Genomic DNA, 112586 nt, shown 5'->3' on the forward strand with positions numbered 1-112586 from the left:
CAGTTTCACCACCAGATGGTGCCAATACTTCTCTGGTAGGTTATGCTAATGGTATCCTCTCAACTGGCATTTGGGAAACATTGAAAAGAATTGGATACGTATGCCTTAACCTAATTAAAGTTTTATTATTATTAACTCATCTCTTTATGCAGTTAAAAATGAACATGTAACAACTTTCAGAACAACTTATGCCAAAGCATTAAGCAGCCTGCAATGAACGGAGAACTACTTATTTTCCTATAACTGGACTCACTTTAATTTGTACAACTTTCAAACACCAGCTTCTACAGTCAGATCTTTGTGGTTTTAAAGAGAGAGGAAGGGAAAGGACTAGAGAGATAGAAACATCGTGAAAGAGAATCATTGATCTGCTACCTCCTGCACGCCTACTGGGGATGGAGCCTGCAACCCGGGCATGTGGATTCCTGACCAGGAATCAAACCTGGGACCTCTTGATTCATGGGTGGATACTCAACCACTGAGCCATACTGGCCAGGCCACATAAACTCTTTTAACATAAATGAAATCCATACATAGGTGGTCTTTTTTTAAAAAATATATTTTATTGATTTTTTACAGAGAGGAAGGGAGAGAGATAGAGAGTTAGAAACATCAACGAGAGAGAAACATCGATCAGCTGCATCCTGTACATTTCCCACTGGAGATGTGCCCACAACCCAGGTACATGCCCTTGACTGGAATCGAACCTGGGACCTTTCAGTCCTCAGGCCGACGCTCTAGCCACTGAGCCAAACCAGTTCTGGCACATAGGTGGTCTTGATATGCAATGAAGCGGGCCTAGGGAATTCATAAATTAACACTAGAGTGAGGATGTCATATGGGTTCATAATCTCTTCGGACAAGGTGTGTTTTGAAAATTCATGTTTTGGATTTACAAAGTGAAGAGGATACATATACCAGACATTATGTAATACTCCAGGAGGGTCTAGGGCAACTCCATATAATCAAGCATTAATATTTCTGCAGAGAAACATAAATGATCACATAAGTGGATTAAAAGCAGACCAAATGGCCTCAGGTCAGGTTTTGCCTACAGATGATTTAGGAAAAGGCTTTGGTTGTTGGAATTTTTTGATTTGGGGGATGTGGAGCTGTATTAGATGCTTTACCTGTGCTATTGCATTTAATTCTCACCGACACCCAGGGAGACATGTAAGGCTATAAGAATATAGGGAACCTGAGGGTCAGCGTGGTTAAGTAACTTTCCCGAGGTCACGTGGCAGAGCCAACAGTCCAACCTTGGCCTGACTCTAAAAGGCAAGATGCTATGTTGCTTCCCACATATACTCAGATTATTAAATATCCAATATAACAAAAGCACTTTAACTTCCTTGCCAACCTTTAGCTTTTCACCCATCTTCTGCACTGTTCTTGAGTATTTTGGGGCATCCATGAGAAAGAATAAGATGACAGTGAACTCTCCCACCATGCAGATGGAGGTAACGCTCCTCCCTGGCACCTTCACAGGTGGACTTGCACACGCCCCCGCCCCGGCCCCCGGCTGCAGCGGGGGCGGGGCTGAAAAGCAAGCAGCCAGCACTCAGAATGTCTGACTTTCCAGTGGTGAGAGATTCCTGTTGGGCACTTGGTCCGTACAGCTAATCAGCCTTGATGTTGTCTGCAATAAGACCCGACATCTACTTGATGTCTCTCCCTTCCTTTGCAAATTTTTCTCCAGCCTGGCCTCCCACGAAGGGATTGTGCCTCTTCGAATGGGGACACCGGAAGCCACTTGGCTTAAGGTTGTCAGTGGGCCGGGGAGAAACCACTGGCTTTACATGCACATTTCCTCAGGATGGGGATGAATCAGATAATTATATTTTAAAATTGTGCTTTCAAGGTAATTCATGAGCCAGGTGCCTATTTCGCATCCTAATGATCTTTTTTATCCGTTTTCTCTTTTATGTTTTTCCCCGTTCCAGATGATAATATTATTTGTACCCCAAAGTTTAGGAGCTCACAGGTTTGTTGTTGTTTTTTTTTCCCCTGATGTTTCTTTCTTGTAATGAAACCAGTGGCTTAGCAAGTGCATGGACATAAAACTCTTTTTATATGCCTGTAAAAAGATTATAAGCCACAAGACACGGGGAAACATTTTACTGGATTCTTCCAGTGACCTTTTATAGACTTTCAAGATTTGCTAGAAAAATGATTCATCATAGGCGTGCCTGTGTGTATATGTCATGCTTAAGGTACTCTACCCCCCTCCTCAGCCTCCCTCCAACTTATTTTTTAAAAAATAAATAGCATATACAGGCATTCATGCATTTACACACCTAGCTGCCCACCTGTCCATAAAATTTACAATGAAGTGCACAAATCTTAAGTGTTCCATTCCATCAGCTTTTAAAAAAAAAATCTTAAATGTTTTTATTTTTTATTGGTTTTAGAGAGAGGAAGGGTGAGGGAGAAAGAGAAAAAAGAAATATTGACAAGCTGCTTCCTACATGCTCCCCACTGGGGATCAAGCCCGCAACCCATTGAGCCACACCGGCCAGGGTCCTTCCATGAATTTTCATAAGTGTGCACACCTGTGTAAGTCAAGCCTTTATCAGGATAGCTCCATCACTCCAGAAAGTTCTTTCACAGTCCTCCCCAGGTTCCTGCCCTCCAGGCAAACACTTAAAAACTTTTTTTCATCATAGATCAGTTTTACTTGTAAAATTACAGTCTATGCCAGGGGTCCTCAAACTACGGCCTGCGGGCCACATGCAAATACAAATATTGTATTTGTTCCCGTTTTGGTTTTTCACTTCAAAATAAGATTATGTGCAGTGTGCATAGGAATTTGTTCATAGTTTGTTTTTTAAACTATAGTCCGGCCCTCCAACGGTCTGAGGGACAGTGAACTGGCCCCCTGTTTAAAAAGTTTGAGGACCCCTGGTCTAGGCTCTTTTGTGGGAACTGCGTTTATTGAACATGATTCTGAGGCCCACTCCTGTGTGTGGCGGTTGTGTCTTGTATATAATTGCCAAGTCGCATTTCATGCGTGTGCCTGTCCTGTGGATGGACATCCCGACAGCATCTTGGTTGCTTCCATGTTTGGGCGATTACAAAGATGCTGTAAACATCGCTGTGCAGGCTTCTTTTTTTAAAAAATATATTTTACTGATTTTTTGCAGAGAGGAAGGGAAAGGGATAGAGCAGTGGTTCTCAACCTTCCTAATGCCGCGACCCTTTAATACAGCTCCTCATGTTGTGGTGACCCCCAACAATAAAGTTATTTTCGTTGCTACTTCATAACTGTCATGTTGCTACTGTTATGACTCGTAATGTAAATATCTGATATGCAGGATGTATTTTCATTGTTACAAATTGAACATAATTAAAGCATAGTGATTCATCACAAAAACAATATGTAATTATATATGTGTTTTCCGATGGTCTTAGGCGACCCCTGTGAAAGGGTCGTTCGACCCCCAGAGGGGTCGCGACCCACAGGTTGAGAACCACTGGGATAGAATTAGAAACATCGATCAGCTACCTCCTGCACACCCCCCCACTGAGGATGTGTCTGCACCAAGGTACATGCCCCTGACCGGAATCGAACCTGGGACCTTTCAGTCTGCAGGCCGATGCTCTATCCACTGAGCCAAACCGGTCAGGGCCCTGTGCAGGCTCTTGTGTGGACACAGGTTTTCAGCGATTCTGGGTAAATACCCAGGAGAGGGGTCGCTCGATCCCATGGTAAGAGTGTGTTCAGTTTTATGAGGGGCCTGGTCTTATTCTGCAGACAAAGCGGACTCCAGCCGCGTGGGGAGCGGGCGTGAGAGCAGGCGTGGCTTGGCGCTCGCCATGTGCAAACATGATCTTACTTCATAAAGGCGGTGGCCTCGTGTCTAGCAGTGTGGCGCCTGGCGCCAGACAGCCCGGCTTCGAACTCCTGATTCCTTGCGTGTCAGCTGTGCCTCCAGCAGGTCACCCGGTCGCTCTCTGCCCTCGTTCCCTTCCCGGGACAGCAGATACTCAGGGCCGACCGGCCTCAGGGAGTCGTAAGGGTTAAGTGCCATAACCTATGTCCAGCCTCTCTGAGCACCATAACCTCCAGTGGTGCTGGGACACAGGCCTGATGGCTCCCACCTTAGAGAGAGAGTCACCTGGAACAGAAGCTTCACAAGATCCCAGAGCGTGGAGTCCCCGCCGCCTGTGCCCCGACGGGCCCCAGCGCCAGGAGGCAGCGGGCAGAGCTGTTCTCCCAGGAATGATGTGTGTGGAGTCGCCACTTACTCCCTCCAATCCCGCTGCCCCCGAGCAGTCTCCCTCCGTGTCTGGGCTCAGCGGACATTTGCAGAACTTCAGCGTGGAGGTCACTGTAGATTCAGAACATCAGCGCCTGCGGCTCTGCGGAGCCTGCGCTAAGGGTGCCTCTCCGAGGGGGGGCGCAGTCCTCGGTGAGACCAAGACCTGCAGGTCTGAAGCCACCTTGACTTCGGGCTGCAGGCAAGCCCTAGGGGCACCCTCCCACCCTGGGGGCGTCCTCCCGCCATGGGTGCCTCCTCCCTCCCTGGGTGCCTCCTCCCACCCTCGGGGCACCCTCCCGCCCTGGGTGCCTCCTCCCTCCCTGGGTGCCTCCTCCCACCCTGGGGGCACCCTCCCGCCCTGGGTGCCTCCTCCCTCCCTGGGTGCCTCCTCCCACCCTGGGTGCCTCCTCCCTCCCTGGGTGCCTCCTCCCACCCTGGGTGCCTCCACTGGCCCTGGGGGCGCCCTCCTGCCGCTCTGTGCAGTTTAATGATTGAAGCTTTGTGAACCCGTGAGCTCCATTTGCAGAGCTCTGAGGCGGCAAGGGTTCCTGGAAATGCTCCCCGCAATTCACTATAAACAAAGCGGCCAGCCAGGAGCACAACGGCCCCCACCCAGATCCTTGCATGCCCCGTGTGTGCTCTTCACATCCCTGCGCATCTGCCCACCCACAGGCTGCGGGCGTGTAGAGACCATTAGGTCCTGAATGTGGTTTTAGGAAGTGACCCAGGAGCAGACTCCCAAAGCCGCCCCCCCCCCCCCTCGTCACCCAGCAAAGGAGCAGGTGAAAAGAGCCCTTGTCTGTGGGCCTGTTTGTGCTGGAGCCTCGGCCACGCCAGCTGAGAGGGTGTTATCCTGCCGGAGCCTGGCTCAGACTTGAGGAGAAACCCACGCTAGGAGCTTAATTGATACAAGTTCGCCAGGAAACCACACAGATCGGTGAGCGCGTACGCGGCCGGCCCAGGCCAGGCGCCGCCTTTGCCGGGCGGTCCCACCAGGAAAGCCGTGTTGGAACCAGGATTCCGGAGACCCCGGCTCACACGCAGGACGAGGAGGGGGAGTCTAGTCTCCATGTGCCTGGCAGCTCCTCTCCTGACCCTGCCACTGGGTGTGCCCAAGGCCACGTCTCTAACCTGCGTTGTCCCAGGCGGGTCCGCAGAGCACACGGTCCAGGGCTGCTAACAGCCATCGAGGGAAGAGGAGGCCCCGGTCAGCGACGTCGGGCGGATGGTGAGCGGGACAGACGTCTCTCAGCAGAACTTCCCCCGGGGACTGTCCGGGAAGCAGGGACTCGGCTGTCTTCCCCACGATTAGCCCGAGTTCCTCTCCAAGCCCCCACCCAGCCCACGTGGGCGTCCTGCGTCAGGTACCCCCGGCAGGCTGGGCAGTTTAACTACAAAAATAAGACGGGATTACGAAGAAACCCGTTGTGGTGAAAGCAAATACCCCCTGGTGTGAGGATTTTGAAATACTAGCGTGTAAGCCCGGCACATGCTCATACGTGTGCCTCTTTTGTCCGCTGAGCCAAACCAGCCACGGCCAGGTACGTGTGCCTCTTTTGTCCACTGAGCCAAACCAGCCACGGCCAGGTACGTGTGCCTCTTTTGTCCGCTGAGCCAAACCAGCCACGGCCAGGTACGTGTGCCTCTTTTGTACGGGCTCTAATACCGGCAGCTGTTTCACAGTCCTGTGGCCACAAATGATCTCTCAAGACACAGGCAACCCCCCTGCTGGCGAGTTCTGTATCCGTGAATTTATCCGTCACCCCATGTCAGCACCCCGGCGGCACTCTTGTCATCTGAGTGGCAAACGTGCTCAGTCCCCTGACCCGCATGTCCCCGTTGGGGTGGAAGGAGGCAGGGCTCTGCCTTTTACGGACAAGTGTCCTTTTCACGGCAGATATACTGCCGCGTTGTGGGCACTTTTATGCTTTTTGTTGGTGATTTCGCAGTGACGGTGTCACCCAGGGGCAACGCCAAAGGGCCGCCCGAGTTTCTAAGTGCAGGTCGGCGGTGGGCGCCTCAGGGAGAAGACAGGTGAGCAGACAGGGTTCTCTCATGTGCGTCACCCTGCTGTTGGCCCTGAGTTCAGGGTTACTCAATCAGCTGTGCAGGCATAATGTAGGTGTCTTTCAATAGCAGCACCCACAAAACAAGGCTGTGCATTGATCGCCTGGTGACCTTGCTGTGACCCACGGCTGGCAAAGATGTCACCTGTGATTCTAGATCAACCTGGAAGCAGAGGTTCAGTGCTTGCTAATTGAGTGTCCAGGCGACTGAATAGAGTTGTTCTACACCAGTGGTCGGCAAACTGCGGCTCGCGAGCCACGTGTGGCTCTTTGGCCCCTTGAGTGTGGCTCTTCCACAAAATACTGACTTCTGCGCATGGTCCACGAAGTTTCAATCGCACTGTACACGCGCGCCCGCACATGGTATTTTGTGGAAGATCCACACTCAAGGGGCCAAAGAGCCGCATGTGGCTCACGAGCCGCAGTTTGCTGACCACGGTTCTACACCGTAGAACAATGACTGCCCTGAGTAGTAAGAATGCATGGTACCTGTGACCAACGCAATGTGACAGGAAACATCTCTGACAAAGGCAGTGAAAAGGGCCTTGTGTTTTGTGTCCTACGTTCATAGCCAGCGAGGGGGTCAGTCCCCGGCGCCCTACGGCCCGGGGAAGCTGCCAATGTGCTGGCATTCTTACTTGTTTTTCACCACAATTAGCCATTCAAGGGCGCAGATGCTCTCTTGCTGGGAATGGCACCCAAAGCTCTCTTTTTCTTTTTAATTAAAAAAATTTAAAAAATATGTTTTTCTTGATTTTAGAGAGAGAGGAAGGGAGAGGGATAGAGAGATGGAAACATCTGTGAGAGAGAAACACCCATCGCTGGCTGCCTCCTGCACGTCCCCTACTGGGGATGGAGCCCGCAATCCGGCCTGTGCCCTGACCGGGAATGGAACTGACCTCCTGGTTCACGGGCCACACTGGCCGGGCCCAAAGCTCTTTATTGAATGTGGTAGGAGGGCCAGTGGGCGGGGACCTGAACCCAGAAGCTCAGAGCCACGCTGTCGTTCCGATGCGCTCCTTGCGGAGAGAAAAGCACTGCGAAGGGGCTGTAGGGAGAGGCCTGCGAGCCTGGCACAGCAGCCCTGGAACTGCGCGCCGGATGAGTTTACCCAAGTTTCCGTTTCCCTAAGCCCCCCAGGAGCCCATGTCCCCGGGGGACTCAGTGTCCGCCTTGGTCTCCAAACACCTGTTCAATCTGGGTGTTGAACGGATTCTCCATCCCCAGGACCTGGGGCCACTGCAGCCGCACCTTGTCCCACAAGTCATCTGCCAGCAGCAGCGTCGCCACCTGTGAGGAGAAGCAAAACAGAAATGACAACCCAGTAAGGACTTCACCTGCAAGACCCCCTCTCTTCTTCGTGTGGGGACACACTCTGGGTGGTCCGTGATTGCCACCATCATTCTTTGTATGATCCCTTCCCTGGAGAGGGTGGGACCTATCGCTTGGTTCTCACTCCAGTGAGGACGGAACATTATGTAAAACCACTCTAAAAAAAAAAAAAAAAAAATAAAACCACTCTGCCACCGGCGGCCCCCCTTGTGGCCCTGGTGAAGCAGGAAGCCACCTGGCAGGGGGTGGAGGGTGCCTCCTGCTGACATCCAGCTGGAGCTGGTCCTCAGTCCTACCTCGAAGGGAAATGAATTCTGCCCACACCCACGTGAATTTGAAAGCAGCCCTGCCCCGGTTGGGTCTCTGGATGAGCACGTGGCCCGGGGGACACACCTGGACTTTAGCTTGTGACACCTTCCTCACTCACAGCGACTGTGAGATAAGAGATGGATATTGTTTCGCTGCTGAACTTGTGCTGGCTTGTGATTTAGTAATAGAAAACAAACAGACCCTGGCTGGTGTGGCTCAGTGGATAGAGAGTCAGCCTGCGGACTGAAGGGTCCCAGGTTTGATTCCGTTCAAGGGCACATGCCTGGGTTGTGGGCTTGACCCCCAGTGGGGGACGCGCAGGAAGCAGCCAATCAATGATTCTCATCATTGATGTTTCTCTCTCTCTCTCCCTCTCCCTTCCTCTCTGAAATCAATAAAGACAAAAAAGAAAACAAACACACTTCCTCAGAAGCCACTTGTCTGTCTCTCCGTGGACAGGTAACACTGACTGCGGGCCTAGAGCTTGGGTTTTGGAGCTGAGCCCATCGGATCCTTTCCTTAAGGAGCTCCCAGTCTAGTGAGAAAACCCGATGTGCAAATGGGCACCGGCAAAGCCACAGGGAGGGGGATGCCCTCGCCCGGAAGGGGAAGAGGTGCAGACTCTGCTGGCAGGGGGCCGGGGTGGGGGGCAGAGCTGAATTCTCAAGGAGGGGTTCCCCAGGGGGATCCCGTGGGAGCGGTGCGATGGTGGAGGACAACATGTGCACAGGCGCAGAGGTGGGCGGGCCTGGCGTGGGGACGATGGTGCCAGGCCGTGAGGCCAGACAGGTGCAGAGGCAGTGGGGTCCTGCGAGTGTGGGGCTGGAGGCCGGGGGGGCCTGTCTCCGTGCCTCGCTGCCCATCAGGGTGCTCTGTAGTGGGCGGTCCCTCTCGTGGAGATGAAAATATTCATGCGTGTGCACTGCTATTACATGCGTCTCCAACGAGAGTGGCACTGTCATTACTAGACTAGAGGTCTGTGCTAAGAAGACCCACGATACTCGGTCCTTCACTTCAGAACCACTGCTGAGCACCTCCAGGGGGTCTTAGCACCAGCCTCCGCCTTTAGCTCCCATGATGCGGGCACAGGGTGTGGGGAGGGCTGCCCTTCTCCTTATTCCAATGAGCCGTTCCTCCAGCGCAAGTAGCGTTTGGGCTTCCTCATTCAGACTTGACAATAGTGAAGCAATACCTAGTCACCTGAGGAAAATTTAAAACACTGAAGCAAGAAGAGAAAAACAAAAGTCATCTGCAATCACAATAGATTCAGACACTATTGCCATCGGGCGTGGAGTCTTTCTGATGTGTACGCACACACACACACACACACACACACACACACACACACGCATGGGAGCCCTCTGTAAAGACGATTGTATGATCTCTGTTTTAGGTGTAATTTACATGCAGTAAACGGGCTCTCTGGCAAGCAGTGCCAGGGGTGTTGACAAATGCGCAGAGTTGAACAGTCATCCCCAGGCCTCTCACCTGCTGCTGTGTGCTTTGCTCGAATCACAAGCACGTTTCTGTTACGAAAGGCAGATCGGTGTCACTGTTTATTCAATGCGCTGCATTCCATCAGGTGGGTGCGAGCTGGCTTACTCTTCGTTGGCCACCCGCTCCCTCCACCTGTCCCCCGGGCGGATGGAGACAGCTCGGGGCGGGGAGACAGCTGTGCAGGAGGGACTCATGGCCGCCGGCTCCTAACCCGGCCGTGATGAACTTTGGCCCCAGGACGTGCGGAACGGAGGGGTTCTGGCTCAGTGGGACCTTCTGGTCAGCTGAGCGAGGCCCTTTGGGTCTCTTCCTTGGTAGCTGACCCTTGCGGGGCCCGGCTGCAGGGCACTGGGCGGTGCTGCCTGTGTCAGACGTGACTGCCGTTTCCAGCCCGCGTGGCCCTTGGCCGGGCGCGTCCGCATGTGACGGTCACTGGCGTGTCTGCAGGCACCCGTGCTGTCTGGGTGCGTCTGGGGGCATCGCCACCCCCGTCTGCCTGCTGCTGCTGCTCGGAAACCCTCCTGGTGCCAGGCCACGGGGTGGTCCTTGGCCCACTGCGGAGGCTCCTCCTCGACCTTCTCATAGGAGCGGTGACAGAGCAGGCGACCCGACACCCCTTGTCTGAGAGGAGGTTTTGGTCGGGCCGATGCCTCCAGGACGCAGGCGTGAGTCATGGGAGGGAGGGGCCTGGTGCAGTGTCTGCTTGGGCCCTTGGTGACGCCTCCAGGCGGCCTCCAGGACTTCCCTCCCTCTGATAAGAACTTAAATGGAGCCACGTTTCCTTGTTCGACCACATTTGTCCTTATTTTGGATGTAAGAAGCGTCCAAACCTGTGGAGAATTCTGTAGGAGATTTTATTTGTGTCGAGCTGACGACACTTGCCGGGAGCAAGCTCTCAGATGCTCCAGGGAATGACAGCTCTGCAGTTGCTTTTATGCGTTTGGGATTAAGGAGGGTTACACGAGGGTGGGAGAGAGCAGGTGGGGACGGATTACAGGGCAGTTAAATCATGTGCTCTCTGCGGGTGGCTGCACTGCTATCAAAGGTGCGTTAACATGTGCACAGAAACGGCGGACAGGGCTTGCTGACGGGAAAGGCAGACCTTTCCCTAGGAAGTTATATGCCTGGTGGCCTCCCAAGGGACCTCCCGCAGGAATTTTTGATCCGATTACGCTGTGAGGTGACTTCCCGGAGGACCCCTTTTTCAGCCACACGATGGCGGGTCTTTCCTAGGAGAGAGCCTGGTTCTCCAAACAAACATACGATGTCACAATAAAGCCCGCTCCCCTGCTAGCGGGGAGGGGGGGGGCGGGAAAGGGGGGCGGCGGAGGGTGCATCCCAGCCCCTGCTTGCTCCGAGGCACAGGAGCGGGTGAGGGGCACTTGGAAAGGTCGGAGTGAGCGCCTTGGTTTGCATGACGTCCATGCCGTAGGAGCGGGTCCTGAGGCCAAATGTGTTCGCTTGGCTCTTTCACGACGGAGACCTAGCCGGTTTGGCCCAGTGGGTAGAGCGTCGGCCTGCAGACTGAAGGGTCCTGGGTTCGATTCCAGTCAAGGGCACATGCCTGTTGTGCCCAGATTTCAAAGTTCCCAAGACCCCCGGGGAGCCCGTCAGTCCGATGCAAAAGCAAAGAGTCATTCATTTCAAACCCGGGTTTGGCTCCCCTGCCACACTCACCGATGCAACGGTAAGCTCCAGTGGCCGAGAGAGAGAACTCTGTGTGGAGAGAGGCTTTATAGGGGGCTGGGGCAAGGGGAGGAGAAAGGACTGTGGGCCCTGCCGATTGGCCAGGCGCCAGTCGGTGTCTCATTACACAGGATGTGGTCATAGTGATGGCGTGCACTTCCCTTAACTATCATTGGCCAGTCCAGAGAAATCCTGGGCGTGGCCAGCAGTGGCTTGGCTTTGGGGAAGAAGCCTTGCTGAGCACATGGCCAAGGTAAGATGGAGGGCATAGCCCTTACCCTGGGGCAAGGTGGAGGGCGTAGTCCTTGCCCTTTCAATGCCCAGTTGTGGGCTTGATCCCCAGTAGGGGGCGTGCAGGAGGCAGTTGATCAGTGATTCTCCCTCATTATTGATGTTTCTCCTTCTCTCTCCCTTCCTCTCTGAAATCAATAACAATGTTTAAAAAAGATGGAAAAATGTGGCCTCCCATAGCTGCCTGTCGTCTAGCGGATTCATGAGCACCGCCTCTGCCGGAGGGAGGGAGCATGCAGGGGTTCCGGAGGCTCCTCTTCAGGGCTCCCCTCGCTTCTGTCTTTCCCTGAGCTCAGCGCTTGTGTGTTTCCTGCTGAAAGGGCATCCCGTGTGGACTTCCCGGGGGCTTCGTAAGCCCAACACGTGCCAAACGCCTCCCCAGTGTACTGCATCCCTGTGCTCTTCACCTCAGTGGGCAGTGGACCATCTCTCCACCTTCCCAGGAAGTGCCTGCTTAGCATCTCTTCCCTCTACCCGCACATCCAAGGAGTGACGGTGCCCTGTTGATTGAGCTGTCTGAGTCTCTCCAATGCAAACCATTCCTTCCCCTCCACTACCTTTGTTCAGGCTCTCGCTCTCTCTCTCTCTCTCTCTCTCTCTCTCTCTCTCTCTCTCTCTCTTCCTCTCTCTCACATAGTTTCCTTCCCTGTGGACTGGCCCCCACTAAACCATTTTCCACGCCGCTACCACAGGTATCTTTTTGTTGTTGTTAATCATCAACTGAGAATATTTTTCCATTGGTTTTTAGGGAGAGTGGAAGGGAGGGGGAAAAAGAGAGAAACACCGATGTGAGAGAAACACATCGATTGGTTGCCTCCTGTCCATGCCCCGACCAGGCTGGGGAGGAGCCTGCAACCAAGGGATGTGCCCTTGACCAGAATCGAACCCAGGAACCCTTGGTCCGCACGCCGACACTCTACCCACTGAGCCAGACCTGGTAGGGCCAGGTGTCTTCCTTGCTTAAAACCTTCAGTGGCTCTCAGTTCCCCGCAGGAGGAGCCAAAGCCCCTCCAGAACTTAGGTGGCCTGGGCCCTGGATGCTCCCCCTGTTCCTCCCCCCAACTCTGGTGCCGTGTTCCAGCGGCACCAACGCTCCCACCGCCTCCCGCGTGCCACGCTGTCGTTCACATCCAGGTCTCTGCCGAGCACAGCCCGGCGCTCACCCCTCCCCTCTGCCCTTCCCTGCCTAGTTCGCGGTCCCTCTGACGCCCCTCCCGGCCTCCCATCCCCCACGATGCCCCACGGCGTCTGCGCGTGCACAGCGGAGGCATTCTCCACTTCATGTGTCATTATCTGCTTCCTTGTCACCCTGTCACTCTACGCTAGGACCTCCCCAAGCGGCAGGGAAGGCTTCCGGTTCGCTCTCGGATTCTCACAGCGTTGGATGCCGGGTCGGCGCTCGCACATTTTTAGATGACAAGTTGCAATCTGGGCTGTGCAGCTTAATATACACGATAGATAGGCAGGCTTCGGGCACTGCTGTCCACGGCGCCTGGCGTAGTGGGGCTGCCCACTGGTGTCCGCTCCCCACCCACCACCAGCATGTGCGCAGATCTTCCCGATTAACAAGATGATGGCACAGGCCGGGTGTCAGCTTTGGCTCCGTTTTCAATAATCGGTTGCAGGCAAAGCCGTCCGAGTGTCAGATAAGGTCCCGTGCGACAGGCCTTGAGCCCTAATGTTCGAGGGACAGCATGGCTTTTGTAATGGACCAGACAGATTCGTCCCAAGGGATAAAACATAGCTGTCTTCAACCCTCTATTTACTTTGCTCTTTTTAATTTAATGATTCTTTTTTAAAAATTAAATTTGTATTGATTTCAGAGAAGAAGGGAGAGGGAGAGTGAGATAGAAACATCAATGATGAGAAAGAATCATTTATAAGCTGCCTCGTGCATGCCCCCTACTGGGGATTGAGCCCAGAACCTGGGCATGTGCCCTGACTGGGCAGGAATTGAACCATGACCTCCTGGTTCATAGGTCGATGCTCAACCACTGAGCTACACTGTCCGGGCTAGTTTGTTCTTAACTAACTCCCTCTGACCATTTCTTCATATCCCTTCTCTCTATCAAATCAGAAGAGTAGAGGTACAATGCTATGATGCACAAAGAATGACAAGCACTACTACCTAAATATTGCCCGACAGAAGGTCTCCACATTATTCCAAAACCAAAGACATCTTTTTTTTTTTGGAAAGGGGCAGACTCTATATCTAACCAGCTTCTAGCCCAAAGTTCTCTTGGATCACAAGATCCACAGGAACATTAGATGTTCTGAGACGCTTTGGATTTATTTATTTTTAGTTATTAGTGAGACGGGCATTGATTACTCACTGTAAATCTACCCAGCACTTGTGGGACTCCACTGTGCACGCAACTGTGGATGGAGGGGCCCTCTCCTTTTTCTGTTAGCCCTGCCGTGGGTTCCTCCCAGAGCCTGGGCAAGGTGAGCTATGCTCCACTCACACGCCTGAGGGGATGGCCAGCCCTCACCGTGGCCTGGTTGACCATCAAGGCCAAGGCCACAGGAGAGGACACCGAAAGCACTTCTCAGGTTGGACCCTGGTCACTGCCACCCCATCCTCACCTAGGCTGAGTCAGAAAGACTAGTGTGGTGGAGGACTCTCAGCTTTCAAAATTTTGAAAGTGGCAGAGCGACTTCCCTACTACTTCATTTATCGTTATCCTATATAATAAAAGGCTAATATGCAAATTGTCCCCTCGACCTACCAGGAGTTTAACTGGGAGTTTGACCAGGGAGCGGGGCCTGCCAACCAACCACCCGCAGCTCCTACCCCCCACACCAGCTAGCTGTGGCCCCTCCCCTCAGCCAGCCCTTCCCCCAATCGGCCCCCCCACCCTGATTGGGGCAGGCTGGATGGACTCCACCTGTGCACAAATTCATGCACCGAGCCTCTAGTTTTTAAATAAAGAAGCATCATGAGTCAGTCCAGATGAGTGACAGATAAACATGGAGCTTCCTGGGTTGAAGCCAGGATGATAGACGGGGTGGGGCAGGAAGGGACAGAGTCCTGCCTTCCTGCTCCCCCTGCTTTCCTCTCACAGTGTTCTTGCTAGAAGGATCCACAGAAGAGCTTTCTCACAGGTCTCGCTTTCAGGAATCCTTGGGATTTGTGTGTGTACTTGACCTATGTTATGTTATGGAGGCCATGACTATGCCCCTCTCTGCACTGACCCCTGGAAAGCACAGAGCGAGGTTATAGGCATCTCTTAGAACTTCCCCCACACGTTACATGAGTGCAAACTGTAGACATTAAGTCAAGAGGCCAGGTATCATTTCCACCTTGTTTTCCCCTTCCTCTGGTTTTCCCTTTACTTTTTTTTTTTTTAAATATATTTTATTGATTTTTTACAGAGAAGAAGGGAGAGAGATAGAGAGTTAGAAACATCAATGAGAGAAATCGATCAGCTGCCTCCTGCACGCCCCCTACGGGGGATGTGCCCGCAACCAAGGTACATGCCCTTGACCGGAATCGAACCTGGGACCCTTCAGTCCGCAGGCCGACGCTCTATCCATTGAGCCAAACCGGTTCGGCTCCCTTTACTTTTATTGACTCTTCTATCTAACCCATGTATGGAATGCATAATTATATTAAAAAATAATCTAAGAGGTAGTTGTCAACAACCAAGATACGACGGCTCACCTCATTGGGGTGGAATCCATCGACGGGTTCGAGGAGCTGCCAGGGCTGCCCGCCTCTCTTCTGCCACTTCTTTATGACTGCAGGGCACACACACAGCCAGAGGGTTAGAGCAGGGACTGTCGCCAGAGCTGCCCGCTGCCTCCCGAGCCGGGCTCACCACCCGGGCTGCCCATGAGACGTTATCTCGTGTTGGGGGAACTTTCTGAACAGAGATGCTCTCCCCACTGTGTGGTTGTTGTTTTCCTAACTCGGGAGGAACACGTGTGCGAGTGGATGTGGTTGTGTGGCAGGGCCAGGTGAGCTCTGGACTATTCGGAACCCGTTCCAGTCCATCTCCTTTCCCAGTGGCCAGTGGGGCAGCATCGCAGAGGCAGGAGGGGGAGCAGACGTGTTAACATCGCCTTTCACGGCTGCCATTTCCACACCTGCCATTTCCACACCTGCCTGCCTGTGGCAACCCGTCATCATCAAAAATCCTACGGGGCGTCGGAAATATGATTACGTACAACATGCTGATGATCTCAACATCACAACCCGAGCGATGAAAAGCAATACAGCCGTCCTTCACCAGGGGTGACAGGCCAGGAGTGTCTGCTGCTCGAGGCAACAGTATGTGAACCCGACACGGTAGTAGCCTCGTCTGTGAGAACGCCTGAGGGAAACGCACCTCCTTAGAGAGCCTCCCAGGAGAAAAGCCTAGAACCTGCTGCCCCAGAGTGGCCCGGGTGCTCACTCCCCGATGTCCAGAGAGGGGCGCAGGCATAGCTACGGTTCTCCAGGTCTTTCCTCTTCAGCCCGCAGAAAACTCAAGGGCAGGGACCCGTGCCCTCTTTGTTTCTCCCCCTCTCTTTCTTTAAAAATGTTTTTTTAAAATTGATATTTAGAGAGAGAAGAAGGGTGAGGGAGAGAGAGAAACATCAATGATGAGAGAGAATCATTGATCGGCTGCTTCCTGCACGCCCCCCACTGGTGATCGAGCCCGCAACCCAGGCCTGTGCCCTGGCTGGGAATCAAACTGTGACCTCCTGGTTCACAGGTCAAGGCTCAAGCACTGAGCCACGCCTGCCAGGCCCTCTTTGTTCTTCATGACCGATCATGAATGACCTCTTGGGATGTGTCACATGATGTATTTTCTTGACCTGGGAAGTCAGAGAGACTCGGCTAATGACCTGCTGTTCAGAGCAGCAATAGACGTCCTGGGCGGAGATTCATAGACCACGTGTGGCTCTTTAATGGCCAGTAACACTCTCAGGTATTTAAGAAGGGAAATCCACATGCTGGTCTGCGCCATGAGGTCACTGGTTGTTTTTGCAGGTACATGGCAGGATCTGAGACACGGGTGTGCTCCAGAGGCATTGCCACGGAAGCGGAGGGTAGCCGGCAGTGTGTTCCAGCGGTCAGTGTGGAAATGGCCTTGTCAGCCCAGTGGCACTTTCCTTCCTCTGTGGGAGGTGTGGCGCAGACGAGGATAAGGCCCTTGACCTCTCAGCTGCCCTTTCCCAAAGGGGGGAAATCGCTGCTCTGTGTGGCTCATGGCCAGTTGCGGGGGGGAGGGGGGTGAGTCAGCGAGAGGCAGAGAGCCTCTGGAGACAACAACCATCTTTCAGGGCCGGCGGGTGTCCCAGTGGAGAGCAGATCGCTCTTGTGCCCACCCTCAGGGGGCAGGCCCTCAACTGAGATTTGCTCTGTCGCGGGGTGTGAAATGGTGAATTTCACATTAAAAAAGAGGCTATCGATGATGACACGGTTCAAATGCAGCACAGAAAGGAGAGATTTTCGTGGGACTGTGAAGACTGCAGGTTTGATAAGTGGGTCTTCATTTCTCATGAAAGGAGACCACGGTGATAGATGCATTTCTACCACAGCTTCCTCTAAGGAACTCAGCATGGTCCACAGGTGTGATTAGTGATGGAGCTGAGTTGGACATGGAAAGAGAATAGCCTGGCTGGTGTGGCTCAATGGAACATGTGGCTCAATGGTTGAGTGCAGGAGGCAGCCCATCAATCAGTGATTCTCTCTCATCATTGATGTGTCTATCTTTCTCCCTCTCTTCCTCTCTGAAATCAATAATGAAAGAAATACATTAAAAAAATAAAGAAAGAGAATAACATTTGTTCTCCAGGTCTCATGAGCCCTGGGAGATGGTAGCAGGTGCTCCACATGCACAGGTGACCGTGGCGGGTGGTGGGGAGGGGATGTCCCTGTGCCATTGCTGAGTCCCTACTCTGTTGCAAGGCGCCTCCATCCTTACATGAGCTCCGCCTGCCGTTATTGCCACGTTGCTCAAAAGGAGACAAAAGCTGTGTGGCTGTTTCATGTGCTCGAGGTTGGTTACTCGAGGTCTGAGTCGGGACAGGCACACAGTTCTATCCGGTGGTAAATTCCGGCCTTTTCCTGGAAGGGCACATGCACCCCCACGGGGCAGACCAGATTGCCAGGCTGTGGGTGTTCCCCACAGAGACGGGTCTAGGAGCGATGGTCCCTCTGCCTGCTCTGGGAAATGCTAAGCTTTCAAGGTCAAAATTCCCTTTGCAGTAGCGGAACTTGGGGCATACGTCAAGTTCTCGATACAGTTCCTGGAAACTAGATAAACTTCCGGCTCTTTCAGGCAGACACTGGGCGCCTGGATGTTAAATGTGAGGTGCTGCATCGGCTGATCCCAGGGTGGATCCCGGCACCGGTCCCTCTGCCTCCACTCTCCCTCCCACCGCGTCCGTCTGTCCTCCCCAGGGCAGTGTGCATGGACTTCTCGTGGAGAAGGCGAGGGAGGCCCTGTACCCAGCGGGATCGTCCTATTTGTTTTTTACCAGAAAATTACAAAACCTCAGGAAGGTCCTGAACTGTCGATGAGGATCGCTAAGCACGAGAGACAGAGGGAGGCTTCCCAGCGAAGTGCCGACCGCCATGTGGTTAGACGTTCAGTTTGGTCTAACTGGACTTTTTAAATTTATTCTTTTGCTTTGTTACTGCATTTATTGCTGTTCGGAGGACAGGAATGGGCTGATGACCTCTCCTCACAAGCACCAAGGTCATCAACGGAATGCTGGCCAGGACTGGGCCAAGGGTCAAGGTCTTCTGGAGTCTAGACCAGCGGTTCTCAACCTGTGGGTCGTGATCCCTTTGGGGGTCGAACGACCCTTTCACAGGGGTCGTCTAAGACCATTGGAAAACACATCTATAATTACATATTGTTTTTGTGATTAATCACTATGCTTTAATTATGTTTAATTTGTAACAATGAAATTGGGGGTCACCACATGAGGAACTGTATTAAAGGGTCGCAGCATTAGGAAGGTTGAGAACCACTGTTCTAGACCCTTGGTGAACATAAGGACTGTTCTGTTTTGTTGAGCGCTAGATCCCCAGCACCTATACAGCACATGGTAGGACAGACATAGCAAAAACCTGATGCCTAACCGACTAATAATCTTAACCTGGCAGCATTGTAGAGCCTCACTTATTAAATTTTAACGTGCATGGGATTGTCTATGGACTGTACTAAAATGCAGATTCCTAGGCCCCAGTGAGGAGCGGGGCCAGGGTTCTGCATTCATAAGTAGCCCCCAGGTGGAGTGGATGCTGCTCGCCCCAAACCACACGCTGGGTAGCAAGGGTGTGATGGCAATGGTACTCTTTCCTGGGGACCGGCAGTGCCCCAGGCATGGCATTGAGGGGGGCCACATGTTCCTGTAACCATGGCTGAGATGTGTTCTGTAGATATGGCCGCCCCCTTTTCAGGCCTGGGCCGAAGCATTCAGAAATGTGCAGGGACCTGCCTGCAATCCCAAAGGTAACAAAGCACAGAGCTGGGGCTCCCTCAGGAAGTGAGGACGCTCCCTGCGCATGTTAGACGTTATTATATTTTTAATAACTTCACCTATGTTCAAGGTTGACGACGATCAGAGATCCCTTGGTGGTATATTTGTTTACAGCAGGAATTCATTAGTGAGTCGTTAGCTCTGCATTTTAATGCGAGGCTATCCATCAAAATGTCTCTCGCCATGAGAGAAATCGGTCTCACCTAGGCAGGGAATCAAGTTAAGGGCCATCAGTCTTGTTGAGAAGATGTTCAGAGTTGAAGTACTAGACTCTGCAATGCAGCCGTGTCAGCTAATGTAATCTGCGATGATTCACGCAGGCCATCTGCCTCCCCCTGGCTGCTCGGGCTGGGAGGGCGGGTGGGGAGACAGAGATGATAACCTCTGGAGGAGAAATGGTCCGTCCTGTGCATGCACGGCAAAGATTTTCATTAGCGCCACCCCAGAGGCCAGTCCATCAACAGGAGGCGTCTCTCTTGTACAGCCATTGCTTGGCAATCAACACGAGACTGGAAGGATTAAAGCCAATCAAAAATCATTTTTTTTCCCAGCCAGGCCGGCATGGCTCAATGGTTGAGTGTTGACTTATGAATCAGGAGGTCATGGGTTCAATTCCCGGTCAGGGCACATGCCTGGGTTAAAGGCTCGGTCCCCAATGGGGCATGTGCAGGAGGCAACTGATCAATGGTTCCCTCTCATCATTGATGTTTCTCTCTCTCTCTCTCTCTCTCTCTCTCTCTCTCTCTCTCTCTCTCTCTCTCTCCCCCTCTCCCTTCCTCTCTGAAATCAATAAAAGTGTGTTTAAAAATAATACTAATTTTCAGAGTCAAGGTGAGAAGGAGAAATGGTAGCTCTGGGACCATGCCTACTGCCATGGCCACGCCTCAGTGGCCCCTGTGTCTGGACAGAATGGCAGCAGAGAAATACTAATGTTCTTCCCAGGAAGCTGAGACCCGGGCTGTCCATCCTGCCACAGGCAAATCTGAGGTCATTCCCATAGAGACTTGGATTCATTTCTTTTTGTGCAGGGCCTGGGAATCTGCATTGTGACGAAGTAGGCAATCCAGTGCTCACTGTGAGAGGCACTGCCTTGGCCCTCATCCCCGTCACACTCATCTGTAGCTCACTGGTAAGCAGATGCTGCGATACTGGCCAGACAGAGGGGATTCCATCGACCTGCTGGCCCCTGCCGAAGCGTTTCCACCTGGTCGCTGGCTCTGCTGTTTGAGGGTTTCTAAGATGACGGTGAACTCAGGCGTGATGCTGAGCTGCCGCTTCCCAGGCAGAGGGCCGCACTCTGCCTTCCTTCAGCGCTGGAGCTATTCGTGTGTGAGGATGTCAGGGGAGACCCCGTCCAACCTGCTGCCTGTGGGTTTATACCTGCCCGGGGCAGGCTCTCCCTAGCTCTTGTCTGTTGCCGGGGTCCAACCCCAGCAGGTCCAGGGGTTCCCAAAGGCGTAGACGGAGTCAGTGAAGAAGGAATGACACGGAGACAGTGTTCAGTTGATCAGCAGCCTAGCCAGGATCTCTAGCCCGGATCTCCAGCCAAGTTCTGGTCTGGATCTCCAGAGAGGTTCTGTGTCCATGTTCTCTTGCTAGGTTCTCCAGCCAGGTTCAGTCACCAGGTTCTAGTCAGGCTCTCTTGCCAACCTCTGCAGTCAGGTTCAGTCCAGGATCCCTTGCCATGTTCTCTCCAGCGAAGCTCCTCCATCTCCTGGTTCCCTGTAGGTTCTGTCTCTCTTGGTCCTGTCTCCTGAGTTCTGACTTCTAAGTTCTGTGTTCTAAGTTCTGTCTCTTTCCGTCTTGTTACATCTGTATTTATACCAGTTGATTCAATCCTATCAATCTCTATTACAAAGGTTAGGGCGTTTCTTATCTCCATTCCAGGGAGTAAAGATTATGTAGCTTAAGCATGATTGTTCGTAGTTAAAGTGATTAATTACCCGCCTGGCACTTAGTTGAGGGGTTTTATTCCCTCCCTACCTTCAGGGGAAAATCCCTACCTGGGGATTCAACCTTTCTCGGAGAGGTGACCTTGGTTAAAACACAGCGCCAAGAAGGTGAGCAAACATATTAAGAACCGTATGCCATATATGCCAGGTCCCTTGAAACAGCAAGGATGGACCGGCTCCCGGCAGTCTGTGTCAGTGAAGATAAGGTGTCATCACCTTAGCCAAGCAACACTTACTTTCTTGGAAGTCAAAATCCATGTAGTAAAGATGGAAGCTGGTAAATTTCTGGCTGGTGGCAATCTTCTTCAGTGTTTTGGAGAGTTGTGCTGCTCTCTGAATGCAAGAGAAACGGGAGAGCTCCATGAAACCTAGGCCTTGATGGGAGTGAGCGGGTGATTCAGGCGGAACAAAGAAATGGACGGTCCCCTTCCCCACCCCCCGCCCCGCAGCTGTCCTCACAGAGCCACTCAGCAGCTCTGTGCCCTGACTTCCCTCCTGCCCATGCCAACGCGCATGCAAACGGTTAAACTTCATTAGGAACCAAATCGGCGCAAATGAAAGCAGTAAGATACCACTCTCCCCGATGGGATCGGCGAGGGGAAGATGAACAGTCGTGGTAATGGAGACGAGCGCCCGGGGATCGGAGACCCAGAATGCCAATCTGCTTAACCTTTCTAAGAGCAGTTCAGCAGTTTGAGGGTCACCTCATCAAACACAGCTCGCTCTTAGACCCAGGCATTTTTCTAGAAATTTGTCTTAAGGAAATAGAAACGACAGACAAAGACACATGTACACACACACACACACACACACACACACACACACACGTCCATCCCAATGCTGTAGATCACATTGAACAATTGGAAACCTCTATGACCTGTAGGCCCAGCTCCAAGGGATGAAATAAATCACGGTACATTCCTATGTTGTACACTCTAAAATGATCGCAAGGCCAGGATGTGGAGGGATAACGGATGAATGTCAGACGGCATACAACACGTGTGTATTCTGAGACTGTGTAGGCCAGTGATGGCGAACCTTCTGAGCTCGGCGTGTCAGCATTTTGAAAAACCCAAACTTAACTCTGGTGCCGTGTCACATATAGAAATTTTTTGATATTTGCAACCATAGTAAAACAAAGACTTATATTTTTGATATTTATTTTATATATTTAAATGCCATTTAACAAAGAAATATCAACCAAAAACATGAGTTCGCATGTCAGAGGTTCACCATCACTGGTGAAGGCACAACCCCAACACCTATGAAAGTGATACTGGAAAGACATGCACACATACTAGTATATTTGTACAAGGAATTCCATGAGTCTCTTAGAAGGAGGAGGCTCATTTTCTGCAGAAGAACTGGGGGGGCCCCGGGCTCCTGCAGAGAGGAGAGGAAGGCTGTGGGCGCCGGTCCTCCCTGAACTTGGGGGGACTCAGACCAGGGCCTCACCTCACTCACTCCTCTCCACCTCTACAAACACGCCTACAACGGGCTCTCAAAGGTGTGCGTGTGTGTGTGTGTGTGTGTACATGCATATGTACATAGGAGAGAGACAGTCACACATATACAGTGACTGACAGACACGGTAAGAGTGACAGACCCAGAGGAGGCGGAAGGGGAGAGGCAGGGCACCCCACATTCCCTGGCCCCGTCAAGCCCCCCAGAAGTTCGATGTTTCTGTTCTCCAGCTTGGGGGCCAGCACGCTGCCCAAACCCCATCCCCGGTGCAAACACTGCAGCAAACGCAGAGCAAGAATGACCCAACATGCCGCCAAGGGCCCGCACCAGGCCTACCTGCGAGGTGAGCGTCCGGAGGGTCTCGTTGGCCGTCATCCAGCCGTGGCAGGGGCTGACCTGGGGGCGGGAGGACGGTGATTACCGGGAGCACAGACAGTGAGGGCTGGGCCTCCGGACAGGCAGGGCAGCTCACCTGAAGGCAGCTCAGGAAGGCGTACAACTGCCCATAGGTCACGTCCCCGTTCAGCTGGCCTGGAAAAGAGCGAGCCCAGATGTGGCAGCCAATGGGACACTTAGGGTGGCCCTGCCCCCCCTGCAGAAGGCTGGCACGCCCAGGGACCAGCCCTGACGTCCAGTTGGCATGGCTCTGAGGAACGCCTGTGCTCCCTTTCTTTCTGGATGCCCTAGACATTCAGAGCCGGAGTGGGGAGGGGCTGAGGAGTTTGCTTCCTCTGTGAGCTGCTGGCACAGCAGGGCGGGCCGAGGGGCCTGGCCGCATCTGGACGCAGGTGGAGGGACACCAGGGCCCTGGAGGGACCAGAGCATCACCAACAATGGACTTGGTCCCGCATGGCTTTCTCCTGGCAATGAAGTGCCAAGTCCCCAGGGGGCACGGGAGCTCTCGGGGGCAGTTGACAAATCCTCCTGAGCAAGTTCATGAAACCCCAGGTCTGACCAGTGACCCCTGGTGAGGGTGGGCAGGGCAGTGCGCGTGTCTGAAGGCTGCCATGCGCCGCCCTGCGTGGGGGGCTGAAGGCCTCCCCAAGTGCATGGGCGGCCACGGAAGGGGGAGGCAGCCACCACATCCCTGCACGGCCCAGGGAGCTTATCTGAGCCCCGAAGCGTAGCTATGCTCCACACTGATTATTTGGTGCAAGTGAGAGAGGCACCAAGAGTGAAGATGACAGACGGTGTGGGAGGTCACCTGGAAAGGTCAGCTGCAGGGGCAGAATCCGTGGGGGCTGTTTCTTCTCCCACATCTCCCCTCCCCCCTTATAGCATCCCCGCCCCCGAGGCACCCCCACTTCCGAGCTGTGGCTCAGACACAGAACCCAGGTTCCCCCTGCCTCCCCCCACCCCCGCCAAACACACACTCTCAAGGGCAATGGCTGGTGTCTGACTCATTAGCACTCTCTCACGCTCCAAAAAGTAAAGAGAAATAAGAGGCCCTATCTGGGAGCGAAGAGAGAGATTGAAGGTGACGGAACAGCCTTATTTCTCACTTGCGCCTCACATCAGTTAGGCTGAACGATAGATTCAATTTTCTTGTCAGAGAGGAGGAACATTATCTCTTCTCCGCAGACGGTGAGAGTGTGGAAGCCAGAACCAGCCCTCCCAGGGCTGCGGGCGACGGAATGCCATCTGGCCACCAGGGGGCACTCCCCACCCAGATTCGGAGAAATCCTCCCTCCGACTCAGGCTTTCTGTCTCTTGTTTGGGCTTCATCAGCTCGTTTTTTAGATCTCACCTTCAGTGAAAGGAGTTTCCTGACTGAAACTCTTACCTTTCAATTTGTCCTAATTCTTCATCCACTACTTCTGCCCCTTCCGGCTTTGGACCTGGTTCTGCCCACCGTTGTATCCTGACCTCTAGACCCTGCAGCTGGGGGCGCTTGCCTGCATCCGTGCCGATGCATGTTAGGTGTGTTCCTACGTGCTGTGAACTCTCTGCACTGGAACTGTATGTACACTGACATCGTTAAAGCGTAAAAGGATCTTCAGAACAATACCGAGAGGATGGTGTCTGCTGTGCAAATGATCCCAGAGGAAGGTCCCATCCGGCAAGCCGTACAGAATCACGTGGCTGCCGTTGGGCAGGCGGGCGTTGAGGTACTTCAGGGTCTCCATGACCTTGGAATAGAATTGCTCAGGAGTGGTCATTTCTGGGACTGGGTCACTCTCCCTGTGGGTTAAAGGGAACAGAAAAGATCTTACCAGCTTACCAGCACAGATGCATACACACTCCAAATACCCGCCCCTTGAAGACCACCCCATGAGGAGGCGGTTATGGGTGCTATTTGCAAATCGTTTCTGGCTTCCCGATTCCCGCGTGGCTGGGTTGGCCATGTCGCTGGTTTGGTATCTGAGTTGTGAGGAGAGACGTATGTCATGGTTGGTGGTCTGAGAGCCTCCAAAAGCTCCATCCCTTTGCCATGGGTCTTGGCAATGTTCTAGAAGCAGTGACTTCACCCATCTGAGTCCTGGAACAGAGTCGCGTGATGATCCCTGACGGACATGTAGTGTGAATGGCGTGTGAGTTTGTTGCTTTATACTCCTAAGGTTTTAGGAGCTGTTTGTTCCTGCAGCATAGCCTCACCTATCCTAACTGATGCACACGGTTCGCGGAATCAAAGGAGTCCGGGACTGATTATGATTTGCTTGACACTTCAAGGTCTGCAACGTGGTCTCTAAAACTTCCCACCTGCATTGCAGGTAGGGAAACAGAATGTGGCTGAGCAATGAAGTCACACTGTGTGTCCACAATATCTCTTTCCAGTTGAACTCTCATGACTTTCCTGATAGGGTGCTCTTTCAGGCGACCCCCCTGCCACGCTGCCCGCCGAAGGGCATTCCATGTCGCATCTCTGCCTTCCTCTTCACAGCAGTGCTTGTGCTCTATAGAGATTATTGGAAATTTTAATTTGTATTTTTTCTTCTTGCTTCATAAGCGTTAGTGAAAATAGAAAAAGGAAGTTTTGGAACGTACTTATCAGAGCATTGACCTAAAATGAAAGACTTTAAGACAAAGAAGGACAAAGTAAACTGAAAGTAACAAAATTGTAGCTTCAGACATTTTTCGAATTCAAGCTCGTTGAGTTACTTTCATTTGGTTTAGGAAAAAAAACAGAAATAAGGAGTGTGTGAATGTATTCTAGAAATATATCATGGAAAGTTATATTTAAATTCATTTCTTTTTTCCAAGTTAGGTTTGGAAGGCAAAGTGTAAATAAGGACGCTAGAATACTTTTTTGGCTTGAAGATGTAAACTGTTCGTCTTTTTGCACAGTTGACTTTCCAGCATATTCTGTAGCTTTCATGGGTTGAGCAGTGATTGGACAAGCCCGGGAAGCTGGGCTAGCCGAGGCCACCTTGAGCAGCGTCACCATGAGAAACGTAGGTTGTTCTGCGGGACGTTGTTTCTTGAGTTCCGGACAGGAAAAGCTACCTTCCAATCGTGACCTTCATGCACGTAGCAAGTGTTTACGAAGTGGCTGCGTGAGTTTAGAGCAGTGGTTCTCAACCTTCCTAATGCCGCGACCCTTTAATACAGTTCCTCATGTGGTGGTGACCCCCAACCATAAAATTATTTCCGTTGCTACTTCATAACTGTAATTTTGCTACTGTTATGAATCGTAATGTAAATATCTGATATGCAGGATGTAATTTCATTGTTACAAATTGAACATAATTAGAGACTAGTGATTAATCACAAAAACAATATGTAATTATATATGTGTTTTCCGATGGTCTTAGGCGACCCCTGTGAAAGGGTCATTTGAACCCCAAAGGGGTCGCGACCCACAGGTTGAGAACCGCTGGTTCAGAGGTTGAGAAAGAAGCACTGGACTTAGGAGCTTTAATGAGCTCACTTGGCTCTCTGGTTATCTGCTCCACCTTGACGGCCAGGCAGATGGGGAGGTGTCGCTGCCATCTGTTTTCATGTTTCTAACCCTCCACAGGACGCTGCAAAGTGGGCACCGTGGGGACCTCCCAGCGGCCAGCCCCGCTCTTTCTCCCAGTGCTGGCTGCTTCTCTGCCCAGATCCGGGGGGGGGGGGGGGCTGGCTGGCACGGGTCCCAGCTCATGGCCGCCTGCCCCCTGGCTCTTTGGAAAAGGAAAATCATTTGTAGTGATCAGGTTCGGCTGAACAAGGGACGTTTCGGGGGTCTGGGCGCTTGGAGTCCCTGCCTCCTCCTGCAGGTGTCCTTCACACCTTGTAACTCGTCCGCTCTGTGCCCTCCAGGGAGCATGGTCCGGAGGCTGGGAGGTGCGGGCTGGTCTGGCCATCCATTTGCTCTGTTTTGTGATGGGGCTGGAGGCTGAAGCTCCACGCTTCTCCTTCTACAAGCCGCCTGAGTCCTGGCCTGTGGCCTGTTTGCCGCTGGACCCAGCGCCCGGCACATCGCAGGTGCTCGCTACAGACTTCTGGAAGTATGCAGCATATCCTCAGGGGAACACACAGATTTTGAGAAATCTTCCGAAATGTTGTGGGGGAACGAAGGCAGTCAACATTCTGAAATCGCTGCTGAGATCAGCAGGTGAGCAAAGCTGCTTTCTCCCGTGAGTCATGCGGGATAGGACTGGCCGGAACTGTGCGTAGTCTACGCAAGCGCGTTGCCTATGGTGTCTCTGTCACCTGAGTTGGCGTCTGAGGATGTGAGTGAAGAAGCTGTTCTTATGGGGTGGCCGTGATCCTGCCTTATTTTCTGGAGGAAGTCATGGTTCTCAATCTCGGATTGTTGGCCAGTAGGAGCCTATTTCTTGCGACACAACTCAGGCCTGATCGTGACACACACCTTTGCTGTGAATCAGAGCAAAGGATGAATGGGAGATGTTTGTAGAAAGGGTCTCTCGCTTTCCAGGCTGGTTCTGTTGATTCCACGTGTGCCTAGGACTTGTGAAGACAGAGAAATTTGATCCGACAGCAGGCTGCTATCATGGAGTGGAGAAAAGGGGGAACCCAGAGGCAAAGAATTCATTCTCAAAACCTTCTTTGCACCTGGCTGGTGCAGCTCAGTGGTTGAGCATCAACCTACAAACCAGGGCTTGAACTCAAGTCTAACTAATCCCAACATCTTGATTTTAAGGATATTCAAATAACCTGAATATTTGTTCAAGAATCACTATCACTGCCCTAGCTGGTTTGGCTCAGTGGTTGAGTGTCAACCTATGAACTGGGAGGTCAGGGTTTGATTCCCAGTCAGGGCACATGCTTGGGTTGTGGGCTCGATCCCCAGTGCGAGGTGTGCAGGAGGCAGCCGATCAATGATTCTCTCTCATCACTGGTGTTTCTATCTCTCTCTCCCTCTCTGAAATCAATAAAAATAGATTAAAAAAAAACAAAAACTTTCTTTGGTAGTAACTCACCCGTTGCAGACGTCGTTTCCAATCATGGCGTATATGACGATGGCTGGGTGGTCCAACAGTGGGTTCCTAGACAAACTGGAAGCTGAATGTCAAACACGCGGAAACCCTGCTCTGTAACCGAGGTCACAGGCTGGGCCTGTGGAAGAGTCTGTGTGACCACCCTCTGGGGAACTTTGCTATTTTTCTTTCATTTAGTGTCACCATCCCCATCTCCCCCTTTCTTCTCTATAATCTTTAATCTTCCATTAGGGAAAGACTACATCAATGTGTGGAGTGGAGGAGTGGAGTGAAGTCTCCAGCAGGGGACATGCTACCATCTTCTTAGCATCATTCACAGCCTTTGTGGTCAATGATCACAGATGAGTTACCTGGGTTACTTATGTCCAGATCCCTGAGACATCGTGGGCCCAATGTTTCCATTCTGGGCACCCAGGGACCCGATTCTGAGTATTAAGCCCCAAATGAGCACAAAATTGTGTTCTCCTTCGTAAACAGGAATATGAAATCCTTTTTGTCTTTTTGGCCAGATCTAAGCTTGTATGTATTCCTATGGTCTGTCTCTAAGGACATATGGAAATGGACACTTCCAATGCTCACTGGCCCAGGAAGGGGTAATAATATCCCAGGGTTTGCAGAGTGACTAGCTGGTGCCCAGGGCACATGATGACGGGTAACAACAGAGCTCTCGTTCATTTTCCTAAATGAGAAACAACTTCTTCCACGTACCTTTCTATGAATGTCTCCAGGTTTTGGGAAGATGCGCCTGAATAAGAAAATAGTTAAAGTTAGGGAGCTCAGTTCAACACTGTCAGGATGAGAGTGTGATTGTCTGAGGTCACAGGAGAAGCATCACGGAACAGTTCAGAGGTCGTCCACACTGTCGTACTGATGAGTTCCCCCTGGGACTCCCCTTAATAGCTTTCATGTTTCTATTGACAGAACCCCAGATCCTCTCCAGACATTTCCTAGAGTGAATGAGTGAGCTTGCTAGTGGGTGTAAGGAAAGGGGATATATCTACCACCAGAGAGAGAAACTACGCAAAGATTCAGGAATGAGCTGAGGGAGGACTGGAACAGTAGGAAGGATTCTCTGAGAACTACCCATCTCCCCAGAGAGCCCTGTGAAGAGCCAGCTGGCATTTCTGCTCACTCCTGAGGCTCCCCCTGCTGGCTGGGCTGTGCAAGGTTCAGATTGTAGAGCTGACATATTTCAACTCCTGTAATGACATGCATGACCACCCTCCCCCCTCATCCCTGTTACGCCCTGTAACGTATCTCTTATAGGAAAGTCGTGGTTATTGGGTTCTCATATTATTTCAGACACGCTGTTAAGCGCTGTATTTATTAGTTCATTTAGGCCTTAGCACACCTGTGTGAGGTAGGCACGCTAGGAGCCCCATTTTGTAGATGAGAACACTGAGGCTCACTTAAGCGACTTGCCCAAAGCCACACAGCTATGAATCTGGAGAACCACAATCCAAGCCCTGCCGCTCCTGCCCACAATGCTGAGCGCTGGCTCCCTGAATGGCATTGCTTCTCCAGGCTGGGGGGCTAGAAAGAGTGAACCCAAGGAGGGAATTTACGGAGCAGTGGGACATGGCCTTTATCCCCGGGCAGTAGCGTCTCTGGGGTAGACACACAACTGAGAACTGGTGTGAGGTTTAACGCAAATCTCACCCCAGTGCTTGGAAAGAGGGAAACCCAGCGCGACTCGAGCCTGTCTCTGCTCAGAGAGAGTGCCACGTCGGGTCCTAAACGTGGAGACTCGGAGTGTTTCTGGGTGTGAGGTCGCTCCCCGTTGTCCTCACGAGTGAAGAGATGGAGGGCGGCCCCTGCCGGCTGGCATGGCACCCACCATGGCTCACTCATCTGCTCAGCTGGCCCTGCAGTCCCATGATCTCAACTTTCCACTTTTAGTAAGATTACACATCAAGAGGTGTTTCATTCTCACTCTTTGATTTGTGTGTTAATGAGACACGAAAACTAATGAAAGCTCAAGGCACGAGTGGGAAACATTAAAGGACCAGGTCAGGCCAATAATCTGCCTCATTATCGGGAGGACGGCTGGGATTTGAGGTGCGGTCGCCCACGGAGCTTGAGGGGACGGAAATGAAAACCTGCCGTGGCGTGCCTCGGGGCCAGCCTCTCCCCGTGTCCACACCACCTGTTCCTCTGCCGCTCAGGACAGGATGGCCGGCCCAGGGCACCTGTCGCCATGGATTTAAAAACAGCAGTCACAGCCCTGGCTCATTTGGCTCAGTGGTTGGGATGTCGGCCCATGCACCGAAGGGTCATGGGTTTGATTCTTGGTCAAGGGCATGTACCTGGGTTGCAGGTTCTATCCCTGGCCCTGGTTGGGGTGTGTGTAGGAGGCAACCAATCAATATGACACATCAATGTTTTCCTACCCTCCCTCCTTTCCACTCTCTAAAAATCAATGGAAAAATATCCTCAGATGAGGATTAACAACAACAACAAAAAACCAGCAGTCACAAACATCCACTCAGGGGAGAGGACTTGCCTACTCGTCTTTACCCAGTGTTTTTTGTGGTGTGTTTATTTCTGGTGGGTCTTTATAACGCAAGCACCGAATTTTCTTTGCTCCAAAGTTGTTGCATCTTTCAGGATTTCCATCTCCTCTTGCAAAGCTCAGTTGTTGAGATCATGTCATTCGTTTATGTAATTCCCACCTCCCTTTCTCCTCTCCATTCCCCTTTCCTGCGGTGCTGCTCTCCCTTTGCCAGCCTGTCAACATATCTGTCTGCTCCCCTCTCTACAGTCTTCCTCCTGCTGCCGACCGTGCTGTGGCTGCTGCTGTTACAGAGAAGACGTCCGGAAGCAGCTGGGCCGAGGTGCAAGCAGGAGAGCGCCCCAGCCTGCGGAGGTGGGAAAGCGAGGCGAGCATTTGAAGAACTGGCACTACCCTCAAGAGGCTCATTCTCTGGTCTCTGCAATGGAATAGATTGATTATGAAATGGGCACAGTGGTCCAATGGGGAAGTACCTGTCCATAATTAGAGAAAGAAGAGGGACCTTATTGGCCACTAAAGTCTGGATTCTGCTTCATCCTGTCCCTTTTAAATAAGGAATAGTGTGTCCTAGCTGGTTTGGCTCAGTGGATAGAGCGTCGGACTGAAGGGTCCCTGGTTCAATTCAGGTCAAGGGCACATGCCCGGGTTGCGGGCTTGATCCCCAGTAGGGGGTGTGCAGGAGGCAGCCAATCAATGATTCTCTCTCATCATTGATGTTTCTATCCCTCTCTCCCTCTCCTGTCCTCCCTCTCCTGTCCTCTCAATAAAAACATATATTTTTAAAAATGAAAATGTGTGTGTGCCCTAACTGGTTTGGCTCAGTGGATAGAGCGTCGGCCTGCGGACTGAAAGGTCCCAGGTTCGATTCCGATCAAGGGCATGTACCTTGGTTGCGGGTACATCCCCAGTGGATAAGGCAACTGATCAATGTTTCTCTCTCATTGATGTTTCTAACTCTCTATCCCTCTCCCTTCCTTTCTGTAAAAAATCAATAAAATGTATATTTAAAAAAGAAAAGAAAATGTGGTGTCATGCATTGACCTCAAATCCAATACTGTTACTTAACTCTGATTAGATTTAAATTAATGCAGATTTTGCTCATTTTTTCAGCATTTCTGAAGCATTTTGAAGAGCATGATTGATGGAATCAAGTTAAAGAATTAGCCATGAGAACCTTGAATCCCGTCCTTTCTCTAAAAATGTTTGCTTGCAATAAGCAGACACATTCAGACTAATATATTGACCATGAGCTCAAAATAGTGGGCCCTTAATAACTGTTTGTTGTGGCACTTTCTGATGATGCTTCCACTACTGCAAATTCTTTCAAATTCGTAAGCATGGTTCTGAATTTCTGTGACAAAGCAGATAAATGATTGTCCCAAACATTCATTTTTAAAAGAATGTAATAGCTTCCCCGTGTCACTCTCATCTACGTCCTACTCCTAAAACTCGAAGCAGCTTCGCAAGCATCCTTCGGCCACGCCTGGCTTCTCTTCCCAGAGGTGGCTTTCCCCGGGAGCCTCTATGCCCTGAGCCACCATCTCCCTGGGCTTTCTGGACTCCCGTGTTTCTCCTGCAGGGCTCTCTGCTCACAGGTGCCTCCCTGTGGCGTTTTCCGCCCCTTCTCCCGGCAGAGGTGCGTGTCCCTCACTTCCAGAGGCTCCAGCCTGCCTGGTTAGTGTCAGGGCCGCCTCCCACCCACCCACCAGCCTTTGGTGCCCTGGAAGCTGTAAGAACCCCCGGCTTTGCTGGTTGTAAGGACTGAGCAGGGGCCTTGCTGTGCCCGAGCCCCGGCCAGAGAACTGGCGCCCAGATGAAAGGCGACTTCGACATCTGACATTTTTAAATGCTCTCTAACCACCGGCAGCGGTTCCTGGTAGAGATAACTACAGACATTGTTGGGATCTCGTGCCTAAACATCAAGACTAGAATAAGAGCTGTCTCTTCACTTCTGACTGCATGATTTTCCAGAAACACTTTCATATTCCGCTCAACTCTTCCTGCTCTCTCGCCTCTTCTCGCTGGTAATGAAAACTCAGTGTAGCCATAAAGATGCAGGTGCAGAGAGCTGACTCTCCCTATGGCCACGGAAAGCCTGGGGGAGGAATGGATACCGCTTGGCGCGGGGATGAAAGAAAGAAAATCCATAGTGAGGAGGAGCCCCGAAACCAGGCCGAGGGGCTGGAGAAGAAACCCGAGCATTAAATAATGAGTAACTCGGAGGAACTGGGGGGGGGGGGGGGGGGGAAAGGCCTCTTAGAATTACATCCGTCCAGCATAGTCAAGTAGCACCGCAAGGAAGTGGCACTTGACCAGCCGTGGGCAAACTACGGCCCACGGGCCGGATCTGGCCCGTTTGAAATGAATAAAACTAAAAAAAAAAAAAAGACTGTTCCCTTTTATGTAATGATGTTTACTTTGAATTTATATTAGTTCACACAAACACTCCATCCATGCTTTTGTTCCGGCCTCCGGTCCAGTTTAAGAACCCATTGTGGCCTTCGAGTCAAAAGGTTTGCCCACCCTTGCTCTAGACAGTCTCCTCTCTGCACCTCGAAGGACTGCAAATACCAAGAAAAGACACAGTCTCTCCTGACCTCCGGGGATCTGTTCACCAGACGGGAGCCTGACGGGAGCCACGGGTTGGGATCACGTGTGAACACGCGTGTGTTTTCCCGGTTAGGCTCTCTGCCCACTCCTTCCCCGTTCCGCTCCACAATCTGCACTTTCGAGGAGGCTGTGAGGTGGCCGACCACGGAAGGGGAAGGCCTGCGGCGGGGTGCCGGGTGCTGTCTGCAGCCTCACCCCGCCGTGTGGGTTCACACAGGAGCGCTGCGCTCAGGGTGAGGGGGTGGGGGGGGGGTGCAGGGGTCTGGGGGAGAGCGAGGCTGTGTCCCTGGCACACAGAGCCTGCGTCTGGGTAGAACCTACTGCTCTTTTTTGTCCTTAACTCGATTCCCTCAGCTATGGGCTTAGCAGGCCCTTTACTGTTCCTAGACTCAGTTTCTTTCTATTTTTTGTGTTTTTTTTGTTTTGTTTTGTTATTTGGTATAGAAAAATAAAATATTTGGGAAATAGAAAAATAAAAAAAAGCAATCACCCGTAATTTATGAAACACAACAATTTTGGTGTATTTTCTACCTATCTGTGTCCAGCTGTTTCTCTCTTTCATTTAAAAAAATGCAGTAGAAAATAAATATTTGATCCAATTTTCCATCCTGGTTTTTCTTTCGGCAGCGTTGTGTCTTTCTAAACAAAAACATGTGAACATTCAGGCATCCTTTTGCAGGGCTGCGTGATATCGCACGCGGGCGTGTGTTCGTTGTTTTTTCCGGTCTCCACGGGCAGGGGCCTTGGGCGGCATTGGGACGGTTTAAAAAGCAAAAGAGAAAACGCAGCAAGAGGCCGACAGCCGCTGTGCCTGTGACTCACACCCCGTCGGTGCTTCCTGTTCCATAGACTGGCTGTGGGCTGTGTTCACACCCGGAGGGGCGAGGCCCATCGCTGTAGCCGGACTCTCCAATCAGAGACCGCCGCTGGGGTCTGAGTGCAGGGAGACAGCCTGGCGACAAACCCCAGCTCTCGCCCCTTGCTCTGTGTTCTGGGACAGGGTTCTTGGTCCCCCCGGGCCTCTGTGTCCTCAATGATAACAGTGTGGAGGTCATTATACGCCCTCAATTCTGAGAAATATATCTTATCACACTGACTACTGGGTTGAGTGCTGCAGGCCATGTGTGCACTGTAGTTCTCCCGCCCTCGCCACTCCCCAGAGCTATTCCAATCAGCGGTTGTCCTCATCCTGAAGAAATCGAACAATCCTTGCCTTAGCGCTTGTTGAAAGGATTAGCTGAAATATTATACAGAGAGTGTTCTTAGCACGTGGCAAGAGAGCAATAACGATCAGCTATCATTTTATTAGTAGGTAATGCTACGACGTGGTTCTTGGAATGGAACATTTATTCCATGTAGAATATGTAAGAAATTATTTGTAGGTCATGTATTCCATTAGATGTTGTACTGCTTGGAACATTCCTTACCACTGTTGTTACTTAGAGACGGCACAGGCATGGCAAGTAGGTTCCCCTTCATGTGCCAAGTCTGCTGTGCGGATGACGAAGGTCAGAGGTGTGTGTTGTGAGAGCTGTGAGGCGGAATCTGGGTGGAGCCCACCAGAGAGCCATGGTTGACGAGTAACATCTTCCCTGGGCACTGGGTCTGCCATCTCTGCATCCTGGTGTCACAAGACACTCCTTGGCAACTCCCTAGGCTCTGGCCAGGCCATGGCTTATCAGCGAGGAGTTTCACTGACCTGGGGCTGAGGCGGGAGGCGAGGACCACACAGGGGGAAGGATGTGCTGGGACACAGGGGGAGCTGGCGGAGACTGCGAGTCCCCCCGTTGTTCTGAGGACACCTTCCTTTGCTTAATGGCTTTGGGGGTCTCAACCATAAACACTAAGCTGTTTTTCGTCAAACTCCCACCGAGTTAAAATGTGGGAGCCTTTGCACCAGAGGGGAGGGCAGAGTCTTTGTAAGGACCTTGACTGTGCTTAGTTCTCCTGCTGATGCTCAGTGAGGTCTTGCCTCCTGAGCCTCGGACGCCTGCCCCCGGGCCTCCCTGGAGCGTTGCTGTTGGGTGACTGTCTGTCTTGATTGCATCTTGTTTTGTTTGGTATCTGTCTGCCCCTTCGTCTATATCTTAACTGCATCTTGTTCCTTTCGCTGCGGGAAAAGGCTCTAAGCCCCCGCCCCTCTGTCAGAAAGGGAGATGTTCGTTTCATCCCGTGGCCTTGTCACTAATTCTCAGCTTTTGGTGCTTGTGAAATAAAGTCCGTCAGTCAGGGCACACAGGTGAAGGCCGGGTGTGGCCACCTACCGTTTTTTGAAATATTCTGGTAGTCCCGGTGATTGCAGCGGTTCCTTTTCCGTAGGTGAAGGTAGATCGAGTTTTCTTTAATGCTGAAACAAACACATACATGTCTGCTTAATGTTGGGACGTTCACATGATCAAGTACAAACACACACGTTTTTATTATGAGTTTTTAAAATGGGGTGAGAATGAACTCAGACAATCACATCTCTATCGCTGTGTTTTTCTCCAAACTGTCACTGCCTAGGTTGCCACAGGAAACAGTCCTATAAACAATTGCATGGGTGTGGAAAGATCAAACTTTTTTTCTTACGGAGCCTTTGTAACCTTTTTACCCAAAGCTGCTCTAAGTCTCTCGAACAATTGGCTGTCTGTATCATCTCTGCATTTTAAACTTGGCCCTGTTCCCTTTCTTCTCTCAGTTGCTATGAAGCTGTGGCAGACACTCTTGTCTTTCAGATCCATGTCTCCCCTTTGTCCGTTTTCATAGACATTTTAGTAGGACACAGGTCTGCCCAGAACGATGGCTGCTTTCCCAGCTGCCCTTGCAGCTAGGTGTGACCACTTCACTAAGTTCTGGGCAATGAGGTGGAAGTGGAAATGTTTAGCAGCAGTTTCTGGGGATACTAGTATTTCTTAGGACACAATTGGCAGGTTTCTTTGCTCTTTCTTTGTCCTGTTTAGTCATTCTGCTGCCCAGAATAGGAATGCTGCCCTTTTAGGCTGTAGGGGTAAATTCTACCCTGGGAAGGTAGCGGGTGAGCTGGAAGGACCCTGGACCCCAAGGAGCAGTGAACTTGAACTCCCATAGCTGACCTGGATTGCACATCCCCGAACTTCCATGTTTGAGAGAAATAAACTCATGTATTATCTTATTTAAACCGCCCTATGTTGAATCTCTCTGTTACCTGTAGCTGAATCTAAAACCAATGGACACAGAGTTTAGAGACAAATGTGTGACCAGAATCAGGCTATAATTACACCTATTTTAAATCATTTTCTTGGTTCCTCTTTGTCCCATCTTTGATTTTTCTATGTTCTTTTGCTACGCTTTAATTTAAATGCAATTTAATGTTATATTCTCTATAGTGTTATCGGCTTCCTAAACTCCTTGAAACAGACCAGGTATAAACTAATGAATAGTAATTAAACTCAGAAGTACTTGATCACCCCTGACACCCACATGGGGAGATGTAATAAAAATAATTGTTGTTATAAGCCACTAATGTTGGTAGCACCTTGTTATATAATGACTAGAGCAGGGGTGGGCAAACTTTTTGACTCAAGGGCCACAATGGGTTCTTAAACTGGACCGGAGGCCGGAACAAAAGCATGGATGGAGTGTTTGTGTGAACTAATATAAATTCAAAGTAAACATCATTACATAAAAGGGTACGGTCTTTTATTTCAATAGTTTTATTCATTTCAAACGGGCTGGACCCGGCCTGCGGGCAGTAGTTTGCCCACGGCTGGACTAGAGGCTCAGTGCACAAAATTTGTGCATGGGAAGGGGGTCCCTCAGGCTGGCCTGCACCCTCTCTAATCTGGGACCCCTCGGGGATGTCCAACTGCCAGCAGTTGGACATCCCTCTTGTAATCTGGGACTGCTGGCTCCTAACTGCTTGCCTGCCTGCCTGCCTGATTGCCCCTAACCACCTCTGCCTGCCAGCCTGATCTTCCCTAACTGCCCTCCCCTGCCGGCCTGATTGCTCCTAACCACCTCTGCCTCAGCCCCTGCCACCGTGGCTTTATTCAGAAGGACATCCAGAAGATGTCCAGTCTAATTAGCATATTACCCTTTTATTAGTATAGATAGACAACCAGGTGGAGGGTTACAGAATTCTAGGGAAAAAGCACTTTCCCTCAGATGTTTGAAGGGATCCATTGGCGCCTGGTCTCCTGGTGCTACTGTCTGAGCTGTTCTGCTCTTTGATCCTTTGAGAATCTGCGGCAGCATCTCATTCCCAGTGTTCTAAAATGCCACGGTGACAGGCTGGGATGGCTCTGTTTTCATTCACAGTGTGAGACACTTTGAACCTGGAAATTCATGTCACTCAGTTCTTTTTTTTTTTTTTAATATAAACAATAAAGATTTTTTTTTTTATTGCTTAAAGTATTACAAAGGGTATTACATATGTATCCATTTTATCCCCCCGCCCTAGACAGTCCCCTAGCCTCCCCTATCCCCCAGTGTCTTATGTCCATTGGTTATGCTTATATGCATGCATACAAGTCCTTTAGTTGATCTCTTACCCCGCTACCTCCTGCCCCCCAACCCTCCCCGGCCTTCCCGCTGCAGTTTGACAATCTGTTTGAGGCAGCTCTGCCTCTGTATCTATTATTGTTCAAAAGTTTATAATGGTCTCTATTGTCCATGAATGAGTGAGATCATGTGGTATTTTTCCTTTATTGACTGGCTTATTTCACTTAGCATAATGCTCTCCAGTTCCATCCATGACGTTGCAAATGGTAAGAGTTCCTTTGTTTTTACAGCAGCATAGTATTCCATCGTGTAGATGTACCACAGTTTTCTAATCCATTCATCTACTGATGGGCACTTAGGCTGTTTCCAGATCTTAGCTATGGTGAATTGTGCTGCTATGAACATAGGGGTGCATATATCCTTTCTGATTGGTGTTTCCGGTTTCTTGGGATATATTCCTAGAAGTGGGATCACAGGGTCAAATGGGAGTTCCATTTTCAGTTTTTTAAGGAAACTCCATACTGTCTTCCATAGTGGCTGCACCAGTCTGCATTCCCACCAGCAGTGCACAAGTGTTCCTTTTTCTCCACATCCTCTCCAGCACTTGTCGTTTGTTGATTTGTTGATGATAGCCAGTCTGACCGGTGTGAGATGGTACCTCATTGCTGTTTTGCTTTGCATCTCTCGGATGATTAGTGACTTTGAGCATGTTTTCATATGTCTCTTGGCTTTCTGAATGTCCTCTTTTGAAAGGTGTCTATTTAGGTCCTTTGCCCATTTTTTGATTGGATTGTTTATCTTCCTTTTGTTAAGTTGTATGAGTTCCCTATAAATTTTGGAGATTAGGCCCTTATCAGATATGTCATTGGCAAATATGTTTTCCCACACAGTGGGTTTTCTCGTTGTTTTGTTGATGGTTTCTTTTGCTGTGCAGAAGCTTTTTATTTTGATGTAGTCCCATTTGTTCATTTTTTCTTTAGTTTCAAGTGCCCTAGGAGCTGTATCAGTGAAGAAATTGCTTCGGCATATGTCTGAGATTTTGTTGCCTTTGGATTCTTCTAGAATTTTTATGGTTTCCTGTCGTACATTTAAGTCCTTTATCCATTTTGAGTTTATTTTTGTATATGGTGTAAGTTGGTGGTCTAGTTTCATTTTCTTGCATATATCTGTCCAATTTTCCCAACACCATTTATTGAAGAGACTATCTTGGCTCCATTGTATGTTCTTGCCTCCTTTGTCAAATATTAATTGGTCACTCAGTTCTGAGAGGTGTTCTTCGATTACTTCATCGCTGTTTTCTTCTTCCTTTTTTTTTTTCTTTTTTTTCTTCTTCTTAGAATCCCTCTTATTAGGATATAGAGTCACCTAGACTGGTCTCTAATTTTCCTAGTTTTCTTTTCTGCCCTATCTCCCATATCTTTGTCTTTTGCTCTATTTTCTGGGTGATAGTCTCAATGTTCTCATTCTAGGAAAATCATCTTATGTCACTAGTGTAATTTCCAAGGGATCTTTTTTGTTCTTTGAATGTTTCTTTAACTTTAGCATAATGTTCTTGTTACATCATTGAAATAGCTCATATTTTTGAAGATATTAATTTTTAGTTACTTTTATAAGTAGTATATTAACTAGTGGTGGTGTTGTTTTTTAAATCCCTAGTATACAAAGTTATAGTCTGTTTCCTTAAGGTTGATTTTTCTCTTTGCTTTTGTACTGTCTTTCACATTCAAGGTTTCCCTCAGATATCTATGGTCTTGGGTTGCTTGTTGGCTTAGAGTTAAAAGTGGAAACTCGTTGGAAACGAAAAGCTGGTTGGAAAGAGAGCCCCTTGCTGGGGCTTGCTACTCTGGTCCTCACCATCGGCTGGCCGGGCCTTTCTCGGGGAGCCCTTGCTGTCCGTGTCTTTTGGGGGCTTTCCTCTTGGGTGTGCAGATTCCTCAGGAAAGGATCTTCCTGTCTCCAGCCAGGTTGCCCACACTCTGGGTTGGGAGGTGTGTGGGCCTCAGCGGTCAGCACGCATGTGATTTACTAGGGTGTCCATCTCCCGACTCATATCCAGTGTCTCCCAGTCCAGAAGCCCTTCATCTCAGCCTCTCCAGAGAAGAAACCTCTAGGCTTATCCCAGATCCAGTGAGGGTTTCTCCGCCCCACCCTCCCCACCCCGGGTGGAGTTGGGAAGAGATCTGAGGTTCTAGCTGCAACCTTTCAACCAATACTTCTGTGTGTAGCAGCACCCCCACTTCTGGCGTACCATAGGTAGCTGATTCCCAAGTCTTCTGGAGGTCCTGCCACGTAAGCGGGTTGCTTCTCCCCATCCCCTCCTGCCAGCTTAGGATGCCCGTGCCTGAGTGGGTGCAGTCAGGGACCACTGGCCTTCTGCTTTCTGGCTCCCAACAGGTTGTGGCTCTCTGTCCTTGTGGACAAACTCATTTGCTGCCATTATAGATGGGCTTCCCAGGGGAGAGAAGTCTGCCTCATTACCCAGAAGCCCGAACTCTACAAACTGCATGGTTTATGACCTCTGCCTTGCTTATTTTATTCTAGTATGAAAAAAAAAAGATGGGAAAGGGACATCAGATCCGAATTCAATACTAAAATAATTTCACGGTCAATAAAGAGGGGCTATTTTCCTTTGGGAAAATAATTGTTACCATACCTATATTTTTGATAATTCTAAAAACAAAATTTATGGACTGAAATACTGTTTTGCTCATGCCCTGCTCATGGAGAGTAAATAGTGTGGATACTGAATTATGGATTCGGTTCGTTGCACCGCATCTTCTTATTACAAGAACATAGAAATCTTTACCATCGGTGAATGAACATTCTGATCAGAAACAGCATCTAAAATGTTGGGATTAAGGTTTTGTATGAGGCACTAGAAAGTATTTCATATAATCAAAGACATTGTTTTCTTTTATCTCCACCTCAAATACATAATCTCTCCTGTAAATTCTAGGAATTGAATTTGTCAGGGAGTGCTCAGGAGAAGATAGAGGGATCGATACAATATTTTGAGAAGCTTATAACACAATATTTTGAGATGCCTACAAATTGAGAAGATTGCTTAATAGAACATTACCTGTAGACAGGGTCAGCTGACCTTGAATTAACAGGATAAACAGTGTGCACAGGAAGGCCTACTGTGACCACCTTTCTGGTTTTGAATCCCCCTCCGCTTGCTCCCCTATCCTTAGTTGAACTCAGGGTCCCAGTCTGATTTTTTTTTGTTTCTCTCTTTTTCCTCTGTTGTGCTTCAAAGCCCAGTCCCATGGGCTAGTAGGCGAGGCAATGGCTTCAGTCTGTAATCTGAGGGGTGCAGATGAGTATACAAAGTTCTCGTCCTCACACCTCCCCCGATGACTAAGGTGCTGGTGACGTCAGCACAGGGAGTGGAATTACAAGTACTAGTATATCCGACTAAATATTCAAAATAGGTAAGTCTCAGACACCGTGTTTACTAGTTTCTTAGTTGCTTTTCCCAACATGGGCTCAGGTAACACAAAAAACCACTTTCTCTGAGAGACATCTAATCCCACTCCCCTTCCATGTCACTATGACGGAAAGAAAGACAAAATAAAAAAAGAATAAAATCAAGGATGAGCCTCGAGAGTAAAGCAGACAAATGAAAGTGGTTGACTTGGAACGGAAAACATGATCTCTTCCTACATTGACTCACAGCAGAACCTACTTGGAGAGAGGCAACTCAGTAGCTTCCCAGAAGGCTTAGCAGGTCGGAGGTTTTGGGACAAACCAAGTGGGATGTTGTTCAAGCGACAGTGATGTACCAGGTGCTGGTGACTTTTCTGAGGCCAGGGGCACAGCCAGTTTGGGTTTAAATTCTGAGGTGCTATGAAGTTGAATCTCAGGGAATCCGTCACAGAACTGACAGGGGCTCAGAAGGCTAGCAGCAGGGCCAGAGAGAGGAAAATGGTGATATTTGCTGTGAAGGGTTAGGGCAGGGGAGTGGTTAGGGTAAAACTGGATAACACCAAGACCAGACAGGCTTTCTCCGGGGACCTCTACGAGGAAGTGTTAAGAAAAGGGTAGAGAGTTTCCTTTCTGGTGTGGGTGGAGGTCAGGCCAGCCTGGGGATGGGTTAAAGACCTTTAAAAGTTCCTTCCAGTCCCAGAGCCACATCCCAGGGCCCCGTGGAACCGCTAGGTCACTGCAGCACAGAACAACCACGGTTTCAGCCTCAGGGAGGGAGAAGCAGGCAGAAGACAGTTTGCTGTGTATTCAGGGAGTTTGGCAAAGCTAATTATGCAAGGGTGTGTGCAGGGGAGGACGGCTGCAGAGGAAGTTCTGGGAGTTCAGACATGAAAAGATGATCAGGACCGCGTGACGGATTTTGAATTTGGAGCAGCAAAGTAGTACAAAGGAACAGACTTCCTTGGCATCGTGTTCAATAATTCATGAGCTGCTCAGACAGGCTTCCAACCTGGGAACCTCCTGCTAAGATTCCGGCTCTCAGCTCGGAGCAGTTGTAGCTCTTTCTACCCTGGCTTTTCTCAGCCTCAGATCTGGTTCTAGGTCCCTGTCTCGGGGTAAACATTCACCTGTGATAAAGCAGAGACCTGACAGCTGTGGCTGCATCTAAATCTGCAAAGCCCACTTCGCACAGAAGACGGTGTTGATAATCTAAACAGCATTTCTCAAAGGAGGCTCTGAAACACGAGTTTCTTGAGGGGTACCTTTATCCTAAAACAGATTATATCTCGTTCTGTGGTCAAATAAGTTTAGGAAATATTTCACATAATATCTTGGAGATCCACAAAGGGTTTCGGCTTATAAAGGCTCTGCTAAGCCCCACAGGGAATAAACTTGTTTTCCTTTATTTAAACAGCAGTTAGAAAAAATATTTGACCGAGGAATCTCCTTTAAAATGTGTTTAATGCCCTTTACTATCTCGTGGGACTAGTGTTTCACAGACTGTATTTAAAGAGTACGGCTGAATGTTCTCTGTGACCTGGATTTGGGCATTGGGGTTGGAGATGGCCCCAAAATCTCAGGATCAGGAGGTTACAAGACTTCTGCCAGGGAAATGTGGAGGTCTTGTATTTACTTTGACCAGTTTAGATGGCAAAATGATATACCTCGCAAGAAATCCCCACAGCATCCACAGAGAGCGCTACAGCCTGCTCATGGCGGCGTAATGAGAAGAGTGAGGACTGGGATTATGGGGACTGTCCGTCAACAGGAGAATGCAGCAGCCTGTACTGTGAGAGGCCACACAGAATCGCACAGGAATACAAAGCGCTCTGGGAGGAGTTGCTGGGGCGAAGCAGTGGTTTATGGAGTGTCTATGTGCAGTCTGATGTCACTTGTGGCAGAACTCCAGCCAAGCATTTATTCCGTTACGTGCGAATATCTGCATGTAATCACGCAGGAAGGCTCTGGGTGAAGTCACGCGAAGTTGAGGACAGAGCTTTCTTCTGGGAAAAGGGGTGAAATTGGGGGAGGGTTCCAGCTTTTTACTTTATGTACCTGAGTCATTTTTTAAAATGCAAATATATTCACGATTTGAGTAAATACATTTAAAAAAGGAAAATTCAAACATAAGTAGAGTCAACGGGGAGCCATCGCAGTGGAGAGACCTGTCCATCTCCGGCGGGGAGAGTCCTCTGGGCCGGAGCCACAGAGCCCGGCTGGTCCTCCGCGCCCCAGGGCAGCGACGCCTCCTGCACCATCCCTTCCTGTCTTCTCTGCAGCCGTGGTCCTCCCTTCGCCCACTACCCTCTCTCTTTTGCATCTTCCTACCACTAGGCAGGCTGCAGTCTTTCCTGTCTAAAGATGTCTCCCTGATCTTTTGTTCCCAAGCAGCTATCACCCCACTCCTCTGCTCCTTTTGATAGTAAAACTTATTTTTTTTTAAAGACTAGTATATTGATTTTTAGAGAGAGAGAGGAAGGGAGAGGGAGAGAGAAACATTGATGTGAGAGACAAATATTGGTTGGCTGCCTCCTGCACGCCCCCTACCAGGGATTGAGCTTTCAACCTGGGCATGTGCCCTGACCAGGAATCGAACCAGCAACCTTTCAGTGCATGGATGACACCCAACCAACTGAGCCACGCTGGCCAGGGCTAAAAGTAACATTTCTTGAGTTGTGGATGCTCAGCTGCATTTACCTCGCTGCCTCCCGAACCTCTTCTCTCCCATCAGGCTCCGTCTCCGCCCACTGAGATGTCCCTGAGAGCCATCACTGTCCACACCCCAGGGCCCTGCTCAGCTCCCGTCTCCTCTGCCTCGAGCAGCATTTGGCTGAAGTCCTGTCTCCTTTGGAAACACGTTCCTCCCTCGGCCTCCAGGACACCAAACCTTTTAGGTTTCTTTCCACTGCGAGGGCTGTTCTTTCTCATCTTCTCTTCCCCAGCCTCTCCGTGCTGGGGTCCCCAGTCTCTGTCCTCAGTCTTTTTCTCGCCCACTCCCTGGAACAGCAGTTCTCTATTTTTGGCTCTCAGTCTGCTTTACACTCTTAAAATGACTGAGAAATCCAGAGAGCTTCTGTTTATGAGAGCTACAGCTGTCAATATTTATATATTAGAAATTAAAACTTAGAAAACTAAAGGAACATTTAATTTTTAAAACAATGATATCCATTACATGTTAACATAAATAACATTTTTTCCTGTAAAAATGTTTTCCAATGCGTACCCCCCAATGAGCGAGAAGGTTAGGATCATTTTACCATTTTTCAAACCTCCGACGTCTGTGTGCACAGAAGCCCGCTGGCTGCTCCCGTCTGCCTCGGCGTTCCGTTGGCTGTGAGCGGTTGTTTTGGTGGGAGCATGGGAAGAAAACCTGGTCTTAAACACACATGTTGTTGGGAGAGGGAGTAGCATTTTAATGTCCTTTTTATAGAACTTTGGATAAGCTGCTTGGGTGTTATACCAAAACTTGTCAAATGGTAGTTTCTTAGAGGCTGACTAGCTGTATTGTGGAATCGGAAGTGATATCCGTGAACTCTCTGCCCCTGGTTGCATGGACGTGTGCTGGTCTACCTTGTGCTCCGAGTGGGTTGTTTCTCACGCAGGATTCTATGCATCGCACTCGGGCCGTGGAGGAACGCTGGCTCATGGAGGGATGCGGGCACGCCAGATGCTGATGCATTTATGACCCGACATTAAAGCCCACGTCCGTTGCCAGCACCGCCTGCCTCCTTAGTAAGGCCTTCGAATCCTCGGCAGCTCTCAAGGCCACAGAAGAGCCAAGTTTTCCAAAATTCACATTTTTCTTTGAAAGCTCAAATGTGCTGATTAGCAGTCAACGCTGTTATTTGTTTTCCTCGAAGTGACACGTTCATCTGATTCATTTTGGATAAAATATCTGCTGTATCCAAGACTGAGTAACCATAGTTTGCTTTCCAAGCTTTTTTTTTTTTTTTTTTTTTTTTAATAAAAAGGGTGTTCCGTGAAAAACTTACTGATTCTGCTCGCAAGTCAACATGCAGGTGCTTGACCTTAAGATAACCATCACATTCTATTTGCAGCAAAAGTGCTTCATGCAGCCTTCCCATTTCATGAGATTTTAAAATACATACATATATATATATATATATATATATATATATACATATATATATATATATATATATATATATATATATTTTTTTTTATTGATTTTTACAGAGAGGAAGGGAGAGGGATAGAGAGTTAGAAACATCGATGAGAGAGAAATATTGATCATCTGCGTCCTGCACGCCCCCTACTGGGGATGGAGCCTGCAACTAAGGTACATGCCCTTGACCAGAATTGAACCTGGGATCCTTTGGTCCGCAGGCCAATGTTCTATCCACTGAGCCAGACTGGCTGGGGCTCATGAGCTGAGATTATTAATAAGACCTGCACTTATTTTAATAGAATTAGTGACTTTTTTCTGCTTCATAGGCAACGTTTTGAAGGGAATATCTCCCCCGCCCTATTAAACCAGGAGTGTGTGCAGGTGGACACCATAGGACTCCTAATACAGTTGGGTGCTACTGCTTTGACCCATGCTCAGATGGCAGCGATTTTACCCGCCATTGCTTTTGCACCGTTGGTAGTGCAAAAGGCAAATACTGTCTTAATATTGTTGTGAGAATAGTTTTTACCTTGTGGACCTCCTTAGACACCCCCCAGGGGTCCATGGACCACAGTTGGAGAATCACTAATGTAGACTATATCCTCTCCAGTCAGCCTCACCCACCTGCAAAAGGCCAATGCTAATTATTTGTTTTGCAAAGTATAATTATAGGACAGCTAATCATGGACAATTATAGCACATGTAATTTTTGAATAATGGATTTAATAAGGTTATTAAGCTCATTAGTGTTTAGTACTTACATGTCTTTTTAAAAAAACCATGAAATTAGGTTAGCAAATCTTAGCGGCAAATCCCTTCTCTCCCATTTTCTATGTGTAATGCCCCAAGTGTCTTGGTTTGCAGTCATACACTACTTTCAAAACTGTTCTCTCATGTGATGTCTATTGGGTCAGAGAGAATAGGTAACCTCTAACTGTCAGATTCTAGGACACCTCTCATCAAAGATGTGTGTTTAAATGTCCTTGAATGGCAGTACTGAGACACTTGCGACAATGGCTTTGTCCATTTCCCTCTAAGCGTTTGCTATGTTTCTGGCCCAGATAGCAAATTTAATGCAGAGGCAGAGGGAACAAATTGTACTCTAGACAATTCCATCTAATTCACACCCACGTATGGTAACTTGGTAATTGCTTTTGGTTGTTTTGGCTTTCGTAACTTCTGATGGGTAACATCAGCTTCTTTCTCCCTCCCTCCCTCCCTTCCTTCCTTCCTTCCTTCCTTCCTTCCTTCCTTCCTTCCTTCCTTCCTTCCTTCCTTCCTTCCTTCCTTCCTTCCTTCCTTCCTTCCTTCCTTCCTTCCTTCATCTACGAGTGTTGCCCTATTTCTCCTCCCAGCCCCCTCTGCTCCCCACATTTAAGGAACCTCTTTATCGTTTAGCCCTGGCCTGTAGAACTCCACTGATTGGACCGGCTCCTGGCCACACTTTCAGAAGGAGGTGATTTGAACAACCACAAATGTGGTTATTTTTGTTAAGGATTTGGAGTCACCTGGCTCCCTCTCTGGAGTTTGTTTGGAGGAAAGAGCACACCTGTAGGACATTAATGGAGTACCACTGCAACTAACAGCTGGTCAAGCACCCAATATCCCACAGGGCAGGGCTTACAGGCATGAGCTCGACTCTTAGAGCCCAGTAACCCTGGCCCTAAGGAGACATGGCTCCTAGACCTTTTCTAGCTCTGGCCCATACAATGGCATGTACTGTCTCAGGCACAGCTGGCCAAGGGGTGGGGAAAAGCATATTTCCTGGGGAGAAGCGAGACATCTCTCCCCAGGAGTTTCCTCCAACGCTTCTAAATCAAGCAGCATCCTCAAGTAGGATGCCAACTTGAACATCATGGTGTTCTACAACCGCTAAGCTTGCACACTGGAGAGAACTTCAGAGACCAGGTGCAACTCAACTGCATCATGCACACGAGGCCCAGGGATGCTAAATGTCCCACCTAAGTCCACACAGACCAGACCCCTGTCCTGTGAATGCAGTTTACTTCCTAATCTGCCACACCGACTCTGGGGGATGGTAGATATCGCTTTTAAAGGAGAAGTCCTCTCTTCCTGAAGTTTGGGTATTGTTTCCTATCCTTCTGGGCTGTGGCTTCTTTAACTTAAATTAGGATTTTCCTGTGAGTTAATTGCTTTTGGAGGCAATCTGAACACAAAGCACTGTTTTCAATCTTAGAAATATATTTTTGGCTTCTCATCATTTCCTTCCTAATATCAGGTTTCTTGCCCCCAAAGAACCACCTCATACAGGGTTTTTTCTTTTTCTTTTGTCTTCGACCAACTCAATTGCTTTCTGAATCACATTGGGAGAAAACAAAGCAAAACACATGATTTTAAGGTTTATTGCTGTTTGAATTCTCTGAAACCAGAGAGTCAAGAGAACAGATTCTGTTAATGTGTCGAAGGATGTAAAGATTCACAAAGTTGTGTTTTGGCACATTTATCTTGCATTCTTGTTACTTACACTTTTATCTCATATGTCCTACTTGAGTGAGATTTGACTACAAAGATGGGACAAGCCTTATTAAACTTTAAGACATTTATACCATCTGCACCCGATTAGGTAGCAAGTACTTAACTATTTTTAAAATAAATGAGTAAAGATATAATCAAATAAATTATTCACCATATGCAATGTCCCCCATTAAATACAAATGGGGTGCGTAAGCTGTGAATGGCTGTTCCCAGGCCCTGAGTCAACACCCAATTGCACACAGCAAAGTGGTCTGTGCTACTCAGACTGTCCACGCATCATCTGTACCTTCCTATCTAGAGCATTGATGCCAGCATGATTCCAGGACCTTGAGCCCCGCCTTTTAATTTTATGAATATTAATTTGTGCAGGTTAATAATCAAGTAAACTTCTTGGTCCCTTGACTCAGAAAACTTTAGCCATGTGTTGAATATTTTCTGTCAGAGGTCAACCCTACAGCCCCCTCGGTGGGAATACTCCCTTCTTGCCTGCACTGATAAATAGAATCCGCATTACATCCCACTGGGTGGTGGACTAGGTCAGGGGTGGGTTTGTTGTGTGTCACTCATATTCTAGAAGCCATTCCTAACAATTCACATCTCAACATCTTAGAAGAAAGCCCCATCTTCTGCTCTATTTTTACATAGATACACTGAAATATTTGAAGGCTTGTAAACATATATACCTGCTAGTGGCGTTCAGAAATCCAGTAGCACCAGAAAGTTGGGGCCAGTCAAGCTCATCAGTAAGTGCTGTGGGTAAATTGAAGAAGGATTTCTAAAGAAAAAAATAAAGAGGTGATCGTCAAAATGGTCATTTGTTTTCTACAAGTGGTAGTAAGGTTATTCATTGCCTAGGCATTGCTCGCTCTGTCTCTCACTCTGTCTCTTAATCCCTCTCTTTAAGGGACTTGGGCATTTAAGGCATTTGCCTCTTAACTTTAACCAGTATCAGGACATTCACAAACATGCGCATCCCTCCTGAACTCGCTCCCCGCCAGCGGCTGGGAAAAATGCAGAGCGCATGGCAGCGCTGACTCATCCCTCACTTGAAAGGGATGTTTCAGCAGATGGGTACACTTCCCACTCCTTTAAACTTGCTGAGATTTTCTCCGCATTTGAGTTTAGACATTCAGGAAATTGACTGCCTGGAAAGTAATAAGACCCAAGCCCCCAGCAAAAATGCCTCTTTGAGTTCAAAGCTATGCCCTCCGTCAAGAAGAGGGTGCCTCCTGCCCTCCTTGGGGGTGTCAGACACCTTTGAGAATCTACTTATGGTTCCTTTCCCACTAGGTGCACGTGTGCTCAACGTGTTCGGTGAGTTCGAGGACTCCTGACACGGTGCTGACAGAATTAGGATTCATTGACCACGTTTCTATGGCTTGTGCGAACTCGGAGAAGAGAATGCTCTCGGCTGTGTCCCCTTCGTGTTTCTGTGATACATGTCCTTGGGAATGAACGCCCTTCTGCTCCAATTTCTAGAGAAAGATTACCTAGACCAGTGATGGCGAACCTTTTGAGCTCGGCGTGTCAGCATTTTGAAAAACCCTAACTTAACTCTGGTGCCGTGTCACATATAGAAATTTTTTGATATTTGCAACCATAGTAAAACAAAGACTTATATTTTTGATATTTATTTTATATATTTAAGTGACATTTAACAAAGAATAATCAACCAAAAAAATGAGTTCGCGTGTCACCTCTGACATGCGTGTCATAGGTTCGCCATCACTGACCTAGACTGATGTTTTCAGAATAGGGTTGCCAGATGTAGCACATAAATGTCCTGCTAAATTTGGGTTTCAAGAAACAAAATGTGGCCATAACCGGTTTGGCTCAGTGGACAGAGCATTGACCTGCGGACTCAAGGGTCCCAGGTTTGATTCTGGTCAAGGGCATGTACCTTGGTTGCGGGCACATCCCCAGTAGGAGGTGTGCAGGAGGCAGCTGATCGGTGTTTCTCTCTTATTGATGTTTCTAGCTCTCTATCCCTCTCCCTTCCTCTCTGTAAAAATCAATAAAATATTTTTTAAAAAGAAACAAAATGTGGTGTAGACACACAATGGAATACTATTCGGCCTTAAAAAAGGAAGTTCTGACACATGTGACAACATGGACGAAGCTCAAGGACATTATTCTAAGTGAGATAAGCCAGTTTCACAATAAGATAAATACTGTATGATTCCACTCATGTGAAGTTTTTAGAGTTGTCAAACTCATAGAAACAGGAAGTAGAAAGAAGAGTGCCAGAGCCGGAAAGGAGAGTTGATGTTTTTTTCAGTAAAGGGTTAGTTTTGTAAGATGAAAGGGTTCTAGAGTTTGGTCCCACGATAATGTAAATATACTTAATTGTATATTTAAAATTTGTTAAAATAGTTTGATGTTATGTGTATTTTAGCACAATTAAAAGAAGAGAATATGCAAAATTTTTAATCTCAGGTACACAAGGAATAATTTGTAGTATATCTCATGAAGTGTTTGGGATATACTTTTACTTCAGAAATTCAAATTGAACTGGGTGTCCTGTATTTCACCTGGGAATCCTAGTTTGGATAAACACTCTGAAAGCCAGTGTCCCCTTTTTGCCTTGACTGACAGGAAACCTCAATGTCTGGCTACAGGAAGCAGTTTGTCGTAATGTCATTGCCTCCATGTGTCCTTCGGGGAGTTTCCTTATAGTAATTTACACTGAATTTTTATCATAAACGTACTTCTTTGTAATCAGGAAAACACACACAATGAAGATACAATTTTAATCACATATTTATAAAGTGACCCCCTGATATTCACCTGTAACTGACAAATAAAATTTTAAAAATATAGATTTTCAAATCTTTAATGAGACAGAAGTGTGGCTTTTCCTTCCCCAACAGCCTGAGATTCCAATTCTCTGTAGGAGCCAAGGTGGGGACTCTCATGGGAGAGGAAGTGAGCAGGAGACTGGGCCATATGCCACTTGAAAACTTGCATTCAATGCTATGATTGCTTTGATGTGATTGGCTTTCAGATATTAGCTTTATTTTTAATTCTAAAAGAACGTTAAAGAAGGACTCTTTAAGTGCCTCTGAAGGGGGCCTTGGGTTTTCAATACTGAAGAGGAGATGCCAGGGATTGGCACTTCATCCTCACCCCTCAGCAGGAGGCATCCACCGTGTTCTGCTCAAAATTCCCCCAAAGGCAGTGACTCAGCTACTCTCTGTTTTGGTTTCCATTTCTCCTGCCACTATAATCAAATGTTTTCTCTGTGTGTGTGTGTGTTTTTTAATCTTATTGTTTCCCCCTAGGTTTGTCTGTTTATGTGTTTGCTGTAGGAACTAAGAATATTCAGTTCTGCTACAGAGTTGGGAAAAGCAAACAGAATGGGTGAAGCGCATAAGACGTGTTAAGCCGAGATAGTGGATAAACAGGTAGGTGGCTTGTGAGACGTGGGCAGAACTTACGAGCTGTGTTACGTGAGAGCTTTCAAACGTAGAAGGTGTGAAAAGTTGAAAGAACAATGCGACGCGCCCCACACCGCTCTCGCACCTCCTTAGTCATGTGCATGGGGACAAACCCATGTCGTGTCTGGGACAGTGGGTAGGGACTGGGCTTCACAGGAAGTTGCTGGGCGCCGGGCAAAGATTGTCCTCTAGGAATCAGGGGATCTGACTTTTATATCTGGCTCTACAAATGCAGTAAAGCTCCATGGTTCGGACCTGACACATTAGAAGTGGGGTCCATTCTCCATGCAGCCCCATGCTCAGCCAGGGGTGGGTTTCTCAGATACGACTCTTAGCTCCACAGTGGGGAAGAGAGATGTTGAGGGAGTAGGACAGGGGAGGCCATGGTCAGACACCTGTCTTGGGAAGTGGAGTGTCCATGTCCCTCCTATTCTCCCAGCTGGGAGAGGATGCCCCAACCAGCCCTGGAATCCTCCCCATCAGGATTTCCTCGGGAGTGGACAGCGCCCGGTGCTGAATCACAGCCAGGAAGAAGGCGGATTTGCATCCCGCAGCCAGAGCCCAGGAAGGTCAGTCAGTCAGCTGCATAGGTTTTTCCTGGTTGACAAACCTTGAAATAACGCAAATCTGTGTTTTCCCGGTGACGCATTTAGATTTCCTTTATGGTGTCATGGTGAGGCGTTACGGTGAGGTTTTAATACTCCTCGCTGTGCAAAATCAGAGAAGATGTGGCTTTGCCAGTGTCTCAGGTTCAGCATCTCCTATGGCTCTAGATTGTTCCCCTCTGGACCTCAACAGGGCTGCTGGGAGGATGGGAGGTCAGCGAGGGAGGCAAGTTGACAAGTAGAAGCCCTGCACTGGTTCAGGGTGGATCACCGAGTGTCCCTTTCCAAGTGGACTGTCCCAGGTGTAAGACGAGGGCATTTTATTACCAGCCAATGAAAGAGACTGGAGCTGACAAGTGGAAGCCTCCACATATTTTCCTTCCTTAGTGAATTTGGTAGATAAAAATGAGAAGTAACAGCCCCTAATAGCGATAGCTTTATAGACCCTAGCAAAAAGAGTGTTTAAGTCATATCATATTAAACACTAAACGCCTTACTCACGCAACATTATACCCAAGATCGTTCAGGCATTTAAGGCAGGAAGTATGCAAATTAAGATCTCCCTCATTAATTCCTGCTTAGGCCTCTTGAGCATTTATGTTCTCAGGAAACTCGTCTTAAATGTGCCTTAAATGTACATATGTGGGAGGACTTGCTATTTATCAGGAGAAATGTTCCAAGTCTGTAAAGAGCATCAGAAACTTGATGATTATTAAGTCAAAATGAAGTCAATTTTGCTTCAAAATTCCTTCTGATTTTCTCAGTGACATAAAATTGTTTTCATGTCCTAATGGCCATGTGTATACTGTTTTGGTGCAATATTTTTATATACTAGTACTCTGTGTGTGTATTTCTACGCATCGAGAAAGTCCACTGGTTCTCATTTTTAATGAATATTTAGTAGAGACAAATCCTTTGGATTTGGGGATGTTTTAAGCCTTAGTTTCGACAAGCAACTTATATTTTGGTTTTTTCAAAGACATCTTAAGTGAGAGAAAGAGTAATAGCATCTATCACACATTCATCTGGTTCTGCCAATTTCCCGATGACAGGGAATCTTTTTGGTGCCTTTATTTCACTGTTTACATTTGAGCCCTCCTGGCCCAGCAGTGCCTGTGGACAATTTGCACAGAGTATTCCCTTCTCTAATACTCTTAACTGAGTTAGAACTAAATGGATTATTTTCAAAGAGTACAGAGTCACTTGGAGGAACCTGCAGCCAACTGCTGATGGAAAAAAGATATGAAAAATACCATCATTACCATCATTATTATGCTAAGTGAAATAAGCCAGGGAGAGAAAGACAAATACCATATGATTCCACTTATGTGTGGAATCTAATGAACAAAATAAACTAAAAAACAGAAGAGAAACAGACTCATTGGTACAGAGAGCAGACTGACAGCTGTCAGAGGGGAGGGTGTTGGGGCCTGGGTAAAAAAAAGGCGAAGTGACTAAGCAAAAACAAAAAGAAAAAAAGAAATGATCTCAAGTGAGTCCTGTAAGGTTAGTAAGAGGGAGCCAGGCAAGGAGTTTAAGCATTGGAAATGCCAAGTACAAAAACCCAAGGCTAAATTCATAATATGATGTATAGGGAACAGCAACAATCCCCCCTCCAAATGAACACCCCAAATATCAAGTCTACCAGTTATCTATAGCTATGTAATAAATTACTCCGAGTTTAGCAACGAAACAACAAGAGAGCCCACTGCATGGGAGAACATATTTGCCAATGTTATCACCGATAAGGGTTTAATCTCCAACATTTATAGGGAACTCATACGACTTAACAAAAGGAAGATAAACAATCCAATCAAAAAATGGGCAAAGGACCTATATAGGCACTTTTTGAAAGAGGACATACAGAAGGCCAAGAGACATATGAAAACATGCTCAAAGTCACTAATCATCCAAGAGATGAAAATCAAAACAACAATGAGATACCACCTTGCACCTGTCAGAATGGCTGTCATCAACAAATCAACAAACGACAAGTGCTGGAGAGGATGTGGAGAAAAAGAAACCCTCGTGCACTGCTGGTGGGGATGCAGACTGGTGCAGCCACTGTGGAGAACAGTATGGAATTTCCTTAAAAAACTAAAAATGGAACTGCCATTTGACCCATTGATCCCACTTCTAGGAATATACCCAAGGAATCAGAAACACCAATCAGAAAGGACATATGCACCCCTATATTCATAGCAGCACAATTCACCATAGCTAAGATTTAGAAATAGCCTAAGTGCCCATCAGCAGATGAGTGAATTAAAAACCTGTGGTACATCTACACAATGGAATACTATGCTGCTGTAAAAAAGGAGTTCTTACCATTTGCAACAGCATGGATGGACCTGGAGATCATTATGCTAAGTGAAATAAGCCCGTCGGAGAAAGATAAATACCACATGATCTCACTCATTTGTGGAATATAATGAACAATGTAAACTGATGAGCAAAAATAGAGTCAGAGTCATAGAAGCATTGAATAGACCATCCAATCTCAAAGGGAAGTCAGGGGAAGGTAAGAGATCAACCATAGGACTTGTATGCATGCATATAAGCATAACCAATGGACACAGACAGTAGGGAGGTGAGGGCATGTGCTGGGGAGTGGGAGTGGCTGGGGAGAGGTCAATGGGGGGAAAAGGAGACATATGTAATATTTTAAACAATAAATAATGTAAATGAAACACACACACACACACACACACACACACACGACATACACACTGACCAATAACAATAGCTGCTCAGTCTGGGGATGATGCCTATTCAATGCACAAACTTCAACTGGAGCTAAATCAATAACTCTCAGGGGAAAGGTATTGCATTTCATCCATGACCCTAGGCCAGTTCAAAAACTTATAAGGCAGCGAAGAAATAGTCAAATAAAGAATTCTAGCAAAATAGGACCCGTAAACATGTAGAAGACAGAATGGCAGGCAATAATCTTTTATCATTTCGCCTGAAAATAGCTCTTTTTATTACTTTGTTACCTTGCTGGCTCCTCTTAGCCCCTTCCTTCCCCTTTTCTATTATTTATGATTTCTGCGCCAACCCCGTGATTTGTTGATTCAGTGAACTGACGGCCGCATCTATCTAACTGTCCCCCCAGTAAATGAAAACGCATCACGCAGTTGGACTTGACCAAATTCAGTTCCTTCCATCATCACTTGCAGAGCGCCTGGAGAACTGCAGCAAAATTCATAACCGTGAGGAAAACAGGAGTTTAAAATGTCCTGCTCTTACAGAGAATATCACACGCCAATCCTTTCCTGGGGCCCGGGAAAGGAATTCTTCCGCAACCAGGCCAGTAGGGTGCCCCTCAGAGAGGGTGACGCACACCCTCGTTTGGTTTTGTAAAGTGGGGTCATTTCTAAGGTGTCAATCAGGCTGTCATTTTTCTGGGGTGAGGGTATTCTCCATTTTGTGAGAGGTGATGTCTGGGATTTGGCTCTGGCAGAAGCCCAAAGTCCGCAGTCAAGCCCCAGAGGGAAGGACATGGGACGCTCGCTGTGAGGAGGGAAGCCAGTGACCAGGCCTGACTGGGCTCTTCCTCGCTCGTATGAAATGATCTCATTTCCTCCCTCCCCCCTTTTCATCTCCTCCCAAGAAGCTGTCACAGAACCTGGCTGCTTCTGTTCCTCTGACTGGCGCCCGATGGCCCCGGCACAGCCTCTGGCCAGAGTCCCTGTCTCCTCATTGTTGTGGCTATTCAGTTCTGCCACTGGCCTGTATAAATGGTCATAGACAATATGCAAATAAATGAGCATGCTGCATGCCAATAAAACTTTATCTACAGAAACAGGCGAAGGGCCGCATTTGGCCTGAGGGCCGTTGTTTGCTGACCTCTGCTCCAGGGTCTGCCAGACTGTTTCTGGCTGGGCTCCATGTAAAACTGCATTATCTTGGGTAAATTAGCTAAGCTCTCAAAGTCTCCATTTTTTTTCTTTTACAGTTTTGAAAATCCTCACCAAAGGATATTTTTTCCATTGCTTTTCAGAGTGAAAGGGAAGCAGTGGGGGGGTGGGGGGTGGAGAGAAACATTGATGTGAGATAGACACATTGACTGGCTGCCGTTTGCACCTGCCCCAACAGGAAGTGGGGAGTGAACCCATAACCCAGGTACATGCCCTGGACAGGGAATTGAACCCGTGACCCTTCGGTACACCGGCTGATGCTCGTCTAACCTCTGAGAAACACCCCCAAGGCTAAGTCTCCGTTTCGTTATGAAATACAACAGGGTCATTCAGTATTAAATGAGAGAATACTACGTACAATGCCTGGTGTTTGGTAAACACGTATCTGCTTAATGTTATCATTATGAGTTTCTGTGTCTGTCTTTCCAATGAGACTTGAAGCTCCTTGAGGTTAGAGACTGCTTTTCACGTCTGGAGCCCAGTTGTCCACCTTCTCTCTTTCCTCTGTTTCTAATATGAGAGCTGCCACAGTGTTGTGTGGCACATGGCTGTCCAGCCAGGGAGTGCTCTTGGCAGCTCCGCTGCAGCGTGGGGTGGCCCTGTGACTAGGTTCTGAAGGATAGGGGGTGTGCGAGTGACGTGTGCCACCTCTGTGTCAAGTTCTCCCTTCTTCTTCCCTACAGGTGGGAGGCGGTAAGAGTGGGGAGCAGCCACCTTGGACCCAGGCGGCAGCTGCGTGTTGAGGATGTCTGCCTGTCTGGCCAGCCCTGCCTGCTGGCCTCCTGGTAATTATGAGAGAAAAACACGCTGTCATCGTAAGTCATTGAGTTTGGGGGATTCTTTGTTACAGCAGCCGAGCCTATACCCTGCTTGCTTCATAACGAGTCTTCTAAGGACTGACACACTCAGCCTTCCTGCCGGCTCTGGAATATTTCCGACGTGGGACCATGACCTCTTTGCTCTTTCCCAGCCTTCTCTCCTTTGGTCTTTGTATCCGTCAGGCTTTCAATGCTGATACAAACCCTCAGTTCCTGCCTCTGGAATCTTTGGACCTTGTGTGTTTCATAATGCTCCCTGGATTTTCCTCTAGGAATGAGGGTTAACTCACCCATCTGACCAATCTCGCAGCCATCGCCCCGAGTAGGAAATCTCTAGGAAATCGTGCAGACGCCTAAGCACTTGGCAAGGGTTGAGATGGGTGTTCTCGGTCCCCTTCATCCCCCCAGGAAGTGGCCTGGAGGGAAGCGGGCAGTTGAGTGAACCAAGGACTGAATGGTGTGTAACAACTGACATTCCAGCCATCCCAAATTATCTTCAAGTGCCAGAATGTCCCCTTTCCACATTCCGGTGGGTTTGAGAGTCTAAGTGCTTCTCCCGCGATCCATTAGTTCCACGAGGCCCACTTTATGGCCGAGGGGCTTGAGGGAGAGGGACGCCAAGCGGCGGATCTAATTAATCGGGGGCAGGAGACCGCGCTCCCATCTCAGCGGCGAGCGGGAGGCGCAGGTGTTGGGTGACTCACGCTGCCTCCCTGTGTGGGCACCGCCAGCTAATGTGCTGGAGAGCCGGCGTGGGGGCTGAGCGCGTATAAATGCCTCTCAGAAGCATGGAGCTCCAAGTACTTTCTTCTTGCAGTCTTTCCTCACACCGAGTGTCTGTCCTTTTAATTCTCGCACGTGGCGGTGAGAGCTGAGAGCACGGATGTTTCGGCAGGATGAGCCTGCGAGAGCCCCACGCTGCTGGCAGGTGGGAGCCCAGATGCTCACCTTGGGCAGGAACAACGGGCCTTGAATTGATCGGGGCTCCAGGCGACAGACAGCCCGTCTGGCTTCTGCTCCCGAGCAGGGGCCGGGAACAGAGGAGAAAGGCACCAGCGTGGCGAACACACTCTTCTTCCTGACAGAGTGAATGGGCCTCTCTTCTGCCCACTGAGCATCTTTCACCTGCCAGCCCTCGAGGTGTTCGAGGAGCAGGACGTGGCATTGTGCCCACGTGTCCTAACCAACAGCCTTTCCTCATCTTAAAAAGCATAGCAATCAAAGACAGCACTCTACCCCTTAAATACTTCTGGAGTCGACATGGAAGGAGGTGAGGTAGCAGTTCCCTATTTTATATGCACCGTGGAAATCAGGCAGCAATTTCTGCCTAATGGAAGCATTATGCTCACTGGGGCGTGCACAGGGGAGGGGGCAGTCGCCAGGGGTTTGAGGCTGATGGCTGTGCTGTCTGCAGTCAGTAGTCTCCAAACAGGACCCGACCCACAAGCTCGAGAGGAATGACGCGCAGAGGGCTTGACAGCCAGGAGCCGCCTTGCTCTGGGTGAATATGCATTTTCTGCAGCCGGATGGAAGGTCCCTTTCGCCCTTGGCGCAGCACGAAACTCAATCCGTGCCGCTTCCCCCACCGACAGCAGCTGGCCAGGGTCGTGCTAGGATTTTATAAAGCGCAGGCATCAGTCTCTGCTGGCGAGAGAAACGTTCGGGAAATTGTGTTTCAGAGTCGCCTCCCCCTCTGCTCACCCGCCCCCACCCACCATCCCATCCGGTTCGGGAAACAGGGCGGGCGTTTTTATGTTTTGGAGATGATCTTCGAGCAGATGGGGTCGAGGCAGGAGGGTGGCAGCTATTGTGAGCCCTGGTGATCTCGCTACCTTCCTTTCTTTGGCAACAAAACAACTCCAGCAGGGACTGCTTTCCCAATGAAAGGAGAAAAGAAAGAGTTTTCTCCTGCAAGATTTTTCAGATCTGTTCCTTGTGCTCCTTCAAAATCTTTCCAAGTTGAGGCCTTCGGTGTGACAAGGCAGCTCATTGCGCCCCTGACTCCTGGGGGCACCTGGGAGGGAAGGAAGCTGTTTAAGGGGAGGCAGGACCACCCAGGCCCCCAGCGGGGTGAGGCTCAGGGCCCTGCTTTTGTGGAGCCACGAGGGCGATTCTTCACACTCTCTTTATTGAACTGCATGTATCTTTCCAAATGAGCTCACTCCTAATCTAATTAGCGGTAAACAGGCCTCCTGGGTGCCACACTGCTTAACCGATGGATGGCTTGAGCCGGAGAGAAGGGGCTGCTCTAGGGAAGATCCCGGCTGTGGCTTCTTTGCGGGGGTGCAGTTGGGACGGGCGATGCGTTTGCAGGGGTGTCTCCTGCTTTACAGGGAGACAGAGGCAAGCGCGTGTCGGGTGGTCTCACAAAGGAGTTGCCTATTTGTTCTTTGTGTGTCCCACACGCCTGAGGCTCTCCGAGGACTGGGTTCTTTCCGCTCCGTCTCCACTGTGTCATCAGCCCCTGTCACAGGGTTCGGCGGACAGTAGGTCTTGGTGCACAGTAGGCCCCGGGCTAGTATTTGGTGATAGGTTGTTTGTCCTTGCAGCAAGCTTTAAAAGCCAAACAACCAAAACATGAGGTGTGCTCTGAGCTCAACGTACCTCATGGCTGTCTGCGAGGCATGGCCCCTCCCTAGGCTGACCCCCTGTGCACATGAAGAGGTTCCATAGGTAACACATTTTAAAAAACTGGAAGCTTTAAAAAAAAGGGGAGCATGAGCCATAGTAGCCAAAATAAAGAAGCCATAAATCAGCTTCATATTTAGTCTCGGGGGAATGATTTAGTAGTTTATGGCTTGTACACTGAAGGAGATTCCATGGAACAGGGAAGAAGATAATAACCTAAAGACTAAGTTGTGTCCAGCTGGCGTGGCTCAGTGGTTGAGTATCGACCCATGAATCAGGAGGTCATAGTTCGATTCCAGTTGCGGGCTTGGTTCCCAGTAGGGGGGTTGTAGGAGGCAGCTGATCAATGATTCTCATCATTGATCTTTCGATCTCTTTCTCCCTCTCCTTTCTCTGAAATCAATAAAATATGTTAAAGACTACGCAATGTGGAAAATGATTATGATTAGTACTAATTGTAAAAAGGGCGGGTCACCAGTTGCATACTTGCTATTCATGTGACTGCCTTGTGGGTGGAATCACAATGGGGGTGGAATGCTAGGAAAGAATGGAAAAATACTGAGAGAAGTTTGAGATGATGGGGGAATTTTTTTCTTTTTTTTACTTCTCAAAATAAGTTCTAGTGTTGACTTTATGTATTCATTTTTTTCTAAGAAAAATATTAAAAGAATATTTCAAAACCAATCTTATACCCCAAAATGTTAAAACAATTCTCTCTGGGTGGTAGTATTAAGTGGAATTTTAACGATTTGTTAATAATTTCTGTATTTGCTTATTTTTCTCTATTGAATATTTAACATTTACAAGGAGATAAAAGCGATGTAGCAAATATGCGCTCTCTCCCTTCTCTCACTTGGGGCAGACAGGCTTCCTTCCCCGTGGATCTGGGTCATGGCCCTGTGACTTGCTTTGGCTGATGGGTTGATGGCCCTGCGTGAGTTGTGTGCGAATTTACTTGTGTCTGGTTTGAATCCAACCCATGGCTCTACAGCATTTTCATAGCCATTAGCTCACTGAAGCAAATGGCCTTGCTTGAGATTGTTCCTATCCTCATCTCCAGCGTTTCCGGTTAGGTGGCTTGTTTAAAGTGACACTGACAGGAAATGATTCTGCCACCTGCTCCCTGGGTGTCTATAAAGCCAGGCCGTGCTGTAATAACATCTACATGACAGACCTTCTGCAGAGATTCAATAAAGCAGTGGCGTGGTTTCCTTAGCAGGTTTCCTTAGCTATTTGCTGGAAACAAAACCAAGTAATCACCTAATCTTATATTATAATACTTGGCACATATATGATATACTAGTAAGTTCCTTGAAAACAAAGTAGAAGAAAGTTACTCAGAATTCTCCCGTCCAGAGGTACCAGGGTTACCCACTGATCTACAGCCTTCCAATGCTTTTCTTTGTACATACGCACACATATTATATATTCACAAAACACCATACATACCACTTTGTAACATGCTTTTGCCCCTAACAAATGATCATAAATACAGTTTCTTGCCAATAAATGTGTCTATAACAGTGGTACTAATGATTGCATATTTCATTTTATGGATGAAATATAATTTTACATATCCAATCCCCTATTTTTATTTTTTTAATCCTCACCCAAGAATATTTTTTCCATTGATTTTTTTTTTTTTTTTTTTTTAGAGAGAGTGAAAGGGAAGGAGGGAGAGAGAGAGAAACACTGAGGATAGAACCTAAAACTGAAGTATGTGCCCTTGACCAGGAATCGAACCCATGACCCTTCCATCCACTGGCTAATGCTCTAACCACTGAGACAAATTGACCAGGGCATCTAATCCCCTATTTTTAGTTTCTTTTCTCGTTTTTACTATTATAAATATCTCTTGGATGAATATTCATGGACATAGATTCTTGAGCAAGTGACTAGTCAGGTTTAAAGGTAAATTTCCAGATGTGGAATTACTGGTTAAACCCACAAACATTTTACTGTCACTTTGTACATATTGTCCAATTGCCTTACAGCAAGCATGTCAAACCCAAAGGCGAACACAGGCCAAATAAACGAGGCATGCGGCCCCCAGGCTGTGAGTTTGACATGCTTGCCTTACAGAGAAGTTCCAACACGCCCATGGTACCATAAGCTTGCTAATAGTGGGCCTTCATCACTTAACCTTTGTCTACTTGATAGATGATAAGGGATACTACAAGGGATACTACACTGTCACTTTAATTTGTTTTCCAATAAGACGTGCTGGCTCTTGTTTTGAGTCTATTGTGACAAGGCCCTCGCATGGCGTCTCGCATCGTCGGGAATGAACTGAACTGGAGCGGGTGCGCCTTTTACGGCAGGTTTTGCTGAGCAGGAAAACGTGCACCTGTTTGGAGCTGGCATCACATTTAGAGAGAGCGGGGAGCAGGCCCAAGGCCAGCACAGCCGGGAGACTGCTGCCAACATTACTCACCAAGGACATCTGCGAAGCCGTGATCCACTCCGGAGGGATGTGGAAATGAGCCCCGGCCGAGTCTCCCAGCAGCACGATTCCCCTGGGCTCTGACCCTAGGCGGCACAATGCATTTGTGTTATTTATGCTCTCGCGGCTGCAAGCCTCCAGACGGCGTGGTCAGGACATCAGATGCCCTGGCGTGTACCCCACGCACAGAGCACCGTAGCAGTGATGCATGGCCGCTGTTTGTGAGGGACATAGCCTTCAGGAGCTCGATGAGATTCCAGGCCATCGAAACCCTGAGCTGAGCGGTCCGGAGGAGGGTGTGTTTCCCAGCTCAGCATGAAGTAAACTGCCGTGAGACACCCTGAGTGAGGGCGGATGAATGAATGGATCAAAACTTTATCTGGACTCAGCAATATGCCCTCAATTTTGGTTCTGGAAATTGCTGTGTGGGAAACGCACCGATTTCTGACATAATTCACTTTAAGAATTACTGATCTCATGGAGCAATTTTGATTTATCGAAGATGTGATGGACCCTGAAAGCTCTTAATCCACATAGGCAAAAGCACTGGGTGGGCGATTCTGGCGGATTGATGGAGCGACAGCCATACGAAGGTCTCTCTCTGGGCAGCCCGAGGGTGTGGGGTAAAGAATCACTGAATCTGATCCTGGGCCCATCTACACAAATCATCTGCCCATGGGCGATGCACATACACTCCCAAACCCCTTCAGATCCTGGGAGAAGTGATTGATGCCTCCCAGTCAGAGAGGACAGCCGCCTTCCCCCACTCCCACCCTCACCCCTAAATCAGCTTCACTCCAGTGGCTTCCTGTCTTGGGACTGCGACAGCTAGTACTTGGCCACACAAATGGTGACGGGGAAGGCCCAGGACACCTGGGAGGGGTTGGGACTTTGGGAATTAAAGGGGCTTCCCACAGTGACCTAAAGCCCTATGCCAGGATTTCACTAGATCTGAGTCTATTTATTCATGAGTGTATTTTTTCATTCATTCTTTTATTCACCCCACAAGCATTTTTAAACGTATAACGAGGCATTGGGTCTTTGCCTGTTCTGCCCCCTTCCTGCCCCTCTGAGAACGGAACTATAATTAATTATATTTAAGTTGACTGAGGGCAAGGACTGTATTATGTCTGCCCATGAAAACTCAGAGCCAAGTATAGCTCTTGGCACTTAAAAGAATAGACATTCAGGGAATATCTGTTGAATGAATGAATGAATGAATGAATGAATGAAATGCTTCTAAATGTTGGGGAAAGCCATTGCTTAGGCATAAAACAGCGATGCTACCACAGGGTCTCGTTGGGCATCACCGGGAGTGTTTTCAGTAAGTTGTGGGTGGTGATAGGTTCCTCCTAACGGTACTGGTAGCCCAGATGTCCGAGGCATTTAGGATTTAGAATACAGAGCTCAGCTACTTTGGTAGAGAACAGGGTAACTGAACCCAGCACTTCCCCAGATGAGAAACTCAGTGCAGGTGACCCTTTCTCGTCTTCTCCGTGTCCTCAACACACAATCTCGGGGACCTGGGCTTGTACTGATGGGGTCCCTGTCAACCGGGGTGAAGGCTCACACCTGGTGACTCAGGGAACCCTCCAGGCTGCAGCCATTGGATTCCTACGCTGCGGCTTTTTCTAACGTTATCATTCAGGTTTCCAGTCCTCAGGGAAAGGAGTCAATTACACAAATTCAGTTTTGCTTTCTCTAGATTCTGCCTCCTTTTACTAGAATCCTTCTCATGTCCTGTTTGGATTCGTCATGAAAATAAATGTAAATTGGCCAAGTATAAGGCCTAGCGTCAGGCACTTCCTCACTTGGGTGGTCTGTTCCCTTCCATTTGCCTCCGACGGGAAAAGGAACATTCTGTTGGGATGAACAAACAGACTTTGACATTCATACCTTCACAGAACTTCTTCTCATAGGGGATTCCGTCCTTTGGATCAACACCCTTTAAAAAAGAAATGACAAGATTAGCAGTTTGTCTTTAAATTTATGAGACACATACACCAAATCCTCCCCAAATGGCTTTAAAAGTAGAAAAAAAATAAAGAATTTAAATTAAAAAAAAAGTTGAAAAGGCAAATCAGTAGATCAAACCCTTTAGGTCTCTCGAGTCCTTAATCGGACACAGCCACGTTCCATGTGAGGGAGCTGGGCTTTAAGGAACGGGAGGTGGGGGGTGGGGAGAGGTCCAGACCCTGGACGACCTTGTCCCAGAGGCTGCCGGCAGGGTGCTGGAGTGCAGGGTGTCCCTCTGAGGGAGCACCGAGGCCCCACCAGCGACCCGGACAGGGCAGAGCACAGTCTTACTGGCCTTCCTCACGGGTGGCACACCCCAGAGGCAGGGGAGGGGCCGTGGAACAAGGACGATCTCACACACTGATCACCCCTCTTTGTCCCCCACTTGACAATGTAGCTTGAGTTTATCAGAACAAGAGTGGTCTTGGGGGTCTTGACACCTTAAGATCTAGGGGGGATGTCTCCTCCTCCTCATGACAAGGCAGGTGCCTGGCAGGTAAGGTGACCCTGCCTCCGACTAGCCTTAGGAAACAGAAGGAAGTGGCTGCCATGACAAGGGGACAGCCTGGCTTGCCCTAGGAGATGTCCGTGTTGCTGTAAAACTTTGCTAACACCACTCTCCAGCTAATTTCACACTGTTCAGGGGAGAACTCAGAGGTAGGTGTGGGTGACCTTCAGCAAGGCTTATAGGTGCTGTGATGATGACCGGCCAGCTTGGCTCAGTGGTTTAACATTGACCTATGAACCAGAAGGTCACGGTTCAATCCCCAGTCAAGGGCATATGCCCAGGTTGTGGGCTCCATCCCCAGTAGGGGGCATGCAGGAGGCAGCCGATCAATGATTCTCATCATTGATGTTTCTTTCTCTCCCTTTCCCTTCCTCTCTGAAATCAATAAAAAAATTTTTTTTTTAAAAAGGGGCTGCGATGAGAGAGCCCCACCTCCCGTTACAGTGTGGATCCACCCCCTCGTGTGTGACCGGAGCCCTACACCCCTCTCCACGCAGCAGAACGCATGGTTCCGGCCCGTCCTCTTCCTCAGGCGTGACGAACGCAAGGAAGGAAGGGGGGTCGGGAGGCAGGTGGAGGTCGCCTCTAGTTGCTCACCCAGATGCCGTTGCAGTTGGAATCCCGATGTTCATCCCAGCGGTCTGGCCTGCGAGGAGAGCGTCAGCATTGGTCTGGGCATTCACTTGTCACTCAGTGACTGAGCGTCATGAATGATGCACACGTGAGTGCCACCCACAGTGTCAGGGACAGACAGCAGGCCGCTCACGGGAGACAGCCTCCGCCCTGTGCTGTGACGAACAGAAGCCTCTGCTCGGCTGTTATCTTGGTTTGGGATGTTTGCTGGGAGCGGTGGACCAAGTCCAGGCTTTTTGTGGTTGACCCGGTTCCTGGGCTGCGTGGCTGTGGAACAGGGCTGATGGGCGTCCCAAACCAGCCTGCAGGCCACTGGATTTAGATAGGCGAGACCGTTCAAGTGATGCCTCTCCAATCCCTGACACCTGGCTAACTGGATGCTTTGGCACCGCAGTCACAGCTAAGGCGACACATCCATTTCTGGAAGTGAGAGATGTGATGGGCTGAACACCAGCCCAGGACTAACATGGGACATGCTGGTCATGCCCTGGACCCCCCCGCCCCCACCCCCCCGCCCTCAGTCCTGGTGGGAGAGGGGCTGTCTGGGCCCAGCCCTGCGTGTAGGACGCGTGCAGGAGGCTGGGTGACGTCCACAGGCACGGCTCATGTGGCTGTTCCTCTTACTGGGCGGTGAGCCCCAATGGGAAAAAGAACATTTCTATCTCGTTTACCACCCAGTGGGCGCAGAGTGCTTGGGCATTAGCAGGTGCTCCCTGAGCCTTTCTTGCACAGATGATGCTCTGGTTTCCCTGAGCTTCACTTCCATCAGGAGATGGGGGGCCCTTCCCTCTGCGGGCATGAACCCCCGGGGCTGGGGAAACGAACGACGCTTCCTGCCTCCCTTTCGGAAGGTAATTTTCAGAATCAGAGACCAGCGGAGACGGTTACCTTCTGCCAGGGTAGGCCATCTCGTCGCTGTCATTGCAGTCTCTCCCTCGCCAGTGGTAGCCGCGCAGCGTCTGCAATCCGAGGGCAACGTGGGAAGGGTCAGTTCTGTGTTGATGTGAAACGAGGAGGGGCAGTCGGAAGAGCCGGGCGGGGGCGGGGGGGAATGCCATAACTCCAATAGGCAAAGAACACTATCGATCACGAAGATTAGGATGATAACATACGCTGTGTGAGGTGCAATGTAACCTGGTCCCAGGGCCAACAACAGGTGGGGTGTGTGGATGTGAATGTGTGTGTGTGTGTGTGTGTATACATGCTATTGGGTGTGTGCCTGTATGAGGTTGTATGGAGCTGCGTGCGTGTGAATGTATATGCACGTGGCATATGCAGTTATATGTACACATGTGTGTGCATGCACATGTATGTACACGTGTGTGTCTGTGTGTGTCTATGTGCACTTTTACCAACTGCAGAACTATCCAACTCCCTGAACTTTTTCTATTAATCAGCAGTCTTGTCAGGCTCCAATCATTTGGTTTATTTGGTCAAATGATCAATCATTTCCCTGGATAATTAAAAAGTCTCTAGCTAATCTAGTTGATTACATGGATTTATTATGTGTTGGACCCGCCTGACTTGAAGAGTCATGATAAGGTAGAACACTGGTTTGATTTCCCCATTCCCAGGCGGGAGAGCTGGGTCTCACTGAGGTGGGGACTTTGTGGCTTGTTACCTGCTTGTTTCTTTCTCATAGAGCACCTGCCACCCTCACTGCTCTAAATCCAACATGCACACTCGCACAGTCTCATGCGCGCACTCGCACACACTTAGAAAAGTAAGTTGAAGTAGGCTTAAGAATTTCCAAAATAATTCCCGACAGCCTTCAAGATCATTTCCATCCCCGCAGAGACTCCCAGCTGGGAATGGCTCCAGGAAACAAAACCCAGGCCTATGACCCCCTTCGATGATTCATGCATTTTTCAGATGCCAGAAAGTCCATAAAAACTGTGAAATGGTGTGTTATCAAATTAATAATACGCTCAAGGGGAAGCCCATCTTGTCTTATTAAAGACGTTTGTAGGAAGTGATGCGGAAGCCAGGGAACCTCCCTCTGGTTACCCTGCACCATACTTACTGGGGAAACGCTGTAATTGTCTGAATCGACATCTCTGAATGGCACCGAATTCGTGATAGTTCTGGAAGAAAGAAAACACAACACCGGTGAACTAAGAGAGAAGAAACTGTTTGTGAAAGCAGAGAGACATTTTCAGACGTGGCTGAGCTGGGTTTATGTGATAGAAGCCCTTTCTAATAATACTAGAGGCCCATTACATGAACAGATTCGTGCAATAGGTCTTCCCTTCCTCTGGCTGCTGGCACCGGTTTTCCTCTGGCACCCGGGACCCAGGCCTTCGCTCCGGCCGGAGCCTTCAGTCTCTGCTGCTCCAGCCGGAGCCTTCAGTCTTCACGCCTACATATGCAAATTAAATGCCATCTTTGTTGGGTTAATTTGCATACTCTCCTGATTGGCTGGTGAGAGTAGCGGAGGGACGGTCAATTTACATGTTTGTCTGTTATTAGGTAAGGTAATAGTAAGAGCACCAGGCCAACTCAGCCAGTCTCTCCGCACCGGCAGAGCTGTTTCCTCTGATGCTTCACTTGCCCCCCGTGGGAAGTGCAGTCACTGAACTGAAGCCTCAGAGGGTGTGGGCATGGATGCTGAGTCCCCTGGAAAGGAGAGTGTGTTTTCGGTCCAGTCGGTGCGATAGGCACTTACAGGTTGAATTTGTGCCATTTTACATGGCATTCACTGATGGAAGTCTTTTCTTAAAACTTTCCTCTGAACAACTTATGCTGAGAACCTTGAGGCATAAGATACAACAGTCTGTATGCATTTACGTGAGGTGATGCATGTGTGGGTTTATGCATAGACGCCCAGGGAAGAGGGCCCACGAAGATGGGGGCAGAGACTGAAGGGATCCAGGACACCGAGGATCACTGGCCAGCTCCAGAAGCTGAGAGGCAAGCAAGGATCCGACCTGGAGTCTCAGGGGCAGCTCAGAGCGAGCAGAGTCTCGGAGGGACCCTGCAAACACCCTGCTTTCAGACCTGCAGCCTCCAGTATGGGGTGAATACATTTCTGTTGTTCTAAGCCACCCAGTTTGTGGATGTTATAGCGACTCTATAATATAGTCCTGCAGCCTGCCTCTCACCTCCGTGCTCTCACCTGAAGGCCCTCACAATGAGAACTAGGCCAGCCTAAAATGGGCTCGAGTACAGGACTGGCAGGAGCCAGGATGAGAGCAGCAGGGGCTGGTGGGACGGTGTGGCGCCATGTGCGCCTCACAGGTAAAGGGCAGTATTTGGGGTCCTGGAAGCATCACCTGATCATGTAGCATCTACCATCTGGCACCTGCATAGAAGGTGAGCTTTGGGGAGGACAGAGGCCCCCAGAGCCTGGGAAACACACTGCTCTCCTGCCAGGTCTCAGGCCAAGGAGCCTGCATTTAATCATCCCCAATCAACCCTGAGGAGCAGCCATAACAGCATATGCCTTACATTAAGGTTTAGGGAAACTGAGGCCTGGGCACATTTAGTGCTTATTTTCAAAGCCAGCTCAGGAGACGGCATTGCCCGAGAGCCAAGAACGTGGATGTCCCCAAAGATCACGCGGGGTCCAATACCCCCTGGGGTAGGGTCCTTGGCGGCTGGGAGGCACGACCTCTCCAGCAGCCTGCACCCCCACTTTGAGCCTGCGTTGCTCAAAGCTCAGGCTCTGTCTTCTAGGTTCTGGACGAGTGATGAGAAAGAAAAATGTTCCCTTTCAGGAAGATGCATTGACATCTGAGGCCCTTTCAGCCCACGGGAAAGAGGGACAGACGCCCCCCGTGCAGTGGTGGAGGGCAGCGCAGCGTACACACCGCTTAATCTTCTGACAGATCTTCGCCAGGAACGGGAGGGCACAGATATCAGCACCACCTCTCGGGTGTTTCTGGAGAGAAAAATAATAAGGAAAAACACTGTTTAGTTCAAGAATGGTTCCCCAACTCCTAGAGGCCTTCTCCATTGGCTCCATGGTCGGGATTCCTGAACTCTCCCTTCTCCAGAGCCCAGGGCATTTGACTGAACTAAACGTACCACTTGTTCCTGTCTCCACGCTCCACATGCATTCCACGTTGGAGCCTGTGTTCCGGCTCCTTCCTCAACCTCAAGGCTGCTCCTTTCTGTCCAGCCCGAGAGAGTTCCCACCTCCACCTATCCACCTTCATTTGTCCACCTCCATCTGTCCACCTCCACCTGTCCTCCTCCACCTGTCCACCTCTACCTGTCTACCTCCACCTGTCCACCTCCACCTGTCCACCTCCACCTGTCCTCCTCCACCCGTCCACCTCCACCCGTCTTCCTCCACCTGTCCACCCTCACCTGTCCACCTCCACCTGTCCACCTCCACCTGTCCACCCTCACCTGTCCACCTCCACCTGTCCACCTCCACCTGTCCACCCTCACCTGTCCACCTCCACTCGTCCACCTCCACCTGTCCACCTCCACCTGTCCACCCTCACCTGTCTACCTCCACCTGTCCACCTCCACCTGTCCACCTCCACCTGTCCACCCTCACCTGTCTACCTCCACCTGTCCACCTCCACCTATCCACCTCCACCCGTCCACCTCCACCCGTCCACCTCCACCCGTCCACCTCTACCTGTCCACCTCCACCTGTCCTCCTCCACCTGTCCACCCTCACCTGTCCACCTCCACCCGTCCACCTCCACCTGTCCTCCTCCACCTGTCCACCCTCACCTGTCCACCCTCACCTGTCCACCTCCACCCGTCCACCTCCACCTGTCCTCCTCCACCTGTCCACCCTCACCTGTCCACCCTCACCTGTCCACCTCCACCCGTCCACCTCCACCTGTCCACCTCCACCTGTCCACCCTCACCTGTCTACCTCCACCTGTCCACCTCCACCTGTCCACCCTCACCTGTCCACCTCCACCTGTCCACCTCCACCTGTCTACCTCCACCTGTCCACCTCCACCTGTCCACCTCCACCCGTCCACCTCCACCCGTCCACCTCTACCTGTCCACCTCCACCTGTCCTCCTCCACCTGTCCACCCTCACCTGTCCACCTCCACCCGTCCACCTCCACCTGTCCTCCTCCACCTGTCCACCCTCACCTGTCCACCCTCACCTGTCCACCTCCACCCGTCCACCTCCACCTGTCCTCCTCCACCTGTCCACCCTCACCTGTCCACCTCCACCTGTCCACCTCCACCTGTCCACCTCCACCTGTCCACCCTCACCTGTCCACCTCCACCTGTCCACCTCCACCTGTCCACCTCCACCCGTCCACCTCCACCTGTCCTCCTCCACCTGTCCACCCTCACCTGTCTACCTCCACCTGTCCACCTCCACCTGTCCACCCTCACCTGTCTACCTCCACCTGTCCACCTCCACCCGTCCACCTCCACCCGTCCACCTCCATCCGTCCACCTCTACCAGTGCACCTCCACCTGTCCTCCTCCACCTGTCTACCCTCACCTGTCCACCTCTACCTGTCTACCTCTACCTGTCCACCTCCACCTGTCCACCTCCACCTGTCCACCTCCACCTGTCCACCCTCACCTGTCTACCTCTACCTGTCCACCTCCACCTGTCCACCTCCACCTGTCCACCCTCACCTGTCCACCTCTACCTGTCCACCTCCATCTGTCCACCTCCCCCGATCCTTCCCCCAGGGTCTGGCCCACCTGGGGCCGATCTACTCAGACAAACAGAACTCCTCTCCCTCCATGTGCTCCAGTGCTTGGAAAAGGATTCAAAAATGCAGAACATTTTCAAATAAAATGCTTCCATCCTCTTAGGAGGCAAAATCAAGACTAGTGGGAGAGACATGCCCGAGCTTGGGAGGAAGGAGGAAGGCAGTGCCCACGGAGTCCCCAGGCGAGGCGAGCAAAGGGCATGGGGGCTCCACCAGGCTCACGCTCTGTGATGCAGGGAAGCCCAGGCCTTTGCAGTTTTAGAAAGAGTGTGACTTTCATGCTGCCATCCGCAGGTGAGAGGAGGAAACGGTGGGAAAAGCAGGGAATCGCCATCTATCACTGAAGGGAGAGGTACAGAGGGTCCTGCCCGCCCCAGGGCCCTGCAGGTGGCTGGGGGCCGTCTCGACAGAGCTGGTGAGGTGGTGAGGCTGGCAAAGGAGAACCGGCAACCTCTCAGGCGATACACAAGGTCTCTAGAAGGTCATGTTTCCCCAACGTTCCAGGGTTAGAACCACAGCCCTGACCAGCGCCTCCAGCTCCCTGTAAGACGTGCAGACAGAAGTCTGTCCTTGTCCTCACGGAGCTCACTGCCCAGTGGAGCGCAGGGGGCCATCCCAGCTCTTAGCACGCTGCCAGGTCTGCAGTGGTCCAGGCAGTAACACGGCTCTCAGGACCCCGGGAGGCGGGTGCGGAGGCACAGACATACGTTCTGGGCTTCGCGACTCCAAGTGCAACCTGCAGACTTGCTACACATGCAATTTGTGACCCCCACCCTGCCTACTGAGTCAGAGAGCCTGGGGCGGGCGCAGTCATCTGGGTTTTCCTGGGCTCCAGTCACACAATGCCCACTAAGGTTTGAGAACCACTGTGCCAAGTCCTCGCTGCTGACAGTGTGATTGCAAACGAGGAACACAGGCCCCCAGGAGCCTTCACAAACGCAGGGTCTCAGGCCCCACTGCAGACCGGCTGCATCACAAACGGCCTTTTACAAAGGTCCCGGGGTGTCTGAGTAGCATGGCTGTGGGTGCAGGGAGCGCCCCATGCCCCACGCAGTGCGGTGGGAGCCTGAGGTATCAGAGGGCCGCCACACATCTCAGCCTGGTGGAGCCTGGGGAAGCATGAGACCATGAGACCGTGGAAGGAAGGAGCCTTTACTACAAGCCTAGGCTGCTTGTATACTTTATCCCGGGGAAAGCAGGGAATCCGGGAAGGCGGTAAGCGGGGGTCACATCTGTATTTCAGGAAGATATCCCTGGAGGTGAGAGGGCGGCCCGGAGGAGGTGGGATGGGCACAGAGCTCTGTGGGCAGGTGGAGACCCTGAGGCCCCTCCCAGGGTCTCTAACCTCAGCATTACTGCCACTGGGGCTATAAACCTCTTAGCTGTGGGCTGCCTTGTGCACCGTAGGCTGTATCTGGCATCTGGCCACTGAATGCTGGCAGCCCGAAAAAGTCCCCAGACACATTGCCAAATGTCCCCTCTGGAGGACAACACTGGGCTGGCGGGGAACCACGGATGTACGGCAGGAGGGGCTGGGGAAGGGAGGGGGCCTGGAAGGCTGGGTCCAGCCCCTGGGAACAAGTGGGACCAGGATTGGAGACACACTGTAAAGCGGACGAGCACCAGCATGAGATGACGCCACCTCCCTGCGGGCAGTGTGGCGATCTAGACACATTCTGAGACCCAAGTTCAAAGTCAGGGTGCACTGGAACATCTAAGCTATTGCTTTAGTCTGAAGGCCTGGGTCTAACTAACCCAATGGCCATGTAGATTTTAACACTGATAATAATCAATACACCAACAAATTTATATGGACATTGCCACACAGAAGCTAGGAGAGAATAAAATCATAATTGCACAGCTGTCCACTGTCGGAGTTGAGCCTGCAGGCCGCAGCTGTCTCTGACAGGCCTGGTGCAGAAACTGGGGCTGGGATGTGGGCGACAGATGACGGAGCTTGTCCAGAGACCCCAGAACTCCAGGTCAGACAGAAGTTCTGACTGTGCCGTCTTTTCATCACACAGTGTGGGAACGACTCGCCTCTTCTCATTTACTTGCAAAAGGAACTGAGACGTACACAGAGCAACACTGCAGAAGGCCTCGAGGGCGTGTCTGCCGGCCCCTCTTTCGATCTGAGCTGTGCTGGACAGAGGCCAACGTGTTCTCAGCTCAGCTATGGGCTTACAACGTTCCTCTGGCAGATGCAATCCCACCTAAATGACAGCCTTACGTCGGGGCTGTCCCTGGGCACACCTTCATTTTGCAATTCATTTCACCAGCTTCTGCTTGCATCTGAGTTTCCCCCACACCAGGATGTTATATGAAAACAGAAAAAACAGGAGTTGAGTGGAGGGGACCCCTGATGAATGGGACAAATAGAAGGTCAAAGGGCAAGAGGAGCCACCCCGTCCCCAGCCAGCCCGCAGTGGAGTTTCCGCTCGGTGAAAGGCCGTTCCACTCTGGTGTATGATTTTACTTGGATTCACACAGTCTGGGATGGAGTTTGAACAGCAGCCATGTTTAAAGGCTTCCCAGAAGATTTCATTGAGTGGGTGGGTGTAGGATCAGGGGCATCACGTACAGCCCACCTCCCCCGCCCCAGGCTGTGCACCGCATGGTCCTAACATCTCAGAGCCTGTGATGTGAATCTTCCTGAAATTTAGTACCAGGAGGGCTGGTTGAGAGCCATTGACATTACAAAGGGCAGGAAGTGGGAAGTAAGTAAGTCTATTTAAATGATGGGTTTCTCACTCACCAGTTGTGTGGAGTGAGCCAAGAACTTCACCTGTCTGACCTTGAGGGGTTGATCACGAAGGTAGGCTGTCTACTCCACAGGAGTTTTTGTGAAAATTAGATTCAGTGATTCCACGACTTGGGTACTCCAAACCTCACACACCCGGTGTCTGCCCCATTCCTGTGTAGTGCCCCCAGGAGCCTCTCTGGGCCTCCTGGCGGTGCGGACCTTCTCTGGAACCTTCCATCCCTTTCAACTTCCCCAGCCTGGGTTCTGGCGTCTAATGGGCTCGCCGAAATGGCAGGCAGCATCCTGGCTGCGTCTATGACTTTGTCGGCACCGCCCTGAAATTCACTGCCGCCGATACCCTCTGAGCATTTTTTCCAAAACGCTTATTTGCATTTTCTGATTATTTTTCCCCCTGAGAGCTTTAATCTGGAGAATAAATACATTGGAGGAGGTTTTGGAGAAATCTATTATTGTTGGATTGTTCAGTAGGTTTCTGTTTTCTGGCTTCATGCAAGGAATTATTGGAATCCGGCCCTAGGAAGTACGTTCGCAATTCTGATGACGGAAATAGAAAACTGTGAAATCCTAATTAGCCCTTGAGTTAATGCCAAGGCAGCTTGTGGAGTGCGGAAACCATGCCCTGAGAATAAGTTTTCAGATGCGTGCGGAGAAGGATAAAGGGAGAATGGTCTCATCTTCAGTTCTGTTTAGAATGCAGAAGTGCTGGTCAAGGGCTTCGAGCCGTGTTTCAATTTCTCATTCAGTGACTTAAGCAGATGAGCTAAAGTAGCTCCAATTCACTGAATTAAATAATGATCGGCGATGCGGACGTGGTGGCTGACTAATAGATCCTGTAGAAATGCCTGCGTATTGCCATGAGACGTGTGTCAACCTTGGACATCAAAACCCAGATGCCCCCAGGAGTAATGTTGCCGGCGAAGATAGAGCCCTGGACATACTTGCACTACAAAACTCTTTGTCGCTTATCTGAAATTCAAATGGAACCGGGCATCCTCTATTTGTGTCTGCCAGATCCGGCCCTGGACATACTTGCACTACAAAACTCTTCGTCGCTTATCTGAAATTCAAATGGAACTGGGCATCCTCTATTTGTGTCTGCCAGATCCGGTGAGCTGAGAGCTCTGGGAACCTCCCCTTCACTTTCAAGTTGCCAAGTCAATACTGCCTTCCTGGTAGTGCCTTGGGGTGAGCGGTGACCTGACCAGCAGGGCGGGCCCTGCCCTCATCTTTCCGATGGCCACTTCCTCCTGCCAGGGCTCTAGCATCAAGGGAGACACATTTTTTTTTTCTTTTGGTTAATCTTCACCCAAGGATATTTTTCCGTTGATTTTTAGAGAGAGTGGAAGGGGGAGGGAAGGACAGAGAGAAACATGGACGTGAGAGAAACACATCGATTGGTTGCCTCCTGCACACACCCCGACCAGGGCCGGGAACCTGTAACCGAGGCACATGCCCTTGACCGGAATTGAATCCGGGACCCTTCAGTCCACAGGCAGATATTCTATCCACTGAGCCAAACCGGCCAGGGCCGGAGACACATTTTTAAAGGTCTACTCTCTTGCTTCCTTTTCAGCTAGGGCTGGTTTGTAACCAGAGCATAAATCAAACACTTGGCTAAGGACAACTAGTTTGAACTAAACATTCTACCTGTTGAATCAAAGTATTATTACACACAGGGCAAATTAGGGAGCAGGATCATGTGATGATTTCACTGGCATTGACGGAGGCTCGGTAAGTCCCAGGCCTGCTACCACGTGCTCTGCACACATCCATCCACTAGTCCTCACATCCATGCTGCGAGACAGGAACATGCTACTGCCCCATCTCACTGACAGGAACATGTTACTGCCCCATCTCACTGACAGGAACATGCTACTGCCCCATCTCACTGACAGGAACATGTTACTGCCCCATCTCACTGACAGGAACATGTTACTGCCCCGTCTCACTGACAGGAACATGCTACTGCCCCGTCTCACTGACAGGAACATGCTACTGCCCCGTCTCACTGACAGGAACATGTTACTGCCCCATCTCACTGACAGGAACATGTTACTGCCCCGTCTCACTGACAGGAACATGTTACTGCCCCATCTCACTGACAGGAACATGCTACTGCCCCATCTCACTGACAGGAACATGTTACTGCCCCGTCTCACTGACAGGAACATGTTACTGCCCCATCTCACTGACAGGAACACTGAGGCTCAGTCCCAAGTCTCATATGTAGAAAGGGGAGGATTGGGAGGATACACAGCCTCCAAAATGGTCTACTGCAGAGCAGCAGGTCTCAAGGGCGCTCAGAGGACACTTGGAGACATTTTTGGTCGTCAGGACTGGGAAGGGGTGGCTAACGATGCTGCCAACTTGTGGGTGGAGGACAGGGATGCAGCCAACATCCTACAGTGCACAGGACAGCGCCCAGGACTAAGGGCTAACCTGCCCCAAATGTGAGTGTTGTTGAGGTTGGGAGGGAGGGGGGAGGGCGCGCCTATTCCCACTTCAATCCCAAGTCAACCAGGGTGCCCTGTGGGCTGGTACCCAGAGCAGCCGCTGGCCTGCGGGGTGAGAGCAGGGCCAGGGGGAGATCAGCGTGCCCGGGAGGGGCTGGCATTCTCCCCGCGGACCACTTACCAGAGTTGGGGGTTTCTTGACGATCTGTCTTGCCTTCTCCAGGGTGACTTTCCACGCCTCCTAGAAAAACAAAGTTAGACACATTACCCCTTGCGTCTTATCTCTTCTTTCTACGTCTTTTCTAAAGTTAGGATGTTTTCAAGTCTGCGAATTGGAAACAGAGAGATGAGTCCATAAATTAGTGATAATGCGATTCACACGGAGGCGAGTTCATGGTGGTAACAATCTTGAGGAGGGGATGACCTCTGTGTGGGCGCCACGCGGAGTCCTTTGCAAACATGTCCTTGTTTAATCTTCCCACCAGCTCCGAGGGAGCTGACCTTTGCGCAGACAAGGAAATGGAGACGCAGGGAAGCTAAGGAACTGGCTGAAGGGCACAGAGCCAGTGTCTGGCGGAGACTCAGTCCGAACCCCTGCCTTCCTGCCCGAGAGGCTCCCAATCTCCCCAAGGACCCAGGTGCCCTTGTGTCTGAAAGCCCCAGCTCGGGGTGGCCCCCGCCAACCCCAGGGCCTGTCCCACAGCCAACAACGAACACTAATTAACGATGACTCATTTATTTCAGCCCTTTGTATTCAGCATGTCTCTATCGAAATAAACCTACGTTTCTATGAAAATTGAAGCTTTCGTGTTTATTTTTTTGGACCACATAAACTGTTGAAACCTTGTTTATTTAGCCTGTGTTAGCCTTTGAGTTTGACATGCTTGCTCTACACCTCCTTCACCTCCCTGAGCCTTTCAACCGTTTCTGGGGACGTGAGCACATCTCGAGTTTACACAGCAAGAATCAAGTGAGCTGATTAATCCAGCGACGGTTGCTATGGGATTCCATGTCTATGATTTGGGGAGAGTCAGGAGAAAAGTAACCTGTAGGGTTGGGGGCAGGGTGGAGAGTACTTGCACCCAGTATTTGCTTCCCAGAGCCTTTGTGCCCCTGTGTGTCCTGGCCCCGCCCTGTTCCTCCTCAGTTTGCCCCTGGTACGGCCCTAATGGAGCCTGGGTGGTGGGTTCGAGCCCCAGCTCCGCTGCTCACTGGCTGTGTGTCCTTGAGCAAGTTCTGCTCAGAGCCCTTCAGAATCCACAGAATTCCTGAGTGGGAGAGAAAGCCCCATTTTTATCACGTGTAACTGGGGGATTACAGCGACCTGCCTCCAAGGGTGCTGTGAGGTCACAGGGCATCGCTCATTCAGCCCCCAGCCCCAGGCCTGCCCTGATAATCCCCTGCTAAACAACAGATATGCTTTTGAAAATGTCTTTTCAATGACAGTTGACATTCAATATTATTTTGTATTGGTTTCAGGGTACAGCAAAGTGGTTAGACAAGAAAAGACTTTACACAGTGATCCCCCTGGCATTTCCAGTGCCCACCTGGCACCACCCGCAGTTATTACGAAGTTACTGATTATATTCCCTGCGTAGGACCTCACATCCCGGACTGCTTTGTAACTGCCACTCAGCCCTTCTCACAGGTTGGAAGCCTCTGTGCTCCCGGCCCGGCTCTCCCTCAGCCGCTCGGGCAGGGTCATGACCAGACATTGGATCCAGGTGCAGATTTCTGTGACGGGCCCTTTTCCGCGGCCCTTGTGAGCCTAACGCTCATCCTCCTCAATATGAACCGTGAAGGCAGTGCCCCTGCCTCTCTGCCCGGAACACCCCTTTGCATCCAAGGCCCAGCTCAGGGCCTCACATGGTCCTCGCTACATGGCAGGTGCTCAATACTAGTCGCTATGACACACACTGACCACTAGGGGGGAAGATGTTCAATGCAGGAGCTGCCCCTAGCCCGCAGGCCCCGACTGGCAGTGGTGGCGGGGGTGGGGCAGCAAGCAGGCAGCGCCAGGCCAGCCAAAGTGGGTGCGAGCGGAGGCACCAATCACCCCACTGGTCACCCCATAGATTGGCCCTGATCGCCAGCCAGGTCTAGGGACCCTACCTGTGCATGAATTCTTGCACCAAGCCTCTAGTTTTCAAATAAAAAACACAAATCTCAAATGCATTGGAGTTCACTTTTAGGTACTCTATTCTGTTCCATTTTAAGCTGACTTTGCTGCATCTAAAAGGCTACATTCCCTTGTCATTTACCTTATTGTTCACCATGTCCTGAGGTGGTTAAAGAGAAACTTTAAAAACCCAACAACTCCACAACCAGCAATTTGCTTGAACTTTGCTTTTTCATCTGTAAAATTGGGATAATGGGGTAACCTTACAGTGGTGTGGGAGGATTTTAGATGACAGGTAGTTAGTCTGGCTTTGGGTATGTCATAGTGTGGGGACCCTATTCAGAATACACCGGATGCTCAAGGCCACTCTGAGCATGGGAATCTTAATGAGAATGTTCAAGGCTAAGATGCTATACGCAGATGCAGGGACAAAGCAATCTATGCACTGTGCAAGCGTGCCCTTCTATAACCCAAAAGACTGAGGTCAGTATTTGGCATAAAGCCTCTTTTGTCTGAGTTTGTATAAAGTTGTTACTGAATAGCCAGTATGGGGCTGCACTAATAGGGTAGACGCATCACTGACCAGCGTGAGGCTGCTTGGTGAGGCTGTGGCTCTGAGGATGGCTTCTATATAACTAGCTCCTACATAAGGCAGGCTGCTCAGATAATGGCTGGGGGTACAGAGGCTGAAAGATGCATTGTTACCTGGCTGGTGTGTGGCTACCTGCTTTATGGGACTTTGCTTTGAAGAACTGCTTTGTATAGTGGCTCCTTATTAGTAACTAGAGGCCCAGTGCATGAAATTCGTGCACTGGTAGGATCCCTAGCGGCTGCTGGCTGCCAGCCAGGGCCTCCCTTCATTCTGCACCACCCACTGATGGTCAGCACATGTCATAGTGAGCGATCGAACTCCTGGTTGATCGAACTCCTCAGGGACACTTGGCATATTAGCTTTTATATATATAGATGGCTATTTGGCCACTGGCTCCTATAATAAAGATTCTCTTATACACCCACAACTTCTCATGGCTTCTCTGTCTATCACCCAGTGTTCAAGAAGGTCCAACCCCTGGCAGAGGGTCTCAGACCTGACAGTTGGCATAGTGAAGAAGTATGAAGGAACTGAGTTCCTAACACGTAGCCACCCAAATTGCAGTTGTCACTGTCTTCTGTTTCCTGGCCTCTAGTGTGTACCTATGTATCTAATAATAGAAGAATATGCAAATTGTCTGGGACAGTATCACAGTAACAGTAATGACCAGAAGGCTGCCTTGAGCAACCAGGCCAGCAGGGGGGTTAGTGAAGGACAATCAAACGACTGAACAGCAGGCTGCGTGGGGCAACCAAGCTGGCAGGGGGGTTAGTGAGGGATGATCAAACGACTGAATAGCAGACTGCGTGGGGCGATCAGGCCGGCAGGGGGGCAGTTGGGGGCAACCAGGCCAGTGGGGGGGGCAGTTGGGGGCGACCAGGCAGGCAGGCAGATGAGCAGTTAGGAGCCAGCAATCCTGGATTGTGAGAGGGATGTACGACTGCTGGTTTAGGCCCAATCCCTGTAAACCGGCAGTAGGACATCCTTTGAGAGGTCCCAGATTGGAGAGGGTGCAGGCTGGGCTGAGGGAACCCACTGCCCCTATGCATGAATTTCATGCACGGGGCCTCTAGTCATGTAATAAGAACTTGATAAATGTATATCAGGTGAGCCTTGCAATTCTCCGGGGCTCAGTAGACTTATCTATGAGGTGGGGGGACCATGTCTGTCTTGCATACTTGTGATGGTTAAAAGAGAGAATTTGTGCACGCTGAAGAAACATGCTGAGTATAATGGACGAGGGAGTGAATACCTCTGGTCTAACTGGTAATGAGAAAGTGGAGGCATGTGTGCAAGATTTTTGGAGATTCAGTTCTTCAGAACAGTTCATTAACACTAACACCCACACTGCCTTCACTTCCCTCTGACACAGACCAGCCACTCGAATGTGTGCCACAATCCCCCCCTGGTTCTGATGGGCAGAGCCAGAGGGCTCATGTCCAGAGCCCGGGCTGAGTTCAAGTTTCCTTAGCAGGTCTGGGACCTGGGTCAAGACCTTCAGCCTCAACTGCAAACTATGTTTGAGAAATTCCTGATGTCAGCTTGTTGATTTCTCAGTTGAACAAGAATTTGTCCTGCGCCACCTTGTCACACACAAACTCACTCCTTCCCAAACCTATGCCCGCAGCTTCCTGGGCCCTGGATCAAGGAAACGTGGATTCCCTGTGCGTGCACAGCTCCCGCCCACTCAGTGTTGGCTGCTTCTGGCTCCTTCAGAGATCGGTTCACGGCGGGGGGGGGGGGGGGCGGGGGGAACCCTTCCAAAGCCTGGGCTGCTTTCTCAAGGCAGCAGGCCCCTCGCCGCAGTTGACGTTGACTTTGGGTGGTGGGCACACATTCAGACCAAGTGTCATAGAAACATACACTTGAAACCTACATAATCTTATTAACCAATGTCACCTCAATTCATTTAATTAGAAAATGTCAATTTAATATATAGTTCACACCTCCAAAAAAAAAAAGAGAGATGATTGTGTGAATACGTCCTGCAACAAGACTGTTGCTGCAAAACACAGATGAATTTCACAGACAACAGAAGCCAGACACCAAGGACAACAAACTGTGTGATTCCATTTATGTGAAGTTCAAGATGGAACTGTGTCTAAAAGCACTCCTCTGTGTGGAGTTCAAGATGGAATTGTGCCTAATGCACTCGCCTGGGGTGACAGATTACAGAGTGGTGGTTACACAGGGATGGTTTTGACTGGGAGGGTCATGAGGAAGGCTTTGGGCAGGCAGAGGGTGATTTCCACCTACGATTTACCCACCTTTCCTAGCAGGTAACTCTACCGACTAGTGCACACCTGTTGTGTAGGTGTAGTTTGTGTGCCATGAAAACGAGATTTCGAGTATAAACAGCATAGAGTATAAAAATACATTTTTTAAAAAGTTGAACATTTTGTGACTGTGTATAGCTGTGGGTGTGATGTATACACAACACAATTTTCTTTAAGGAAATCACAGACACCATGCCACTTGTCTTGGTGCATACATGTTTCCAATGTTATCAAAACGCAAGCATTGCTATCAGTCCTCACATGCTACTTAAACACATGAAAAGTTGTGGTTTGTTTTTTTTAATTAAAATGAACTATCTCTTCTAGAAACCAGTGGAGCCCACAGTTTCTCAGGTGGAATTAGGGGACACTGAACAGGCACTGTAGTCAATGACCGAGGAAGCATGACATGCATGCACACCTCCCCCCCAGGCATCTGTATCTCTTTCTTCACTACTTACAATTGTCAGTCAGCAAAATCATGTTCATTGGTTAGGCCCCAGGGTGATAAATAGACTTCATTCCAAGAATAAAAAGGGCATTACAAATAGAACAGCAGCCTGCTGGGTTGTATACGGGAAAGCTACAATTCTGGGAAAGGAGGCATAGAATTTTATTTTGTCTTTTATTTTTACAGGAAGCTTCTGAAAGTCACTAGTGTGAGGCCTAACTGGATTTAATATCATACTGTCACTCAGAGTCTGGGAAGGGCATTGTGTCAACACTGCAGCCTTCCGCAGCCTGCATTCTAATTACAGACTATCCAGCCTCATGTAATACACACAGGGTATTGCAAACAACTATCTCTGAATAATAATGATATTGATAATAATTATAGTAGCCACCATTTTTATTAACATTTTTTAAAAAATGTGGTAGGCAGCCGAAACCGGTTTGGCTCAGTGGATAGAGCGTCGGCCTGCGGACTGAAGGGTCCCGGGTTCGATTCCGGTCAAGGGCATGTACCTGGGTTGCGGGCACATCCCCAGTGGGAGATGTGCAGGAGGCAGCTGATCGATGTTTCTCGCTCATCGATGTTTCTAACTTTCTATCTCTCTCCCTTCCTCTCTGTAAAAAATCAATAAAATATATTTTTAAAAAAATGTGGTAGGCATTGTGCTAAGCATTTTAAATGTCTTAGCTCACCTACTTCCCATAATTAATCTTGAAGGAGGGATTTGGGGTATTTCATTACACCCATTTGATGGGGGAGAACAATAAAGGTCAGACTGGGGTGACCAATGGCCCACATTTCCTCAGTTGTGGGAAATGCATTGCTTGTACCAGGAAAGACCTGGGCAAATTGGGGTGAGTTGGTCACCTTCTAAAAGTGACTTGCTTGATATTTAAGCAAGTACATATCAAGAGAGGGATTTAAACCTCTCTGTCCTCAGCTGGTCTGATTTCCTACCAACTGCCAGCCCCGCATAATAGCTCAACAGGGAAGACATTTTTTTGGAACTTGAGAATATTCTTTCACACGTAATTGAAAATGTCATCTTGCCTCTTTCTGTCCCCAAATCGCGGAGTGAGTACAGCTGAGCTTGCCTTTACACATCCAAAGGGCATGCATGTCACTGCCACCTGACATCTGAGTGAAAGCCACTCACTCACCTTGGGAAGTGGGTAGAGATGACACAGTGCCTGGCCCGGGCCCTGGTGACAGAACTCTAGTGTGTGACACACGACATCAGCATTCATATCAGCACTGAGCCTGCAGGGAGATGGGCCAAACAAAGACGAATAAGATCTCTCAGGCATTAGAAAGCAGAATCAGTTTCAAAGAAAGCAAAATCCCAGAATGGATTCTATGGGCCTCCACACAGGGCAGCATGGCCTGGAGTCTGTCCTGGGTGTGCTGGCTCACAGCGATTTCCTGCCCCCTCCCCGCTGCTCTCACCTCAATTTAGAATGAGGTCCTGGGGGCAGAGAGGGGGTGCGAGCAGCCCTGAGCTGTGTGACAGCTTCACCAGAGCATGATATTCTTTTAGGCAGAAGCCACAAATAAAATTGGGAAAGGAAAGATGGACAGGGGGTGTAATTTGATGGAAACATTATTTTAAAGTTTCCTAGGGATTATAGCAAAAAAAAAAAATATAATTTATGATATAGCCTTAAACTCCTAAAATTACTTTCTTAGACATAATCCAAATCATTGCTTCCCTTTAATGTAAATATTTCTTTACTTTATGGAAGAAAATACAGTCAGGTTGACTTTTCCCCCTGGGGATGGGGTAAGAATTGTATTCTTCAAATATTTCGGTTTATGTCTAGGTTTGAAGGGACTAAAACAAACCTTCCATAGCCATTTTCTACCTCTTCTTACCAAGAAGAATGAGCACCATGTGTTGCTTCAAATGAAGGGACAGGAAAGCATGGACTTGGAGTAACTTTTCCAAGTAAATTATTCATTCAAGCCCAACCCAAACCACACCACCCCAAAGCCACAAAAACAAAGAAACCAGAAACAGCTTGGTACTATCCAAAGGCTAATCTTGGAAGGACAGTTATAGATTCTAGAAGATGTTGGTGTTTTTTTTTCCGGTACCCATATTAGTTGCTTGCTGATGGGAGTTTCTCCTCTCATGGTGCGCTCCTCTGACAGCTCATTTTAATCAACAGCTGCAGTTCTGGGGTGAGGTGGGCCCTGACACTGACAACCTCATGATTTAGTTTTACCTGAATTTCAGGTTCTGATATTAAATGTGGTTCCTAACCCAGAAGGCATCATGCCTCTTCATTATTTCACACCAGTCAATTCTCAGAGATTAATGAACTATTATCCAGCAATTACATGTCCTACCCACAGGCAAGTCACAGGATGCTGTCAGGAGTGGGACGCCTGAGTGTTCAGGTTTATTCCCCCAAGAACTTGGGGGATGCAGGGAGGGCTCCTTCTAAGAGCAGCCAATCCCAGCCAGTGACCTCATGCTGGGTCCTTCTAGGCCTGGTCTTGACCTCCATGTGACACAGGTTGTCATAGCAAACCTGATCCTGGTCTTCTGTTTGTCTTACCTCCCTTCCTGGTATCTATTTATACTTCCCACTAAATCATGACATTTTGTATTCTGAACCTAGGAGCTCTCAGAGATCAGGAGAGGCCTCAACTACTAAATTTTTTTCGAAGAAAAATGAAAAATGGGGTTTCTAACAAGTATGACACCCAAGGGGGAATCATTTATTGCGTCGTCTTCTTCAAAGTGCCCCCCTGCAATACATGGAGAATTAGTCATCTCATGACCTTGAATCATCTCAAAACCATTTCCTCCCCTTCCCACCACCTACTGGGAGTGAGCCTCTGTTGGTGGCTTGCTGGGCCTATTCTTTCTTAACACCTGTGTGCACTTGTGGTTGTGGGAGATGGGGACTTACACAGCCCCCACCTGCAGTACCTGGAACAGGGTCTGTCTGTCCTCTCTCTGACCCTCGTGCCCATCTGGCTCGCCCACTCACTATTGGCAAGAACTGGAACACTGCAGCTCCAGGCCTTGTTCAGTAGCGGCTCCTCCCAGTGTTTCTGCTCCCCTCTGTCCAGAGAGAAATGGGATCAACGTGCCGGTGTACTCACAGTTTTATGATATCTGGTCCAAACGTGCGAACCACTAGGTAGCAGGTGGCTTTTAAGAACAGTTTTTCTAAGAAAAACAAAGAGGGGAAAGGGAATATTTATTATGATGATGAATATAACACACGAGTTGATAATGATCATCTTTCCTAGGAACTAAGCTGAGTGATTAACTCATCATTAATGCAAGTCATTAATTGTAAGGGTTGGTGGAATGTTACAGTTAATGTAGCCATTAAAATATCATTTCCATCTCAGGTTCACGGGCATGCCAGTGTGCTTACTGTACACGCTAAAGAGCACTTGCTTATTTTTAGAATGCAGTTAAATTCTGAGCTTTTATTTTATTTTTATAGCAGTGAACATCTGAATGGGGGTGATCCCATTTGCTGAAGTTGAAAGAAACAGGGCTCGTTTTAAAGTACATAATCTGAAACACTGCTTTGTTAAAAATATTCTTCCTTTTTAGGTTTGGGGAAAAAAGACCTTGCCTTGGCTATTTAGTTTTTGCAGCTGGTATTTCTGAGATAAAAGGACACCAACTGTCAGAGGTGTCCCTGCCCTGCCACCTACACCAGAGAACACACACACACACACACACACACACACACACACACACACACCAAGGCAGTCTTCTCTCCTGCCTCCTCCCCTGTTCTGAGGGCACAGGAGTGCTTTGTGGGTTGATCCGCCTGCACGGTGAGATGTGTTAACCCCCTGGCCCTGTTCTCCAGTTCGTGGGCCCCTGTGGATCCTGGAAATCCCATGGAGGCCCTCGGCATAGTCAGGGACAGATGGGCTGTCCTGGGAAAGAGTGGGAACCCTCCCGGAGGAGGACTGATCTGGTCATGCTCATCTCAGCTGGGCTGCCCTTGCTTGGCGGGTAGGAGAGTGAAAACACACCATCAATTCAGGGAACTGTCTCTGGTTCTTCATTTTTACTCAGCGGTAAATAATGTCAACATTGTATGTTAAATTAGATACAGTCATAGGACTTTTTCTTTTTTACAATAAGGTATAAGACTTCAAACACACTAGTGTGCTTTTTAAAAAATATATTTTTATTGATTTCAGAGAGAGGGAGAGAGGGATAGAAACATCCACACTGAGAGAGAATCATTGGTTGGCTGCCTCCCACAGGCCCCACACCGGGGATCGAGTTCACAACCCAGACATGTGCCCTGACCAGGAATCAAACCCTGACTTCCTGGTTATGGGTTGATGCTCAACCACTGAGCCACATTGGCCAGGCCACAGTGTGCTTTTGAGGTAGGAACTTGAAACTTCCCCACATTACTTTTAACCTTACAGAAATAAAAATAATAAAAAATGATGAGGGAATACTATGAACATCTGCCTGACAGCGTATTAGATCACTTAGATGAAATGGAAAAACTCCTAGAAAGACCAACTGCCCAAATGGAGTCAAGAATAAACAGACAATCTGCGTAGACATATAACAGGAGACTGAATTAGTTATCTAGAGTTTCCATAAATAAGCCAGGACCAGATGGCTTCACTGGTGAATTGTACCAACTCTTTTAAAAAAGCATCTGAATAGACATTTCTCCAAAGAAGATATGCAAATGGCCAAGAAGCACATGAAAAGATGCTCAACATCCGTAGCTATTAAGAAAATGCAACTCAAAACCACAGGGAGATACCACTTCACGCCCACGTGGTGATGCTATAATAAGAATGACAACTAATAACATGCATGGAGGATGTGGAGAAACCAAACCCTCATACACTGCTGGGAGGGGCAGAGGATGGAAAATGGGGCAGCCACTTTGGTAAACAGTCCGGAAGTGCCTCAAATGACTCAACATAGGGTTACCATAGGGCCCAACAATTCTAGGTATACACTCAAGAGAATAAAAAGCGCACACATCCACATAAAAACACGTACAGGGACAAATCAGAGCAGCATGATTCAAAATAGCCAAGAAGTGGAAACAAGTCAACCCAAATATCCATTAACTAATGATTGAATGGACGAAATGGGCACAGTCCAGACAATAGAATAAGCATTTATTACTCAGCATACAGAGCAATGACGTTCTGACACGCACTACACAGATGACCACGAAAACCTCATGCTGAATGCAGGAAGCAGTTCAAAAGACCCTGTATGGTACTAGTAGAATTCCTTTTATATTTCAGTCTCCGACTGCACCATGGTGAAGGAAAGCCCAGAATAGGCAAATTCAGAGACAGAAAGTAGGTTAGTGGTTGCTCAGGGAGTAGGAAGGTTGCAAGTTTGGGGGGTATAGAGAAGGGGAGCAGGTTCCTTGAGGGTCCAATGAAAATATTCTAAAGTGGACTGTGCTGATGGAGGCTCCGTTCTGTGAATAAAACCATCGAATTATACGCTTTAAGAGGGCAAAGTGTCAAGTATGTGACTCTCAGTACAACTGCTTAAAAAGGACATATGTGATTTGCCAATGACATATCTGATAAGGGCCTAATCTCCAAAATTTATAGGGAACTCATACAACTTAACAAAAGGAAGATAAACAATCCAATCAAAAAATGGGCAAAGGACCTAAATAGACACCTTTCAAAAGAGGACATTCAGAAAGCCAAGAGACATATGAAAACATGCTCAAAGTCACTAATCATCCGAGAGATGCAAATCAAAACAGCAATGAGGTACCATCTCACACCTGTCAGACTGGCTATCATCAACAAATCAACAAACGACAAGTGCTGGAGAGGATGTGGAGAAAAAGGAACACTTGTGCACTGCTGGTGGGAATGCAGACTGGTGCAGCCACTATGGAAGACAGTATGGAGTTTCCTTAAAAAACTGAAAATGGAACTCCCATTTGACCCTGCCGGGGTCCAACCCCAGCGGGTCCAGGGGTCCCCAAAGGTGTGGACGGAGTCGGCGAAGAAGGAAGGACACGGAGACAGTGTTCAGTTGATCAGCAGCCTAGCCAGGATCTCTAGCCCGGATCTCCAGCCAAGTTCTGGTCTGGATCGCCAGAGAGGTTCTGCTTAGGCTCTCCAGAGAGGTTCTGTGCCTAGGCTCTGTCTCTCTTGGTCCTGTCTTCCAAGCCCTGTCTTCTTAGTTCTGTGTTCTGAGTTCTGAGTGTTTCTGTCTTGTTACAACTGTATTTATACCAGTTGATTCAATCCTATCAATCTCTATTACAAAGGTTAGGGCGTTTCTTATCTCCATTCCAGGGAGAAAAGATTATGTAGTTTAAGCATGATTGTTCGTAGTTAAAGGGATTAATTACCCGCCTGGCACTTAGTTGAGGGGTTTTATTCCCTCCCTAACTTCAGGGGAAAATCCCTACCTGGGGATTCAACCTTTCTCGGAGAGGTGACTTTGGTTAAAACACAGCGCCAAGAAGGTGAGCAAACATATTAAGAACCGTATGCCATATATGCCAGGTCCCTTGAAACAGCAAGGATGGACCGGCTCCCGGCATGACCCTGTGATCCCACTTCTAGGAATATATCCCAAGAAACCAGAAACACCAATCAGAAAGGATATATGCACCCCTATGTTCATAGCAGCACAATTCACCATAGCTAAGATCTGGAAACAGCCTAAGTGCCCATCAGTAGATGAATGGATTAGAAAACTGTGGTACATCTACACGATGGAATACTATGCTGCTGTAAAAAGGAAGGAACTCTTACCATTTGCAATGTCATGGATGGAACTGGAGAGCATTATGCTAAGTGAAATAAGCCAGTCAATAAAGGAAAAATACCACATGATCTCACTCATTCATGGACAATAGAGACCATTATAAACTTTTGAACAATAATAGATACAGAGGCAGAGCTGCCTCAAACAGATTGTCAAACTGCAGCGGGAAGGCCGGGGAGGGTTGGGGGGCAGGAGGTAGGGGGGTAAGAGATCAACTAAAGGACTTGTATGCATGCATATAAGCATAACCAATGGACATAAGACACTGGGTGATAGGGGAGGCTAGGGGACTGTCTAGGGCGGGGGGATAAAATGGATACATATGTAATACCCTTTGTAATACTTTAAGCAATAAAAAAAAAAAAAAAAGGACATATGTGCCTGGCCTGTGTGGCTCAGTGGTTGAGTCTCAACCCAGGAACCAAGAGGTCACGGTTCGATTCCGGGTCAGGGCACATGGCTGATTGCGGGCTCAATCCCCAGTAGGGGGTGTGCAGGAGGCAGCTGACTGATGCTTCTCTCTCATCATCGATGTTTCTATCCCTCTCCCCACCCTTCCTCTCTGAAACCAGTAAAAACATATTTTTAAAAAACAACATATGCTCTTCCAGGTGCTCCTCCCTGGGGCGCTGCAGTGAAGGGCGACCAGACGCTCTGCCCATCAGACCTCAGGCCCCAGTCGGCACCCGCTCAGGCTCCTGCCCTCGCTGGGCTGCAGTCTCCCTGTCTGCAGGGGCGAGGGGGGGGGCGGGGGGTGCAGTCTCCCTGTCTGCAGGGGAGGAGGGTGCAGTCTCCCTGTCTGCAGGGGGGGTTGCAGTCTCAGTGTGCATGCGCCATGCTGAGAGTTGGGAGCTTTATGTGACAGTCACAATCCCGGGGAAAGCACGCCGAAAGCACATTTCAGGTGTTGCTAATGGAGAGAGCGCTTGGCCAAGAGCAGACTGATTTAAAACCGACATTAGGCTGTTCTTTGATAAACTTGCAGGACTGCCTGGGAGGCAGAGAAAATTCGCTTTCTTTCTGGTGAAACTAGAAATGTGTGCGCGCGTGTGTATGTGTGTGCACGTGTATGTGTGTGTATGAGAGTGTGCGTGTGTATGAGTGTGTATATGTGTGTGTGAGTGTGCATGTGTGTGAGTGTGCATGTGTGTGAGTGTGCATGTGTGTATGTGCATGTGTATGAGTTTGTATGTGTGAGAGTACGTGTATGTGTGTGAGTGTGAGAGTGTAAGTGTGTGTGCATGTTAGTGTGAGTGTGAGTGTGTGAGAGTGTAAGTGTGTGTGCATGTTAGTGTGAGTGTGTGTGTGTTCTTTCATTCACAGGTGTGGGAATATAAAGGAAGGTTTCTAAGAGGTTGTGAATGTCTGATAATAGGAGGGTGGATAAATAAGATCGAGGCCATTGATATGGAGAACTATAGGGAGATTAGGAGGCGTGACCTAGCGCTGTGCGTCTTAGTGTGTGCAGCTCTCAAACATCCTGTGGAAAAGAGAAGCTGCAGAGCAGTGCGCACAGTGGGCACTGATGTAAACTTAAAGCCCCCACGAGGGAGGATTCTGGAAAGATGATGGTTGGGGCAGCAGATTTGGAATTTCTTTGAATCTCGAACAATTTCTCTCTCTCTCTGACATAAAACAACTCAAACCAAGATTGGTGATATTCAGGGCACCATCTTGGCTCCTTCTGACTCATAATAGGAAATTTCAGAGGCTGTTGCGGTACAATGAGAAAGAGAGAGAGAGAGAGAGAGAGAGAGAGAGAGAGAGAGAGAGAGAGAGAGAGAGAGAGAGAGAGAGAGAAAGAGAGAAACTGGATAGGAAAACCAAAAATCATAGACAATAGTTACAACAAAACTAGGTATCTCCAAGTACCCTGACATACAACTAGACAAGGTAAAACCATACAGAGCCACATGCCTTGTGGGTTATCAACGTCTATGTGGGAGAAAGTAGAGGGAAGCAATGGGATGTCAGATAAACCCAAGAACAGGAGAATCCCCGAATAACCCAGAGGTGTGGGCTGGGAAGCGTGGTGGGCCTGGGAGGGCTGTGCCTGCTGCAGCCCAGGTGCGCGCAGAGGCTCCAGGCAGGAAGCACTGAAGAGCGGGAGGGGTCGGGCACCTACAGTCAAGAACCTGACCCAGCGGAGCCCTCTAGGACAGAAGCACAGTGAGGAGGAGCTGCTGGGCCTGGAGCTAGCACTCAGCAGGACAGAAGCCATGTAAAGAGAAAACTAGAAAGAAGTATCTCTCCCCCCCTCCCTGCTAAACACACACACACACACACACACACACACACACACACACACGGAAACAGAAACAGCGGAAGCAAGAGTTCTGTGCATTTAGAAAAGCTACCCCAAACCACTTCTTTTTCTAAGAGTTTTGGAAAACTAATTTCATATAAAAATGAGCAACAGAAATGTATCTAGGTCAACACCCATACAAAGTTATTATAAGAAAAAAAAGAATAAGGAACAGAACCAAATCCCCACAGATAGCAAAAGCATGCCAGAAAGTCATTCCGAAAAGGGATTAAAACATAATATTCCAAAATGAGCTAAGAAGCATTAATAAAATGATATAGACATGAAAGAACAACAGAAATGAGAATTAGGAAAACTCAGACATGGAAAAAAGAATTCAGGGAGGAGTACAAGATTATAAAATAAATGAAGCCTGAACTAGAATGATCAGAAGAAGGGAAGGCAATGCTGATGTGTTAGGAGAAATGGAAAGGTGAAAGGGAGGAAAAATGTGATATAAAACAAATGAAGAGATAAGAAGTATTCAAGAGAGGGGCAGAATATCGAAGGTAGGCAAAGAAGATTCAAAATAGGAATAATAGGAATCCCTGAAGAAAAACAAAACAAAACAAAACAAAATAAGGCAACTGAACAAATACAACTTTCCTGAGATTGTAAGAAATATATCTGAAACCCCGACTGAGAGAGCACACTGAATGCCTCAAAACATCAATGCACAGCAGCTAACACCACGACATATTCTGGTCAGAAGGCTGGATTGTATAGAAGAAAGAAAAATAATCCTTTGAACTTCTAGGCAAAAATAGGCGTATAAGAAAGAGAAAATTAGATTATCATTATGCCTTTTAATAACATATTTAAGATACTAATGGAAAAAAAATTGTGTGCCAACGATTTTTATTTCCAGAAGATAAAGGGCACAGACAGCTTGTTATCAAACATGCAAGAGATTCAAGGAATATTTCCCATGAGCCCTTCCTGAGGCATGAGCTCGAGGCCACAACTCAGCTAGACAGACATCCTCAGAAGGGCTGATGGTGACCATCCATCACAGAGCGGCTGATGACACTAATAAGAGATGAGGGTGAAAGGGAATGGGTATTGGATGGAATGGCTATATGCTCAGATAACACAGTGTGATGATTAAATAAGAAATGGGAAAAGCATGGGCAGAAAACAATTTTAACTGCTCTCAATGATTATAAAACATATTAATGGTAGTCGTATGAGGATTGATATTCTGAGGCTGTTCTGTGTGCAGTGAGGGATAGGTAAGTGAATAATTATGGACTATTTTAATTCTATCAATCCCTTTGACCTTGAGAATTAGGACTCAGAGTGCGGGAAGAAGCAGGTTACAGCTATGTAGAGCACAGATTGAGAAAAATTTTCTGTAGTCCTGAATTTGAATTCCAAGTGTCAGTATGAAGGCAACAGAAGTATGTAAATTATTTTAAAAGTACATATTTTATCTATGTATATTTCTATCAGTGTCTACCGAAGAGAAGAATGATTAACTCAACAGAAATGAGCATTTTTAGGCCCCAGATTGTGGTCTTAAAATATTATTTTCCACCTAAAGAAACCAGGGCTTCTAAGGGAAATGACTGATGTCAAGCCTGCGGCTGGCAATGTACAGGGCAGGGCTGGGACACCTGTCATACCAGCTAGTGAGGTGACCTAGGCCCACGTCACAGGCCTCAGGAGCCAACTAAAGAGGGTCCCATTGGTCAAAGTTGGGACAATTTGGGCTCCAAAAAGATAGTAAGTGAAAGAGACTCAAACTCATCAGATATGCATAAATTCATGAGTTTATAATGACATTTTAAAGAAAGCCAGTTGACCACTTTGGGATGATACTAGAAAGGCAGCGAATTGTTTGAAAACTGGCAAATAAAGCAAAAGAATTAAGTATTTATCCTCCTTCCCTGGCATGAATGGTATCATTAGGGACTCTGGGCAACATGCCTTTAAAATATTTCTGAAGAGGAGGGAAATTGTCTCTAATAGACTTCAGTTACTAAATGACATGTATAAATGAGAGATGAAAATAGCACCATTTTGCAACCCCCTGTGAACTAAAAGGTCTGGTCATTGAGCGTCAACAGCTACTAACATCCCAAAAAGCGAAAAAAGAAAACCACGTCTGCTGGCCTCCCGATGAAACACACACTTATAGTCTCGCCCAAGAAATCACACTGGAGTCTGATCAAGTGTCTGGACACAAGTTGCCAATTTTCAGGAAATACAGAGCACAGAGGGACGCACTCAATTATACTGCAGGGGTGCAATCAGCAAAATCCAGACTATGGGAAACTCTTCAAGGCATATTCCACAGCTAAATTATAAGGAAAAGGGAGGGATGAGAAGGAAGCTAGTAGATTAAAATAGACTTGAAAGACACATCAAAAATTTTAAAACTGGTCAAGACGACAGTATCTGGGAATGCCCACTTGGGTGATAACACTATAAAGCAATGCAAGGAAATGATTACAGTAAAATTCAGGACATCATTCTTTTAGGTAGAAGGAGGGATTTATGATGGCATGGGGTATGTGGATGGGGATTCCAGAGTGGCTACCTATCTGCCCCTTCTTGACCTCAGCTATGTGTGCAAGTATACATTTATTTTGTGTAATTTTCTACATTTGGTTTACCAAGAAAAAGTTAAAAAAAATCACCCACAGAACAATACTATTCATTGGGTATAGATTCATACAAAAGAATGTGAAAGCATAAGGCTTGACAAGAACAAGACCCGTTAAGTTCATGTGTGTGGCTCCCTCCAGAGAGGTAGGCAGATGGAACTGGTGGCTGGAGAGACCAAAAGGTGTTTCAAGGTTAACCCAATTCAACAGAAGAAAGACCTAATGTATGTCAACATCTTAGCCATGGCCAATCTGGGACATGGCAAACACGTGTGTTTGTATAGTATCCTCTCCCAGTCTTTAGTTTTGAATTTTAAAAGTTGAGCTTGTGAATGCATATTGTGACTGCATGCAAGAAATTCTCTGGAAACACTTTAGTGCAATTGGCACCACATGCTGCATAAATCAAGGATATAATCATCAACTACTTTTATTTAGGAAAAATAATGTAGACATCCCTGATGAATTAGTTCCTTAACATGAAATGAATGAAAACTTGACTGTCAAGGAAGTTTATACATTGTGACTGTTCACCTAACAGTATCTTTAAGAGATAAAAGAATATTTTCTTTCTGCTGAGATTGAAAAACAAATATGTGATTTGATTAAACCACCAATCAGCTCCTTCTTTTGCAGGATGCGTAAGGGATTTTATTGGGATCCAGTTCAAATGGATGGAATGTTCCCAGGATACTTTCCCCTTTGGGGCTTTGAGATCAGTTGTCTTCTCAGCCTAATGCTTCATGTTGGGTCTGCACATGCATCCGGGTATGTGTATGTGGTCAAATTAACAAACATTATTGAGAACTGTTCATTATTTTGACCATGATTGACCACCATTATTCTGCCACGATGGGAAAAGAATGTCAGAGGATAAAACTTCCTGGAGTGATTTTCTTGTGTTTGTTTTCATTCCCATGAGCCCCATAAGAATATCAATAGACAGAAATAACACAATCAGCTTCTACTCCACAGGCATGTGTAGGGTGTAAACTCATTAATGATGGCCCATGACAACCCATGATGAACCATGATGACCCATGAGTGAGAAAAAAGAGGGGGCCCTCAGCCGCAGGCCCATTTCCATATTTACCCGGCAGGTAGCTGCACAGTCTCTCCATGGAGGCCTGGACTGTGGAGTTGTGGACTTGAGCCAGCTGTTTGATCACAGACACCACCAGCACACAGCCTGTAGGAGAGAAGACCATGTCAGCAGGGCCGCACAGAGCCTGTGCCGGGGAGTCCAGGGAAGGAAGGGGGAATGTGTGTGTCCTCAAGAACACCAGCTCTTTCCAGAGCAGAGAACTCCTGTTTGCCATTCACCTTCAACAACCTACCAGGGGCAGAATTCACTGTGACTTGCAGTGAAACGTGATGTGTGGTAAGAAGATGGTGGGTTTGGGGTTAGACAGACTGGTTGTTAGCCAGCTTTGCTGCTTGTAAGCTACATGACCTTGGGGGAGCCAATGAATCTTGCTTTTTTCTGTTTCTTTTGATCACATGGGAGGAAGGTGTCATTGAAAGGAGATCATGCCAGGGTTGAGTCTTGCACCTTAATCTTGGACTTACCATCCACCCTGTCTTAGCTTTGGTTTCCTCACTGCAAAGCAGGTCATAACACGTTTCCCATGGGGCTGCCATGAAGATTAAATGAGATGACTGTGGGGGAGCACAGGAGTCTTGGTTGGAAAGTTTGTAAGAAGGAAAATTCCGGAAAAAAGGGTTGGGCTGAAGGTGACCTGCTCTGTTTATCAGAATTCTGACTTAGGAGAGTTTGGCCGAAGGCGGCTGCCCCTAACTGTTCCTTGACCTTTCCAAACAAGTCTGTGCACGTGCAGACCCTTGGGCGTTTACTGGAATCTTTATGATCGAGGCTGTCTGATTCCTTTAGCCAGGCAGTCCCTTAGCCCTCTCTTTCACAGCAAATGTGTCAAAGTAATCATTCATCCATTGCTCAGGGTCTGCTGGTCAGCCCTGGCAGATAACAGTGCAACAGAACATGCCTTTAAAATCATAACGCTATTGTAAAATATTATTTCACCTCACATCTACAAGCACACGGCTTGAAAGCATGTGCTCATATAATGTGTCCAGAAGGAACCTTGGATTAAGATACTATTGAAATCTGGAGAGTATCATGGTAAGTGAAATAAGCCAGTCAGAGAAAGACAAGTATCACATGATCTCACTCATATGTGGAACCTAATGAACAAAATATACTGGTGAACAAAATAGATCCAGAGACATAGAAGCATGGAACAGACAGACGAATCTCAGAGGGAAGACAAAGGAGGATAGGAAGAGATCAACCAAAGAACTTGCGTGCACATATGCATAACCCATGGACATAGACAATAGTGTGGTTGAAGGCCTGGGGTGGGGGGCAGGGTGTGGCTGGAAGAGGTCAATGGGGGCTAAAAGGGGACATATGTAATACTTTCAACAGCAAAGATTTTTTTAAAAAGACAGAAATATATGCTTTCGGCTACCTTGATGTATGATAAATGTGAAGTCCCAGAATTGCGAGACTGAAACTCCTAGAAGGTTCCTTGCTCTCCTGAACTGCTGGGGAGGGGCCTAGGGAAGGGTTGGAGGGTCCAAGGTCAGTAGGTCTGTGCGAGGAGACTGCTAGGCCTCCCTGAGACGGGAGGGACGGCCCTTATTAGCAGAGCTGTTTCCAAGGAGACAAAAGAAAGCTTCCTTCCACCCGAGATGGAGTTCCAGATCTGGCTCAGCAGCAAGCTCACTGCTACCCTCTGCTCTAGGAGCTGGGCCCACATTCACCTGCAAGGCGTCAGTAGAGCCCAGTTTCCACAGGACTCCTTGCAGGAAGGTGGCGGGGAACAGGCGTGAAGAGCACCATTGGGCAACGCTCCACAGAAAGAAGTGAGACCTGTAAGATGAGGGCTTGCCAGCAGAGACACCGCAGCACCGGACGCAGCGCTGGCATCCACTGCTCTGGGCCCTCCTGTGAAGCTGGGCAGAGGTGGGCGTAGCAGATCCAAGCTAGTGTGATCTTGAGAGCCACAGCCTCACTCCCCAGAGAGCAACTCCTTGCAGGGGCCTTTCTCCACGCCAACTATCAAGGTCGAGTAGATGTGCTTTAACCTAGTCCATGCACCGAGGGCTATATCACCTTGCAATGAACTTAGTAGCTGATACGTATTAGACCTTTATGGTCAAGAAGCACTTTCCTATATATTTTCTTTTACTTTAAAAATACATTTTTAAAAAGATAGATGCCATGCAATCTCATTTTAGAAAATTTAAAAAATATATAAAACAGCATAAAAAAGATGACCGTCACTCAAATCACCCAGAGATAAACCAATCTCACTTTTATTTTAAATGCATAAAATATGTTTAGTTGATGTTCATATTTTCACCACGTTTTTACAGCCTGACCTGTCTCTGCCCTGCCGGTTAAGTTAGGTGGAGCTAAATGAATTTAACTGCAGTTGAAAATCAATTACAAATAATTATGTTGCAATGTGATAAGAGTTGGCATTGGGGTACAGCTGAAAAAGGGGGAGGCTTTGAAATAAGAAAAACGAACTTGGGTTCCAATCCTGGCTCTGTCACTTACAAATGGAGCGACTGTGAACGCGTTACTACCCTGGAATTCATGTGTAAGAGCTGAGTTAGGCTGTACCCTCCGTGATGGGGGCTACGGTCTTCCTCTCGCTCCGAGTGCCTGACAGAGGGCCTGCTTTGCAGCCGGCGGACTAGAGATGTTTGCTGACTTGATGTGGGCTAATGGGAGATGCGGCCACCTGAGCGACATTGCCCTTGGCGGTTGCTGGGGTCGCCACGGGGCGGGGGGGCTCACGATGCACCTGCCGTTGTGCCTGGCTCAGTCATCTCACGGGCGCACCTGCTGTTGCTCTGGCTCAGGCATCTCCCTGGCGCGTTGTTTATCTTTGTTCTGGTCTCATTACAGGATGTGGCTCCCCGGCTCATCTGGGGTGAAACAGCCAGTGCCCTGCCTGAATCAAACAGCAGATTCTACAGCAAACATCCTGGCGTGCAGCTCAGGACCGAAGAAGAACGCGGTGGGGGCGGGTGGAGATCTTGCACAGCCACTGCCTCATACGGCGTCTCATCACGGAGCTGCGAGCTGGGCACCAGAGATGGGACTTTCAGAAAATCTAAGGCAGAGCAAGTGGGGGGAAGGTATCCCGGGAGAGAAACAAGGCAGGTGGCCCGCAAGAGCATGGCCTCTTTCTCCGTATTTTCCACAACTAGTGGAAGTGTTCTCTCTCTTTGGTACCTAAAGTCACAACGCCTTACAACGGGTGGACTTGGTGAGTTCCGCCGGAGCAGGACTATTGGATGAATGGGAGCATCAGGGGACTCCTCTTGGCATCTTCCTCCAGGAGGCTCCATAATCGGGAGTCCCAGTGATCACTAACCTTGCACACCATTCCCTTCCCCTAGTGGGCATGGCTGCTCAGGACCAACTGTACTTTGTACTAAAAGGTTTAGGCTTTTCTTATACTCAGAAGGATCCCGCCAAGGGCTCGTTTAAATATATATATAGTTTTTAGAGAGAGTGGAAGGGAGAGGAAGAGAGAGAAACATTAATTGACTGCCTCCTGCACGCCCCCTACTGGGGATTGAGCCTGCAACCGGGCATGTGCCCTGATCAGGAATCCAACCGTGACTTCTTGGAGCGTGGGACCACACTCAACCACTGAGCCACACCGGCCAGGGCCCACCAAGGGTTCCTAGGACTCCCCTGACTCCTTGTCGCTACAGGCTAAAGTTGGAAATCATGAGATCAATAAAAAGGTGCCCAGAGAAGAAAAGTCGGAGTCTCTGAAGATCGGTGGATCCCGGCACCATCGTTGCTCTGCCTAGCGAAGAGCGTGATGATCACGGGCGCCCGGGAGGAAGGCAGGCAATGGGGCTTGAAATATGTGAGCGCCCAGGTCGGGCCTGGCTTTGATATGAGTTCTGCTCCCTGCACGGTTCCGCCCGTTTCCCGTGGGCTCAGCTCCCCTTCCCGGCGGATTGTTCATTTAGGGTCTACAGTGAGGCATGTCCCGAATCCCTTAGCGGCAAGAACGGAGAAATTGGCTTCGCTATTGCCTCTAATAAGAGGTTGCACTGCCCTGACAAGTTAAAGAATGTTTTCCTTTGGAGAGAGGCATGGGCAGAGTGATTGCTCCATTACAGACTGTTCTCTGGCTGCTAATAAAAGGTCTGGCTCTGCTAACTCGAATTTGTCCGAGCGGCTGTTCATTAAGGGAGCGATGACAGCGGGTGAGCGCGATGCATTGGCTCCGTGGTCACCGGCTGCAATCGCAGGATGGGAAGGCCCTTCTCACCTGGCACCTGAAAATAATGAGTCTGATGGCAACCGACACGCTGGGTATTGTAGGAGCAGCAGCGAAGGGGCCTGAATAGAAACACCTGCCACAGAGATCTGCTTCCGGGCGCAGTGCAGGGAGACTGCAGCAGACTGCACCGCATCATCCTTTAGACGTGAAAGGGAACTCTCGGAACGCTAATTATTCTCATATCTGCGCTGGCTGGAGAGGCAGCCGACTGCAGAGAGCGGCCTGCTAGAGTTCCCGCTGTCCGAAGCCCACACTTCACTGAAAAGCCTTGAAAGCACCTGGCAGTTGAGAGAGCCTGGCTCCCTGTGACTGCACTTCCTCGTTCCCCCGAGGAGGAGCACGAGTGATTCATTACATGGTTAGAGTGGACTTTACAGCTCCCAAAGTGGACTGCATACATTAGCATCTCATTCCAGCTCCGCCAAGATGGAGGCACCACTGCTCCACGAGGTTAGGTGCGTGGGAGCGGGGGCTGGAACCCAGTGGGTACTGAGTGAGTCCCTTCCAGGTGCCGGCGCTGTGCTGGGCTCTGAGCTCAGGCTGAACACACACTGGTATGGTTCCTGCCCTCTTTCAGGTTATGTTGAGGGAAAAGGGATCATACATAAGTAAACACAATTATAGATAATTTTAGGTTCTCTGAAGAGAAGGAGCAGGGTGGAGTAACAGAGGGGAGTGATGAAGAGGTGGTCGAACCCTTCTTAGGTAGAGCCGATAGAGAGCGCTTCTTGGAAGAATACATAAAAAAGTGGCTAATGTAATGGAAAGGAGAAAGCAGAGTGGGAACTGGGCTGTCTTTGTAGGCAGGGAGCGTTGGTACCCACTTCAAAGCAATGAACCTGGTGCCAGAACCCACTGGTGGGAGATGAGGTGCGGGGCTAGGTGGAGGTCAGGACGCGGGCGTCAGAGATGGCAAAAGAGGTAGGGATTTATCCCGAGAACAATGGGAAGTCAAGGATGGCTTGGTGGAGGGGCTGCTAGATTTGATCTGTGCCTTTGGAATCTCATGCTGGCTATCATGGAGGAAAGAGCTTAGGGGTGGGGGTGGGGCAGAGGTGGGAGCAGAGAGATGAATTAGGAGACTATTTTGGCCCTGGAGAAAGATGGTGGGTTGGCTAGACCACTGTGTGGCGGTAGGGACAGAGGAAAATGGACAGACTTGGGATGGACTGAGGAGGTTGGCCTGATAGGATTTATCCATGAGTTGATGGGAAGAAGTGTGAAGACAAGTGACAATCAGAATGACTTCTTTGCTTCTGCTTTGGGCCCTGGGAGGTGTAGTGGAGCCACACCATGCCTGGATTTGGGTTCCTGCATCCCTGTTGGGCCAACATGAGTTTGTCAAGGGTGTCCCCTCCCCAATATTCCTTCAGAAGCACCTGAATTCTGTTCGCCTCAGATTTCCCTGGTTGGGTGGGAACAGGGGATATGATTTTATATTTAGTAATTTTAATGAACAACTGTCATCCCAGGCCTTTCTCATGTTGGTGAGAAGAAAAAAGGAAATAAGAACACAAGGTATGAAAATCATCACTGAGAATGACCCAACTGCCTGCCTCGTCCCCCTGAGATGTTGGTTACTGCACCAGAGACGGCAGCACACAGCCCAGTGTGAACACTGCACCTCCGTCCTTCCTTCTGGGCGCAGAGTAGGTGCCTAACAATTGCTAGTTTCTATCTCACCTGCTGAGTCCATCATGGGGCAAAGGTATATTCTCCATAAACTCTTTAAAATAGAAGCTCATGAACTTATCTTTAAAAAACACTGTAATATCAACAATGTTTTAGCTTTCCTATGGTTGCTTTTATTTTTTTTTGAATTGCAGGTATTTAGTGTTTTCACTACATTTGGGAAGATTAGGCTCTGTGGCCTTTCGCAACCACCCCCTGAAATATCGTTTTTATGAGAAAATGCTCACTGGGTTCCAAACTGCTAACTTTCCCAAGAATGTTGGCAATGATGGTGGCACCATATCAGATGGTTGCTGGTGAGAACAGGGCTGAGGGCATGCCAAGGAGAGCAGGGCCCAAGCCAGGGCAGGGAGAGACCCTGCACAGGCTGTGCTGAGAGGTACAGGATGGTTGGCTTGGCTGGTTTAGAAATACATTAAACATTAATAATAAAGAAACAAGGGTGAAGACACCAGGAGCCATTTCATCCTGTTATGCATTCAACACCTACTTATGAGCACCTACTATGTGCTCAGAATCTTGAGGAGACAAAGACGAATAAGAGAAGTCACAGACCAGGAGGAAAGACTGATGACTAGAAGAACCATCTGGTCATTGCAACCTATAAGTGCTGGGGTACAGGGATCTGTGAAAGCTGTGGGACCACAGAGGAGGAAGGACCTTAACTCTGCCCTGGGAAACAGTGATGGTCTCCTGGCGGAGCTGAGCGGTAAGGAATGGGAGGACCTCACTTGACAGAAAAAGGCAAGAAAGGCCTTCAGGAAGGGACTTGTAGGTGAGAGAGAGAAGGGCTGGCCAAGGCTTCCTGCTGTAGAGTCCAGAGCATAGATCAATGGTTTTCAGAGATTTTGCTCTGTGCCCCCTTGAAAAATGATGTGCCCCTTCCACATATTAATGTATGTTTAAATATTATTAATATATATATATATCAATTTAAATAGCTGCAAAGGGTATAATTTCAGGCAGATTGTAGATATTACAATAGGAATAATACATTAATCTTCTACATATATCCAAAAAAATCTAAATATGATAGTGATTTATACGTATTCTTATCCACTTAAAATATATTATTAAACTGTTCTTTCACATTGAGAAATTTATGTTGATAATTCCTCTCTTTGAATTCATATTTCAATGAAAAGTCTACTTCTTTGCATTTTTCATCAATTATCAATTTTATCCCAATGTAATATACTTTAATGGTTGAAAGTATTTTATTGGGCACACTATTATACTTCTTAACATCAAAAACAGGTATAAAGTTTAAGATTAACTTCCTGTTAATATAACATCTAAGTATTAAAAATTCTTCTGGATATAGTTTCCTTTATTAATAAAATTCGCTTATCTAAACAATATATATTGCAACTTGATAAACAATTCCTAAATAGTAAAGGTAAATTAAAAAAAATATATATGTATATCTTTTATTGATTTCAGAGAGGAAAGTAGAGGGAGAGAAAAACAGAAACACCAATGATGAGAGGGAATCATTGATAGGCTGCCTCCTGAATACCTCCTATTAGGGATCAAGCCAGTAACCCCGGGCATGTGCCCCAACTGGGAATCAAACTGTGACCTCTTGGTTCATAGGTCAAGCACTGAACCACATCAGGCAGACATAAAGGTAAATTTTCATTGAAATTGCATCTCTTAATAAGAGGAGATACTCCTAAATAAGTCATAAAAATATGATTTACTCATATAAAATGACAAAGTTCAGGATCACGTCTGTTCCTCTTTTCCATTTAAAAAGTAAGTGTCAAGAAAACACATTCACTTAACAAAGTAAATGGTAATGAAAGGACTTTGATATAGTAATGTCACTCAATGCATTAACTCCTTCTCAGTTAAATGCCAAAACGTGTAGAGTGATCTATCATAGAAAATTATTCCAAATGATCTGTCACTTGACAACTCTATTAAGTCCCCCTTCAGTTGTGTTGAAAGCCAAGAACGAGAAACTACCTGACTCGCAAGAACATTTGTTACCTAGTCACTCTCTCGGTTTCTGGGAAATATAAGAAATGTTTTGCTAAGACTTGTCTTTTAATTATGTCTATTCACTTGGAGAGACCTTGTTAAAACCTAACAGACTCAGAAAAAATGGGCAAGCTGAACCATTGCTCTTTTCAATGCACTTTTGCCTGTACAGTATTTTAAGTAAAACCTTTTATCTTCATGCACACTTCATGTGTATTTCTGTCGAATGCTGGATCTGCAGAATTAGTTCATTAAGTTATGAAAAATGTCCTTCATATAAACCTCTATAAATGGCATATAAATGGCCAAGTAGGCTCTTCACATTAAGTGGCGAGATGACGAAATGTTTTCTCTTTCAGTGGTAGGGGTGGCTTACGAACAAGTGTTCAGCTACAGAGGAGGAGAGAAAGTGAACTTTCTGTATATATAAGTTGTGATCATAAAATTTCAACCTCTGCTGGCTGTTTCTAAATCTTATTTTTGCCAGTCACACGGTCATATTACCATTCACATTGGCTTGAAAACATAGGACCACCTTTTTTAATCATTCAAACTATGAAGTCCTCTCTGACCATTTTATGCGGGGTGTGGAGGGGGGTGGAAAGAGGGGGTTTTAACAGAATCTGAAGACATGTTACATATTTAAGTAAACATGAATGAGGAGAAAAAACTGTGTTTTTCTTTGACCTTTTATAAAACTTCCTGAGCACCAAATAGTGCTAAAAAAAAAATCCTTGATGAATTAATTTAAATGTCAATGACTTTGGAACATAAGGATTACTTTGCCTCTAAATCATCCATGTAAAGAAAATGATGTTTTGCAAAAAATAATAAACATGGCTCATTATTAATTCTATCACATTTGATAAGTGGCAGAGAGGGGCCCAGGAGAGCCATGTTGGCTTAGTGAGCAAGTGGGATGTCTAGTTCAGTGCACACGCACTATGGTAAGTTGAAAAAGAGCCCACTGGGGCTTGGTTCTGATACTGGGTTATGTCCAAGACCGTGGCCTCCAGGTGTACTGTGCGGGTCCCACTGCAAAGGCTCCTGTGGGGCGGGAGCTGGGCTGTTTGTGATGGGGAGGTCGGCTCGATCCTTCAGTGACATCTGTGTGGCTCCTTTTGGAGTATCTCCATCCCCAACAATTCCCGCTCCGTGTTTTTCTGCCTAGCTCATGTTTATTCTCGCTACTTGTGATCCTAGGGGTTATACCCTCGCTAACCAACATTGGCCAGTGCCCCAACGTCTGGGGAACAAGATAAGAGAATGGCATAAGACAACAGCAAGATAACAGAGGCAATGATTTTTTTAAAATATTGGACTTAGATATGACACACAAAACACAAAAGACAAAAGAAAAAAATGGATATATTGGACTTCAAATTTTAAAACCTTTGCATTTCCACGAATACCTCAAGATTACATAAGAAACTTTCACAATCCTATATAATAAAAAGGTAATATGCAAATTGATCCTAACTGCAGAACAACCAGAACGACAGCTGGACCAGTCACTATGAGGTGCACTGACTACCTCTTGGTCCCTTTCCTGGGCTGGCAGGCTCCAATCGTGGATGGCCACCACGGCAGGTGCGGGGCCAGTGAGCGGGCGGGAACAGTCAACCTTTCGGTCCCTTCCCCTGTTTTTATTGATTTTAGAAAGAGAGGAAGGGAGCGGGAGAGAGACAAACATCAGTTGGTTGCCTCCTGCACACCCCTCACTGGGGATCGAGTGCACAGCCCAGACATGTGCCCTCACTGGGAATAGAACCAGTGACTTCTCAGTGTATGGGACGATGCTCAACCACCTGAGCCATAATGGCCAGAGCATCTTGTATGGCTGCAGTGCAGCTCGCCTTCTCTTGCCCACTCCGCTGCCTTCAGTCCCTCCAGGAGTTTTCCCCAACAGCACTCCTCAGTCAACTCCATGGGCTCAAATTTCTGAGTCTGGTTCCCCGAGGAACCACTCTGAGACAGTAAGACACCGATTTGGACCACCTGCAGCAGCTGGCTCAGCCACAGTCAGAGCTCAGTAAATGCTGATCACACTGCAGGCTCCTCTTGTGCCCACCTCTCTGGTTGTGACGACGACAGGGGAATAATCATCCCTGCAGTTAGCCAGAAGCTGGGAGCTGGTGGGGAGATGGGTGTTACATCATCATCTAAGCGAATCAGGAACAGACTCTCCGAGCTCTTGGGCCATGGAGTATATATTTTTAAATATATTTTTATTGATTTCAGAGAAGGGGGCAGGAGAGATAGAAACATCAAAGATGAGGGAGAACCATTGATCGACTGCCTCCTGCCTGCGCCCCACTGGGGATCCAGCCCACAACCCAGGCCTGTGCCCTGACTGGGAATTAAACTGTGACCTCCTGGTTCATAGGTCGGTGCTCAACCACGGAGCCACCGCAGCCATGCAACCACGGAGTATTTTTATGGACAAAGTGAACTTCTGTGGCTAGCAGAGATGGCCACAAATTCCTTGACACTCACCATCAAAAGGAGGGGTCTGTGTCTGCTCCCCATGAGCCTTTGGCTGTTTTGATTGATAGAAGGTGGAGGGGGTAAGGCTGGGGCAGTTCCCAGACCCAGTCCTTGACAGGTTGGCAGCTCCTAGCTCCTGTCCTTGGGAACTCTCTCTCTCTGGGGTCCCTGAGCTGCCACGTAAGAAGTCTAACTTCCCTGAGACTGCCCTGCCGGGGAGGCCAAATACATAAGCTGTGATGGACATCCCCAGCTGAGCCAACCTTCTGGCCACCCCCCTCCCACAATGCACCCAACATGTGAGTGAAGCTGACTTGGATCATCCCAAACCCACCCATCTTCCCTGTGAACCCCTTAGTGACCTCGGTCAATCCTACACGAAGCAGAAGAATCGCCAGCCAGGCTCGGAGAAATCCTTCACCCACCACATCATGATACAGCAGCATGGTCCTGTTTTAATTTGTGGTGCAGCAATAGGCAACCAGATAACCCCACCCTGGGCCCCCTCAACACCTCCTTGAACTCTCAGTGCCTCGCTGGGAATGGGGCAGGGAGGGGAATGCTTGGCTCATGTCTGCTTGAAAGCAGCGGAGGCCCAATACCTCAGACAACTTGCCTAAATCTAAACATTTAATTTGCAACCATCCTAGCGGTGGAACGTAATTCACTTGAGCCTTTCATCAGTGCATTTCCACTAGCCAGGCTGTAGGGTCTCGTTCTGAGGAAACGAAATGGTGGTAAATAATTGACAGAACCAAATAGGGGGTGAGGATGACCTCCCAGACATGGCCCCAGGGGGACACACCTCTGCGTCCAGGACTGTGGAGCGTAGACTCACAGGGAACCTGGGTCTGAGGTTTCAATTTAAAAGGAGACAATTAGAGGTGTGTTCACATCTAACCACCCAAAGTCGTGGTTTTTCAAGAAACAGGACTAATTTCAATATTTTTTTTCTGTTTCCAGAAATGTGTCAGTGTCGGAACGTGTGTCCGGATTCTCCATGTGTCAGAGGTGGCCATCATGCTTGCACATGGGGCTCTTTTTCTGAGTCGCTCATTGAATACTCGCTACGAGGAGTTCCGAGTCTCCTTGGCTCTAAGGACTGACCCATTAAAACACCTGCCACCGTTCGGAAGCTCCAGGGATAATACGAATATCGACGGTCTCACCCTACGTGCGCTTCTCTAAAAGCACCCCCAGAAACAACAACGCAACAACAACGTGGAAATACAATACTTCCATACAAGACAAAGGAGCCGCATCTCAGTCGGAGTTCGATGTTTCCAGGTGGCCCTCCCATGGTCGGCAACTCTGGGCTTCCTGGGAGAAAGGAGGAAACGGGGACCCTAGAGTCCTCAGTGTGTGCAAACACTCTCACTTTACATGCAAGATCCCCAGGCTCGCAGCGTACCTGGGAGGTGGGTGCTGTGTCTCATCAATAAGAACACGGAGAACTGGAGGGTTAAGCAGCGTGCACGAGGCCTCACAGACAGGGAGGGGTGGGCAGCGTTAAACTCAGCTGTGTCTGTCTGAGTTCAAGGTCAACCCTCTTTCTAAGTGCAACGCTACCTTCTGTAAGGGGCTCAGAGCTTCCGGCTTTGCTGTTGCCAAGCCAGGGTCAATGCCGATCACCAGCTCGGGGGATGGAGGGCTTCCTCACCAACCTGCAATCACAGGACGGCTCCTCTACAGGCCCAGGTGCGTGCAGTGCGACCCGCTCAGACCCAACGCTTTTGCCTGTTGGGGAGGCTCTTGGTGTCTCACTTGGATCTCACGGCGATGGATGTCATTAAATAGGTGATAATCTATGCAAGCCACGTTATTCGACCACAGTGCCATGCCCACATACAAATATGCAAATGAGGTACATACCCACGCAGGTGTGCCCCTTGGAGGGCCTGGCACCGGGCTGGTCATCGTGAGCTGCAGAGGCCGAGGTGTGAAAGGGCAGGAGGAGGAGCAGAGGAGCCACCAGAAGCACTTTCCGGGGGGACTTCATGTCGGGGCTCCGCACCAGAGGGGCCAGCCCGGCCGCAGAGCCGCTGGCTGAGTGAGGCTGACCTCGAGGCCTCAGGAAGGGGCAGTCTCGCCCTTCTCTTCCGTCCTCCGACTCACACTACACACACCCCACGCTCACACACACACTGCTCACTCATATGAGACGAATCAAGGCGCACACACACTCACACGTCAGTGGTCGCTACTGCAGATCCCCAGAGAGCCCCGGGCTCTGGGAGAGCGGGAGAGGGCCCGGCGTGCAGCTCTTCTGTGCTGCAAACTGCCCCAGAAGGAAAAGCCCAAGTTGCAGCCGAGGCAGGAACACGCATGTCTGTGCTTCCCCCTGAGGTCAGGGCCCACACCCCCGGAACCCCATGACTGCGGAATGGCCCCAGGGGGTGTGCAGGAGGCACTTCCCCTTTCCTTCTTGCGAAACGAAATTAAAACTAAAACTGCAGAAAGAAACCACTAAACCACAAACTCACAGCCTGCAGAACCGATCGTCTGTCCGCCAGAAGTCCTTTAGTTTTGCTGCAAACAGCTTTATCTGGGAGGTCGGGCGCCTTACTCTGCTGCTGGAGTTATTTCCTCTAAAGAAGGTGGATGAGTCCCCAAAGGGCCCGGCCGCCCGCGTGATGCGCAGGACAGGGGCAGGCAAAGGGGCAGGGGCGCGGCTGGGTGCTGAGCCTCCAGGGGCAGCAAAGGGGCAGGGGTGCAGCTGGGTGCTGAGCCTCCAGGGGCAGGCAAAGGGGCAGGGGTGCGGCTGGGTGCTGAGCCTCCAGGGGCAGGCAAAGGGGCAGGGGTGCGGCTGGGTGCTGAGCCTCCAGGGGCAGGCAAAGGGGCAGGGGTGCGGCTGGGTGCTGAGCCTCCAGGGGCAGGCAAAGGGGCAGGGGTGCGGCTGGGTGCTGAGCCTCCAGGAGCAGCAAAGGGGCAGGGGTGCGGCTGGGTGCTGAGCCTCCAGGAGCAGCAAAGGGGCAGGGGCGCGGCTGGGTGCTGAGCCGCAGAAGGACACAGGGGCCGCATTGCCCAACACGCTGCTGCGGGCGGGCACCAGGCCGCCTTCTCCCCGGCGTTTCCCAGTGTTTTGCAATCCCCACCTGGCGGTGATTTCTGCCTTTTTACAGACTGATTTTCTGGTTTGAAGTTGAGGACGGAATGCGGTTTTTGTTTTGTTTTGTTTTGGTTTTTTCTGGAGAAAACAAACACACAGAATGGAACCAGATCATTGAGAGAGAAAAGACATATCTTAGGTGCTTTGTTTTCTAAAACAGGACACGGTAAGTCATACACATTCTCAGACAAGACAAGGGGCTGGGCCAAAGTGCCACCATCTAGCTAAGCTGGCGCGTGCCACTGGCAGTCTGCACGTGGGCTCTGAGGAAGCTTATTATAAACTCCATCAAATATGATGAAAGCTACCAACTCGGTCGAGGTGTCTCTCTGCCCCCCCCCCCCCGGTCCCCCCCCCCCCCCCCCCCCCCGCCTCGTCCTCCAGCTTTGGCATAGGACTGGCATTTTGAGTAGCAGGCAGAATTGTGGGCTTGTATTATTTCTGTGACAGGCAGTTAGACATAAGCAGAGCCAGGAGATGGGTGGGCCCGGCACAGAAGGTCACCAGGGCGGAAAGTCCTGAGGGCCTAGCACAGCACAATAGTGGGGTGGGACCTGCCCCAGGGTGACCTTTCCTCCCCGGGCATATCACTGCTCAGGCGGTTTGGACCCCTGACCTTTCCTCCCTGGAGATAACATCTGGGCCTCAGTTGTATTTCAGCTCCAGGCCCAGAAAAGCAGCAGAACCAGCCCCAGCTGCCTCAGGACCAGCTGCACTGACTAACTGCCCTGGTGCCGGCCGGTCCATCAGTGGAGACCCGGACCCTGAAAGGACACACCTGGAAAGCTGCTGAATATTCTACTGAGACCTTCCCCCGGGACCTCCCTAAACTCTCCCCCCTAAAACCCTCAGGTCGAGGACCCAGTGCCTCTCCCTCCTCAGAGCACTGCGTCCCCCCCCCCCCCCCCCCGCCTGCCCCCAAGCCTTTCCATTTCCCCTTAGTTTTGCAGAGTCAGAGAGGGACCCAGAGATCAGGAAGTGATTTTGCTAACTGAGCTGAAGCCGGTGCATGTGCCCAAACACCACAGAACCGCCTTCCTGTCCCCAGGGTGGAGGGCTCCCCCTGTTGGCACAAGCGGCCCTCAGCCTGGCTGGTCTCATCTTTCCCACAGGCTGTCTCTGTCCGCTGAGCCCTGAGTGCCAATGACCTAGGGAAGTGATGGCGAACCTTTTGAGCTCAGCGTGTCAGCATTTTGAAAAACCCTAACTTAACTCTGGTGCCGTGTCACATATAGAAATTTTTTGATATTTGCAACCATCGTAAAACAAAGACTTATATTTTTGATATTTATTTTATATATTTAAATGCTGTTTAACAAAGAAAAATCAACCAGAAAAATGAGTTCACGTGTCATAGGTTCGACATCACTGACCTAGGATCTCTGCCCAACTCGCTGAAAGGCCTGGCCTGACCTCCCTGCGGCTCGTATAAACTGGTGGGACCCTGTCCCAGGTCCCCAGAGGACCCCTGCCTGCTAGATGCTCCAGGCCTACTTTCCCCAACCTGCGCTGAGAATGAGATTTCCTCCTTGAAGCACCTTGGTACCCGCTTCGCTCAGAGAGCCCGGACTCAAACCCCAGGCAGAGGGCTGGGGTTTATAATCCCCAAGCGTTCCCCAGGTCCTGGCTTGTTCTGTTTGAATATACTTCCCAATGACTTTCTCACCTGCATGGGCTCAGCCATCCCTCCACAGCAAGTTCCTTAGGAAAAACCACAGGACCTGGCGGCAGGACGTGTTGTATAAGCGGGCGCTCTTCTCTCTGACTCTCTCCCATTCCCGACACCAAGCCTCACGCATTGCTCCTGGCTTCCCAGGATGCTCCACGGTGGTCATCAGTTCACACCTGCCTCTCCTCCCCAGGCAGAGTTCATTTATTCCCCTCACTCAGTCCTCTCTCTGTTCCCTGCCAGGAAAACGGTAAATTAGTCCATGACAAGGGCATGTGTCAGCTTATTAAAGGAGTTCTGGACTTGCCCTGGCCGGGGTGGCGCCGTTGGTTGGAGCGTTGTCCCATCTACAAAAATGTTGCAGGTTCAATCCCCGGTCAGATCACATGTGAGAGGCAACTGATTGATGTTTCTCTCTCACACTGATGTTTCTCTCTCTCTCTCTCTCTCTCTCTCTCTCTCTCTCTCTCTCTCCCTCCCTCCCTCTCTCTCCCTTCTTCTTCTCCTTCTTCTTCTTCTTCTTCTTCTTCTTCTTCTTCTTCTTCTTCTTCTTCTTCTTCTTCTTCTTCTTCTTCTTCTTCTTCTTCTTCTTCTTCTTCTTCTTCTTCTTCTCCTGCTCCTTCTCCATAAAATAAAAAGAGCCTGGGCTTAGGATCTGGAAACCATCTTTTTATCGCTTTCTAACTCATTATCTGTGTGTGCACGCAGGGGTAGGATGGTGGGTCCAGGAAAATTGTGAGGCTTAAAGAGACAATGTGAGTAAATATGTATAAGGAAATACTGCACTGATGAGCATTAAAATGTTTCATTGAATAGCTTTCAAACTGAACACAATTACAACTACAATATTAAATTTTCTATTCAATGCCAATGTTTGGCTTCTAAATAAAAGCAAATAAATTTAAAAATCAGCCTCATTTAATTGGACCCACCGTCGTCCACAAGGTTCTAGAAAACTTTTTATCAAGTCACTCATTCAATGCATGTTTATTGATGACCTACGATTGGTGACCACCGTGCAGTCAGGCACTGTGGCAGGCATGGAAGTTAAGACTCCTGCCCTCACCGAGTTTATATTCGGTGGAGTCACACCTGACTCGCTGTGCCTGCTGATAAATCTACTTGAATGTGGTTATAGGGCTCCTGCTTCCTTCCTTATTCAGGCACCTGATTGGAGCAGGCAGCTGTGTGACAAGTGCCCCCTTGGGTAAGTGCTGAACCCGCCACGCCCACCCCTTGGCTCCGTGTTGCCCTGAGAGTGGGGCAGAGGCTGAGCTCTAGGGCTTGTGGCATGTGATGGCAACGCTCCTGTGTTGACGGTAAGCGAATTTCATAGACATAATGACACAACTGCTTGTACCTGGGAATCAATGACCTGGGTTTTTTTTTTATCTGATCCTCATTGATGACTTTATATAAAATATATTTTATAGAGTCGCAGACCCCTTTGCCATTCTGATGAAGACTCTGTATCTTCTTCCTAGAAAAAGGATTTTGTATTTGCCAATTTTAATGCCCAAAGATTTTTTAAAAAAATCGTGGTCCCCTGAAACTCATTTGTTTATTCACAGGTCTGGAAGGCCTTACTATCCTCAACTTCTTACGCTGTAAGATGTCCCCTGAACTGGTGGTTTCCTCTTGAAATGTAGGGAATTTGATTGAGAAATCGTGTAAAGTTTGGGCTCACCTACTTCCACATTAGCACCATGATACAGGCTCTCTGTTGAGCAAGAGCACCGGGTTGAACGTTGCCCTGTGTCCGGCTGTTGTCATGAGGTGATGTGCGGGGAACCCCGGCCCAAGGGCTGGCCCGCTGGCCCCAAGCCAGTCACCCTGCATTGGCCTTCACTTCTTCTTCTCAGTTTGTGGCAATAAAACCAGCGTTCCTTTGTCTATTTACCTATTTGAAGGACCTCCTTTATTTCTGTTTGTATCCTTCCTTTTGCCTCTCACAAAATCCGATGCACACCCTCCCGGTCACTCAGAGAAACCAGTGTGGGAGGTCTCCCTTTCCCCAGTCTTCACAGTATGATCTCAGGGAGAAAAATGGTGACATCAATTCAGAATTAGTTTATGACATTTATTTTTCAATATGTTAGCCCAGATAATGGCCACCAAAGACGTTCATGGCCTAGCCTGGGAAGCTGGGAAAATGAATTTCTTTCTGTTTTTTTTTTTTTTTTATATTTTTATTGATTTCAGAGAGTATGGGAGAGGGAGAGAGAGAGAGAGATAAACATCAGTGATGAGAGAGAATCATTGATGGGCTGCTTCCTGACCACCCCACACTGGGGATCGAGCCTGCAACCCTGGCATGACTGGAAATCAAACTGTGACCTGGTTCATAGGTCGACACTCAACCACTGAGCCACACCGGCCGGGCCGTGCGTTTCGCTCCACGCAAGTGCAAGCACAAGCACAGCCTTAGGGCCGAGATGCCCCAAGAGGTGCCCGTGTGCAGAACCTCTAGCTCACGTGGACACGTTTCCCTCCTCCACGGGGTCGCCTCTGTGTCCGCGAGAACTTGGCCTTGTCGAGGACGCCTGGCCTCGCTGGCTTTCCTCTGACGCTTTCGAATGCTTCCAGCTGGAGGTTGTTCGGTCCCGGCGACTCCGTCCCAGTCAGAAGTGGAAATACTCCTGTGTTTGGTTTTTAATTGATTCAATATTGAGACCCATTAAAAATTCAAGATGAAGAATGTAAACTATTTTGTGTCATCTTTATGGATGTTTTTATTGTCCTGCCTTGCCACTTGGGAGGAGTGATTGATTGCACACAACAAAACGCACAGATCTTAAATGTTCAATTAGTCTTGCCACGTGTGCATGTGCGTGTAGCTGTCACGGTATTTCAAATGGAGTTTCTTGCATTACCTGACTTAATGAGCACTCAGATAGCTCCGGCACGATAGGCAAGATGCATAAATCAAACAATTTTTATAATTTGGAATTTCACGAGGTTTATTTAAGGTGCTGTGGGAATTGCCATTTTAATACAGCGCCCCCGCCACTGCGTGCACAACCATGCCTGCTCTTAGATGCTCACATGTCGAATGGATTGAAGTAAATTTGAACTCTATTTTTAAAATTAAGTTGCTCAAATCCTTGCCTTCAATAATATATAACTCCACGTTTGGCAATTTGGTTTGAGTTATTTTAAAAGCACTTTTTATTATAGAGGTAAATCATTTTTATTGTTCAAAGATGGAAGAATGTGAAAAGGCTTCGCCCATACTTCCTCATCAGTAGCTCTAGTCTAGATATAACCAACGTTTGCAGTTTGGTATGGACGCTCCCTGCCTTTTATGCACATAAAATTTTAAAATAAAACACTGTCATACATTTTTATAAACTGTTTTCCCGTAAAAAGGAAAGTTTAAACAGATAAAAATCATGTCAACAAGTATACTCCCAGACTTCCCTTTTAAACAGATAGATATAGCGAGTGTATTTTGTGGAATGTAAAAAAAGCCTATTGTTGGATTTTGGATTATTTCCATATATTTGCTATTTTAAAACCACTTTATATTATACATCCCCAAAGTGAAAAGAAAAAAAAAATCCCAATCTGCTAATTGTTTCCTTAGGATACATTTTTGTGGAATTGCTTAGTCAATGTTCTGCACATTTTGTATAGACTTTTTTCATACATAGCAAGATTTCCCACGAGAAACTCTTTGCCAGTTTGTGTTTCATCAGCTGCCAGGAGAGGTCTGACTCTCCCTCTTCACCGACAAAGACAGAAAATACGTCATCGTTGTTTTAACTTGTATTTCTTCAGTTACTATTTGAAGCCGGGCCCTATCTTGTGATATTTATCCACCCTGCGTGTTATATTTTTCTTTTTAAATGCCTGTTTCTCTCCATGGGTTTTTTTCTTTTTGGGCTGTTCATGTTTTTCTTACTGATCTGTAACGCCTGTTTCTATATT

At 48.8% G+C, this 112586-nt stretch overlaps 1 protein-coding gene across 1 annotated transcript; it reads right to left on the minus strand.

Annotated features, from left to right (window-relative positions):
- Positions 1-7231: 7231 nt before the first annotated feature.
- On the minus strand, positions 7232-106180 carry AOAH (acyloxyacyl hydrolase). The gene is made up of 21 exons (XM_059655861.1): positions 105751-106180; positions 93465-93560; positions 83794-83860; positions 81840-81939; positions 75420-75479; positions 68180-68250; positions 66394-66454; positions 65259-65329; positions 64335-64383; positions 63110-63158; positions 61205-61299; positions 48046-48137; positions 35112-35194; positions 28434-28470; positions 27708-27782; positions 24350-24522; positions 22814-22872; positions 22678-22737; positions 21114-21210; positions 15108-15184; positions 7232-7618 (listed from the first exon to the last, which is right to left on the minus strand). Exons 1-21 carry the CDS (start codon positions 105875-105877, stop codon positions 7490-7492), a joined length of 1728 nt encoding a protein of 575 aa, XP_059511844.1. The 5' UTR covers positions 105878-106180; the 3' UTR covers positions 7232-7489.
- Between the last annotated feature and the right edge of the window lie 6406 nt (positions 106181-112586).

This window comes from Myotis daubentonii, chromosome 10, assembly GCF_963259705.1.
Source record: "Myotis daubentonii chromosome 10, mMyoDau2.1, whole genome shotgun sequence".
In the NCBI taxonomy this organism is placed as follows: Eukaryota; Metazoa; Chordata; class Mammalia; order Chiroptera; family Vespertilionidae; genus Myotis; species Myotis daubentonii.

Bases quoted from the DNA above. Each gene is read 5' to 3' on its own strand.
- AOAH (XM_059655861.1), bottom strand. From the start codon at position 105,877: ATGAAGTCCCCCCGGAAAGTGCTTCTGGTGGCTCCTCTGCTCCTCCTC. The intron at 66,455-68,179 runs GTGTGTACGCTG...TCTTTCTTCCAG, and splicing joins ATCTGTCAGAAGATTAAGCG to AACTATCACGAATTCGGTGC. The intron at 24,523-27,707 runs GTGAGTTACTAC...TTTAACCCACAG, and splicing joins GGAAACGACGTCTGCAACGG to GGAGAGTGACCCAGTCCCAG.